The following is a 115,109-nucleotide window of genomic DNA, read 5'->3' on the forward strand; positions in this document are numbered from 1 at the left end:
TACATAAGATAATATCTTGAAAGCAGGTGTGCCTAATGGATGCTTAGCCCTCAATAAAATTTCAACTACTACTGCTATTGTTACATCCTAACTCTGTCCTTATCACTTGGGAAAAGTACCTTAAAATGTGCTTGTTTGTGTGGAGTTTCCTAAGTATACTTTCTGTTTTTGAAGCTTTGTCTGTTTACAAGGGTTTTGTAAATGAAAATCTTTTTATTATATATTAATATGAAATTTAACAGTCTGAATCAGAAAAATGTTGTCAAGATATTTGGATATGTTACCAGTGATAATGATGGTTTTGCATTCATATGGAATCTTTTCTCTTCAAGACCATTAATAAGCTTTATGCTTTTTAAATGTGAAATCACTGATCCTCAACACACTTGAGTTATTCCTGTTTTCTTCAAACTTGATCAAACCAATGAAGTGTAGGGATTAAAGCAATGTTTTCTATTTAGATTAATCTCTTTTCACCATAATATCCTTGAGGTAAGAAAATTATAGTTCAGGTGGCTGAAACAGGACTTTTCCGTAGGAAAGTGCAGGCAGACCCAACTGAGGAAGTGGAAATCCCCATCTTGTGAGCCTACTCTAATATATTCATCAGTTTTATCAGATTATTTAAGAAATTGCCAAGATGACTTGACCAGAATAGCAAACCTAAAACAGATATAAACCAGCCAGATGTAAATGGCCACAGGGGCAAACCTCTTCAGCATCTTCTTTCTCTTCCTGTCTTAACAATCATCTACTTGATTCCAGGAAAGCACCTGCCAGGGCCTTCCAAAGTCACTATCAGCAATGATCACCCCCAAACATTAAACTTTCTTCTACCAAATGTCATGCAATTAAGCTGAGGGAAAAAATCTAATTCTGTAAGAAAATTAACTTGTATTATCTCTATGTTGAATCATTTAAATCTATATTTTTTAAAAAAACCCTGTATTTGAATTCTATAATATTTAGAAGTTTAAAATTGAGTATTTGGGTCCCAATCAAGGATTGATTGCATAGTATTTTTAAAATTCTCTAGGAATAGGGAGCTCCCGTCACCCTCTATATATACATCTAGGGGTTCACTTGAGACTGTTTTACACAAAAAAATTAGAGTCCACCTCCTATGTCAAAAATGAATGAGATTTCTGGTCTTCCCCAATCCCTCCAAGCTTCCACTTCCATCTTTCCTCCTCCCCTTTCTTCTTTTCTTTTTCTCACATTTTCTGCCTTGATCCCTTCCTTTTCCATGCCCCATTCCTTCTCTTCTTCTTCCCTCCCCTTCTCTCTCTCTCCTTCCCTCTCTCCCTATTCCCTCCTTCTCTTCTTCCTCCTTTGAGAAGTGGTAAGAATTTCAGAGTCAACATCTGTTGCTGAGCACCCAAGAGAATCTGGTACAATTCAGTTATGTGAAAAATATGAAATAAAAATAGTAAGATCCAGATACCACTGCCAAAATTTATATGAATAAGCTCCTGTTCAATGACCCAGGAACTCTGAAAAGAGTCAACTCTGACAAAAGCTCCAACCTTCTTTCCTTTCCTTTAAGTATTCATAACAGCCAATGGTCTTTTTTAGAATGAATTTAACCTGAAGTATGATCTCTCTGTACTTCTAATTTGTGTTGTAAACCTATAAGGCATTGACTTCTCTCAATTATTATTAATTAGTATATTGACTGACTGTTGTCACACAACAGGAATGATTTCTAGAACTCCTACTATCAGCACAAAGGATTAATTTATTAAATATTCAAAGTATGGTATTCTATAATTCAGCATTTCCCTTATTTTGATAGTCAATAAGTGAGATTCTTTGGCAGAACTGTCCATAACTATGATGATAAAATTTTAATGTTCTGGATTAGTAATGACATGCTCAAACATAAATGTAGCTTAGGGATTTCTCTAACATTCTACAGACTGGATATCTTTAATTATTCAAAAACTGAATACCCATATTCACAAATTACCTAAACTCTTGGTTTCTTCCTTTTCTCCCATGTGCTGCTTTGGTTTCTTGGCGCCTTTATTGTTTATTAGCAACAAGAATGCGATCATGTAGCTACCAGTTAGCTACTTGGGAAAGTAGTGGTACTTGAAATTAAGTTCGGTATTGTGGGTTTCTTTGTTTTTTGGGTTTTTTTGTTGTTGTTTTGTTTTGTTTTGTTTTTGCTCTTTAATCGCATAAAGGAACATCCTCTCCCAGGGAAGAAGATCAGAGAAAAGAAACTGGATTTGGGCTCCTTTTGCTTCTGGTGGTGGTGGACATTTTCCTATGGCCCCACAAGACCCACCCCCAGCTGCATGGTGAGCAAGATGGTGAGAAACCCGCTGAAAGGCTTCCACCAGAAGATCAAGTACATGTAGGAGGTTTCTGGTTGTTGAGTACACCAAACACACAGCTGAGAATATCAAGTTGCCATACTGGGGCAGAGGTCAGGAGCTCACGGAAGAAGCTGGGGAATTTCCAGAATGTTGAAGGACTGTCTGAGTGTTGTACGATTTTGAGTTTCTTGTGTTCATCGAGCATACGTCAGACTTGTGATGTTGTCTCCTCTGTTCATTAAATCTCTCTCTCTCTCTTTTTTTAAAGACTTCATTTATTTATTTGTCAGACAGAGATCACAAGTAGACAGAGGGGCAGACAGAGAGTGAGGGGGAGGCAGGCTCCCCACTGAGCAGAAAGCCCAATGCGAGGCTCAATCCCACGACCCTAGGATTATGACCCGAGCCAAAAGCTGAGGCCTTAACCCACTGACCCACCCAGACACCCCTCATTAAATCTCTTCTTACAGCATCATGTTTAAGTTGCTTTAGACTACAGAGGCTTTCAGGCTATTTCAGGAGAAGGATCATTTTCTAAAGGGTCAGGGCGGGACTAAAAGCAAGTATGATGACATTAAAAAATAGTAATAAAGGAAGCCGACTTAGAATAAAGATTGTCCAGACCAAACAATCATTCACATTTTCAGCACCAATTCTATGACCAATTTGTACAATTAACCCTTAAACAATTCAGGTTTGAACTGTACATGTCCACTTATGTGAGGAATTTTTTTTTCAATTAATATATTGGAAAAGTTTTTGGAGATTTGTGACAATTTGAAAAATTTGCATACTGTGTAACTAAGCAATATCAAAAAATTAAGAAACCAGTAGGTATGTTTATATATAGATACTAGTTTATCGTTAATACTATAAAATATACATGAATCTGTTAAAGAAAAGTTAAAATTTATCAAAGCTTACGCACATATGTACAGATGATACATGCCACACCATTTGCAGTCAAGGGAAGTATAAACAAATGTAAAGATATTGTATTAAGTCATAACTTCAGAAAATTAGCTGGAGTACTATACTGTGGTCATAATTTGGTAGCCCCCTCCTGTTGCTACTGCAGTGAGCTCAACTGTCTCCAGCATCCTCTACAAACGCCCTATGACGCGAATCATCTCCACTTGAGCAGTTTGGCTCACCAGTAAGTCGTGCGTCACAGTAAAAAGCGATCCCTCATGGTTCTCACATATTTTTCATCATGTTTAGTGCAACATTATAAACCTTGAATAACACCATGGGACCCACAGGAGGTGCCACTAGGGGTGCTGGAAGTGCTCCCAAGAATCCCGGAAAGTCATCACATTACAGGAAAAGAATGATTTGCTTGATATGTACCATAGATTGTGGTCTGCAGCTGTGGTTGCCTGCCAGTTCAAGATAAAGGAGTCCAGCATAAGGGTACTTGTTTAAAAGCGGGGGCGGGGGGGGGGGGTTGATGGTAATGGGGCGCCTGGAGGGCTCAGTTGGTTGAGCCCCTGCTTTCAGCTCAGGTCATGATCCCAGGGTCCTAGGATCAAGTCCCCACATCAGGCTCCCTGCTCAGAGAGAGGAACCTGCTTCTTCTTCTCTCTCTGACCCTCCCCGACTTGTGCTCTCTCTCTCTCCCTCTCGCTCTTAAATAAGTAAAATCTTTTAAAAAGTGGGGGGGGGGGGATTTGTGATACTGCTCCTGCAGCTTTGCCAGCAGGCATGAAAACCCTACATTTTCTGTGAAATGTCTTTTTATATCATATTGAAAATGCAGCTTGTATGTGGGTGCAGGATTGCTTTAAGAAAGCCATCCCTATCAACTCTAATATAATTCATGAAAAAGCAAAGTCATGATATGACATCTAGGGCAAAAGGAAGGAAGGTAAAGCCTCTAAAGCTGGAGAATTTAATGCCAGCAAAGGATGGTTTGATAATTTTCAAAAGGTTTGGCTGTAGAGGTGCCTGGCTGGCTCAGCTGGTGGAACACGTGACTTTTGGTTTCAGCGTTTTAAGTTCAAGCCTCACATTGGATGTAAAGATTACTTAAAAAATAAAATCTTTAAAAAAAAAAAGGTTTGGCTTTAAAAAAAAACAATGTCAAGATACCAGGAGAGGCAGCTTCTTTCAACCAAGAGGCAACAGACAAATTTCCAGATGCCATTAAGAAAAGCATTGAGGAGAAAGGATATCTGCCTGAACAGATTGTTAATACAGAAAAAATACCCTATTCTGGGGGGAAAATTGCCATAAGAATGTATTAGTAAGGGGGGCACCTGGGTGGCTCAGTCACAAGCATCTGCCTTCAACTCAGGTCATGATCCAGGGGTCCTGGGATCAAGTGTGTCTCCTCCCCACCCACACCCACCCCACCTCCCACCTCCCCCACCTCCCCACCCCCACTGGCAGGCTCCCTGCTCGGAGAGGAGCCTCTTCTGTCTCTTCCTTTGCCCCTTCCCTCCCCCTCCTTTCCTGCTTGCGCTCTCTCTCTCTCTCTCTCTCTCTCTCTATATATATATATATATATATATACTATTAGTAAGGAAGAAAAGCTAGCACTGAGATTTAAGGCAGAAAGGATAGGCTAACTCTACTCTTTTGCACAAATGCAGTCTGGTTTATAATCAGGACTGCCCTTATCTGTAAGGCTGCTAACCCCTGAGCCTTGAAGAGAAAAGATAAACACCAGCCTCCAGCCTTTTGGATGTCAAACAAGAAGGCCTGGACAAGAAGAAACCTTTTTTCTGGGCTGGTTCCATTGTGATGCTTTGTCCCTGAAGTCAGCAAATATGTTCTTTTGATATTGGATGATGCCCCTGGCCACCCAGATTTCCACAAGTTTAACACTGATGACACCAAAGTGGTCTACTTGTCCCCAAATGCAACATCTCTAATCACCATAGATCAGGGTGTCCTAAGGACCTTTAAGGCTCAGTACACACAGTACTCTATGAGAATGACTGTCAATGCTATGAAAGAGAACCACAATACAGAAAACATCAAGAAAGTCTGGAAAGATTACACCATTGAAGATGCCATTGTTATAAGAAAAAGTCATGAAAGTCATGAAGTCTGAAACAATACATTCCTGCTGGAGAAAACTGTCCAGACGTTGTGCATGACTTCATAGGACCCATGACAGAGCCAATCAAGGAAGTCTAACCCAAACCCCTCCATTGTTGAAGGGGCAACTGTAATTTCTCAGTACACATTAGGTGTGGAGATTTTCCAAGTAACACTAATAATTTATAATGAAAGTTTCCCTAATCATAGTGACTCAAGAGAGTACAGTTTTGATGACCAATGACAGAAAGCTAAATCCAAGGTAGGACAGAAAGAGTTGTTTATGGACTCAGGTAAGGGCAATTCTGGCGTCAAGCATATCTGAACACCAGGGACTGATGATGTCTTGGGATGCTATTTTACTATTTCTTGGTTTTGCTTTCTTTCTTGGGTTAGCTTACTCTCAGGCAAGCTCTCCCCAAATGGCTAGCAATTTACATGGCTCCCTACCCTCTCATAACATAAAGCGTCCCTCTTTTCTCAAGTTCCATCAGAAGTCCTAGACACCATTTGGCCTGATCTGATTCATGACTGTTCTGAAAAAATCACTAGAGCAAGGTCCGAGGTTGATGTAAGCTCCCCAGCCTGATCTGTGTGATGGTCTCCCCCCCAGGGGGAGGTTTGCCCTTTCTGACTAATCTAGACTGAAAGTACAAGATTGGATAAAAGGGAAAAACAGATACCTACTGTTATCTGTATCCACAGATACCTACTGTAGATGGTAATAATAAGACATCCTATCCATAGATCACTTTTTTTTTTTTCTTTGACAGGAAGAGAGATCACAAGTAGGCCAAGAGGCAGGCAGAGAAAGAGGGGGGAAGCAGGCTCCCCACTGAGCAGAGACCCCGATGCGGGGCTCGATCCTAGGACCCTGAGATCATGACCTGAGCTAAAGGCAGAGGCTTAACCCACTGAGCCACCCAGGTGCCCCTCCAATGATCACTTTTTTTTTTTTTTTTAAAGATTTTATTTATTTATTTGACAGAGAGAAATCACAAGTAGATGGAGAGGCAGGCAGAGAGAGAGAGGGAAGCAGGCTCCCCGCTGAACAGAGAGTCCGATGCGGGACTCGATCCCAGGACCCTGAGATCATGACCTGAGCTGAAGGCAGCAGCTTAACCCACTGAGCCACCCAGGCTTCCCTCCAATGATCACTTTATAAAATATTTTACAGGGGCATCTGGGTCGCTCAGTCGGGTAAGCGTCTGCCTTCAGCTCAGGTCAGGATCCCAGGGTCCTGGGATCAAGCCCCGTATCATGCTCCCTGCTCAGGGCTTCTCCCTCTCTCCCTGCCTCTCCCCCTGCTTGTGAACTTTCTCTCCCAGACAAATAAATAAAATCTTTAAAAAAATAAATAAAATAAAATACTTTTACATACACTCTTTTATTTGGCCCTTACAAAAATAATGTGGGGTGCAGATTGGCATTTCCATTATCAAGATGAGTAAACTGAATTACACACGTAGAGGCAAAGCCAGTTTTATATTCTTACCTTCAGACTCCAAAGAAGGTTCTCACTCTTATTCTACGACAGACACTGTATATGTATATATATTCTTCTGTTTGCAGGAGCCTGAACTCTAGTAGGACTACAGGATTATGTCCTCAACTAGCCTATACTTCTGTAGCTTTTGTCTCCTTTGGATATGTCATTACTTCTCAACCTAAGGCATTAAGTTGTTTGTAACACTGGGTTATCAGTATGTTTCCAAAATTCCCCCCTGGTTAATTTCTTCTGAAATTATATAATTCCATACTCCTAAAGCTTTCATAAAATACAGTAAAATAGTTTGGGTCTCTCATCCCTTTGCCTGTCACTTGGGATCGAATTTCATTTTTGCCCTGAAGAACACCTTGCTCACATTTTGCCTTTCTTTTGCTCTCATCCTCTCTGTGTCAGGATTGATCTTCCTTTCTCAGAATAACCCCATTCTCCTGCGGTGTCTTCACTATCCCTAACAGGGACTAGAGGACCTGAGTCTTTCTTCCTCAGATTTCTCTTGTCACTCTAGAATCCAGAGAACATGAAGGGTATCTGAATTTTCTTTTTCAGATTTTTTTTTTAATTTATATATTTGACAGACAGAGATCACAAGTAGGCAGAGAGGCAGGCAGAGAGAGAGGAGGAAGCAGGCTCCCTGCTGAGCAGAGAGCCCGATGCGGGGCTCGATCCCAGTATCTTGGGATCATGGGATCATGACCTGAGCCGAAGGCAGAGGCTTTAACCCATTGAGCCACCCAGGCGCCCCCTGAATTTCTAAAACTTTTCGACATAAGCTTTTATTCTACAGTGTAAGGTTAAATATGTTGTTTTCCCTAAAGTGATGTTTTTTAGAACATGTGTGGTTTTATGTTCGTATAAAATTCTAAGAACAAAATACCAAGATCTCAATATCATTTACAAAAAATATTCAAAAACCCTGCATCCATTTCTATAAAGAATTATAGTTTTAATATTAAAGGAAACTACCCGAAATGTATTTTAATGTAATTATATAGCTCATGCCGTGTCATCTCTTCTCATTTACCAGTGTCTATTCTATTTAGTTTAAGATGAACTAAATTTCCATTTCTGACTGAACCTTATTATTATTAAAAAATGCATCATATTTTCTCCCAGTGTGGATATGCATGAGGAGAATATTTTGTGCAAAAATTAATTGCCTTTTTTTCTTGGCACATTACAAGGAGGACTATTTTGGAAGTAAAAAATATTAATGATTACTCTGATTCACCAATTGGAAAAGTTTCTTCAGTACTGTGACCTAAAATTTCCTTCCATTACACTCAGAATGTGGCATAAATGTTTTTTTTATTTTCCAGATGGCTATAATTTCTTACTTTCTGTCTAAATTTATAAGAGTCACAGGATAAACAAGCCCAGAATCTGAGGTCACTGGGAGAGTGAAGGTTATTTTTTATGGCCTCTTAGACAAAGGAGAAGTGTACTCTCACCCTCTCGAAGACTGCTAAGGAGACTTATCCTATCTACCTCCACAGAGGCCCAGATGAGAGAGCTCACAACTCACAAAGGCGTTCCATTCCAATTCTGGACAAGCATAATCATAAGTTTCCTCTTATGCTGAGCTAACATGAACCTTCTTGCTAGATGCACTAGTTGGTTCTGCTTCTGGAAGATAAAAGATAAGCTTTATTTCTCTCTTGTGAAAGATCCTTTCAGATATATGAAGAAAGATTACATGCCTTCTCTTTTCCCAGGTAAACAAAGTAAACAAACCTACATTTTTTCATATTATTTTGGCTGAACCTCTGGATGTGCATCCCTTTGATCATGAGCCCCTTAAAAAGTGGTTCTCAGAAAAGAGCACAACATTTGACTCTGACCAATGCCAAGTACAGTAGGGCTACCACTGTGTCCCATGCATTAGACTCTTTGCCTTTGTTAGCACAACCTAAGCATGGGAGAAAGGAAGCAAGATAGGATAAGAGACAGGAAGGAGGAGAGGGAAGAAGGGAGGAAAAAAGAGAAAACAGATGAACTGAAACAAGATCAGGGAGAAATTAAAAATTCAAAATATATGTATGCCCTGAGGCTAATACTAGGATCAGAACTACCGTCTCGTGACCAAGCTTTGGACCTCTGGCAAGGTTGAAAGCTCATTATCGAGCCTCCTGGACTAAGCCTGGAACCTTTGAAGCAACAAATGAAAGGGCCTATGAAAATACAAATCCTCTGGGTTGGGCGGTTGGGGATCTGCGTTTGGCTCAGGACATAATCCCAGGGATCCAGGGATCAAGTACGTTTCTGTAGGGAGCCTGCTTCTCCCTCTTTCTCTGCCCCTCCCCCTACTGGTTCTCTCTCTCTCTCTCATGTGCTCTTTCTCTCCCTCAAATAAATAAATGAAATCTTAAAAAATTAAAAAAAAAATACAAGTCTTCTCCAAAGCAAGTATCCCCAATTTACACTCTCAGGACTCCCCAGATTAAGTTCAACACGCCTGAGCTCACAAGATGCTACTGGTAAACACAGAAGGAAATAAGCTAGGATAAGGTAAAACAACAAAGGATAGATTTAAGTCCCCTACTACCCTACCCCAACTCAAATGCTTGAATTATTAGATGCAGCACGTTAGATAATCTGAATCAAAACTCCAAAAAAACAAATCCTGGAGCCATAAAACAAGCTGATGAAGGAATAAATCACTATCAAAAATGGCCAGAGCAACTTCTAACATGACCATGGGTGCATTAGCAGTTTCCTTTTCTCATTTGGGAAATCTGAAAGCCACAAAAATATGGACAACAAAAGTTTAAATTTTGGTAAAAATAAAAGACTCCAAAATAGTTGTAAAGGCTACTGAGCCTTTAGGATTCACGTGGCAGTAAGCTAAAAGAGGCCTACAAGCAATGCGGTAGAATCCTAAAATCCATGCCCTCCACCAAGATTTCTTGCCCTAATATGAGGGCCTATGAATATAATGGATGCAATAGTACCCTTGTGATTATGTTACATGACATGCCAAATGAGATTTTGCAAATGCAATTACAAGTACTAGTCAGTTGACTTTGAATTAATCAAAATGGAGATTATCTGGGTGGACCTAAACTAATCACACGAGCCCTCTGAAAGCATAGAGTTTTCTGTCTGGTGGCAGAAGAGAAAGAAAGATCTAAAACAGAAGGATTCCATTATATCGTACACCTGAAACTAATATAACACTATATGCCAACTGAGAATTAAAATAAAAACTTAAAAAGTGGTGGTGGGGAGGCCCAGAAGGATTCCAGGTACTGTTGTTAGTTTTGCAGATGGGGGGTCCACACGAAGGGAGGGAGAGTGGCCTCTAGGAGCTATAAGCTGTCCTGTGCAGCTGACAACTAGCAGGGAAATGGAGACATCAGTCTTACAACTGCAGGGAAATGACTTCTGCCAACAACCAGAATGATCCTGGAAGTGATTTTTTCCCTAGAGATTTCAGAGAAGAGTCCAGTACAGATGATACCTTGATCTTAGCCCTGTGAGATCCAAATTAGAAAATCCAGTAAAGCCTGCCCACTTCTGACCTATAGAACTGGGTGCTAACAAATGCTGTTTTAAGCCATTAAATTTAGGGTAATTTGTTATGCAGCAGCAGCAAACTAAAATAAGTGGTATTTCAGAAAATATTGTTTTTATTTTACTTTTGTTTTATTTATTTTTAAGTTTTTATTTAAATTCCAGTTACTTAACAGAGTATAATATTATTTTCAGATGTAGAATTCAGTGATTCAACATACAACAACTGGTGTGCATCACAACTACCCTCCTTAATCCCCACCATCTATTTAACCCATCCCCCGACCCACTTCCCCTCTGGGAGCCATCAGTTGTTCTCTATAGTTAAAAGTCTGTTTTTTGGTTTTTCTTTCTTTTTCCCCCTATGTTTAAATTCTACATTTGAGTGAAATCATACGGGATTTGTCTTTCTCTGAATGACTTATTTCACTTAGCATAATACTCTCTAGCTCTGCCCACATAATTGCAAATGGCAAGGTTTCAGTCTTTTTGATGGCTGAGTAATATTCACACACACACACACACACACGTGTGTGTGTGTGTGTGTGTGTGTATATATATATATATATATATAACTTCTTCTTTATCCATGCATCAGTCAATGGACATTGGGGCTCTTTCCATAATTTGGCTATTGTGGACACTGCTGATATACACATCAAGGTACATGTATCCCTTCAAATTAGTATTTTTGTATCCTCTGGGTAAATACCTAGCAATTCGATTGCTGGATCATAGGTTAGTTCTATTTTTAACTTTCTGAGGAACCTCAATACTGTGTTCCAGAGTGGCTGTGCCAGCTTGCATTCCCACCAGCAGTGTAGGAGGGTTCCCCTTTTTCTGCATCCTTGTTAATACTTATTGTTTCCTGTGGTGTTAATTTTAGCCATTCTGATTGGTATGAGGTGGTATCTCATTGTAATTTTGATTTCTATTTCCCTCACACTGAGTGATACTGGGCATCTTTTGATGTGTATGTTCGCCATCTCTGGATGTCTTCTTTGGAAAAATGTCTACTCATGTCTTCTGCCTGTTTCTAGACTGGATTATTATACCTTTGGGTGTTGTTTTATAAGTTCTTTATATATTTTGGAAACTAACCCTTTATCAGATATGGTATTTGTAAATAGCTCTCCCATTCTGTAGGTTGCCTTTTAGTTTTGTTGATTGTTTCTTTCACTGTGCAGAAGTCTTTTTTTTTTTAATCTTGATGAAGTCCCAACAGTTCATTTTTGCTTTTATTTCCCTTGCCTTAGGAAACATCTACAAAAATGATGCTATGGCCAATGTCAGAGAAATTACTGTCTGTGCTCTCTTCTAGGATTTTTATGGTTTCAGGCTTCACATTAGGTCTTTAATCCATGTTGAGTTTATTTTTGTGTATGGTGTAAGAAAGTGGTCCAGTTTCATTCCTCTGCATGTGGCTGTCCAATTTTCCCTATAACATTTGGTAAAGAGATTGTTTTTTCCCTACTGCAGATTCTTTCCTCCTTTCTTCCTTTGTTGAAGATTAACTGAGGGTTCATTTCTGTGTTTTCTATTCTGATCTGTTGATCGATGTGTCTATTTTGTGCCAGAACCATAATGTCTCGGTCACTACAGTTTTGTAACATAACTTGAAGTATGGAATTGTGATGCTTCAGGCTTTGCTTTCCTTTTTCAAGATTGCTTTGGCTATTAGGGGTCTTTTGTGGTTTCAGACAAATTTTAGGATTGCATGTTCTAGTTCTGCAAGAAATGCTGTTGGTATTTTGATAGGGATTGCATTAAATGTATAGATTGCTTTGGTTAACATGGGCATTTTAACAATATTTGTTCTTCCAATCCATGAGCATGAAATATTTTTCCATTTTTTTGTGTCATCTTCAATTTCTTTCATCAGTGTTTTATCATTTTCAGAGTATAGGTCTTTTATGTCTTTGGCTTATTCCCAGGTATATTAGGGTTTTTGGTGGTTTTTTTTAAAGATTTTTATTTATTTATTTGACAGAGATCACAAGTAGGCAGAAAGGCAGGCAGAGAGAGAGAGAGGAAGGGAAACAGGCTCCCCACTGAGCAGAGAGCCCGACGCAGGGCTCGATCCCAGGACCCTGGGATCATGACCTGAGCCGAAGGCAGAGGCTTTAACCCACTGAGCCACCCAGGCGCCCCTATATTAGGATTTTGATGCAACTGTTAATGGGATTGATTCCTTGATTTCTCTTTCTGATGCTTCATTTTTAGTGTTACAGAAATGCAGCAGAGTTGATTTTGTATTCTGCAACTTTACTGAATTCATCTGTTCTAGCAATTTTTTTGGTGGAGTCTCTCAGGTTTTCTTTATAGAGTATTCTGTCATCTGCAAATAGTGGAAGTTTGATTTCTTCCTTACTAATTTGGAGGCCTTTTATTTCTTTGTGTTGTCTGATTGCTGTGGGTAGGACTTTCAGTATTGTGTTAATAACAGTGGTGAGAGTGGGCATTGTTTTTGACTTTAGAGGAAAAGCTCTGTTTTTCCCACTGAGGATGGTATTAGCTGTGAGTTTTTCATATATGGCCTTTATTATTTTGAGGTATATTCCCTCTAACTCTACTTTGTTGAGAGTTTTTACCATGAATGGAGTTGTATTTTTCAAATGCTTTTTCTGCATTTATCGAAAGGATTATATGGTTCTTATTGTTTCTTTTATTAATGTGGTATATCATGTTGATTGATTTGTGAATACTGATTTACACTTGCACCCCAGGAATAAGTCCAACTTGATCATGGTGAATGATTCTTTTAATGTTGCTTGCTATATTTTACTGAGAACAATGTCCAAAATGTTCATCAGGGATATTGGCCTGCAGTTTTCTTTTTTAATGGAGTCTCTATCTAGTTCTGGTATCAGTGTAATGCTGGACTCATAAAATGAATTTGGAGGTTTTCCTTCCATTTCTATTTTTTAGAATAGTTTGAGAAGAACAGATATTACCTCTTCTTTATATGTTTGGTAGAATTCACCTGTGAAGCCATCTGACCCTAGACTTTTGTTTGTTGGGAGTTTTTTGATTACTGATTCAAATTTTTTCCAGGTTATCAGGCTGTTCAAGTTTTCTATTTCTTCCCATTTAAGATTTGGTAGTTTATATATTTCTAAGAATTTATCCAGGTTGTCCAATTTGTTGGCATATAGTTTTTTACAATATTTTCTTATTATAATTGTTTGTATTTCTGTGGTGGTGGTGGTGGTAGTGATTTCTCCTCTGTCATTTGTGATTTTATTTATTTGGGTTCTTTTTCTTCTCTTTTTGATAAGTCTGACTAGGGGTTTATCAATTTTATTAATTTTTTCAAAGAGCCAGCTCCTGGTTTCATTGATCCAGTCTATTATTTTCTTTTAGTTTCTAGATCATTTGTTTCTGCTCTTATCTTTATTATTTCCCTTCTTCTGCTGGCTTTTCACTTTGTTTGCTGTTCTTTTTCTAGCTCCTGTAGGTGTAAGGCTAGGTTGTTTGAGATTTTTCTTGCTTCTTGGTATTGCTGTATCCTTCCCTCTTAAAACAGCTTTTCTGCATCCCAAAGGTTTTGGACCATGGTGTTTTCATTTTCACTTGCTTCCATGTATTTTTTAATTTCTTCTTTGATTTCCTGGTTGATCCATTCATTATTGAGTAACATGTTGTTTAACCTCCAGGAATTTGTGGTCTTTCCAAATTTTTTCTTATGGTTGACTTCAAGTTTCATAGAGTTGTGGTCAGAAAATATGCATGGTATGATCTCAAATCTTTTTGTACTTGTTGAGGCCTGATTTGTGACCTAGTATGTGATCTGTTCAGGAGAAAGTCCCATGTGACTTGTAAAGAATGTGTATTCCACTGCTTTAGGATAGAATGTTTTGAATCTATCTGGTCCAGTGTGTCATTCAAAGCCATAGTTTCCTTGTTGATTTTCTGCTTAGATGATCTGTCCATTGACGTAAGTTGGGTGTTAAAATCCCCTACTGTTATTATCAATGAGTTCCTTTATGTTTGTTATTGTTTTATATATGTTAATGCTCCATGTTGGGTACATAAACATTTATAACTCTTAGATCTTCTTGATGGATAGTCCCCTTTATTATTATGCCAGTGCCCTTCTTCATCTCTTATTACAGTCTTTGGTTTAAAATCTAGTTTGTGTGATGGAAGTATTGCTACTTTGGCTTTCTTTTGATGTCCCTTTGCATGATAAATGTTTCTCCATCCCCTCACTTTCAATCTCCAGGTGACTTTGGGCCTAAAATGGGTCTATTATAGCTAGCATATAGACAGGTCTTCGTTTCTTATCCATTTGGACACCCTATGTCTTTTGGCTAGAGTTTTTAGTGCATTTATATTCAGAATAATTCTTGACAGATATGTATTTAGTACCATTTTATTACTTGTTTTGTTGTTTTTTTCTGGAGGTTTTCTCTTCCTTTTTTGTCTTTGTCACTTCCAATCTTTCCTTTCCACTCAAAGAGTCCCCTTTAATATTTCTTGCAGGGCTGATTTAGTGGTGATGAACTCCTTTAGTTTTTGTCTGTGAAACTCTTTATCTCTCCTTCTATCAGAAAGTACTATCTTAAAAAAAAAAAAAAAATCCTAAAGGTGCTGAGCCACATCTTAAGTTTCAAAAAGTATCTCTAATGAGCAGCAGATGTGTTGGGAAGAATGTGAGGTGAATGGTATCAGATGCCCCCCCTTATGAATGCCCTAAGAGGAGAGCAGAAAAGAGGCTGCTAGTTTATAATGTCCAGTGAGACTAGTTCTTATAATTTTGCCAACAGAGGACATTTTGGTTGCTCTTTTCAATGTAGAGTTATGTCCTTTGTTTCATTTGCTTCTTTTGAATTGGAATTATACTTATTTGGCACTAATATTGCAACATATACTCTTTGGTTATTTGTGTTTTCCTGGTGCTTCTTGGCTTATGTTTTGATTCTTAGCCATCTAGCATTATTTAGGAGACATTCATTTAGAGATAGAATATAGTTAATCTTTGTTTTTTTTCTTTTTTTTAAAGATTTATTTATTTATTTTAGAAAGAGAGAGAGGATGTGCATAAACAGGAGGGGCAAAGGAGAGAGAATCTCAAACAGACTCTGCACTGAGTGTAGACCCAGACACAGAGCTTCATCTCAGGACTCTGAGATCACAACCCTGAAATCGAGAGTCAGATGCTTGACTGACGGAGTCACCCAGGTGCTCCAATCTTTGTTTTTCAAAAAAGAAGTAAGCCATTTTCTTTGGTTGTCATAACTTAGTTTTTGTCTAGTTACACTGTTTTTCTTTCTTGTCAATGGTTTCTTGCTTTCCTTTCATTTCTATCTACTCTATGGACTATGCTTTATTTGCTATAATTCCTATTGACTTCAAAAGTATTCATTCAATTTTTTTCCAGTGGGTGTCCCAAAAGTATATATTGTATTTTCAATTTTAGTGGTTTTTATAATGCTTTTCTAACATATTTTTAAATTTGTTTTTCAGAATCTGGAATGGAATGTCATCTTTTGACATCATGTGAGATGACAGTGCCGAGAACAAGGTATGCCGTCAACAAATGCTTATTTAATTAGACGGAATTGAAATTAGTTTATTTTTCAATCTCACTTGAAATTACTTGAAACATGGGATTCGCACAACAGCTCAGGCAGCGGGGGTTCAGGGGGAGTTTAAACAATATGGCCTCTAGGAATGCAAGTAAAAAACGTTTCTAAAAGAATGGTAACAAAGCACTGTGAGAATTTCCTTATTATTACTTACTACTCATTGTTGAGAACCACTGAAGTGCTACATTTTGAAATGAATGTATAAAAATCAGTTTAGTCACTAACAATCAGTCTCTATTCCTGTTCAAACGAAACCCAAGGGAGAATGGTTGGTTCATTTACTTTTCAGTGTCTTTTGCTTTCTTCTTATCTAAACTCCCATGGCAGGGGTATAGCAGTACCTGCACAATTCCCACAAGGAGTCCTGAATGCCTGCAAGTGGCATCCTGTCCAAGGGCAATTTAATTATCCAGATATATCATCATCAAGTCCTTCAGCAAGTTGCCTGACTTACCATTATGGCACCATGATGGCTTAATCGGGATGGCACAGTCTTAAATTACTTAATCCAAGACAGAATAATGAAAAGCTGTTTCAAAGGTTCACACAGTGGTTACATTAAGGTGTGTGGCCACGATGGCCATGAGTTATTTTGTGAGAAAAGCCAGTCATCATTTCAATCTGCCTTCCATTTCCTGCCCATATTATTTTTCCAATTTCAGGGTGAGCTTTATAGCCGACCTAAGGATTTGTTAGCATGACTCCCAGAGGCTTCTGGGAAAGTGACCCCTCTCCTGGCTCTCCAGTACTCAGTTTAAGAATATACTTGCATCAGGATGCAGCAGGCTGCCTGCACCAAGAATGATGAATGGGGACTATTCATGCTTCAGTTTACTGTATTGTGTTGAAATGCCTCCTATATTATATTCAGTGTTGTATTGAGAGGTTGAGTATACAAATAACAGAGCCCAGAACACATATAAAAACAGAACTCTGACCTACGGCTTGCAACAGAAGGCTGAAATTGGAAATCAACCAATCCAGGAAGCCAGGCTGCTATAAGTTAGACCTGCAGGAAGTCTGACTGCTATCTCTAGTGATGGGTCCAGGAAGCCAGACAATAGCCATAGTAACAATTGGCCCCAAATGACCAGGCTTTGATTAATGACAGACAGTTTTCCTAATATTTGTCCCCAGCCTGCTTACAACTTCCTCATGTCTACAGTTATCAATCAGGGCATACCTGAAGCTTTATCTTTTTTCCAACCTTCTGCCTGCCTTTGAGTATCTGCCAAAATCCAAGTGACAGTAGCTGGCCCCCCTGCTGTAGAAGCTCTGAATAAATAGCCTTTGCTTGTTCTCATTTGGTTGGCCTTTGCTTATTTCCACTATAAAGTTAAAGAAGGTGCTTCTGGTGTCAAAGAAGTGGTCCCCAGCACATCCCCAGGCTACTTTACTGAGAGAACTTATCCAGTCTTAGGTGTTTAGTGCTAGATATAAAGAGAAAGACTATTAACTCTCCAGAAAGACTGATATGATTCTCACTTGGGTCTTATCATCTGTAACTACCTGCCCAGTGATGAGAATTTCAGAAGCTGGAATCTCCATCTGGCCTGATGTTGCTAACCTCTGTGATACGTATCATGACTGTGCTAACTTCCTTTTACATCCTTGAGATAATTAAACCCTGCTTGATCCATCCATGGAGCATGTGTCTGGTCTTTGCCTCAGTCTGAGCGTACAACTGACTTGGCCAAAACAATGGTCATGCACACCCCACACTGGGTAGGTAAGATTTACATATTTTGGAAGTGAATATAAAAAGATTCCTGTATTCTGTCCCAGGCTAGAATTTATAAATGAATGTCTGCTTATGGTATTATTTCTTAACCTAAGGCCGGGTACCATTTAGGGGAGAAAGGGAATACATGTGGAGAGAGTAGCATAATAAAGGCAAGAAGGCATGAACATAGAGAGCAATGCTGTGCATCTCCCGGGCCTCCGAAATACGCCATATGGTTTACATCTAACTTCAAATGCAGATACGGCTTCTACAAGCAGAGGGATTAATGGAAGGAAAAACTGAAGCAAACACCTTTGCCCTCAGGGAAGCCTTTTCGATACCATTTATTTCTGAGTTCTCATGAACTAAGGGGACAAGCAAATCTGTGTAGACTCCTCTGAGCTCCCAAGGTATCCCCATCTGAATGTTGTTCTTCATTCCCACTGCACAAGGACCACAATCACATTTAACTCTTAAGTAGAAACTTGACACAGTCCAGACGTCCATTTTCAATCATTTGAGACCTAAGTATGTCAACAAATATTTTCAGAGGGAACATTAGGTAAAACAATCATTTGCTAAATATGAATGTCTAATTCCCTCTCTGCATTGCCAATTCCCTCTTTGGTATTAATCACGGTTGCTAATATTCATGTCACCACATCGACAACAGAGTTCCCAATCTGTCAATCTATGATACATCCTTTAAGTAGCAGTAATTCTTTTTTTAACCTCAAGATTTTTCTATCTTATATCTACATGCACTGTAGAAAACGAGAGAAAAAAAGAAGGAAGACAGGAGAGGGATGAAAGGAAGGAAAGAGAGGAGGAGGAAAGAAGGGAAGTCACGATTAATACCAACATCACTATTAATATTTCAGTATAGAGATTTCCAATCATGTTGATATTGTCACGCAATCACAACATATATACCATTTCATAACTTTCTTTACTCAATAGTATGTTAACATTTTTCTACATCATTAAACACTCCACAATGTAAAAGTTAATGACAGGAGAATGTTTTAACGTTTGGGTAGTCCACATGATGTCTCCTACTGTTAATAATTCACTCTTTCCTATTTTACATTATTATAAGGAATGCTACCACTAACATCCTTAACTAAATCTTTTCCTGCATGGACAATGATTTCCACATGAAAAAAAATGTAGAAATTGAATTTAAGTATCAAAAAGCTAAACACATCTTTATGACTTTTGATCTTTGTAACAGGGAGCTCTGTAGAGGGGCACCTGGGTGGCTCAGTGGGCTAAGCCTCTACCTTTGGCTCAGCTCATGATCTCAGGTCCTGGGATCAAGCCCCACATGGGGCTCACTGCTCAGCAGGGCGCCTGCTTCCCCCTCTCTTTGCCTGCTTCTCTGCCTACTTGTGGTCTCTCTCTCTCTCTGTCAAATAAATAAATAAAATCTTAAAAAAAAAAATAAAAGAGCTCTCTAGAAAGGTTGCAAGAATTTATACTCCCTCTAGCAGTGCAGGAATGTGTTCATTTTTCTATATGCTCTTTGTATGAATATTATACTTAAAGAGGTCATTTTCCCCCTCTTTGTCCCTTCTTGACTTTCTTCCTCTTGCCAACTGTTAACACAATAATGCTCCAGAGTTTTGCTAAAAGACAGGTATGTTTGTCTTACTCACATTTTACCATAGTGCATCCCAATCTGAAGAATGTGACTGCCAGCCTTTCCAGGATAGATCAGACACCCTGGAGGAAAAAGCTGTGTTTAAAAAAAAAAAAAAAAAAAAGCCTGGGGGCTAGGGTGGGAGAGGGGGTAACAATGAGAAAAATGAAAATTGATCCTTGTGTGTTCATCTGGGAATGACTCTAAGTAGAGTGGTAGGTGATTAAATGAGAAAAGTAAATCAGTGTTTTGTACCATCTTTTGGATACAATGTTCAGCCTAGGCTTTATCCCTGAACACCAGACTTACATATTTAATGGCCTGTTTTGAGATTTACACTTGTTTTGTTATTTCTTTCATAGCTGCTACCACCAACATACAGTCATTAGAAAAACCTATTCAACCTCCAAAACATATGCAAGCAACAAGCAAGCAAACATGCATAAGCAGGGGGAGCCTCAGGCAGAGAGAGAGGGAAGCAGGCTTCCCACTGAGCAGGAAGCCCATAGCGCTGGGACTCAGTCCCAGGACCCTGAGATCATGAACTGAGCCAAAGGCAAACACTTAACCAACTGAGCCACCAGGCATCCCATGACTATAGATTCTTAATTTTTGTTTCTGTTCCTACAGTCCATTCTGCACACAACAGGTAGGGGACGATAGTCACATGATGTCATTTTCCAAATTAAAATAATTTAATGGCATTCTATGACTCTTAGAATAAAATCACAACTCCTTATGTGGCTTACAGGCCTTTACTCATGAGTGGGATCCTGTCTACCTCTCCAACACCATTGGTACTATTTTATCCAATCCCCAATACACTGCACCGATCACACTGGCATTGTTTCTACTTCCATATTGAGTTCTTTTTCACACTAGAACTGTTGTTTTTGCTGATCTACCCCTTGATCATTCTTCTCATTTTTTGGCATGGGCAGCATTTTTCATCCATCATGTCACACTTCAGAAAGAGCCACCCCGACTACCTTCCTAATGATGGCTTCAATCATCAACCCATTTACTGCCCATCACACAACCCTGGTTTTCACCCTTTGCTAGAAAATCAAAACAACTTTGTCTCCTCGGTCATTGCCTTCTCTAGAAGGTAATCTCTGTGAGTCCAATAACTTATTTTGCACTGACCCACTGTACCTCTAGCACCTAGCAGAATGCCTAGGTTTACCTATTGTTTACCCTCAAAACACTGTTTCATGAATAAATAAATGGAAGATATATTCATAATCAACTAAAACAATATTTTCTTTGTGGTAACAGATTTTCTCATATGCACATTTACAGTAAGCCAAGGAGTTACTTGATTTTTAAATACTTTTTAATTTGATGAAAAAGGAGTATGGCATTGTTTAGTCTAAAATCTATTTAATTGTTGTGTCACTGGAAATTCAGCTTCTACCATTTTTCACTATTATAAGCAGTATTACCATATATAAACTCGAAACTGATATATAATCATTTAACTTCTTACTAAAGTGGCTTTTCTAGATCAAAATCTTTTTATATGTTTCATGAAATTTTCCTGTGAAAATACTGAACGAATTGATTCTCCATCGCAGTGAACTGAAGTTCATATGTTCATATGGTATATATATCAGCTTTCATTCTGTCAAAAGGAAAAGAAAGCCTAATGGAAACTAGTTAATATGGGAAAATATCTCATTTAACAAAGGACCAATGGAAGAGCAGATTTCAGGATTATTGATGAAATGTCTTAATAATGTCATTCTTCGAATTTGCCCTCAGGCTGACTCCCTTCAGGATCACAAAACATCTGAAGCAGCTCTAAGATAAACATCCCAACAAGACCATAACCAGAGGCAGAAATGAATCATATCCCCTGGTGTCCCCCTCCTAGAATGAGGAAATCTCTCCCAGAAGCCCTATAGGAGGCTGCCTTCAGGTCTCATTGGCTGGGAAATGGGTGACGTGCCCTCTCCTAAACAAGTCACTGATAAGGAGCATGGAACTACCAGGAAGAGTAATAGTGACAGCTAAGTCTTAAACCAGTCTGGATTTTACCCTAGAGTAAGCATGAGCATTCTGCCAGTAAGGAAGAAGTTAACTGGGGTGGCTCTTCGTAGGCAATTAATAGTATCTGAGAATACTGAATATTAAAATTTAAAAACTCTTTGACAATTTGATAAAAAGCTATTAATTAACAATGCATTTATTTGACTACTAAACTGCATTAACATTTTCTCTATGTTCTGCTACCTTTTTAACTCCTTTGGGAAGTCTCAACCCTTCTTGGTGGCAGGGGAAAAAAAGAAAAGAAGAAAGAAGAAGAAAGGAAAAGGAAAGGCTGACAGGCTGACATCATTACATCTCAAATTAGGTTACAAAACCCACCTCTTTAGGAGAATTCACTCTATGATACCAACTGCCTAAGTTTCATCCAAGCACAGTGACTACTCAGTAGGACGGGGGACAATATGAATCCACAAAACACTCATTATTTGCACTAACCACAGCAACATTAGCAGGAGAATCCATAGGGCTGCAGCTCCCAAGAAGATTCTTATATTTTACTGACAACCCAAGACCACCCTGTTGTAATTTCATATTATAGTCTGTGCTCCAGATCTCCCAAACTTGTCTCCAGACCTTCCGTTAAGGTAGAACAAGTTGGATTACCCCTAGTTTCAGTTCCAGTTACTCTTTGACTTATTTTCTTATAGGTTTTCTATACCATTAATTTAAGGAATATCTGATGCCATTGAGCATGGTACATACACAGTTTATTCTGGTTGGGCCATCGGATTCATTAATTTGAACTCCAACAATAAGTGTGCTTCAATCTCTCCCCATCTTTACTCACTTTCCAACATTTCAATTTCAGTTATTAATTAAATACATTTTATTACACTAACGGAGCAATACTTTTCCTTCCTTTAAAAAAATATTTCCCTTTGAACAATAACACCTAACATGTTCCTTGGACAATTATCGGGTTGTTCAACATCTGTTTATTGATACATGAGCTATTTATATACTAAAAATATTGATTATGTGTCATATAAATTCCCAAGTCTTTTCCTTTGTTTTTCAAACTTAATGTAGTAATTATAGATCTATAATCTAGTCAGTCTTATTTATTTATGTTTTCTGTTTTGGGTGACATGATTAGAAAGACCTCCCAATCTGAGACCAGGTATGTCCACTCATTTTTTCTAAGGATGTAAGCCTTTTGATTTTATAGTAACTGTCAGACTTTATTTATGTATATAATTATATACTTAGCTAATGAAAATCTTTAAATACCAACAAGACAATTACTGGGGCAGTGCATTAAAATTGACAAGATAAATGAGGTCTTTCATGCAGGACACTGTCCTACTGATGGTGTTCTTCTCTCTCACATTTGCTCCCGATGGATGATATTATGCTCACTCACAGGTACTACATCCAAAGCAATAACCACCAAATCAAGATTTCAGGCCAACATGTAAAGAAATTCTCCCAGCCCATGAGAAGTAGGAGAAAAATCAGAATCAGGAAGAAAAAATTGAGGCCTAGGGCAAAAGTACTTATCAGGAAAGGTGAACGTTGTGTTGGTTCAATCATTCAGAAGCAAGGGGTCAGCTCCATTTCACTAATTTTCTGCTTGCTCTCGGCAAGTTCAAAGTGATTCTAGGTATAATCTGTCATGGCAAGAAACATGGATACTATTTAGAACTGAAATAAAGAACTGTGGGGGAGACTGAAGAAGGAAAATATTCGTGGCTTTTTCTCAAAATGTGTATTGGTACTGAAATCAGGAACAAAGGCTCTCATAACAGCTAAAGAGTATACACCTACTTAACAGTCACAATTACAATTCATAGACTGAAGGGAAGGGAAAGATGTTCAAGAATCATTTCCCTAAGTATGTCTTAAATATCCACTTTTTATATAAAGAGATTGGTACATTGCTGCTATTTAAAGAAAACCTATCCTCTATTTGAAATCAAAACCTGAAAATCAAAAATCAATTAGGCTTAATTTTCCAGAGACAAACCAATGAAGTTCTTAAAATATTCTTACACATTACTCTGAGGGGTTTCTTAGAAATTAATTTAAAAGTGAGAGAATTCAGGACACAGGTGTTTAGGGCTGTCTTATTGGTTTTTACTGAATTATTGACTTAGACTGGTTTAATCTTCCATGTGTTCTGTAAGGGGAGGCACACAGGACATTGTCACTGACTACTGAACGTTAACAGATACCTCAAATCAGTTGAAAAGGCTTGACCGAGCAAAGGTAGCTAGCAAGGGGCAGAATTAGAACTGGAAATCAGATTTTCAGATTTTTATTTTGGCATTGTTTCTACTCTGCTGCTCTTTTTACTATAAAGTCATTCCCTAGGATTTTATACTAAAGCTAAATGATAACAGATTTAAAACAATTTCAGTAGATTGCTAATATTTGAGTGCAAAGAAGATAAGGTTGAGGAAATGAGGAGAATCACAGAAGAAACAAGTTGTTATCATACTGTTTCATTTAATCAGTATGGCTTTGAGCTAAAAAGAGAAGAGGAGGGCCCCTGTAAAAAACCGATGTGTGACATCCAAAATCCTAGAAATGGCTATCCCAGACTAAAAAAACTGACTTCTAACCATTTTGTTAGACGAAGGCATGCAGTGGATTGTGAAGCTCAACAGAAGAACATGGGCTCTGTCAAGAAGCTGACCTGGGTTCAGGTTCGGCTCTGCCACGAACTCATTGTGTGGCTTTGGGTTAAGCTACTTGGCTAAGCCATACTTTTCTCATTCAGATAATGGAGAAATATAAAGCAGCCACTTCATATGGTTGCCAAGATTAAATGTAGTAATATATGTAAAGCATTTAGCACAGTGCTAGGTACAAGGTAAACACAGTAGCAATCCCTTGCTGTGGTTGTCATAATAAGGAGCACAGATAGTTCTAAGAGGCTGCTTCATGGTGGCCCAGGAAAGACCCAGTTCTAGAACCTGGAATCTTTCTTATATCTACTCCCTTGATCTTGGATCAGAGAGTAAAACCTTAAGGTTCTATCCATGGTGATCACAGAATTCAGAGGCAGAGTGAGGTCTGACTCAGATATGCTGTGTAATCTTGAAGCAGCAATTTCATTTCTTTGGGTTTCATTCCTTACATGTGAGTTGAAGTTACCAGTAAGATTTCAGCAAGCAGTTTTGAGGACTAAATAAAATAGATGGGTTAGAGATGGTATTTTTGCATAAAAGCCTGTGTAGACTCAAAAACCCCACACGACATGAGTTATAATTACTCATCACACCGCCTGCAGAGGTGGAAGTGGTATTACGACCAGCAGAGGCCCCTCTTCTTATTTTCCAAACAGCTACTGCCTCTTCCCAGGGCAATTGAAGGCTTCCCTATTTTGACCAAATCATGTTTGTTCACTGGACATAATTACTTGGGATTCTGAAATGTCATGGTGGCTCTGGCTTTATGCACTAACCAGACCATTAACAGCTACGAAGCTAAGCACCAGTTCACAATCCATGAACGCCTCAAGGTTATAAGATCCACTTCTCAACCCTCTTTGCAATCCTGGCACAGTCTAATGTTGGGAATTAAGTCCAGAAATGGTAGGTTGCGTCAGGCTACAGGAAGCCTTCAGTCATGAGCAAGAATCTGGATTTCTCTTAAGTGGGTGATGAAGTGTAACTGAAAGCTGTTAAGCATAGAATTGCCAGCCATTTTTGTGTACTAGAAAAATCACTTTGGAAGCTGTGTACAGGTTAGCAGGAGGCTTGGCCTGGAGGTATGACCTGTGTAATCATCATCAAGAAAAGGGGAAATATGCTAAGAATTCTGCCCAATACAGAAGGCAAGTATTGAAAATAACTTTTCAAATGTTTCCATCAATATCCTTGACATTTCAATGTAATCATGTTCAATTATATAATACCTAAACATTATTGAAATATTAGAGAACACAGAGAAAAGGCAAAAAACTAATTATCTACCCTACACTACCCAGAAATATTTTGGAGTACATGAATCTTTTCAGACGTTTAATGTGTATTGTACGTTTGGAGAGAGAAAAGAGGGAGGAGGAAAAACCTGACATTAAAATACATAAAAACATGGGGCGCCTGTGTGGCTCAGTGGGTTAAGCCTCTGCCTTTGCCTCAGGTCATGATCTCAGGGTTCTGGGATCGAGATCCCCATTGGGCTCTCTGCTCAGCTGGGAGTTTGCTCCCCTGCCCCTGCCTGCATACCTGCCTACTTGTGATCTCTGTCAAATAAATAATCTTTAAAAAAAAAAAAGATGTAAAAACACTATAATATATCAGGAAGAAAAGCCAGAAATGAAGGTGATATATATGAGGAATCATTCTTATAGGAGGAGGGTATCAACAGTCTAAAATTGATACTTATAGGGAATAAGCCTGACGATGGAAGTGGAGTATATAGTAGCCTTTGTTTTTGTTTGCTTTGTGTGCTTTTATATATATTTTTTCTGGCTTTATTGAGACACAATTCACATATAATATTGGGTAAGTTTGAGGTATACAATATAATTATTTGTATATATCATAAAATGATTACTATGATAAAGTTAACATCTTCATTACCTTATATAGTTACAATTTGTGTGGGTGTGTGTGTGTGTAATGACTTTTAAAATCTACTCTCAAATTTAACTATAGTCACCATGCATGCTTTGTGTTACCTCTCCAGAACTTACGTATCTTAGAACTGAAAGTCTATACCCTTTGGCTGCCTTCACCCATTTCCCCCACTCCTAGCAACCACCAATCTATTCTGTTTCTAGGATGTTCCATATATATATATATGCCATATTTTATTCATTCATCCGTCAGTGGACATTTAGGTTGTTTCCATGTTTTGACTATTGTAAATAATGCTGCAATAAACATAGGGGTACAGATGTCTCTTTGAGAAAGTGGTTTCACTTCCTTTGGATATATACTCAGAAATGGAATTGCTGGGTCATATAGGAGTTTTATTTTGAATTTTTGGAGGAACCTCCATCCTGTTTTCATAGTGGCTGTACAAATTTACCTTCCAACAACAGTGTGCAAGAGTCCCCTTTTCTTTACATCCTCTTCACACTTATGTCGTCTTTTTAATCACAGCCTTTCTAATAGATGAGAGTGATATCTCTTTGTGGTTTTGATTTGCATTTCCCTATTAGTGAAGCTCAGTACCTTTTCATGCACCCACTGAATATCTTCTTTTGGAAAAATATCTATTCAGGCCCTTTGCCCATTTTAAAAATTGTTTTGTTTTGCTATTATATTGTATGAATTCCTTATATATTTTAGATATTAATCCCTTATCCAATTTGTGGTCTACAAATATCTTGTCCCGTTCTGTAAGTCGTCTTTTCATTGTGTTCATTGTTGCCTTTTTAGTCCTACTAGTTCATTTTTGCTTTTGTTACTTGTGCTTTGGGCGTCATACTGAGAAAAAGCATTGCCAAGACCAATGTCAATGAGCTTTTTTCCTATATTTTCTTCTAGAAGTTAAAAAAAATAAAGCCCACAGGAAAAAAAAACATGATTAGTAATTCCGTAGACTACAAAAGGGCTCATTACAGGTTGTTTTCAGTTCTCCCACAGTATATTTAAGATGTTTTCCATCATGTAAAAGCTAAGTTAAGTACAACCTTTTCAGAGATATTCTATTACATAAAGCAAGATATTCTAGAATGTGTACAGCTTTTGTTGTTGTTGTTTTTAAAATGCAACGTTTAAAATGCAAATGTTTTTAAAATGCAACGCTAGTTGCACCTGGGTGGCTCAGTGGGTTAAGCCTTTGCCTTCGGCTCAGGTCATGATCTCAGGGCCCTGGGATCGAGCCCTGCATCGGGCTCTCTGCTCATCAGGGAATCTGCTTCCTCCCTCTTCTCTTTCTCTGCTTGCCTCTCTGCCTACTTATGATCTCTGTCTGTCAAATAAATTAAAAAAACCTTTAAAAAATTTAAAAATAAATAAAATAAATAAATGCAACACTAAAAAGGTAATCTACCTTTTCCTGGCCATAGGGAGAACCATCCTTAGGCATACTATTCCTTAACCCCTCAGAATGGAGGGATATTCACAGATAATAAGAGCTTTATCAGTGTTGCAATATGGAGCCAAAAATGTAAGTCAAAATATTTAGCAATTCTGTGTTTGTATTCTTTACTAATACATATTGTTCCTATTAAGACTTCCCCTTTGCTAGGACTCTTCCAGACTGAAGACTGAGCTGCTTTTTCGTGCATGATTCTCCATATGGCATAAAGAACTATGTTCAAGGGGTAAAATTAAGCCATCTGTGGTGGTTCATATTCTTCTTTTAAACTGGTTCTTTTAATGGTACATCATTAGAATATGCAAACATATTTCACCTTCACTGGATTTCTTCATCATAACCAAAACTGTATGTAACCTGCATTGGATGCATAGTCCTTCTTATTTTTTACTTGTTGATGGATTTTGATGACCACATAGTCACTTCTCCTTCAAAAGCAAAATGCAAAAATAATAAGTAGCAAAATCATCAATTCTACATCTATCTCCTTCAACGTGAAAGCTGAAAATGCCATTGCAGACTTTTAAATGTTTTTTCATCCAAATGGTTTCTGTTAAGTCCTGGAAATGAACAATGAAAGATGGAATTATTAATTCCCCACTCATCACCAAAGTGATGAAGTTGTCACTGCTGAGAAATAATCAAGGGAACATAATGCATACAAGGCTATGACATTAAATAAAGCCACTCAGAGGACTAACATAAAGTAGATAGTCAATAAAAATACATGTTGAATGAATGAAACAATGAATGGATAAACACAAGAAGTTGAACTGAGGTTCCTGAATCTAGCATTTGATTTCCCTTATTCATGAGAAAAAGCGTTCGTTTTTTTTTTTTTTATTTGACATTGTAAAATGTTGGACTGTTATAGTAGATCTGCAAGACAATTATAAAAAATATAACATTCACATAATGGGAATATCAGAAAGGGAAGAAAGAGTGAAAGGAACAACAGAAGATAGGTTTGAAGTAATGATGGCCAAAATTTTTTCAAAATTAATGACAGCAAGCCACAGATCCAGGAGGCTCAGAGAACACTAAGCAAGATAAATTAAAAAAAAAAAAAATCTATATCTTGGTATATCATATTCAAACTGTAGAAAATCAAAGACAATGACTACGTCCTGAAAGAAGCCAGAGGACAAGGGCACCTGGGTGGCTCAGAGGTTAAATGTCTACCTTTGGCTCAGGCCATGATCCCAGCATCCTGGGATGGAGCCCCACATTAGGCTCCCTGCTCAGCAGGAAGCCTGCTTCTCCCTCTCCCACTCCCCCTGCTTGTGTTCTCTCTCTCTCTCGCTTTGTCTCTCTGTCAAATAAATAAATAAGAATCTTAAAAAAAAAAAAAAAAAAAGAATGAAAGAAAGAAAAAAACAAACAAAGAAGAAGCCCGAGGACAAGACCCACCCTACCTGTAGAGAAGCAAGGATATGAATTATATGAGACTACTCTTCAGAAACCATGCAAGAAAGATAAGAGTAGAGTGAAATATTTAGTGTTGGCGGAGGGTGAGGGAGGACGGGGACAACACCACCAATCTAGAATTCTGTGTTCAGTCAAAGTATCCTTCAAAAGTGAAAAAGTAGACTTTCTTAGATAAACATATATTGAGGGAATTTGTCAAGGTAAAAGAAGTTCTTCAGAGAGAAGAAAAATGACTCAGGTCAGAAATTCAGATCTACATAAAGTAGCAGACTTGGAAAAGTCATAAATGAGAGTAAAATCTTTTCTCTTTCTTATTAATTGATCTAACAGATTAACAGTTTGTTCAATAAAATAATAGCAACAGTATATTAGATGATTATTATGTTTAGGTAAGTGAAATGAATAACAGAAATGGTAAATGGGACAGGAGGAAAGAATTAGGAATACGCTGTTATAAGGTATTTGAAGCAATGTTTTGCAATGTTGAAGCAATGTTGTTTTATAAAAACAATTTGTCACAAGCAGACCTGCCATACAAGATATATTAAAGGGAGTCCTTTTAGGTTGAAAGGAAAAGACACTAGACAGTAACTCAAATCCACATGAAGAAATAAAGAGCAGCAGTAAAGACAACTGAATGTAAAAACAGTATAGGAAAATGTAAATTCAGTATAAATATATTTTAAATTTGGAACTCTTTTTTAAATATCTCCTATCTGACTTTAAAAAAAACTGCATAAAGGAATGATTATAATCAGTGTTGATGGGCATACAATATATAGAGATAAAATATCTATGATAGCAACAGCACAAAGAAGGAAGGAGGAGTGAAAATATATAAAAGCAAAGTTTTTGTACCCTACTATAATTGTTTTTACTTTGAATTATATTGTTATAAGGCAAGATTTTAATTTTAATCCCTAAGAAACTCAACAAAAATAAAACTCAAAACACAAATACACTAAAAAAAGATAGCTAATTAAAAGGCAAATCATATCTATTTAATACAAAAGAAGGCAATAATGGAGGAACAGGGGAATAAAAGGATGTAAGACATAGAAAAAAATATAAAAATGCAGATACAAATCATTCTTTATCAGTAATTACATTAATGTAAACTATTATCACCAACTAAAGGGTAGAGACTGGAAGAACGGATTTTATTTTAAAAAAACACAACCCAATTCTATACTGTCTATATACAAGACACACACTCTAGATTCAAAGACATAAATAACTTGAAAGGAAAAGGATGGGAAATGATACATGACACATGACACAAATGGTGTGGAAAAGAGAACTAGAGTGGCTATACTAATGTCAAGAAAAAACAGACTTTAAGACAAAATTTGTTACTAGAGACAAAGATATTTTACAATGATAAAAGGACTGACCCATCAAAAAGATATAACAATTATAAACATATATGCACCTATCAACAAAGCCCCAAAATACATGGGGCAAAAACTGAAAGAATTAAAAGAAAATGACAATAATAGTTGAAGAATTCAACATCCCATTTTATTTTTTTTAAAGATTTATTTTATAGAGAGAATGCATGTATATCAGGGAGGAGCAGAGGGAAAGGGAGACAGAATCTCAAGCATTCTCTAAGCTAAGCACAGAGTCTGGCACAGGGCTCAATCTCAGGACCCTGAGATTACCAGCTGAGCTGAAACCAAGAGCTGGATGCTTAACCGACTGCACCACCCTGGCATCCCCAACATCCCACTTTAAATAATTAAGAGAAGAACCAGAGGGGTGCCTGGCTGACTCAGTCAATGGAGCATGTGATTCATGAGCTTGGTGTTTTAAGTTTGAGACCCAGGTTGAGTGGAAAGACTATTTAAAAAATAAAATCTTAAAAAAATTTAAAAAGAATGACTAGAAAGAGGATCAACAAATAAACAAAACACTTGAATTAACACTACAAGTCAACTGGACCAATAGATACCTATAGAACACTCTACCTAACAGCCGCACAATACATATTTTTCTCAAGAATACAAGGAACATTCTCCATAATAGATCATTATATTACACCACAAAAGAGGTCTCAATAAAGTTAATAATATGAAAATCATATAAAGCATGTTCTCTGTAACAAGACATCAGTAACAGAATGTTACTGAATGTAATGAGATAAAGCATAAGTAGCAGAAACTAGAGAAGTCCACAAATATGAAGAAGTTAAACAACACACTCTTAAATAATCAACAGTTCAAAGAAAAGGGAAATTAGAAAATACCCTGAGATGAATGCTAAAAACTTAGGGGAAACAGTGCTTAGAGGAAAACACATAGCATAAATGCCAATATATTAAATATATTTATATATTATTAATTAATTATTAATTAATATATGTTAATTATATAAAAAAGCTCATCAATAACCTAAACTTACATGTTAAGAAATTATAAAAAGTGGAGAAATTTAAATCAAAATAACCAGAAGGAAGTAAAGATTAGAGCAGAAATAGGTAAAATAACAGCAAAACAATACACAGATTCCCATTCATTTGTCTATTGTCTATGGCTACTTTCAAGCTACAACAATAGTGCTTAATAACTGGAACAAAGACCTTACAGCTTCACAAAGTCTAAAATACATCCTATTTAGCACTTTAAAAAGAAGTTTGGAAGACTTCTGGTTTCAGTTCCAACAAAAGAGCTTGGAAGTCATCACTCCCATCTTTACAACAAGATGGAAGATGAACAAATTGAAACCAAATGCCTTTTCTTAGACCCATCAGAGAATTAAGATCACAGGGCAGACTGTCACCCAGAAATCTGATAGACCGTCAAACACAGAGAAGCACAGCTGAGATCAGCTTACCTGGAGCAAAAGATGCTGGAGTCTTAATCTGCTATGAATACTTCAGTGATAAACTTGACAAATGGTTGGGAAGCTAAGTGTGACTAAGAAACTCCTTGAGGACCCAATCTTAGGAGAACCCAAATGAATTTTACCTCAAGGAACCCTACCAAATTCTCATGATAATGACCCCCAAAATACCTGCTCATTTTAGTCACAGGGAGGGGTTAAGTAACCATTTTTAGTTTTATTTATTTATTTTTAAAAGATTATTTATTTATTTATTTGACAGAGAGACATCACAAGTAGGCAGAGAGAGAGAAAGGAGGAAGCAGGCTCCCTGCTGAGCAGAGAGCCCGATGCGGGACTCGATCCCAGGACCCTGAGATCATGACCTGAGCCAAAGGCAGCGGCTTAACCCACTGAGCCACCCAGGCGCCCAGTAACCATTTTTAAATATACCCAAAGCATTCTCTGTAGTAAAGCCCAGTGCTCCAGGTAAAATGATGTTACTAGACCCTTGTATCACCTAGGAAAGGGCAGTTAGCCAACTCCAGCCCCTCTCCCATTTAACCTAACAGGAAAAACGCAAAAACCTAAGGAGTACTTCTGAAACTTACACCCCAAGGACTCTGGTCCACTAAATGCCTGAGGATCATTCATAGAATTATGAAATAATTCCTCTCCCATGACAGCTTAGCACTACATCAACAGGACTCCAGTATGATAACAGTGGGTTATAAATGCAAGAGTGGGAAGACACAGATTCTATTTAAGAAGGAATTCTTAGGGAAACCTAAGACACCAGGGGAGAAGAAATAAAAGTACACCTGAGGAAACTGAATCCTTGGCAACTACAGCCGTAACATGACATACAGCCCAGCTCCTAACCATATTAACATAAAATCTCTCACTTAAGGCCTATTTCCCTCTGTTTCAATTATCCCTAGACCATGTCCAGTTTTCAGTAAAAGATTACATGGCATGCTAAAAAAAAAAAAGAAAATAAACAAACAAAAACACCCCACAGAATCTGAAGTGAAAACCTAACACCAGAACCTGATTTGGTAGGGGATGAGGAAAATGTTGTGGATCACACAGTGGTGATGGCTGTACCTTGTAACTATATTAACTTTCTGGTATTTGTCAAAAAAAAAAAAAAAATCTGGTATCTGTTAAAAATGGTTTTTAGAAAAGCTTTACATATTTATAACTTTTTCCAAAAGTCTTTTCTTTTCAAAAGTCCATCCATACCCACACAATTTGTGAAAATAACATAATAGAATAAAATAAATCTATTGAAATTACAACAATTGAATGGTAAATTTTAAGAGTTATGATTTTCTTTTGCTACCCATAACATTAACAGTAAAAGAGCAAACATATTTTCTTCTCTCCATTCAATAAATATATATTTAATGTCTGCTTCATGTAAGTAATTGTACTATGTTGTTCGGATATGAAGTTGACAATCCCATAAAACAAGGCAATATAGAAAAGCAAAGACTACACAAAGTACAATGGAGTTGAGTTTAAGAATATAGGAGAGCATTTCTGGCTGGGTGATCAAAGAAAGCTTCATAGCAGAAGCAGCACTTTAACTGGGCCTTTAATCATTTAAAAAATGTTGAAGGGCTTATTATGGTCGGGTAATATGCCAGGTGCTAGGAAAATAAATTTAAAAATAAAATGGATTCTCTCACTGATGTGTATGTACAAATAAGTGTGCTAATTTTCATATGTATGGATAACTAAACCAAGTATAAAGTAAGGAAAGCATTCTTGAAGAATGAGTGGATGTCATCAAAGAACCATAAACCCCTTTAATGGTTCCTTGTGACCTTTCAGAGAAATTTCAACCGCAAAAATATGGCCTTAAGGGGTGCCTGGGTGGCTCAGCGGGTTAAGCCTCTGCCTTTGGCTCAGGTCATGATCTCAGGGTCCTGGGATCCAGCCCTGCATCAGGCTCTCTGCTCAGCGGGGAGCCTGCTTTCCCCACAACCCACCCCACCCCGCCTGCCTCTCTACGTACTTGTGATCTCTCTCTCTCTGTCAAATAAACAAATAAAATCTTTAAAAAATATATGGCCTCAAGTTTTCTCGTGAATAAGCCTCTGATTAAATTCCTACATGACTTCCTCCACCACTTTATTGCATCAGTACTCTGTGTCGGCTATTCCATCCTCTCCTACTCTCCCCATCCTTCTATTCATTCATTTAAGTACTGATGGAGAGCCCCACTATATGCAAGGTAAGGTACAGGGGTACTGCACCACACAGGATAAACAGGATTCTAGCCCTTGTGAAGTTGATATTCTGTAGGATAAAGATACTGAATCAGTAAGACAACCGTTAATTACATCTGAGATATGCAACAAGAAAAAAAAATACAAGAGTCTATGAATATACAATGATAGTCTTAGTCTTTCTTTCCTCTGAGGTATTTGACTTCATGATTAGTGAGTAGTAAATGTTCTACAGTCTTTGGTAAAAACATATATGACAGAGAATGGAAAATAAACCCTTAAAACATTCAGGGGACTGCTATCATAATGAAGTTGATAAGATTTCAGCCATCTGGGGGCACATCACAAAATTTTTTTCACCAAAGTGAAGGCCAAGTTGTTTCACGTTGTACACTCCACCGCTGAGAAAGAGACATATGGGTCACTTTGGATTCAGGAGGCAATAAATCCTCTATTTGAATGTTCTAGTTTGAGTAATTTACTGAGTAACCCATAGTTTTTAATGGGGCCCAGAGCTTCCAGGCAAGCTGATCTTGGGCCACATGACCAAGAAGACCCAATGGTAGGGGGAAAAACCATGGCAATACCCTTAGAGTTTAGGGGGGAAAGCCTATTCCTCTTCCACTGATAAAGATTACCCTTTTGAGAAATAGTTCTAGGCTTGCTGCTGGGCTCTCAAGACTAAACACCTGACCCATGGGATCCCAGACAGCCATGCAACATGAGCTGTTGTGATGAACTGCACAGTGTAGTGCAATAAAAACACAAAGGATATAGAAAGGGAGAAAAACTGGAGCTACGCAATCATGCTCATAGATGACATTCTGGTAACAGCAAGATTGAAATCACTTTACTAACACTGTCAGGTCAGTAAAAGTTACTAGTTTGCCTTCCTTCAATTCCTGATACATGCCATGTAGGCTCCTTTCTTAGAACCTTCACACACATTGTTTCCACTGCTGGTGAGGCTCTTTTCCAGCTTTTCTTAGGGCTGGTTCCTTCTCATCTTTCATGTCTCAGCTTAAATGTCACCACCCACAACGGACTTCCCGACCACCCTGTCTAAAGCTCTGCCCTTACCTCCACACTGTTATCGTCTATCACGGTACTTTCCTTTTCCTTTCTGTGCCATGTGTTACAATCTGCTGCTACATATTGTCTGTTTATTTGAATACTGTGTATCTCTTCCATCACACTGTAAGTCCCACAAGAAGGCAAGAATGATATCTGCATTCTTCACCATTGTATATCCTACAGTTGGCACAATGTCTTATACACTGTAACACTAAAGTTCATGGAATAAATTAGTACAACGCTTGGACTCTCATCTTCTCAAGAGCGGTATTTGGCCTTCTTCTATAAACCCAGTATTCCATCTTTCACACTATCCTTTTTGTACACTGATGGTGATTTGGGAGACCTACCATAGAAATTAAAGTGCTTAAAGTCAGGACAAATTGGGGATTTTCTTAAAACTTAGACTATGGGAATCTACTTCTCTATAAATGTTGTACTGTAAGTTAGAGCATAATTCAATATTTAACAAAGAAGGCTCAGCATTTCCTATGGGTGATTTTGACCTAACATTAATTTTGATGAGTCCCACCACTGCCTTAAAACATGCAAACAGGACAAAAAGGAGAAATAATGTAAATTTTTGTGATAAAATTTCTGAGCTGAAAAATTAACTAAAGTAAAATGAAAGAAAGGGAGGTACAGCTTTGTCTTACTTTTAGGCAATTACTGAAGAAGTCTCAGACTCAACCTCTTCTGTAGTCAAAATGAAACTTTTCTAACTTTCTAAATGTTTAGTTATGATTTTTTAACCTAACTCTATGGTTTTTATTGTTAAAATATTTATATTAAGATATAAATAAAATGTAAAGCAGAAAAGAGCCCTAAGAATGTATTCATAATTGGGAACTTCTTTCATTTCATCATCCAATGGAAGGCATATTACCAAGAAAATTCCTACAACAATTTGACATCTTCAATACATGAGAAACATTCATGGCAGCATGGAAGCATACCTATCTCCCCAGCTGTTTCCACATGGAGTTCCATGACTGGCTCTTTTTCTCTGTGTTTCTCTCAGACGTTTTCTTCTGTTCTTTTCTGAAGATTACATCATAGGTCTTTTGGGCCTCTGTGGTAGGAAGGAAGAAGAGGGCAAAGCAAAAGGATGACATTTTCAAACGATCAAATGTCAAGAAAAATATCACTTACTCAGCAACAAAAACCTTATTATGCAACTAGTACCCTTCTGTATCCTCAGGGATTCTAACATCAGCGTTAACTGGTCATTTAAAGTCATCTTCATGATTAGCATCTTGATAACAATTATCAAACTTGTCAGATTAAAAAAAATCACTTTTTAACTAGGAGACTACAATCGCAGTATAATTTTCTTTAAACTGTTTTAGATTTTCATATTGATAGTATGCAGTTAGTCTTGGTTTACTATTGTTTTACTCATTACTCATAATGAGTCTTTCTTTATCCACAGAAGTCATAATTTATATAGTGCTTCATAGTTTAAAGATGAGATCATATGCATCTTCTCCTGTTTATCTCAACAATTAGAATAATGAAGGGCTAGCAATAACAATTAAGTGTAAGAATAGATGGCATTTGTATTCATGGTTTTGTAACTTTTAAAAAAGTAGTACTTGATTGTCTATGAAGTTTTGTTTTGGGGAAAAATAAACCCATACAGTAAGGTAAAGGGTATACCAAAACTCTCCTAAGTTTAATGCACATGTTATTTAAAATTCATTTCTTAATTTCTATTCCATTTTTTGAAGTGGTATTTAATATAATAAAAACTTTAAAAATGATTACTACTTCTGTGAACTTTTAAGAATTCATAAAAACACATTGGTAGTGTAGCTTTTTGACAAGCATTATTTCTCTGCTATTTGTTAATAAGTTCTTGGATTTTAAATTTTATGATAGTGATAAAATTGAAGTTTGGCATATTATAACTATATAGTTACAATGGTAATATTATGAAGCATTTAAAATTGAACACTTTTTCTTAGTGGAAAGAAGTTTATTGTTTTTGTAATAATAGCTAATACTATTTACACTCTATTTTATGTAACATTACCATGGGAAATGGACTTCAAATAAATGGAGTAAATAAACAACACATCATAGTGATCTAAGTAGAATAACAGAATGTAATTGGAAACATTGTAAGTTTCTCCATGGTTCTTCACAAAAGTAATTACTAGGTTTGTCATTAAAATCACCTTGGCAGCGCACCTGGGTGGCTCAGTGGGTTAAAGCCTCTGCCTTCAGTTCAGGTTATGATCCCAGGGTCCTGGGATCGAGCCCCACATCGGGCTCTCTGCTCAGCAGGGAGCCTGCTTCTTCCTCTATCTCTCTCTGCCTGCCTCTCTGCCTACTTGTGCTCTCTGTCAAATAAATAAATAAAATCTTAAAAAAAAATAATCTTGTCTTCTTTCCTAGCAAGGCCATCAGCATATATATTAGGTTTTTTGTTATAGAAAGTTTGGAATACCCAGAAGAACATATAGAATATATATAGGTCTTAATTATCTCTAGTAATTCTATCATACAGATACAACTATTAACATTTCATTTTATATCCTCCTGGTCTATTATATAGATGTATATGTGATTACATTGATATTACATATAATTTGTTTTATATATATAATTAGGGTTGTCTTGTATGCTGTTTTGGTATTTCTTTTTGTCATTACATATCTACCTTTTCCCCACCATCGAATAGTCGTCTATAATATGAAAAGCATGAGTGGGGAGGAAGGGGAGACTGTCGAAATATTTTCACAGATACATTAGAGGTCACTTAAAGTCACTTAAAAATCATACATCTCTGGGCGCCTGGGTGGCTCAGACCATTAAGCATCTGCCTTCAGCTCAGGCCATGATCCCAGGGTCCTGGGATTAAGTCCCACATCTGGCTCCCTGCTCAATGAAGAGCCTGCTTCTCCTTCTCCCTCTGCCTTCCCCTGCTTGTGCACTCTCTCTGCATAAATTAAATAAATAAAATCTTTTAAAAAATTCAATACATCTCTAAAAAATATAAGTATATATATTTGTTAGCTAACTAACAAATAGATCTTTGTTTTTATTAACATATACTTAAAAAATTCTTTTTAAATTATGAAAATTATAATTTGTTGTGTTAGAAAGTAAAATTCTCCTATAAATAAATCTCCCATTAAGAATTTGGTATATATTCTTCCAGTTTTAATGTGCTTTTAAGTGACTAAATAGTATTTCAACTTACAGATTTACTGTAATTTACTAAATTCCCAACATTGGGCACTTAAGCTATTTACAATATTTCATTATTTTGCAGATCCCTGAATGAAAATCTTTGATTCCTTCAACAAATCATGCTAAATTTATCATATCCTATTCTCATATACATATCATAATTAAGTCTCATGAATTTCAATACTGAACTTCTTTGAACCTACTTCCTTATCTGCAAATTTAGGGGGTTAGATCACAGTTCTAATATGCCCCAATTCTAAAAAATTTGAGTTGTAAACATAGTAGCTCCTTAATAATTGAGTAAAAACATTTGTGAACTCTTAGAAGAAACACGAGATATATAATTCATGTCTTTCAAATGAGTACAAAGGAGTATGTGCATTGAGGTATGTGTAGGTGGAAGGCATAAACAGAACCATACAGAGGAATTATCTTCTTTGATCACCAATTTTATTTCAGGATTGAAGGATAAAGTTTGGGGTTTTATCCCTGTAAATATATTTTAAGATTTTAAAATCTTACCAATTTTTAAGATAAAGTCTTTGAAAAAAATTGTATTTTTTTGTATGTTGCCCCTAGAAGTCAGGAGTTATTTGCTACCTTTATTAGGATAGGATGCAAGGCTTTAAACGAAGAGGAAGACTTATCATATGTAACCCAAACCATTTAAGAACTGACATCACATTCTTAAGAGTAACTAGGGTATTTGAAGTAAGGCTTGGCCTTGGACTCTAAACACACATTCACTCACTTCACTGCCTCATTTGAGAACTTGTCAAGAGCTTAAGGTTTTTTTGATTTTACTAATTCAAACCTGTCCCATCTTGCTTTTACACAATTTCATGAAACTTCTAGCTCATTTCTTTTAAAACCAGAAGGCTAATGTCCTGACAGCAGGTCTAACTTTTATCAACATACTGATGTTGGAAACAAAGGCAGAAGAAAAATTATTTAATTGTGACAATGCCTTGAAACAGGCAGAGTGACATTCCTCCGGGAACTCAATTGCCTTGATATTAATAGTTTGCTAAAGGCAAAGGCAATCCTAGGGGCACCTGGGTGGCTCAGTGGGTTTTGCCTCTGCCTTCAGCTCAGGTCATGGTCTCAGGGTTACTGGGATTGAGCCCCACACCAGGTGCTCTGCTCAGAGGGGAGACTGCTTCCCGCTTCCTCCTCTCTCTCTGCCTGCCTCTCTGCCTACTTGTGATCTCTGCCTCTGTCAAATAAATAAACAAAATCTTAAAAAAAAAAAAAAAAAAAAGGCAATCCTAGCCTGACAACCCCCCACCCCCCCACCCCAGGATACTCTACTTTAACATATAAAAATTCCTTTAGAAATTTCCTTTATCTCTTTTTTTTTTTTTAAAGATTTTATTTATTTATTTGACAGAGAGAAATCACAAGTAGATGGAGAGGCAGGCAGAGAGAGAGAGAGAGGGAAGCAGGCTCCCTGCCAAGCAGAGAGCCCGATGCGGGACTCGATCCCAGGACTCTGAGATCATGACCTGAGCCGAAGGCAGCGGCTTAACCCACTGAGCCACCCAGGCGCCCCAGAAATTTCCTTTATCTCTAAACCCCCAAAATACGTATTGGCAATCACCCTCCAAGCATATGGCCCACCAACATACATTTGAAGGGTCTCATGACGAAAGTTTTATTAGACAGTAATAAGCGACCATGTCCCAACAATAGCTAGCCCCAACAACATCCTGGAAACCTCGTTTCCAAGATTCCTTAGGGACTTAGGCTATCCCTAACCCCCTCTCAACTTGAATGTATGTAACAGGCCACTTCTCCTGGCCCCACTGCACCTCTTTCTGCCCATGGGTCCTGCCCCCGGGCTTTAATAGAATCGGCTCCGGAATTCTCCCTTGGCCATTGGCTTCAACCCCTAACGTTCTCTCCTCTATCAATACCCACGGGGAGTACTGTCCCCTGAATGTGGCTCACTCATAGTTCTCATTCGATGCTTTATGAATTTTGCAACAAGTGCATGGTTTTTACATCCACAATCACCAACCGTCCTTCAAACGCTCCACCTTATTTCGCATTAAACAGACCATGAACTTGCTTTTAAAAAGTGTTTAAAAGCTAGATCTCAAGGAGTAAAGAGAACTGAACCCAAAGCACCCAGATTTCTCTATCACAGAAGGGGGAAGGGACATCTGACAGAAGGCACTGCAAAATCCAAATGAACTGGGAAGCCAGCTTTTCTTACAACAAAACAAAACAAAACAAAAAAAAACAGTTGTAGCGAGGTTCACGGCTATCAAGAGCAAACTCTGTCAGGGTCTTGGATCTCTGCCTCCGAAACTGACCCGCAACCTTCAAAGCACATCAAGTGATGGACAAAGTGAAGTACGCTCACAGAAAATCCATTTAAAAATTTCTGTACGTCTCCCATAGCCTGGGAAACAACTTTTCTTTCCTTTCTCGTCTTCTTCTAATACATTAAGTTTTTTAAAAAAATTATTATTAATATGATTATTATTATTTTAAATGTCCGCCGAGAGACCGAAAGTGGCACGCGGGTACAGAGGAGGTCGCGGACACGGTCCCACTGGGCTCCCTCGCGGCCGGCGTCGGAGGGCCGCGCCATCCCTGCACCCGCGAAGAGGCTCTCCACACGCCCAGGGGCCCACCGCTCCGGAGGACCCGCACTTCAGTTAAACTTTCTGCAGAAGCCCCGGAAAGTCGGTTCCCACAACACGTGAGAGCGGCCGGCCGGGCCGGGGTGGGGGTGGGGGCTTCACGCCGACTCTGGCTCCGGAGGAGGGACTTTAGGACCCCTCCCTCTTCGGCCCCGAGTGAACCAGAAATTAGAATAAAATGTGTAAAACAGCGACCTCAAGTAACTTTGCAAAGGAATCTGCAGCATCTCCGCGGACGCTCAGAACCCCGGCTACCAGCGAAACGTCGGGGACCAACCAGTCCGCCTCAGCTCGGGAGGGAGGCGGGCGCCACGCCCCAGCCGCCGGCGCGTGACCCGGAAGTGCTCGGCGGCGGCGGCGGCGGCGGCGGCTGCGACGGCGGCGGGGGCGGGGGCGGGGGCGCGGCCAAACCGGCGCACACGCGCGCGCGCGCGCTCCCCCGCGGAACTCCCGCCGGCCGCCCGGCGCTCTCCCGGAGGCGCGCCCGAGCCGCCGCGGCCGCCGCCAACATGGCCGAGACGAGCGAAGAGGTGGCGGTGCTGGTGCAGCGGGTGGTCAAGGACATCACCAACGCCTTCAGGAGGAATCCGCACATGTGAGTCGCGCGCCGGAGGCGCCGCCGCCTCCGCCGGCTGCGGGGGTCGTCGGGGGGCGGGCAGGGGCGGGGCCGAGCCTGGAGCCGACCTCCGGGGGCACGTCCCGGCCCGCGCGCCCCTCTCGGGAGGGGACCGATCGAGGTCCCGGGCCCGACGGTCGTCGGCCGCCGCAGGGCCCGCTTTCCGCTACCGGAACGCGCCCGCGGGCGAGTCTCCAGAAGTGACCTCGGAAAATCACAACGGAGCGACTTTTTTCGCTCCCCTTCCCCGGGACTTCACATAACTCGAAGGACTTCACGCGTGTGTCCCCAGCCTACATTCGTGTAAGGTACACGGGCACGCACGTTGTGGTCCTGCAGATGCTTTGTAAACACAACTCTTGGGAGGTTCATCCCGGACCGGTAGTGGGGAGGGGGGGTGTCACCGATCATCTTTCCTTCAGTGAGTGGGCCAGTTTGCTCGCTGGAGCTAGTTTGAGGCTGCTTTTGACTCTCGCCCCACATGTCCCAAGATCGTGGAGGGACTCCGACGGAACAGTGTGCCTTGATGGTGAACAGAGCATTCACAGCAGTGTGGCCTCTGTAGGCACAGGATGCGACGGGTGGAAAGCCCAGGCAACCTTGACACTTTTTAGCATTAGCTGATTCATAGTTACGGGGAACATTTTAATTCTTTTCGTATCCAGATGCTGCCGCCCTCTCTAAGTAGGACACCACAGGACTGACACGCGTCTCGCTCCCTCCTTCCTTTGCATGGTACTAGGAGTACTCCGGGAAGATCCCAGAAGAGACTGTATTCTTTTTGACACTTTTGCCTTCGTGTAACGAGTGAAAAAGGAAGCTATTAAAAGGAATGTCTACAGTATACAAAAGAGGAGGGAGAAGCAAGAATGTTTAATTTCCCTTCCTCTTTTTTCTCCCCGCTCACGGCAAAAGAAAGATACATGGAATCCAGTTTTACATTATTTTCACTTTCTCTAATTGTTCGTGAAGGTTTTCTTTTTAATATTCTATTTTTTAAATGGGAACACATGAATTATGCTTTTTGATGCATTTTAAACCGTAGGTACCAACCTTACATCTAAATGAAGGGTTCTATTCCTTCAAAGCAGTGCCTATAAAAATTAAGATGTCTTGCTCCCTGCGGTACACAATTGGAGACTTGTAATAGTGCCTCATTAAAAACAAAACGCTGCTAGCCTCGAAACACACCTGCCTCTGAGAGCATCCTCATCTTTTCCCCTTGTCACTGCTGCCTTTTTTTAAATGAGCGTTTGGAATGTTTTCTTGGCAGTAACCATAGTGGGTACTGGGTCTTGTAAAGAATGCTTTGATGCCTTGTATATCAGTCTTTCAGTCCCTTTTCGAGAATGAGAGCTTCAGTGTAAGTAAGAGACAACCTCAAAAAAAGTTTGTTTAAGGGAATGGCCTATTTTCTCATCACTGATGTTGTTTTTCTTGAAATTGTAGCAGGGATTAGAAGCCTAATAAATACAGCGATCACAGTTTCTCTTCTTTAAGGTAGATTGAAAAAGCGCATCAGAGGCGCCTGGGTGGCTCAGTCTGTTAAGTATCTGACTCTTGGTTTCAGCTCAGGTCATGATCTCAGGGACCTGAGATGGAACCCTGCTCCTGCATCAGGCTCCCTGCTCAGCGGGCAGTCGGCTTCCTCCTCTCCCTTACCCCCCCTTTTCTCTTTCTCAAATAAATAAATCTTTTTTAAAAACCAGTGTTTTATATTTGAAGAAACAAATTGAGTGTTCACTGGTGTGGGGGGTTAGAGCACAGTTTGGAATACATCTCAGTTTTTCTGGATCACTCATAAAGGACTTTAATGCCCCAATCATTTTTTTTTTAAAGATTTTATTTATTTATTTGACAGACAGAGATCACAAGTAGGCAGAGAGGCAGGCAGAGAGAGAGGGAAGCAGGCTTCCTGCGGAGCAGGGAGCCCGATGTGGGGCTTGATCCCAGGACCCTGAGATCATGACCCGAGCCGAAGGCAGCAGCCCAAACCACTGAGCCACCCAGGCGCCCCCCCAATCATATTTTTCATGGTGAAAGCTCACATGCTCTCTATCAGTGCATAATTTAATATTACTAATAAGCATTTGGGTCATTCAAAGATTTAAAAGGTTGAAATAAGTTGAGCATTTGAAAGTTGAAATGATACATAATACAGGTGCAAAGAATTTAAGTAGCTTAACTAACTCATTGTTTAATATTAATTTTCAGCGCTTTTGTGGTATATATTTTGTATAATAATGATATCTTCAATAATATTACTATGTGGCATCTTTAAAAATGTCTTATGGTTTGGAATTTGTTTTGTTTTGTTTTGTTTTTTGATTGCCTGTACTTCTTCCCCTAATCTAGCCCTCTTACTTCCAAAATAAATAGGCTGTATTTCTGGTTAAAAGAAAAAAAGAAGACATTGTTTATCTCAATAGTTAGTTACCTAATTATACTTTTCAGTATTATAGGAAAAAGTTTTTCATTCTTTTAGTTTTCCTTTTTTCTTCACACACAAGATAGATTGTAATTTTATTAGACATCATCTACTCCATTAAACATATTGACTTTGTTTCTGTAAAAATGCCTACCCAGGAGGAGTCGAACATACATTGGTTAAGATGTGGATTTTATTACTGGTAGATGTGGATAGGTTACCCTCTGTCAACTTCATTCTCCTTTTGATCTAGTGAGGTTGATGAGAATGCAGGAAAATCACCTTGCCCAATGTCTGGCCCTTAGCTGCCACTAGCTAAATGTTAGATTTAACCTGAATTTCTGTATTCCTCAGAAAACCATATTAGCCAACTGCATGGTGAATGTGAAATACTTTATAAGTTGAAAAATACCATACGAATTTTTGTACGGTTGACTCTTGGAGAATACCATTGGAAAAAGCGCTGAAGTCTTGACCCAGGGACTAGCAGTAGCTTACTAAATAGGCCTATGCTGATGTGGAAGAGAGCTGTTTATGGTGTAATTAGGGTCATATCAAAAGTCTCTTGCCCACCAAGTTATTTTTTTATTACTGTTTAAAATATTAATTGAACTCTGACTGTTGATGAGATGTTATAGGTACTGTCCTCACAGTGTAGAATGGGAAGTATTCTTATACTCAAGGCACAGAAGTATCTGTGGTGGTGGCATTGTCCTGTCTGTGCTGTTTAGTATGCTTGCGTACTTGAAATGTGGCTAATGTGAATGGGGAACTGAATTTTAAATTTTATTTAATGTTAATTAACTTATACATAGTGCCCATATGTGCCTAGTGACTACTGTATTGCACAGTGTAGCTCTGGATGGAGACACAAGACCCACCTGCATGCACAGTGAATTAACCTTGCAAGGCAGCTGGTGATAAAGGTTGGACTGAGCAAGTGCTGGGAGAGTGTACTAGGTGTAGGAGGAAGGCTTTTTGTGCCTAGGCCAGGGCCCTTAAGGGAGGCGGGTTTGAGCTGAACATTGAAGGCTGGGTAGGATTTACAGTCTCAGAGACAGAGCCAAGGACCTCCACACGAAACTGTGAATTAACCCAAAGTAGCAAAATGTGATTGAGAAGATAATAGTAGAGTCAGGTTATGGAAGTCCTTGACTATGTGGCTTAATTTCTTTCATTCCATGTATGCATTCAGCAAAAGAGCACCTGTATTTGACAGATACAATTCTAGACCCTGGATGTGCAGGTCTAGGAGTGGGACGCACCTATCACACATCGTCCTTGGCCCAGTAGGACAAACCAACGCACAGAATATGAAAGGAGCCTGAAAGAATTAGAAGGATACTTGGAAGGAATAATAACAGAGGGGCCTAACTTAAATGAGAACCTCAAAATAAATCTTTTAAGGAAATAGCAACTAAATTGGGACATCAGGGATGGATGAGTTGGCTAAGAGAAAACAGCCTTCCCAGGCAGTGACTAGGCCCCGGTAACTTTGGATAACTTTAGAGTAAGGGAGTAGTAAGGAAAAGCACATCTTTAAATTGAATTTGAAGAGTAGGAAACCACAAGTCTGAATTGTCTTCTTACACTTAATTTTTTATCTATGTATTTAAATAATAGCATAGTTGTAAAAATTTGGATTTGGAATCTGGCAGTCCTGGATTTGAATCTTAGCTTATCAATCAGTAACTGGTAGACTTAGACAAGACTCTTTCTTCATCTATAAAAGGGGTTAAAATTCCTACCTTAAATTCCTTGTGTGAAATAAATGAAACACAGAGCCCTGCACACAACAGTCAATAGACAGTAGCAGTTTTTGTAGCTTTTTTTTTTTTTTTAAAGATTTTATTTATTTATTTGACAGAGATCACAGTAGGCAGAGAGGCAGGCAGAGAGAGAGAGGAGGAAGCAGGCTCCCTACTGACCAGAGAGCCCGATGCGGGACTCGATCCCGGGACCCTGAGATCATGACCTGAGCCGAAGGCAGCGGCTTAACCCACTGAGCCACCCAGGTGCCCCTGTAGCTGTTTTTAAAATATGTCCAGTCATACCATTCCAGCAATACATGGAGTTGTACTCTTTAGAATTGAGAAAGACCATGAGGTTTCTGAAATATCTTGATCACCAGGCAAAGTTTTAGTTATCAATATGAAAGGGTCAGTTCCTTTAGATATTTTGCTAACTTTACTTTTTAGTCATTTTAGAAAGAATTCCAGTTTGAAGGTGGAAAAATCCCCTTTTTAAAAAGATTTTATTTATCTGAGAGAGAGAAAGGGAGAGGACATGAGGAGGGAGAAGGGTAGAGAGAGAAGGAGAGAGAGAATCTCTAGCAGACCCTGCTCTGAGCACAGAATAGGACTCAGGGCTCTGTTTCACGACCCTGAGATCATGACATGAACCGAAATCAAGAGTGGGACTCTTAACTGACGGAGCCACCCAGGTGCCCCCCCAAATAACTTTTAGGCTAAGATTTGGCCGTTTCCTGAATCCTTGGGCTGAGTTTTCTGTATGGTCACTCCATATTACTGGGTTCAGTTTAGTATATTTTAGGATCATTCTTCCCTCCCAAAGGGGAGACTGGGTGATACTACTTTTGAAAATAATATGCGAGCCTACTCTTAATTGATGATGTTTCTGAAATTGCAGGTAAGGAAAGCTGTCTAAACGGGGAGTAAAGTCAATGTCTGTATTACCTGAACTTTGAACTTCATTTGGAAGTCAGTGGGTCTCCATTGTGAATTGAAGCACTCAGAAAGCTGTTGGTGCTTTGTATGATCTTTTTAAGTAAGGTTGTTGGTTCATTCCATTGTGCTGGTTTTTTTGAGCAGCCCTTAAAAGTAACCTAGTAAGTGAGGTTCGTGGTATCTGAGGATATTAGAACTTTTTCACCATCCCGAACCTTCAGGTCTTTAACAATCCTATGACATTGGTAATGTAGGTAATTATTTGAGTGTCCTTGTTAAATATCAGGGATCTAATTCTCAGAAACCTAAAAATATAAAAGACTGTAATTTAGTTGTAGCAAAAGAATCAGAAATTTCTCTTTTAACATTATTTCACAAGGAAAAAACTAGAGATATATCTGGTATGTATAGTACATTTCTTGCAGCCATTAAAAATATAAAAAATATGGAGGAAGATGTTTAATATAAATTGTTAAATTCTAAAAAAGCATTGTAGGATTGTAACAACGTGGACAGAACTACAGTATATTATGCTAAGTGAAATAAGTCAGAGAAATACAAATGATTTCACTCACATGTAGAATTCAAGAAAGAAAACAGATGAACATAGGGGAAGGGAAGGAAAAATAAGATAAAAACAGAGGGCGGCAAACCGGAAGAGACTCCCATGTAGAGAACAAACTGAGGGTTGCTGGAGGGGGGGTCGTTGGGAGAATAGGCCTAATGGGGGATGGGCATGAAGGGGATTCTGGATGTAATGAGTACTGTGTGCTATTTATCAGTGGTGAGTCACCAAATTCTACTTCCGAAACTGATACGACACTGTATGTTAACTAACTTGAATTTAAATAAAAATTAATGAATAAAAGGAAAAAAAAAAAACACACTGTAGGAGAGCATGTCCACTATAATACCACTTCTCTAAAAACACTTAGAAAAAAAGGGTGCATACCCAAGCAGTAGTGTAGACGGATAGACAGACTTTTAGTTTGTACCTCCCACCTTGAGTTTTCTAACTTTTCTTGTATATAAAATTAGAATTAAAATAGCCAGAAATCTAGAAGGAATTTTACTAAATCCTGCTTGCTTTCACTGATGTTTTTTTTATCTTCAGTGTCTTGGGTTTGGGGCTGACTATTAAGAGATCCAGATTTTTTTTTTTTTAAGATTTTATTTATTTATTTGACAGACAGAGACCACAAGTAAGCAGAGAGGCAGGCAGAGAGAGAGGAGGAAGCAGGCTCCCTGCTGAGCAGAGAGCCCGATGTGGGGCTCCATCCCAGGATGCTGGGATCATGACCCGAGCCGAAGGCAGAGGCTTTAACCCACTGAGCCACCCAGGCGCCCCGAGATCCAGATTTTTAACTTAGCATTAGTGGTGTGATGGTTGACCTTGGGTAATCATTTTAACCTCAGTGGACCTCAGTTTTCTTGTCTGACAAAATGAGATACTGGGGGGGGGGGGGGAATGAGGCCCCTCCCAATTTTAAAATGATTCTAGAATCCTATTCTAAATTATGTGAAAAAAAAAAAAGTGGACTACGACCTGAGGGACTCAGCATAGGAGAACTCTGAAGTCAAATACGCTGTTAACTTGGAAGCTTATTGACCTACCTATCTTTATCAAGTACAGATTATATTTTTAGGAAGCAGCAAAGCACTGTATTTTAGGGTCAAATCACTTGACAAAGGCTTAATATTTTTGCTTCACCTTGCCATCTGTTAATCAAATAACTTTTCTGGTTGGCCTCAGGCTCTTGACTGAATTAAAAATCTGCATCTTTGCCTGTTACTTCCAGCTTACCACATGCTCTACCTTGTAATATTTGTTCTTCCTAAGGGGCATTATTATTCCTCAGATAAGGATCCCAATGACAAGTGGCTTGCCATATTCCCATTTGACTCTCAGTGGTAGAACGGAAGCTAGCTAGAACCCTGGACCTTGGAAGATGGACCACTTTTGTCTACATCCTATTACCTCTCTCTGATGTTTTCCCTAGTGCTTTACATTCTGTGATATGGCCACTTCCATGAGAATAACTGTCAGGTTTCTCAGTCAGAATTTGGAAGCTGGAAGAGACCTAGCAGTCCATTTCCCTTATTTAGAGATGTAATGCAGTTCCACCGTTTTACAAATGAGGAAATTAAGGTCTGTAGAAGCCAAATGATAGATAAGGCCCATGTAGATGAAATCCTGACAGAGCTAGGACTTGGATCCATCGCATTAGAAGGAAGTCAGAGATAATGTTCTTTTGGAGAGTCAAGAAGGGATATTCTTTGAAAACCATTTATTTGAATATTTTCACTGAAGTGCGTAATAATCAACCTTTCAGGAGCAGTTACTGAGCATCTGCTATATCAAGACAGTATTGTTTTTTTTTTTTTAATTAGTTCTTGAAAGAATGGTACCCAACTAAAGAAGTGTGTTTTTTATTTGTGCAGATGGCTCTGTCCTTTCATTTAGGTACTGAATTAATAACTGGACATTTTATTTTTGGCGTTAATAATGAGCAAGGCAGGTTTTTACATTGTGAATTTGAGTAACTGCTCCTCCCTCGCAAATGGACTGTACCACAAGGTAGAATCTTTTATTCTTGTTTATTCTTGTTACTCTAGCATTCATACTATCATGACTTAGGCAGTTCTTTGAAGTGTTTTAAGTGGTTATTAGATCTCGGAAAATAGACTTTCTTAAAATAATTTTGCTGTTTTCTTTAATTCTAGCTTAATTTTTTAATGTTCTATTTTATATAGTAAGACCTAAATATCAGAAAATGCCAGAGATACAGGCAAATGCTCTGGACATGGCTAGGTGTCCTAATGGTGAATTAGGTAGATGTTACATTAACCAAATACAAATGCAAAACATTTTGAAATACCAGATGTTGAGCTCAGATGTGCTCAGCATTGTTTCATGCTTCCTACAAAACTTTGTACTACTGGAATGGCAAAGTGTTAACATTTTATTATAGATATTGATGCAGTCTGCATCAAAACTATCAGCACTTCAGAGACTGGGACCACCTTGTTTTATTTTTGCATTTTCGGGACTTAACATAGTACTCAGTACCTTCCGGTACTCACAGAAGGTACTGATGTGATATATTAGAACACCTCTGAATCACGTGAGCCAGTCAAGACCATTTTCAAATTTTGTCAAGACCAAAAGCCTTAGGTCTCAAAATCTACTTCAAGTGAAAACAGCTTGAACAAATGGTTCGTGATTTAACCCATAGAGTACCCTTGTTTATCAATGAGTCCCTATCTCATTAATGAAGTGATCAGTAGAAAGTAGGTTATGTCCGAGCTATCTAGTGTGGAGTTTCCAGGAGAGATTCTATTGTAGCTCCACAACTTCCCACCAATTTGTGATGGTGGCCCAAGAGGACTTTTCTATACCCTGTAATTGTTCCTGTTTCCCCCTCTTGTATCTACCAAACTACTTTGTTCTTGGTTGGAGAATTCCAGGGACATAATAGAAAATGTCATACATAACTTCTGAAAACCAGTTTTTTATTATTTTAATGTAGGCAGTTATCATAACATCTTTGTAATTGAAAGGCATGTGCAGTTTTTGCAAAACCATCTTTATGTTTGCTGGTTCATTTACTGTGTATGTCAGCTGCTGTACATTTATTAAATTTTTGCCTCAAATATAAATTTTCAAATTAAGGGAGGCAGTTTGAAGGACATGGATGCCGCCTTAAATGAAAATGACCTAAATTCTGGAATGTATTTTGTGTTTTAGCAGCATTTATCAGTGTGTGGTTTTTTTTTTTTAATTCAATGACTTATGAATGATTATAAAGAAGAAAAATGGCCCCCAATCTTATTGAAAAGGCGACTTTTATTGATAATTTGTTTCTCCTCTGCATAGATTAAGTATAAGTACATTTATTGACATATTTTTAAAACAAATAATACATACAAATGATTAGAAAATTTAAACTGTATAAAAATAAAATACTTTATCTCCCCCCAAATTTCTTGGGCTCCTTTTTCAAGAAAAACTATACAAAATGCTTTACACTATATACTTGGTATTTTGCTCTTTTTCTGGTTTTATATGTCTTGACAGTCTTTCCATACCAGCAGATGCGAATCTGTCTCCACCACCTCTACCTTGTGCACCTCTACCACATGGATTACCCTATTTATTCTACCCCTCTTATACTGATACATAGTTAGATTGTTTCCTGTTTGGTTGCAATGTTGCAGTAAACATTCTGTTGGCATATTTTGGCATAGGATAATTTCTGAGCAGTGGAATCACTGGGGCTCAGAGTATATGCAATTTAAAATTTGGAAGACATTTTCAAAATTCCATCCAAAGACAAGTTTTCATTTTTATCACAAAGTCAGCATACTAATTTTTCTGTACTCTTGACTGTATTAAAAAACATTTTTTTAAATTTCTACTAATCTAGCAGGTAAACTAAATAATATTTTTAAGAAAGGGAAATATGGGGGCGCTTGGGTGGCTCAGTCAGTTAAGTGACTCTTGATTTCCGTTCAAGTCATGATCTCAGAGCCCTGCTATTGAGCCCACAACAGGCTCTCTGCTCAGCAGGGAGTCTGCTTGAAGGGTGTCTCTCTCTTCCTCTGCCCTTCCTCTCTCTCCCTCTTCCCCCACAAAAAATAAATCTTTAAAAAAAAGACAAAGAGAAATATGTTACTTTTCTTTTTAATAGTCTGTAGGATTCGAAAAATGTTGAAAAAACAAATAGTCTTATCTTGAATTCTTCTTTTTGTTTTACATATTAAGAGATGAAATCGGCCTGATCCCATGCCCTGAAGCTAGGTATAACCGGAGTCCCATAGTCCTGGTTGAAAACAAACTTGGTGTGGAGAGCTGGTGTGTCAAGTTCCTCTTACCTTATGTCCACAACAAGCTCCTTTTGTACAGAACAAGAAAGCAATGGCTGAACAAAGACGGTGAGTATGAACTCTGTCCTCCTCCTTTGTTTTTTGGAAACCGCAGGGAATACAGGGGGAGGAGCCTTCTCTGGGTGTTGGCATTCCTGGATTTGGGTTCTGGCTCTTTCATTCGCTGCCTGGGTGGCAGCTTAACCTCTCTGTCCAATGAGGAGTTTGAACCTGTCAGTACTTTCTCGTTTTGACTCCATAGTGATACAGGATTCCAGGCTACCTACTGCAGCCTGGACAGTACATCAGAGCAGTTCTGATTTTACCTTGTTATGTATCATGGTTATTCATAAAATTTTATTTGAAGAAGACATCCTATGGCTGTAAAAGAAAGTTGGAAAAATTCTGAAGAGGACTCTAGTTCCTTCAAGCTCAGATTTCTGGTTTCTAATCCTTTAGGAACTCTAAAAGCTACAGAACTCATTTTGGTAGCAGACCAAATGGGATAACAGAGGGATAATGGTGTTAGTTACACTGTGACCCAGCTCAGTGATTTATGGAGGTGCTGTTATGCTGTGAATCCCCGCTGAGCTTTGGGCCCTCTGTGTCTTCTTTCTATGCTGATAAAAGCAAAAGAAAACCATCCCAGCTTCCACTTCTTTTCTCCTCTGAGACAGCTCTTGCTGCACGGGACAATCTCTGTTCATCCTATCTGGTCTCTTTCCTTAGCTTTCCCCCCATATGAGATATTAAGCACCCTTGTGCATGAATTACCTTTGCTTTTTAGGTTAAAAAAAAAAAAAGGTAGAATACTCATTCATGTTCTTAACTGTTTTTGTAAAGCCACCTGTTCCCATATACAGCCATACCTTCCGAAGTGCTCAGTATGCCTGGAGGCTCATTTTGAATAAGAACTTTGTGTCCTAGAGAATTTTAATTACCAGTTTGGTAGCCATTACCATGAGCCTACTCCTACCAGAAGCTGTTCTAAGTACTGTGGGGATGAAAAGATGAATAATATGTGTTCCTTTTACTCAAGAAGCTTACAGTTGGCTGAAAAACAATCTCTTTGTGGAGTGTCACCAAAGGCATGACATACTGATTTCCTTGTATTCCTCTTAGCATTGTCCTTAACATACTATCATAATAGCAATTTTCTCTGTTTAGGTCAGTAGAAAGGGAATCTGACTTGAAGATTTAATGTGACATAGTTTCTGTTTTCTGTGGGTTTCACTCAGTCAGTCCTCTGATACATACTTCTTGTAAGACTCTGCCTACGGGGGCACCTGGAGGGCTCAGTGGGTTAAAGCCTCTGCCTTTGGCTCAGGTCATGATCTCAGGGTCCTGGGATCAAGTCCCACGTAGGGCTCTCTTTGCGGGGAGCCTGCTTCCTCCTCTTTCTCTGCCTGCCTCCCTGCCTACTTGTGATCTCTGTCAAATAAATAAAATCTTAAAAAAAAAAAAAAAAAAGATTCTGCCTACGTTTATGGCATAGCTTAAGTTTGTGGCATAAACTTAAAGCAGTAAGTTTAGCCATAAATTTAAAAGTAAGGATATTTATGCATTGTTAGGCCCTCTTTCATTCTCCCTTCCATCACCCTAAAGTGGATAGTTTGTTTATGAAACCTATAGTAAGTTTCAGTAACATTAAGGTATAAAGTAACACCATACGAATCCATCAAGGTTGTTTTTTTATTTTTTTGGGGGGGGGGTTGTTTTGTTTTGTTTTTGTTTTGCCAAATACAGCTGTATTGTGTGTGTTCGTGCACACAAAAATGTATAATTGAGCCAATACATAACTAGCTTGGGGAGGTGGGGAGACAGATGATGATCTTGTAGTAAAGAAGAAACAGTATAAATTTTTAAAATGTCAAAGGCTACTGTTAATGTTGTATCAGATCATCATTTTTTGCCCATTCATGTATGCTAGCCTAGCCTGCCCTCTCCCTGCAGCCCTCCAGGTCCTTCTGTCCATTTTCCTATATCTTATATCTCTGGACACTGCCCTGCAGACTTTGCTGAGTCTCCTCATCGTGAAGTTTTAGTCTTTGTAGGCCCAAGAAGACCCACAAGAAGATCAAATGGTTAAGCTCACTCACACAAATAACTAGCACCTAAATTTTGAATTCTGGCACAACTGTGTGTGAGTACAGAAGCAATTTGATGTTATTTTAACTTATATCTTCATGGAAACAGTTTTTAATTTCCCATTTTGGGTGCATGGCGACAGTGTAGTTTAGTGTAGTATCACATACTACTCAGGTTGTGTATTGTATTAACAGTAAAAACATGGAAGTGAATTTCTAATGTGACAGAAAAAAGATACCTGAAAATGCTGATTAACAGAAGAGAATTCTGCCAAACTTGTTAACTGAAGCAGTTATTACACAGAGGTGAATATTGCTAAGGGAAAAAAGGGAAAAGTATTAGAAAAAGGCAGTTATTTTGTGAAAATGCTATACCTTTAAAGCAGTTTTTGTAGAATACATATATAAGAAGAGCCAAGTGAACAAAGCTCTCAGTTTAAGGATTTCAGAAACGTCCGTGTCTGTGTGTTTGATCATGCCCAAATCCTAGGCATCACCTAGGAATGTATTCTGTTACTGAAGGTGACCTTTATTCTTGGGATAGATTTCTTTCTTTATAACCAGACTGAATTCATGCTCCCATTAATGTGCTGAATTCCTTAGGCGTTTGGAAAGCATCTGTACTAGTTAGAGTTCTCCAGAGAAACAATCAGAAAATTTTATATAGACTAACATGATTGTGGAGGCTGAAAAGTCCCATAGTCTTGCTTGCTTCAAGCTGGAGACCCAAGAAAGCCAATGATAAAATTTAGCCTGAGTTGAAGGCCTCAGACCCCAGGGGAGCCAGAGTTTTAAATCCCAGCCCAAAGGCCAGAGAAGATTAGGTGAGATGTCCGAACTCAAGCAGACAGACAGGGGGCAAAGACCTTTTGTTGCAGACGGGTCCTCTATAGACCAGATGATGCGCACCCACATTGGGGAGGGCAGTCTGCTTCATGGAGTCTGCTGATTTCAGTGCTAATCTCACAGGCACGCTTGGAAATAATGTTTACTAATGTTTCATCTGGACACCCTGTAGCCAGTCAAGTTTAATGGTAGAACCAAAGTCAACCATCACAGCATCCCTCTTCATTACTTAGAGACTGATGTTTTTTAAGTCTGCTGCCGTGGTAGCCATATTTGGGTTGAGAGGGGAATGATACTGTGATTCTGATTTTTGAGAAATCCACGACAGAAATGAAGCAAGCGAGAAGTCCACAGATTGGAGTCCTCCCTGAGCAGAGGAGCTCTGGCGCACACTTGGACTGTCTCCAAGTGGGTCCTCTATCATTTGCGCTTGCTGCCCCCTCTTTCTCACAGCCTCTGCCAACTGTGCTCTCTTTAATGGCCATCTTCTGCTCTTCATGTCTTCTTTCTCACCTGGACAATTGTGATGACCCCATAGCTGGTCTACCCTGTTTTCAGTCTCTTCTGTAGCCTGTGTTCATCATGCCACTAGCCAGTCATTTCACATGTACTTCTCAGCAACACTTCTTTTTTTTTTTTTTTAAAGATTTATTTACTTATTTATTTGACAGAGAGAGTGAGCACAGGCAGACAGAGTGGCAGGCAGAGGCAGAGGGAGAAGCAGGCTCCCCGCTGAGCAAGGAGCCCGATGTGGGACTCGATCCCAGGACGCTGGGATCATGACCTGAGCCAAAGGCAGCTGCTTAACCAACTGAGCCACCCAGGCGTCCCTCAGCAACACTTCTTAGAAACGCACTTTGAGAGGTGCTTTTCTGAAATACACATCTGTGCATCTTATTTCATGATGCCTACAGGGTCAGGTTGGGGTTCAAACTCCTTGGTATGGTATTCGAGGACCTTCACAGTCTGTCCCCAGCCTTCATTACCAGCTTTTCCTCTGCCTTACATTCGGCATCAGATCTTGTATATTCTCAGCTTCCAGGCTGATGGCAGCTCACAGACAGATTTCGTTTTGGCTTATAAAATGTTTCTTAAACTGTTTTTAATATGTTTGGTAAACATTTAAAGTCAGGATGAACTTTGAAAGTTCACATGGAAATCTGGATTTGTCTTCACTTGAAAAATCGAAAGTGTTGGATCGTAAATTTCTGCACGCCAACAGTTGGCTGGGGCTCCCAGCCTCTGCTTTTCTTGACGGGGTAAGCCTGTTGCAGTTGGCCACAGCCTCCTCGTGTCCTTCAGACACTAAGGCAGAGTGTCAGTTGCTACTTACTATCAGGTTTGCTTTGCTACTTTTTTGATGTTCATTTGAATGTAGAAGCATCAGGATCTGTAGCATTTGACATACTTCCCAGCCACAACGCACTCTGTGCCATTCTTGGACTTTACCGTGTCTTCCTGCTTTACTTCCATGCCTTCGCTGAGGCTAGGTTCACATCTTATGTTGTCACCATTGTGATTAGCAGTGCTGTGCACACACGCAAAGGCTGTTTGACTACTTCGGGAAGCCAGGATTATCTCTCTTCAGCCCTACAGGAGTCCTTTATTCAGACCGCTTGCATAGTAGCACTTACCATGTGTCATCGTAGTTGATTATTTAAACATTTTTCCCGGGTAGATTGTGAGTTTGTTAAAAAGAGGGATTGTGGCTTGTCTGCCTTTATGTCCTCGGCTCCTTTATGTTTTCAATAGACATTTGTCAAATGAGTAGTGAGAGTTTGGTAAGCAAGAGGATTTAGCTTAGTCTGGCTATCGATTCAATGACTGTATTCTGTAATGAAAGGGCCTTTCTTGTGTTTATCACATAGCTTTATCTCAAACCTCTCTTCTTGTGGTCACCAAAATGTATTTTGGAGAAGGAGGTTAACCAATCCAAACGATCTTGGACATATTTCTAGAGGCCTGGAAACATATCTCTGTCAGGGACAGTTGGCAAATGCAAGGACCATTACCAGGTGACTGCTGGCTTTGGGCCATTTCTGGAATCCCATTGTGGCTAAGAAGGAACTGATTTTTCTCCGACTTTTCCTTAGCATCCTTCTGTCCTCTCCTTGTCACAGTTGGAATTCAGCTACTTTCCTTGATTCATTTTCTCCTGGTGATGGGATGATGAATTAGTCATGTATCGGAGTGGTTTAACAAAGGAAAAGGAACATTTGTTTGCTGGTATATGTTCTGGTATTTGTAGAGAGATCTGTTTAATTTCAAGAGACCATAAGGACATCAGTACCTCACATCTTCTGGGTAACAAAGAATATGGTGTATGGTTGATAAAATGTAAAAGTAAAATAGTTTAAAAAAAGTAAAAAGTAAAAAAAAGTTAAAGTAAAATAGTTACCATCAGCTGTTGATCATACATGTTTATCTTTTGATCTTGGTTCCGCCCTGACTTGAAGAGGACAAAGTAATTGTAGACAGTGTGCTAGAGTAGAAAGAACATCTGCTTTGAAGGAAAACATCTAGATGTAGACTCAGTTGGTCAGCCTGCTGAAGTCATTTAGCAGTGACTTAAGGCAAATTATTGAACCTCTTCCTGTTTCTTCACCAAAAGAAGGGAATTGTAAAAGGCTTCAGAGGGCTTTTGAGAGGATCGCACGAGTTAGGGTGTATAAAGCACCCGTGAGGTGTGTCGCTCTCAGAAAACACGAGTTCCTTTCTCTGATTTAATCAGAACCAGTGGGGAAGAAAAAAAGAAAATCCATGTAATTCAGGAATGATTCTTTGATTATGCAATATTTCTAAACCTGTTGCTTCTCTTTCCCTTTCCTATCTCTGACATTTCGCTTCACCCCCACCTCTTGGATCTGACTGGAATGCTTCCTGAAGGAGGTCCTGTCTGAACTTGAGTCCTGAGTGGGGAGGACTTGGCAGTTTGTCAGACAGGACAGGAAAAAGGCTTGTGGCTGCAGGTGTTTTATACGTAACCCATGAGGCCGTTGATGTTGTAAATCCTGAGATTCTTAGAAGCTGAGCAATAAGCTGCCGAGCGGTCACTGCTTAGCCCACTTAGGCAGTTGTCTTCCTCCCTCTGGCGGCATTCAGTCCCAGTACAGCTGGCAGAGCTGGGCCAGGAGATACAGGCTTGGAAACTGGAATTATCGTTGTGTGCTTGATGTGTGTCAGGTATTGTCCTAACACTTCGTGAGTGTGAATCGTGTAAGACCCATGAGGTGGTGCTATTATTAGCTCCATTTTACCTATGAGGAAGACACAGAGGCACAGAGAGGTTAAGCGCCTTGCCCAGGTACTTCCTGGAAAGTTGGAGCTGGGCTTTGAATCCAGCTGTTGCTGGTATCCTAGAGGTAGGATGAGCCCCGCTGGTAGAGGAAGCCTTCTTTAGATTAGCTTTTCTTCCCACACAGCCACAAAATGAAAAGTGGAAACTTTGGTATTTTCTGTGTTTACTGGTTTCTGCCTTGTCCTGCCTCCCAGAAGTATCTCTGTGATGGAGGAGGAACTTACCTTCGCTTCTGATGGGGAAGGAGGGTTGTGTTAGGAGTGTGGTTGACCCTTCTGCAATGCAGAGATTACAGCACTGGACTCACCCCGCGTAGTGCATTCAAAAATCGGCATATACCTTCTGACTCCGAAAAACTTAACTAGGAACAGCCTACTGTTGATAGAAGACTTACTGATAACATAGTCAATGCAAATTTTGTATGTTACATATATTATTTACTGTATTCTTACAATAAAGTAAGCTAGAGAAAAGAAGATCATAAAGAAGAGAAAATACATTTACGGTACTGTACTGTACTTATTGAAAAAATTCACAAATGGACCTGTGTGGCACAAACCCATGTTGTTCGAGGGTCAGCTGTACAAACAAATGGCGACTACCTTTAGTTACACACTTTTTTTTTTTTTTAGATTTTATTTATTTATTTATTTATTTGACAGAGAAAGAGTGAGAGAGGGCATGAGAGGGGTGAGGATCAGAGGGAGAAGCAGACTTCCTGCTGAGCAGGGACGCGATCCCGGGACTCCAGGATCATGACCTGGGCCTAAGTTAGTCGCTTAACCAGCTGAGCTATTCCTGGTGCCCCACACATTTCTTTTTAATGCCAAATAAAGAGAGTCTAATAAGTACCAGGTTACGTAGGTAGTGTAATGGATTTTGAAAAGTTGTAGACTTGAAAAGAAATTCTAGAAGTCTTCCATCATACAGAAGGATTTCCGTTAGCTACTTAATACATGGGTTTTTCTCATTCCTTATTTTAAAAGTTTAGAAGTTTACATAGTTTCACTGTAAAAACAACAGCCTTATTTCTGATTTCTTTGATTAATGTTGAAAGTATTCATTTTTTGGTTGGTAAGTAGCAATGGTATTTCGTTGGACAAATCTTTGGTTTGGTTGAGCATTTACTATATGTCAAATAACTGGAGAACTGGAATAAATCTCACTCGGCTCACAACAGAGATTGACGTTCTCATCATTCTTGTTTCACAGATAAGGAAACTGATGTTCGAAAACGTTAAGTTACATAGGCAATTAAGTGGAGAAGCTGGGATTCAAACCTAGGTGCCATGGCTTATAATTCCTCTATGCTGTCGGTACACATGGAACTTTTTGGACATGGGCCATATTTTTCTCATCTTTGTTGAGTGAATGAGTAATCTGAAGATGTATTAGAGAGGACCTGCCTCCAAAAAGTGCAGTCTCATCAAGAAGAGATTATTTATACAGTATCAGTAATCAAGTAAGATACATATGAACATAGAAATGAAGATTCCTGCAGGTAGGTAGGTCAGGAGAGACTTTATGGAAAAAAGAAAATTTTTGTTTAATAATCAGATAAAGGAGGACATTTCTGGCAGAGAGAGGAGCAAACAGGTAAAGCTGATTATCCAGAGAAGGTAGTCAGATAGGAGTTGCGTTTAGAGAATGGTGGGGTTTGACTCAGGTGGAGTATAGCACATGAAGGGCAGGTAGTAGAAGGGTGGCTGAGAGGAGATTGTGGGCTCTTGTTTTTGACCAGGTTCTAGTTTTCTGGTACATTTCTCCGTATCCCGTGCTCTAGCCAAGTTCGGATGGCCACCACCTGTCAGAGAGCACCCTGTGTGACCTTCCTTGCCTCTATCCGTGCTCATACTTTTTTCCACTTTATCCATTTATAGCCTTCCCTTACTCCAGTAAGAATTAATTTCAACTGTTTTGGTGCTTCCCAAAATATGGTACATGTTTCCAGTTCATCATTATTTCATTTTGTCTTATATAATTCTTTGTATGTTTTCTCCAACTAAAGGGTAACCTTCTAGAAGGCAAGATCGGGTCTTATTTATCATTTTATCTCTTCTGCCAGTCTTAAGGGCCCAGTTTAATATTTGCACATAATCAGTAATTGGGATATTATGGAATTAAACAAGTTATGGTATAGAAAATTATAGTTATTTTTCTTGGTAAATATTAAATTAGTGCCAACAGCTTATAAAAGTAAAAGAATGAAGAGGTTAATAATTACGTTATCTTTATAGGCATATTGTATTTATGCATATAATGACTTGTAATGAGGAAGATAGAGGTCAAAAATGTATTCTAGGGGCACCTGGGTGGTTCAGTGGGTTAAAGCCTCTCTGCCTTCGGTTCAGGTCATGGTCCCAGGGTCCTGGGATCGAGCCCCACATCAGGCTCTCTGCTTAGCAGGGAGCCTGCTTCCCCCTCTCTCTGCCTGCCTCTCTGTCTACTTGTAATCTCTGTCTGTCAAATAAGTAAATAAAATCTTCAAAAAAAAAAATGTATGCTAATCCTAGCTCTCATTTATTGAATGTTATAGTAATGAAATGATAGGCTCACAATACATGTTAATTTCATCAGATGGTGGAGAATTAAATAATTGATTTTTTCACTTAGAATATTTTTAAAAGAATACAGAGTTATATTTATGCATGCTTTTGGGTTTTAAAAAGTTCATTAAACACTGAGATGTCCCAACTATTTATTATAGACAGGTATTTTAATTGCCATGTAATTAAATTATTAAAAACAGTCAGATGCTGGGGTGCCTGGGTGGCTCAGTGGGTTAAAGCCTCTTCCTTCCACTCAGGTCATGATCCCAGGGTCCTGGGATCAAGCCCCACATCAGGCTCTCTGCTCAGTGGGGAACCTGCTTCCTCCTCTCTCTCTGCCTGCTTCTCTGCCTACTCGTGATCTCTGTCAAGTAAATGGATGGAATCTTAAAAAAAAAAAAAAGTCAGGGGCGCCTGGGTGGCTCAGTGGGTTAAAGCCTCTGCCTTCAGCTTGGGTCATGGTCCCAGGGTCCTGGGATCGAGCCCCACATCAGGCTCTCTGCTCAGCGGGGAGCCTGCTTCCTCCTCTCTCTCTGCCTGCCTCTCTGCCTACTTGTGATCTCTCTCTCTCTCTGTCAAATAAATAAATAAATAAATAAAATCTTTAAAAAAAAAAAAAAAGTCAGATGCTCACTTTGCCATATACAGATTGGGTGCCCACAAGCAAATTATTTAAACTCTATAAATGTCAGTTTCCTTTCTATGAAGCAAAACAAGAATATCTTGAGTCATAATCATGAGAACTCAATGAAATAATGTAAATAAAAGACCTCCAGTGGTGCCTGGTATACACTAATGCTAAATAGTTATAATTACTTTTATTATTTTATTTTACTTGATGTTTGGTTGGTTAATATGAGCTTGGTAGAAGTTACTTTAATTTCATGGTCCTACATTGATCATCTTAATCCTAAAATTCTCTTTTCAGTTTTAGTAAAATGAAGACAATATGTCTAACTGTATTACTGATTTTGCCCTATTAAACAAGCTTATGGAGCTTATTTGAATGTATGGAAATTCTGATAGTACCATGATTGTCAAATAGCTAATGAATATTGAATAAAAATGAAATATTGTTTAAAAATGAAACTAGAAAATACTGAACAAAAATGAATAAGTATTTATATTAATGATTATAAATTAAAGTTATAAAATAAAACAAAAATAAAGTATAATTTTTTATCTGCTGCATTCATTTTTAAAATACCATTATATAGGTTAGAGTTACAGGGACATAAGTGCATGCCTGTTATCTTGGCAAAATGAGTAGAGGCTGTTCATTTGAAGGACAGTTTGGAAATGCTTAGTAGGAGCCATACTGGTGTTTGTATTGTTTGACATAGTAGTACAACTCCTGGGAATATGTACTGAGAAAATAATCTGTGAGACAAAAAGTGTGTTTACGGTAATATTATCTATAATAGTAAAAACAAACAGGTAAAAACCTAAAGAATGATAAAGATAAATGATAGTGTAGTACACTAAGGGTTGTTTTGCAGCTGTTAAAAATGCATACTATAGCAATGCTGGAGAATGCATGTCAAATAATATTGAATGGAAAAGAGAACAAAGTGGTGCATTTATCATTGCTATGACTATGTAAAAATGTGGGTAAGAAAGGGTAATCTTTGCAGGCGAATGTAAATGAATTGTGTTAAATGATTAAGAGTGGGTCTTTTTTCCCTTTCTGAAAATTTGCAGATAGTTATTGAAATATTTGTGGAATTAAAAGAATAATTGTATGGTGCTCGCTTCGGCAAAACATATACTAAAATTGGAATGATACAGAGAAGATTAGCATGGCCCCTGCGCAAGGATGACACGCAAATTCGTGAAGTGTTCCATATTTTATGCGGTTTCCCCGTGCGGTTTCCCCGTGAGCTGCCGCACTTCGTGGAGGAAACGGTATCGCTCAAAGTGAAAAAAAAAAAAAAGAAGAATTGTATGGAAATTATATTTCTTTTCCTTGGTCAATATTAAAGTAGAGCCAAAAACTATTAAAAAAATGAGTGAATAGTCTTCGTAGCCATACTGTATTGTAAAGTTATTTCAGAGTCAACTTTTAAGAGTAACTTTTATCATAAAGTAGAAAAAAATCTTGAGGGTAATCTTCATATTTCTGATGGCTTAGAACAGGATATCTGCCATTAAAGTTATTATGACATAATATATATATTAGTATAACATCAGGTACAGATACACAAGATATAACTTAAAGAAAAGCTAGGCTTCAAAGGGTAGGACTATTAATTTTTAATGGGATTTCTCTTTATTTTAGAACTGATAGATGTCACTTGCACCCTGCTGCTTCTAAACCCAGACTTTACCACTGCGTGGAACGTGAGGTATGTCATTCTCATCAGTGATAACATGAAGCTTTATCCAAATTCCTGAATGCCTATAAATCCCATGAGTTGTTAGCATTTTGAAAAACGAAATATAAACCATGTATCTCTGGCATTTTATGCTTATTTCTTCTACCCGTCTTTATAATGTCTCCATGACAATTCTTACACTTTGCTCGTTTGTGCATGTTTCTGTCTTTTCTTCATAAACTTCCCTGTCTGAAGTAGAAATTATCATTGAAATTATCGTACACCATTTGCTTTTATTTTTCTTCCTTTTTAAAGGAGCAGGGGCAGCCAACATAATTGGTTGGTGTGTAGGGCATTGGTATATGTATTAGTGAAGTGTAGTAGAAAGTGTGTAAGAGGAGGATTCAAGGCCATGACATTTTAGTCTCAATTTAGTCACTAACATTGTGACCTCTGTGGGCCAGTCACTTGAAGTCTCTGGCACTCAGTATTTTGGGAAGGGGGTCACATTTTATTAATATCTTAGTTCCTTAATCTATTTATTTTAGCTTTAAACACAAAATAATTTTATAGGAATACCAAAGATCAGACTAGATTCTTTTTTTTTTAATTGAAGTTTTTTCAGTTAAGCAATATGTATGGTTGGGTTTGTTTTGTTTTGTTTTTGTTTTTTTAAAGAAAATGGTGATCTCTTAGACTAACACAAATTTCCTTAGAGGAAAGCAGAATACAAGTTCTGGATGAATAAAAGTGAAGTCCTATTGAACACTGTGAATCCATTTTAAATTTTCCTATAGGAGAGAGCCACAGATTATGGTTATCTTTAAAGATGACTTAAACAGGGCACCTGGGTGGTTGAGTGGGTTAAGCCTCTGCCTTTGGCTCAGGTCATGATCTCAGGGTTCTGGGATCGAGCCCCACATCGGGCTCTCTGCTCATCAGGGAGCCTGCTTTCCCCCCTCTCTGCCTACCTCTCTGCCTACTTGTGATCTCTCTGTCTGTCAAATAAATAAATAATTTTTTTAAAAAAAAGATGATTTAAATAGTACTTTATTTAATTTTCTCTGTATTTTAAGGGAGATTACATTTTGAATTAGTGTTCTATGATACCTACTGAATTTTGTATCTACCTACTGATTTTTAAAAATTAGGTAATTTCTATTATATGTCTTTTTAAATTGTCTTTTGAATAACTAATGATCAGATATTTAGAGTAAGGAGTAAGAAAAGTATAGAATGAGATATAAGGCTTTAAAATTTTTGTACTTTTAGAGTTCTGATTTTTCTTTTATGGAAAGCACCACCACAAGTAAGTAAAAGGCAAATGTTCATGAGTGACTGCTGTATTATAGGGACACACTACAGCTTTATTTATGATCTCATTTAATCCATCCAATACTTGACAGCATTTGTTCATTTATCAAATATTTATTGATGGGGCGCCTGGGTGGCTCAGTGGGTTCAAGCCTCTTCCTTCAACTCAGGTCATGATCCCAGGGTTCTGGGATCGAGCCCCGCATCGGGCTCTCTGCTTAGCAGGGAGCCTGCTTCCCCCTCTCTCTGCCTGATTCTCTGCCTACTTGTGATCTCTCTCTCTGTCAAATAAATGAAATCTTTTTAAAAAAATTATTGATTGCTGTATGCTGAGTTCTAGGCACTGGGAATAGAACTGTGAGCAAAACAAACAAAACCCTGTCCTGGTGGAATTTTATTCTCAGGGGGTAGAAAAGAAAGACATTACTAAATGAAAAATACATTATCAAGTGGTGTTTAAATCCTCTGGAGAAAAAGTGGGACAAGAAAGGGAAGACGAGACAGAGGATGTGAAGAATAGTATTGCAGTTCTAAATAGGGGGCATTTGAACAAAGACTGGCGTGATTTGAGGATCAATCTGTGGGTTCTGGGTAAAAACATTCCAAGCAGGGGGAACAGTAGCAAGTGGGAAGAATCTCAGTGGTGCTGAAAGTGCTCTTGGTGCTCTGGGACAGCAAGGCGGCCAGTGTAGCTAGAGTAGCTTGCAAAAGGGAGAGAGTGATGGACCAGACCTCATAGGGCTTTGTTGATCTTCACATGCTGCTGGAGGAACTTGGAATTTTCTCAGGCTGAGATAGGAAGGTGTTAAAGCTGAGGAGGGACAGTATCTCACTTGGGTTTAGAAACTGTAGCTCCTGTGGCTCCTGTGGAAAGTGGACTGAAAGAGTGCAGGGAGCCGTGAGGAAGTGGAAGGTAGGCAGTAGTTGTGGTGATTTAGGTGAGAGATGCTTGTGATCTGAGCAGAACTTAGCAGTGGAACAGGTGAGAAGTAGTGATTCTCCCTGTATTTTATGAACTGTATAAGCTTTGACTGTATTTAAACAATTTTAAAGACAGATGATGAACTGGATGCAGGAAGGAGAAAGAAGAGGGTCAGGCTTGACTCTGGTTTTTGGCCTGAGTCACTGAAGGGATGGGGTTGCCCTTTACAGAGAGGAAGAGGAAGCAGATTTAGGTGGGGAGAGCCGGGTGAAGTCAGGAGTTCAGTGTAGCACATTGTAGGTTTGTGTGCAGGAAGTTGTGTAGGAATCTAAAGTTGAGGCAGGAGTTCTAAGCCTGATATAAATTGGGAGTCACTAGAAAATGGGTGGTATTTAAGGCCATGAGATCATTGGAGGGATGTGTGTAGCTGTTGGAAAATTGGACATTACGTAATATTCATGGCTCACTGGTGATTCACGTTGTATTTCTGTTGGAGGGCTCTTGTGGAGTTTGTGTGATGAGGAAGAATGAGCACGGGAAACCTTTAGGAGGGTGCTATGAACTTAAAATTGAGAGCTTTCTTAAGGGTAGGGACCATGTCTTTGTTTTCCAAGCATCCAGCCCTCTAGTGCCTGGCACATACTTAGCTTGTAGACTGGGCACTGAAAAAAATTAAGTTCAGTGAAAATGAATTGAGGGTAATAGAGCAGGAGTACCATTTTTATACTTGTTCTCCAGTTCCTCGTTATTACAGAGGGTTTGAAAATCCTTCAACAAGACTCTTACTAGCATAATACATACATATATAGTTGTATATACATACATACACACACATATATATAATATATTGTATATTTTATAGGGTAGTACAGTATAGGAGAAAGAACCTAGTCTTAAGATATGTGACTGTTAGTCCTTTTTCATTAATTAACTAGCAGTGGACTTTAGGCAAAACCTTTAGCTTCGCAATAGCTTTAGTTTCTATGAGAGGTTTGAACTAGGTAATGTTTTTTTGCTTTTTTTCTTTAGATTTTTAAAAATTTATTTGACAGAGATCACAAGTAGGCAGAGAGGTAGGCAGAGAGAGAGGGGGAAGCAGGCTCCTTGCTGAGCAGAGAGCCCGATATGGGGCTTGATCCCAGGACCCTGAGATCATGACCTGAGCCAAAAGCAGAGGCTTTAACGCACTGAGCCACCCAGGTGCCCCAGAACTAGGTAATTTTTTATGATTTCTTTCAATCTGTTTTTTAATTTTTTTGTGGTTTGGTTGTGGAAAGGGAAAATTGCTCCATAAATCTAACTTCAGTGATATTCACAGCAGTTGATTTTGAAAATTATTCTAATAAGATGATTAATAAAGTTTTGTGCTAGATGAATAAATAGGAAACCTTGATTTTAAAAGGATCCATTGTGGCTATGTATTCTAGTAAGTTTTAATTTGTATTAGTAAAACTAATTAAAATGAAGACATAGAATCAGGAGTACATTTTATGCAAAAACCACCAGCTTTAGAAGTAAATGGGTCTAATCTTACAAGGTCTCTTGCAAATCAGATACTTAACACTTTATGTTAAATTTTTGGTATTTTTCTTCTGCAGTAACTGGGAAACATTTAGTTATTTTGACTGTATTTTTATAAACTGCTAAAAGATAGTATTAATACATCAGTTGTTCTTTTATAGGAGTTTTGGTCTTAGGGGAAAAAACAGTTGCAAGAATGGGTTTTTGAACTGATTTCCTGTAATTATAGTGAGTGATAGATATACTTTTAAAAATCTACGTGGTTATAGAAGAAAATCGTCTCTTTTGGGACGCATGGGTGGCTCAGTGAGTTAAGCCGCTGCCTTCAACTCAGGTCATGATCCCAGGGTCCTGGGATTGAGTCCCGCATCGCGCTCCTTGCTCAGCGGGGAGCCTGCTTCTCTCTCTGCCTCTTCCTGCCACTCTGCCTGCTTGTGCTCTCTCTCTCTCTCTGACAAATAAATAAAATCTTAAAAAAAAAAATGGTCCTTTTTTTACTTTGAAATTAAATGTATTATTCCATGAAAGGGCTGGACTGCATAACAGTGTCCTATTTTTTCCATCAGTCTATGAACATAGAGTAAGCAAAACCTCTTTGAGTAACTAAAATAGCTAACACCAAGCTTCAATGTTCATGTCCTTTACTCATAGCCTATTAAAATTGGTAACTTTATTTTATGTGGATTTGATGTCTGGTTCTGGCACTTTGAATTCACAGAGCTTCAGTATAAGTTACAAATTCTCCCCCAGCTTCTTCAGTTTTCTCATTGGTAAAACTGAGATAATACTATGTTGTGCCATATGAAATTGTTTTTTTATAAAACAAAAATAGTTCAACCTAAACATCCAGATCCTGATGTCTTACACCATTCTTTAATAAAAGGAAACAGGCTTCATGAAGAAATGTCTGATTCTAAGACCAAGGCAGGAAATCTCCAAGATTTGTCTGGAATATCTGAAAGTGCCAGACAGTAAGGAAGTGCTCAAAAAACCAAAATGATGGAAATATGTCAAAGGCTTCTAGTGGTCAAAGCTGGAACAATCTGAGCAGTAAAATAACATAATATTGGGTTATACCCTAAAGTATAAAATGATGTTCATACTGACATAATTGAAGAAACAAATAGTAGACAACAGACAAATCTCTCATATAGAAGGATTCCAAATAATTGATCTAGGCAGCCGCCTTCGAGGATTTCAAGTGTAGCTCCCTTCCTCCTTAAGTGTAACTTCTTCCAAAAAGTACAGTGGAGAAACCGGACATGGACCATCTTAGCCAGGTAATCAAGGTCAGTGTCAGCCGTGACAAGTCATGCTGGTATTTTGTGCCTCTGACCGTGATATGATAAAGATGGCACTTACCTTTTGTGATCTTTTCCTCCTCAAAACAGTAATCTAACCATAAGAAAAACATATATAAAATACCTCATTAGTGCTCATAAAAAGTGGCTCTGAGGAGTCTAGGAGACATAACCAAATATAGTGTGATATTTTAGATAGGATGCTAGACTAGAAGAAACACATGTGGTAAAAAGTAAGGAATTCTGAATAAAGGATGGACTTCCAATAGTAATTTACTGGTATGATTCGTCAATTGTGACAAATATACTATAATAATGTATTAGTAATAAGGGAAGCTGGGTACAACTTATGCAAGAATCTCTGTACTATCCTTACAACCTTTGTGTGAATTTAAAACAATTCCCAGATTAAAACTTTAAGATTTTGTTTATTTTCTGAAGTAGTCTTGATACCCAGCGTGGAGCTCAAACTTACATGAGATCAAGAGTCTCATGCTCTATCAACTGAGCCAGCCAGATACCCCAAAAGTTTATTTAAAGAAACAAACAAAAAACAAAAAAAATCGAGTATTGGCAATTTCATATATTTCAACTTAATACAGGATTGTTTTGAGGATTAATTTAGATAATGTATGTAAATCACTTAACACAGTGCCTGATTCAGAAGTGTTCAGTAAATGGTAATTTTTAGGAATATGACTCTTACTATTATCATTACTGTTACTTCAGACAGAATAACTAAAGATGCATGGGAAAAAAAGATGGCATTTGTTTATTCAGTTATGCTGTGTGCCAAGTACTGAGCTAGCCAGTGGAGATTTTGCCATGGACAGATACACATAACCCCTGGTTTCCTGCAGGTTTTAAATCAAGTGATAGCAGAGGGAAACTATAATTAATACCTCGAGATAGAAGACACAAAAACTTTAAAAAATCAGATAAACCAGGGATGCCTGGGTGGTTCAGTTGGTTAAGCATCTACCTTTGGCTCAGGTCATGATCCCATGAGCCCCACGAGGGGCTCCTTGCTCAGCGGGGAGCCTGCTTCTACCTCCGCCTGCTGCTCCCCCTGCTCATGTGCTCTCTCTCTCTGACAAATGAGTAAAATCTTTAAAAAAAAAAAAATAATAAGATGAACTTTGTAGAACTAGAAAACCCCTCCTCTTTACAACACAACACACGTGGCCTTTCCTTACCTGTATACTTCTCCCCCACATTTATTTGACCTTTGTTTTATTCCTTCCTCCTGTTTACAGTGGATCACCTGAGGCTTTAAGGATGAATCTCAAAGCCCAGCTTAGTCAATGTGCCTGAAAACAAAGCCACCTCAAATTGAAGGCAGTACTCCATTTCCTCAGTAAAGAAAGTCCAAAAAAATTATTTTAGGCTAATATCATTATGTAAACTTAAAGATATGTGCATGAAATAAGCAAATGTCTTAATATGTTATTTACTTCTTAAATTTAGTTAGATACCTTTAAAATAACTTGTTAAATGAAGTATTTGAATTTATTAATTTGTCATTTTCCTACTCAAATTTCATTAAACAATTTAATTTAGATGTCTCACATGGCTTATTGACATCAGTGGCTTTGTCATCACAAGAGTTATTTTTTTTTCCAACGTATCCAGACATTTTCCAGAGCACATAATGTTTACATGTATAGCTTGTTTGAGATACGTAGAGCACTTTTTGAACCCATGTGTGACTGAAATTTTTCTCAAGATAGATCCCTACTGAATGTGTTCGAGCACTTGATTTTCTTTTATTATATCTCTTGGTTAAGTGCGAGCTATAATGTAATCATTTACTATACTCCTTTTTAAAGTCATCTTTAAAATTTTTGTTTATGGGACTCCTGGGTGACTGAATTGGTTAAATGTCTGCCTTCAACTCAGGGCACGATTCCAGAGCCCCTGGGATGGAGCCCAGCATCTGGCTCCCTGCTCAGCAGGGGGTCTGCTTCTCCCTCTGCACCCTCATTGCTCTTGTGCTTGTTCTCTCTCTCTCTCTCTCTCAAAGAAATGGATAAACTCTTAAAAAAATTATTTTCAAGAATTTTATGATAATATTCAATGCCTACAGTGTTGAGTCCTATGGCCAGGAATGTTTATTGAATTGATATTTAAATTCTGCTTCCTTTTTTATGATTCTGTTAGGTGATCTTTTTAAGCATCCACACATACCATTGATTGGCCTTCTTTAAGGCTAAGATAGCTTCCCAAATATTTTGTGCAAAATAAATTAATAGAGCACCCATAGGGGCATCTGGGTGGCTCAGTGGGTTGAGCGTCTGACTCTTCATTTCAGCTCAGGTCATGGGCTCAGGATTTTGAGATGGAGCCCTGCGTCAGTCTCCGCGCGCAGCATGGAGTCCAGTTGAGATTCTCTCTGTCCCTCTGCCCCTCCCCGCTGGCTCCCTTTCTGTCTTTCAAAATGAATAAATAAAATCTAATTTTTATTATTTTTTTTAAGGAGCCCTAATTTAAGAAGCATTTTTAAAGATTCAGGTATAAAGTGATTCCTCTTTTCTGAAGAAAATTTGGACTATTTCCCCATACATATATATGGGAGTATAGGTAGGTAGTTGTAATAAGGAGAGGTTTTTAATTTAGTAAATGGAAATTAGGCTTAATGTGGCGAATTCCACACCGTAGCGGATTTTAAACTTTGGTGTGTATCACCTGGAGTGCTTGTTCAAACACCTTGCTTTGTCACTAGTTTCTGATTCACCGGGTCTGGGCTGCGGCCTGAGATCTGTATTTCTTACAAGTTCCAAGTGATGGTGATGTTGCAGTTAAGGACCTACTTTGAGAAAAACTGAAGTACAAAGTATTATAAATACAATTATATAGAATAATATTTTGCCCTTTTTACACTATGGGTATCCTGACTTACTGTATAATGAAACCTTACTGATTTCAGAAGAAAAAGGATGCAGAACTGCAAAAGTAACTGGCTGTTGCATTAAATATCCTTTCAGTGACACACAGACTTCCTGTACATTGAAAGAAAAATAGTCAATAAACCCATATGTTAGAGTATCCATAAACCTTCTTAGTATCACTCGAAATTATATCCTGGAGTGAAGTACCTAACCTAATGGTTGTAAAATAAAAACATTTGTCATCACTGTTCAGTATTTTCACTAAGAAGGAAGTTATCTTCCTTATCAAATAAATTTTAGAAATAAATAGCACATTGCTGTTGGAAAGAAAATGTATAGTGGTAATTAGAAGCTAAGTTCATCTAAGTAGGTGAGGTATTTGATCTGGGCTCTGGTCTTCTTGGGATTAAAGTTCTCTAAAATAACTGAATTATCAACCATACCACAGACAGGACTTTTTAAGATTAATAAATTCTAGTAAATGATCTAATTTCATTATAATAGATACACTGAAAATTAGGAGTATAATCAGTAATATCAGAGCTTATTATCAAAAACTTATCTGAGAAGTTAAATCAAAACTTAAATTGTATTTACTTGAGAAATAACAGGTGGAGAGCTCTTGCATGACATTCTTTAAAACTGCATGGGAGCTTTGAACACTTTTAAAATGACAACAAAAACCTCACGTTGCTCTTACTTGTATTTGTATTTCAAAAAGGAATGATCTAGTGTATCAAGGGCTGTGCAGGCAGTTTACCTGGTAATAATATCTTTTGGGAACTTAACCTAAGTAGTAGTAGAAATGAAAGACATCTTCAGCACAAATCTCTTGTTTCAGAAAAGTAAAAACTTGGAAGCAATCTAAAAGTCTATAACCAAAGAGGAAAAATAGCATAGCCACTCAATGAAAACTATTTGATTTAAATGTCTGCTTTAAAGATTATGTAGAACCATGGACTAATTCTTTAATTCCTTATAAAGTAGAATATAAAATTATATGGTAAAATGTATATGTATATGTATATGAGGAAAGACAGAGGGAAAATTAAAAAATAAAAATAGTAATTTTGTTAAGATAGTGATTAATGAATGATTTTTTCCTTACACCTTAATCACGCCGTGTGTTGCTCTTTATGTATTTTTGGTAATGAACCATATCATGTCCAGCTTAGGAAGCTAGAACAATTCTTGACCAGTGTTGGATCTGCCTTACAGATAACTGATGTCAGGCCTTGTAAGTTTTAGAAATGAGATAGCCAGAAAACCTCTTTGCCCTTTCCTAAATAGGTAACTAAAGTTCCACTGTCGATTTAAGAGCTTCTGTTTCTGCTTATGAATCCTGTTACTGCAAGATTACAAAAATATATTCTTGATTACTGCGTGTGATACTTAATGAGTTTCTTGTTTTCTTATTTTCTTCCCACTGAGGTTAATAGCCATGCAGTATGTTTGTATGGAAAGGTAAAGTAATGGTTCTTTTCATTTTTCTTTTACAGAAAAGAGCTCATCCTCTCTGGCACTTTAAATCCAATTAAGGACTTGCATCTGGGAAAACTGGCCTTAACTAAATTTCCAAAGAGTCCAGAAACATGGATTCACAGGTGTGGTTACTTTACACCGTAGGTGTCGTAGGGTTCAGAATGCTGGAGAAACAAGTGTCAAGCAGGGTCACATACGGGTTCAGAGTGTGAATTCTAAAGCCAAGTTACCTACTTTCCAGCCCCAGATGCCATCATGTGCTCCCTGTGTGACTTTCAGAAATGATTTAAGCTCTTCAAGCCTCAGTTTTCTCATTCATAAAATGGAAATAATAATTACACCTATTTCAGAGTTAATGGTTGGCTTTCCATAAAATAATGTATATTAACACTACCACAGTGCGGGGCACATATTAAATGCTCAGCAAATTTTAGCTGTTACTGTTCATTATGAACTATCTGAGCAGTCATAGAAATGGCATTTAGATGGTCAACTATAATGAGGAACTTGGGTTTTATAATTCATTCAGATATGTTTCTGGTACAGATGGTTGTGGTGATGGCTGTGGTTATTAAAATTAACAAAATAAGGAAGATAAGGGCAGCTGAGGTGAGTGGCGTAGAGGCGGCGCTGAAGTTGCTAAGACTAAATGCAGAGAATATTTTTAGCGTAAAGGCCTGAGTCAGCCCCAGTGCACGTGAAAAGTCTCGCCATCCTGGCTCTCTGGAGCGTATTCCACTTGGACTCTGTGGAACTACTCAGTTTTGACTAAATGAGATGGTGTGGGCTGGCTTCCTGGGGTCAGCGGGGAAATTCTTCAGAGAAATCTGTTTTCGGTTTACTAAGCCGCTTACAACTTTTCTTAAATCCTGAGCATTTTTAGGATCTTAGTCAGTTCGAGGTATCTTCACTAGGATCTTGCCTTTGACTAGCACTGCAGATCAGCTACTTCCATGCTGGTTGTTTTTTCTTAGTAGGAATTGGGATAGCACTTCAAAGAGGCCTGTGGCTTGTGTGTGTGGAGGTCTGGAAAGGAGCAGTGGCTGGGGAGAGCAGTGTTGAATATGCATTCGCCAGTTTCTAGGCTTGTCTAATATTTTATATAAAGCAAGCTTTTGTTTTAGAAGTTAAGTAAAAAATAACTTCTATTTGAAAATGACAAAATGAGTTTTCTTACTCAATTTCTAGTAACTTCTGGGTTGGAAATTTTTAATCTAAAAGAATGCTTCTTACGAGAAAATACTTGTAAAAACTAAGCACATTAAGTGGCTCAGAGATGCTTTTTTAATGCTTTTCATTTAAATAAGCGTGCTAATGAAAATCTTAGACAAGGGAAGTATTTGTGGATAAAGACATTTTAAAACCTCCTCATAGTTTTAACTAATTATATTGTATTTGTGTCCTCCCAGATTCTATGCTGTAACATAGAAACCCTGTTAATGAAAGCAGTCCTAATGCAGCTTCTTGTTTGCAGCAAATACACATAGGGTGAGGCATGCAAGTGTAATTAAAGATGTGAACTGTGACTCTTCCTCTGGTATCTACCAGCCATTAATGAGTATCCCCTCCAGCACTGCAGTCCCCCCTCCACGTTCACACCTTGTCTTTGCATTTTCTGGCCAAGTGGAGTTTCTGAGTTGTTATGTTGGAGTTGAGGCATTCTCTTTCTGACAAATTTTAATGTTCTAGAAAGGTTTCTCTTTCCTCTTTGTCCTTTCTTCCCTCTCCCCATCCATGCTGCCGAAGTTAATTACATCTTTAAAAACAAAAACGACAGGATAATCCCACCTCCCCCAAAATTGGGCTCATGGACAGGGATTGTTTTGCACTGTTTTGCATTTTGCATTGTTTTGTACCTCTCCGGTTTATGTTCTTTCCTCATTTTCATTCCCACATGGACCTTCCCAGGCGATGGGTGCTACAACAGCTCATTCAGGAAACCTCCTTGCCTTCCTTTGTGACGAAAGGAAACTTGGGAACAGTTCCTGCAGAAAGGACACAGAGGCTGATCCAAGAAGAGATGGAAGTCTGTGGCGAAGCAGCAGGCAGATACCCGAGCAACTACAATGCCTGGTCCCATCGCATCTGGGTTCTCCAGCACCTGGCCAAGCTAGACGTGAAGGTAAGGCTGTTCTTCGTCTCCTGAGCCACATTCCCTGTCTGCCCTTTAAGTCTTCTGATAGTAGTTCCTCCTCAGAAGAGCTTTTAAGGAGGAAAGTAGAGGAACTAATGACCTAGGGGCATGGGAAGGATCTAGCAGCTGATCCCTCCAAGGAAACCCCGGCAATTTAAAAAGTTTGCATTTCTCACCAGTGCAGTTTCTGGCACTCTTGGGGTTAGTATATTGGTAGAATGAGGACCAGTTTAAGCAGTAAGAAGACGGGCCTTAATTCATTTTGCGCTGAAACAGGAAGGGATTATTGGCCTCATAGCGCTGGAATTGCTCTTTCTTAGTGGTCTCTGCTCGTGTGACTTCATGTGCTGAATCAGCTGGCTGCCTTCTCACCATCTCCTCTCCTGGGGAGGGAAGAGACCTCACCTGCTGTTCCCAAACTTGCCTACGTCTGTAAATTACATTAGGATTTCTGAGTCCCACCCCAGGCCTACTAAATTGGGGAGAGGGTAGGATTTAACATCAGTATTTTTCACGGGGCTCGGGGGGTTATCTGGAGACAGAGCTGAGTTGGAAGCTGCCATAGTCTAGACCCTTCAGTATAGAAATGAGGAGATCGAAGTTTCCAGAGAATGTTAATGGCTTAGACTTAGCCACAGTTGCGTCACTTACTATTCATCAGGACAAGAACCAGGTATCCTTTTCTCCTTCTTACGTACTATAGCTTCTCTATATTTTTCTTCACTTCTAACGTTTCAGTGCCATAAGAATGTAGGGCCCTGCTCTGAGAGCTTCTCAGGCTTGAGACGACTTAAAGGGGCCAGAACACCTCAAGTGGTACTTTCAGATTAACTGGGAAGCAGTCTCTCATTTCGTTCACCAGCCCCTTCCTTCATCCCCCTCTCCCCACTCTGTGTCCCAGCCAGAGATTCCTCCAGGGTAAATAAGAGTTTTCATTTCTGGGGAATTTGAAGCCAACAGTTCTGGAAGAGTAGCCCTTCCCCACCAGTTGTGTGTTTCAGGAGGGGAGGCCCCTTAAAGGAGTGGAAAGAGCAAAGACAGAATCCTACTGACCTGGCTTCACATTTTGGCCTTACTAGCTATGTGTGAAAAGTAAGGCTTTCATGTTTCATCTGTGAAATACCAGCTCCACTGCCTGCCTCAGTGGATTATTCTGACAATTTGAGTTCATGTGTGTAAAGTACTGGGCACCTAATAGAGGCTTACCGTATTTTAGTTCCTTTCTCTGTTCCTCACAGATAGAAAGTTTAGGTGAAACTGGCTCCCAGTTTGCTTGATCAACGCAATGTAATTTATTCATGAAAAAGTACAAAAGTACTGAAACTCTTTCATTCCCAGACAATGCCTTATATGCTGGGTGTGGCATAATGACAGTGAGATTGCTCTCAACAAATTGAAAATCTAGTTGAGAAAACGGATACCAGCACTCACAAAGCAGTTTGACCCCCAGGAGCTGAGGGAAGCACAGGGGACAGTGGGAGCACAGAAATGGCTTCTCATCTAGGCTGGGCTCATTGGAAACAGCTGCCAGAAGGAAGGCTGCTACATTTTCAGGAGTCCGGAGGAACAAGTTCAAGTCATCTGGCGGGCTGTGGGAGATAAGGGCGTTCTTACGGAGTCTGGTCATCTCAACTCCACAACTTCATAGTGTGTAGGGGCTGGGAAGGGGCATGGGGCCTGAGTATAAAGAGAAAGGCAGAATCCAGGTAAGCTGAACAGTCTTTGGAGACCTGCCTGCCTTGATGTGGACCCTTTAAAGTGGCATTCCCTTAAAATCAAGAACACGGTGGTAAAGTGAAATTCTTGTATTTTTGAGGCTATCTGATGTTGAAGATGACAACTCATTAGTGGTGTGTTGATTCAGCGGCCTGAGTCCACTGCTAGGCTCACATGTTGTCCGCCGGCTGTGCCCTGCCGTTGGTTGAGCTCCATACTCTTCCTTTCCTCCTGCCACTGCAGCTGTCTCAGTGAAGAATGCTGAATTTGCACAATCCTCTTTCTGTTCTTAGAAGCCACTGGGCCCAGCTAGGAGATCATGCCTTCCTGTGCTTTGTCTGTTAGAGGCAGTCATCACAGCAGTACCACTGGTCTAAAGCAGCTTTAAAGTACATATAAAATGAGCTGACATCTTTTTACTTGGGAAATTTTAAATGATTTTTTTAAAAAGATTTTATTTATTTAAGAAAGAGCACAAGCTGGGGGAAGGGGCAGAGAGAGGGGGAGAAGCAGACTCCCCACTGAGCAGAGAGCCTGATGTGGGGCTCGATCCCAGTACCCCAAGATCATGACCTTAGCCTAAGGCAGACATTTAACTAACTGAGCCACCCAGGCACCCTCCCAAGAAATTTTTTTTAAAAGTGCTGGTATACAGCATTGATATGGCTATGAAAGCAAGCATCGTAGAAATTGGTGGGATCTTACTGAAGGACAACATGGCAGCATTTATCTGACTCTACAAAAAAAGGTGTGTTCTTTCTCATCTAGGATTTCTGCTTATGGGAATTCATCCTAAAGAAATACCAGGAGGTACAGTATGGTGGTGTAGTAATTAAAGGCTCCACTCATTGGTCAGACAGACCTAATCTGAATCCTGACTATACCACCATTTTGGTGTTTGGCCTTGGAGAAATTTCTTAACCTCTCTAACTTTTAGTTTCTTCATCAGTAAAATGGGACAGGTGAAAGTTCCTACCTTACTGAGTGATGTGAATTAAATGGGAAATCCACGTAAAGTGGCCATCAGAAGTGATCGTACTAAGTGTTCAATAAACACAGGCTATTAAATATGAAAGTTTGATATATAGAAATGCTAGTTATAATAGTGAAAAAGTAGAACCAGTCTAACCCTCCAATAATAACAGATCAGTTACATTGCAGTTTACCACAAATTGGAATATTTTATTGTTACTAAAAATTACATTTTGGAAGAGTATTTAAAGAAAAAGTTCACTATAGGATAAGAATTTTTAAAACTAAATATAATTTTTTAATATATTATTAGCTTTTTAATATATTATTAGATCTTAGTGTTTGGAGCAGTGCTTGGCGTAATGTAACTGCTTAACATATATACACACACACAGTGCTATTAGATATATTGGCTTGTGTTTCCATAATATATACACGTATTCATTTTCTAGTTAAAAAAGAGAGAGAGAGAGAGAGAATAAAGAATCGTGAACAGTGCTAAAGGATGGAATCACGAGTTTTTTATTTTCTGTTTTATTTTCTGTGGTGAGTGTGTGTTTTAGGTAGATATTTATTTAAGTAAATTTTAAAATAGCCTCATTTGTGAGGGTGGGGTGAGAGGAAAAACTCACAAGTTGAACAGAATTTATTACTACTAGCCAATTAAAAGTTGATAATGGTATCACCTGAGAAAGCACACAGGGCCATTTCTGCAAAAAAAAAGAGACAGATGGCCAATAAAGACATGAAAAGATGTTCAGCATCATTAGCCATCAGGGAAATGCAAATCAAAACCACAGTGAGATACCATTTCATACCAAGTAGGATGGCTGAAATGAAAAACACGTTCAAAGTGCTGACAAGGTTGTGGAGAAACTGGGACCCTTATACATACTGGTAGGAATGTGAAATGATGCCGCTGCCGTGGAAAGCAGTTTGGCATTTCCTCAAAAAATTAAACCTAGAATTACCACATAAGACCTTGCAGTTCTACTCTTAGGTATATATCCCACAGAATGGAAAACTTGTTACAGCAGTGTTTGTAACAGCATAATTCATAATAGCCAGAAACAAGTAAAAACTCAAACGTCCAGTATCTGAGGGTAGATAAATACAGTGTGGTATATCCATACAGTGGGATGTTATTCAGTCATAAAAAGGAACAAAGTCCTGATATGTGGATGAACCTTAAAAACATGCTGATAGCAAGAAGCCAGGTTCAGAATGCCCATCTTCTATAATTTCATTTATATGACACTCAGAATGGGCAGAGCACATTAGTGGGTGCCAGAGGCTGAAGGGAATGGAGTTTTAGGGGACTCTTAATAGGATTCCTAATAGGAATTTGGGAGGTGATAAAAATGTTCTGAAAAGAGACAGCAGTGATGGCTGCACAAGTCTGTGTATATACTGAAAACCACCAGTTTATTTTTCAACTTCGAAAACTGGTTCTAAAGTACATTAGGAAGAATAAAACTTCAAGAATAGCTAAGAAATTGTTGGGAAAACATATTGTTTATATCTCTGTCCCTTTTGATTTTAGTGAAAAAAAGGCCCCAAAATTCCTGTTGAAGTTTCTTTTCTCATTTAGTATGCCTCTTAAATATAGAAAGGGCAAAGAATATAGAGAATTTTTCTCTTAAAAAGTCTGAGAAAAATTTTTAAAGGAATTACATTCATATTGTTGAAAATCTGTCATATATGTGCTATTTTTTGTCTCAAAATTAAAATAATTAAAAATTTTACATATAGAAACGTGCAATAAGAAATAATCTAAAGGTTTTTCATGTTACGGAAATTCCCTTGAAACAGTTTCGTACTCTTTTCAATCTGTATTAAGAAACCCTACCAAACCAGAATTAAAAAGCTGATGTATTACTGCCTAAATATCCTGCAGGTTAATTCTTCAAAGATGTAATAACCTCAGGGTTAGTATATATTTTTCTAAGGTGGTAGTTTATCTAGTGCTGAATTGCTCACCCTTATAATCAAATAAACAGTCTTGTTTGCCCTTTCTCAGAGATTCACCAGCTCTGGAACAAACCTATTTGGCTTTGAATAAACTCATTAGAATTTAAAGGAGAGGCTTAAAGCATTTCACTGATATATATCAACTGCCCTTTGCTGGGAGTAATCTTGTTCCTCTCTACTAGTCACTTAATTCATCAAATTGTTCAGTTCAATCGTTGATTCATTCATAAAATACCTATGTGTTCACTCTGATGCCATTGAGTATAGAATGTTGGAAGCATTAATTAGGAATGAATAAATATCTTCAACAACTTAAAGAATTTAGTAGGGTTGAAAAGATATGCAGAAATTCTATACGTATGGTAGAACACACAGGAACCATGGAGGTTCAGGAGAGGCAGAGATTTCTTCTAGGGAAGAAAGGAGCCATGAGGAATGGAGAGGACTCTCAGTATGACAGAAGGCATTCGCCTGGGACCCTTGAAAAGCAGGTAGAGCAGGAGCACTTGGGCTTTGTGCTGTCTGTATTATTCACTGTTGGCAAGTATATGTCTTTTTTTCTTAACTGGTCTGAAAGTCCTCTAATGACATGTGGGAGCCCCCAGTATAGCTTTTGCTGATCAGAATCCATTTGCATTTGCTACTTGTCCAAGACACTGCCAAATAATTTATTTTTTCATAACTGCTGCTTTTCTTTTTAATCATTCCATTTGAAGTTGCTTAGTTTGCAGGATTGATAATACAAAGACTTAATTCACTGCTGAATTTTGTCTCCTCTACTTAAAAAAAAAACCATTTATCATTGATGTTAATTGAGTTTGAGATGAATAGTGAAAGTCATGCGCTCTTGAAAATTCCTGTTACTAATGCATCATATTTTTTGTACTAAGCCCTTAGAATTAATAGTGAACAAAACTGACCGTCTCTGCCCTCATGGCACCTACAGTGAAGAACAAATAATACAATGAATCAGTTGTTTAACAAATAATAAGTTAGATATTGTAATGTTCATTAAATATTAAAGTTCATCAAAGTAACCTTTGAGTTTATATTTTCTCTCAACATCAGCATTCTTATAAATAAACACCCTAATGTTCATCATTATTTTAGAATAGTTTTTCTGTGTATGTGCCAATCAGAATGCGATTGATCAAGGTCCAGAGAAAGAATGACAAATAACTCCTTAAATTGTGTATGTCTGTGTATGTGTGTCTATACACACACACGTCTTACAACTTTATTAGGGAAAGGGGAAACTAGCCTTTACTGACCTTACACTAACTGACACCACTGTGTTGGACATTGTGTACAAAGTATTGTTAGAAACAATGTTACCAAAAAATACAAGGAATAAATCAAAGAGAAATGCAAAGCATTAGTGGAGAAAGAAATTCCTTCAGCAGTTCCTCTTCTCACTTCCCTTTTTTCTTCCTACAAGATTCTTCTTGATGAACTCTCTTCTACTAAACACTGGGCATCCATGCATGTTTCAGACCACAGTGGATTTCACTACCGCCAGTTTTTGTTAAAGTCTTTGATAAGCCAAACTGTGGTAGATGGTTCTGTATTGGAGCAAAACCCTTTGAGAAGTGAGCCAGCTCTTCTAAAAGATGAAGAAGCAGCAGCTTCAGCAGAGGAAGCGAGGATAAATCTTCCTCGTCTTCTAGAAGAAGAAGTTGAATTCAGCACTGATCTTATTGATTCCTACCCAGGACATGAAACCCTTTGGTGTCACAGGTAAGAGGACAGAAAATCTATTTTCTGCTTGGAACTGCTTGAGTTCATGAGAGCTGTAGAAGGTTTTCTGTCTTCCGCCTGCCTGCTCAGGTGGTAGGTAACTGATCGTGGAGCTTTGTGTGAATTCAGAGGAGTTTATGCTAACATACTTCTTCCTCGTGATCTTCAATATGAGGTTCCTCATGCAGATCTCTGTCTAATGCTTAGGATGGGGGTATTCAAGCTTGACTGTCCAACAGAGTAGCCTCTTTTACTTCCAAATTGTGAACAGAAGTTTCTTAACTCTCTCCTTGGAGGTTCTGATATATAAAGATATATGTATATCTATATCTATATAGATATATGTATATCTATAAAGATATATGTATATGTATATATATCTATATAGATATAGATATACATATATCTGGGATGGAACACTGCCATCTAGTCTTTAAAAAAACAAAAACCAAAAAAACTTAACAGGTAAATTTGATGCAGAGTCGAATGTAGACCATTGATTAGGCCTTGAGAATAGTTAAGCTTATTGATAGTCTGCAAATTAAATTTCCTTAAGTATAAGCTCTTGACACACAGGGCAGGATTATTAGGAAGTAGTGAAAGAAATGAACAACCTCATAATGTGGGTTCTGAGTACATTTGGCAGTAAAATAACTGTCATATTGGAATGAAGTCCAGGTGTGGGAACCCCCTGATTGGTTCTTTTTTGAGGCATCTCCCATCTCTATAAATATGGATTCTATTTCAGACTAGAGGATTCTGTTTATAAACAAAGGACTTGCTGTACCAGGCAGGAGGTAGGCATTTTAAATATTTGTATGTTTTTGTATTTTTAAAGTTGTTGAGATTTGCCCCCCTTTTGCCAGTCTAGCCTATCTTGTAGGCTATTTGAGGAGATGCGTTCAGCTGCTGCTCGTATTTAGAAGACGGAAGACTCCCCTCTTTGGCACCTTCATGAAAAATATTTTTCTCATAAAAATATGACACTCTTCCTCTACATTTTCTAGAGAGAAGATCTTAACTTCCATATTGTTTTGTTGTTAATAGATTTCTGTTGCTATTCTATATTTAGGTGCATCAGTAGCAAGGCTGAGAAAATTTAAAAATTGTATTTGTGTTAAGAGATAGCTATTAGCAGAAGCCTTGTATAAAGATTAATTGAAATTTGGGGTGAGGCATGGGGAGAAGTGACAGTTTAGATGACCTCTATATTATACAGGCCAGTTTCTGGCTCTTCATTCATTGCCTTGAGGCACCTTATCTATCCTTTAAGTTTTATCCTCTATAAAATGGGTAAATCATATGCTCCCTGTCTACTCCAGAATATGCTGGGAAAATGAACAGAATTCTCTTTCAAGGGCTTAGAGTTGCTAATATGAATAATGAGATAGAACAACCTAGAATCTATGTAGTTTATCAGTTGTGAACAGGAGATGTGCACCCCCACTGAGTCAGAATTTTTGCAGATTAGACACATAGGTCTTCACTGTTAACAAATAACTCCTCAGTTGTTAAGCATCTGCCCTCGGCTCAGGTCATGATCCCAGGGTCCTAGGATGGAGCCCCGCATCGATCTCCCTGCTCAGGGGGAGCTTGTTCCCGCTCCCCCTGCTTGTATTCCCTCTCTCGCTCTCGCTCTCTCTCTCTCTCTGTGTCAAATAAATACATAAAATCTTCAAGCAAACAAACAAAATCAAATAACTCTAGATGAGCCTAAGGGCAGGAGAACTGCTTTCCTTAGAGGAAGTGCAAGAGCTGTGCCTTTTACATGCTTTGCTCAGAGCCCAGCACACCCCTACTGCATGTAATATTGAGACTGTAGTGGTGGGTTTTAGGAAAAGTTCAGTTGGTTTTTAGATAATACATGTTCTTACTAAAGAAAATACAGAAGATAGAGGCCATGGACTAAAAGCCTCTGGATGAGCTATTTAATCCCCTTGTTCCTAAATCACTTCTGTTTTAGGATATCAGTGAAGTTAATTTTTGCTTCTGTTTTGTTTTTTAATAGCAGAAATTGGGCTAAGACCTATTTCTCATTTTGTATTGTGGTTACAAAGAGTAACAATTCCAAGTGATTATCATCGTCTCAGTCAATGGTATAAAAATCCTTTGGGGTCAAAAAACAAAAAAACCCCAAAACCCTTTGGGGTCATATGTAGGATTCTTTCTCACGAACAGTCCAGTAATCTGGGCTTGTAAGACTCCGGTCTAAATATGCAGACTTAGGTCATTGTTCTTCCTCCCCGCCTCCAGGTAACTCTGGTCGCTAAGGGGACGGGGGGGGGGGGGGGCGCAAAATGAGCACCGTATGTTTTGAAATTATCAACTTATTACTATTGTGGTTTTTTTTCTGCCCTGAAAAGCTTGTCTTCACGATAATGATTTTTCTTCGCTGTGTTCCCTTTCTCCCCCTCCTCTTTCCCAGGCGGCACATTTTCTACCTTCAGCATCACTTAAGTGGTAGGTTTCCTCACAGTGTGACCCAGTTGTCACCTGCAGACAGCCCTGGGGGAACTCGGAGTGACTTGCACCTCATCCCAGCAGGCCCACACGTGTCTCAGGCCATGGAGGTGGACGGGCTGAATGACTGTAGCAAGCAAGGCTATTCCCAGGAAACCAAACGCCTGAAGCGGACCCCAGCTCCTGACTCCCGGGGCCTGGAAATGGAGCATAGGTTCATCGATCAAGTATTGTCCACCTGCCGGAACGTAGAGCAGGCCAGGTTTGCCAATGCCTACAGGAAATGGCTGGTTACGTTGAGTCAATGAAAGAGGTAGATTAGTTCTGCGAGGTCACCCTTTTAGTGCAATATTGCTTTCCTTTCTTCCTTACATAGTTGCATGAACTGTTTGCTATGATGTGGTCTTCATCTTTAGGTTAAAAGTCCGTAGTAAATGTTTCATTTATTTATTTTGTTAAGAACTGGCATTCCTTTGGGGATAAAATAACTGTGTAGTTTCTTCCTGCTAAACAATGAGTCTTAATTTTTTTTTCTTAACTTCTCATCCTTTATATTTCTGTACGTGTAGCTTCTTCTCATTTGGTTCTCCTGACTGGTTCACAGATACATCTACCCACCTCAGTGAAATTGCTGCGTAGGCTGGTTTTTTGTTTGTTGTTGTTTTTTTTTTTAATTAAAAATTTATGTTATTCAGCTTTAGAATAATACAAGCTCAGAATTACTCATATCTAATTCTTGTTTTGGAAATCAAGTGGCCAGATAGATGGATTTGTGAAAATATAAATCATTTCTCTTTCTCTATTCAAGTTATTGACCACTGTAACCAAAGTCAGAAGTATTAGATTTTATATAAAAACATGCTTCCAATGTGTAATCCATTTTAAAATGGTTATTTTAAAAGAAAAATGAATTTTAAGAGTTTATGTAATTACAGGACTGGGAAATTATTTTTATTACTAGTTTTGATAGATTCTTTTTACCTCAAATTTGGTATAGGCCAAAAACACTCAAGTTAGCCCATATAAACATCCTTTGTTGTTTAAACCTGAAATGTCATTTTTAGTTCCTACTACTTATTTCCCTTTTAAATTCACCATGAAAAGTGGGGAAAATATGCATGGAAATGTATCCATAAAAATCTTTCTTTTTAAAAATTTAAGTTCCTGAGGATATACTTAAACTACAAAATTTTTACGAAGTGATTGTTAAAAGTTTGCTGGTAAATGCCAGAGGAGAGAATAGCTTTTGAAGATTAGTTCTTCAACCTTTGTTTAAAAAAAAAAAAAAAAAAAAACTTAAAGATTTTGATATTAAACTTATCAGGGATGCGGTACCACAGTAGCCACCTCACAGCTATATCTTATCTTTTCAATAATAAGGGCTGGGTTTTTCAGGTCTGTGAGGCAGGGTGGGAAAAGGGCCTGGTAATGTTTACTTTCTTAATATATTTTCCCCTATATACATGGTCTGTGTTTGTTATTTCCTCTCCACGTACCCTTTTCTTTATTTTCCCAACCCATTCCATATTTTTTGACACTTTTACTTTTGTATGTTTTTCCTTAATCGTCTTATTTGAGGATGCGTACTGAAGATACTCTCTGTTCTCTTTCCAGGGAGGTTCGTTCCCCATTAAACACACACACACACACACACACACACACACAATACTAAAATGAACTGCCCCTCTAAGTTCCCCTAATGACAGAAACTGCCTGTTGTCCTATATGTGTGCGGAATGTAATAGCGGCCGAAGTAAGTGTGGCCGCCGTACTTTGCTTGCTCTCCTTTTGCCTCGCTAGGTCACCTGTAGGGTGAGGGACAGACCTAGGGGAAGGCAAACCTCTCCTGTCTTCTATTATGGAAATCCTGGGCTTGAGAGAGGCACACTGCCTTAAGGTTAGGAGAAGAATGAGTTCTTTTTGTGCATCATGATTTTGATGAGTAGCAAACTGTCCGGTAAAACTTAAGAACACCAGAAAAATTGTTCAGCCTGGCTCTTAGTAGACAGAAGCTGCTTTTCTCTCTTGGGGCAAAATTAACCTTTTATAGTTTTCATAGTATTTAGGTAAGAAAATAACTGTCATTATGAACATCATTCTGTGGCCCTTTGTGGACAAAGCCTATTTTGAATCAAATACCTCAAGGTCTACCTAGACCTCTATGGATAAAACCATTAGTTTGTGATTTCCAGCACCTGCAGGGCATGGTGGGGAGACTACACAGAGAGGGCATGAGAGTCAGCCCATTCCACTAAATACATGCTGCCAAATCCTGGCCTCACTCAGTATTACCTTTTTTCCACACATCAGTCTGAGTATCCCAAGTACTAGGGCTTCTTATGCTTTGATGTGAGAGTGTCAGGACAGGAGTAGAGACAAGACCCTGTAAAACATCAGCTCAGTTTGATCGCGGCCCCCGCCTTTTTATAGCCTCCATCTTTGATGTTATCTGTCTTCATGTGTTTTAAGGCCCTTAATCCACCCCTTTATGAAGCCATGCAGTCCTATAAGATACCTTGGTCTCTTGTCTTCCTAATAATGTTTTGAGTAGGGAGTAAAAATACAAATATCTAAAGGATATTTACTGTTTGTGACTTTTATGTGCTACTTTATTTCTATAATTTGCATTTTTCAAGTGTTCATTCACAGAAAAACCTAGTATTGCCCAAATGGTTCTGTTTTTCTCTAAGTGGTTGGCATCTACACTCATTAGCTGGGGCGTGATAACATCTCTTTGGATGAGTTTATGCAGTGGAAAGGTGTGTCTATTTTCAGGGACTTGTTAGTCTTTTTTTTTCTTCTTCTTATAAATAAGTCATTGTCGAAAAGATAGTTTGGATTGACACACATTTCATCAAACTTCCATTGGGAGAATAGTAGGCTATGGTACCTTCCTGTGGATCAAGAATACTACTGACAAGCCAAAAGCAATAAGATCTGTAAATACCTCCACCACCACCACCCTCCCTCATCCCACCTTTTTTTAAGTACACCTATTTTGTTAATATGGTATTCCCACATTATACTGTGTGCCTTGCACATTGTGAGGACTCATTAAATATTTATCAAATTAATAAATGATTAACTGAAGAAGGGAGAGATTGATCATGAGTAATGCATAGAATGAGTTATGATTGAGAAATTAACAGATTAGAGCAATGGATTGTGAGTGAATGATATATTCTCGATTCATGATACTTCAAGTGAGCTTTTACGTATACAGTAAGGTAGTTTAGATTTTTTTTCTTCATTTATCTACCTTGTTTAAGTTCATTAAATCCCAGCCAAGAAATGCAGTTCTATAATTATGAAATAACTGTACTTTAAATATATATTAAAAATTCACAGAACAAAGCTCGTTTGCATTAAGAACACTACTTTCTGTTCATTTTTAATACTGGAGGACAGATCTTGCCACAGAGCCCGAGACACTAGGGCATTTGAAGAAATTCTTTGATTTCAAAGACTTGGTGATCTGTATTTGTGCCTGGATAGTCATTTTATGCTTCCCCTTTTCTCCTCCCCAGCTTGAATTGTGGACCTTTTAGGTATTTCTTAAACCTAATGAAATAAAAATGATCAATAAGTCATTTTTTAAAAACTTTAGGATTAGTTACCTATTAATATCCCCTTTTTCTTTTCTAGGTTTTAGCATTTTCTATTACCTCTTTGGAAACCCTGGGCTCAGACTCTAAATCATATCCCTTATTCCTGTGGTATGGTTCTAATTAAATTCAGGACTTCATTGTTAATAGGATAAAACCTATGCAGGTTGTCACCCAGAGCCATTTAAATCTTCAGATGAGGGCTTATGTGACAAAAGATAGGAAAACAAAAGTTCCTGGACTTTTCTGTGGCAGTTGATAAGAAAGCGTATATATGGTGGTAGACTTTGTGTGATTTCCACGTATTCAGGTAGTGTCAATTCATGCTTATTATATAAGGAGAACTTTTAATACTGTTGAGAACAAATTAACAGTAGTAATTTTCTGTAGCACAATATGGTATCTGGCATGGGCTAAATATAATTTAGGAGTACAACTGCCTCTTGCTGTACAACAGTGTAATCTCTTAGTCCCTCTTAATTATAGAAGATACTAAAGATTTAGTTTAAAAAAAGGAATAACATATATTCTTTTTTTTGCAGAAAGTTTTTGTAAGCTTACAGTTATTTTGTTACTAGAAAATTATATTTTAGAACTTTAAAGTATTTAAAATATTCTAGAAAATTTGAACAGCATTATTAACTTTTGTCTTCTGAGTAAATGTCTCAAACAGAACCGTGCAGACCCTGGTACTTGGCGTGCTGCCACCTCCCCGTGCCCACATGTACTCTCAGTGTGCTCCTATTGAATGGAGGTGTACGTGGAGGCACAAGAAGGCATAGATAAATTCAGGGGCATGAAGGTAGTGGGCAGGAAGAAAATCAATCCTGAAAATTCTTGTCACACTATGTCTTTTAAAAAATAGCTAAACATACTGTGTTAATTTGAGTGCCTTTCTTTCTAGAGGGAACAAGATTATATTTAATGTTCAGGTAGAAAACAAAGGATGGAAGTTTTATCAAACTGTTGATTGTAATTCGTTACATTGATTCCAGTTAGGTCTGGTCCCAGGGAGTTTGATCCTTTAATGAGATACTGATATGAGCAGGTAGGATGGTTTGGTTTGTATTTCTTAGTTAGTATTTTTAAGCATCCTACCAAGAAGAATTCATTCTTTTTCTGTAGCAACTAACTTTTTGGGGGTCAGAGGCATTGTATTTAGAGGTAAGCATGTGTGTATTTAAGAAACAGCATGAAGCCTGGGGAGCCCACGGTCAAGGGAAGGAGTGGCACTGTGCCCTATAAGAAGGCCGAATGATAGTTCTAAATGAATCTTTTGCCTCAATTTAAGGACTTTAAGAATTCCCTTCCAAATTCCATGTTGAAGGAAAAAAAGTAAATACTAAGATGAAATTTAAAATGTGGCATGTTGTATTTGGGTATGGAGAGGGGAGAAATAGAAAAGTCCCTATTTCAAGATAGCAAATAACTTGTAATTTCATAAAAATATACAGCTAAAGACTCCAAAGTGCTTTTCCGAGGACTGTTGAATAACATATTCCTAAATGGCAGCAATATGTCATAGTTTATAGTGGAGACAGAAAACCATTATGTCAGTTGTAGATCTGGGGTGTGTGTGTGTGTGTGTGTGTCAGGGTGTGCCTCTGGCTCTCAATTTGAACATCTGTATTTTTGTTAGGCCATGTTAACACTTAAAACCAAACTCTGCTAAAAAAAAAAAAAATAGAGAGCATTAGCTTAGTCTGGAGATGAAACTTTGTGCTTCCAAGAATATTAGCTCTTTATAGGTTGTGCTTTTTGGACAATAATATGGTTCACAAAGCTAACCCTGGCATTTCTTTCATTAATCTGTTATTCCTCAGGGTGTAGAAGATTTAGTAAATTTAGGACAAAATTTTATATTCAGTGTCAAAAAAAGAAAAGGCAAAAATACATTAAATATATTACTAGCTCTTAAAACTTTAGTATAGATAGTATTTTTTATAAACCACTACCAGTGCAGTAGCTCCTAGACGCTCTGTGACTGCCTCATTGTTCGTCTCGCTGCTTCAGTCCCTGTGGCCCTATTATGAATGTTCTCTTACACATCTTCTATGGAAACGATTTCTGTAATCTATTGTTTTCCACGTTGGGCAGAAGTTGGGGGTGTTTTAGCTGACATCATTCTGTTTTTGGAAATCCTGTTCAGAAAATTACTATTGGTTTTCAACCCGACAACTGTTTTTGGTTCTTAAAACTTCAGCTTCCCTGAAAGAAACCCTGCACGTGTCCAGTACACCGCATCATGCCGGGTACCTTGCAGGGATCCAACAGGTCAGAATTGCTGAAGGCTAGAAAGTAGCTTAGCTCTGTGTCCTCACCATTGTCCACATTCTCAGCTTCAGGAGAAACACAGTATTGTGCTGAAGATACACAACTCGGCTCAAACATAAAAGGCAAGGTATACAGCTGCGCAAAACACCGTAAGTGAAATTTAGATACTTTGAAGGCATGTATGTGTGCACATTCACATACATGTATGTGTGGACATTTAAGTGAGACTTGGAACTTGAACTTAGATAGTGATTTTACAGAGAATTTTATTTAAAGGGTTTTTATTTTCGTATTTGCTTAAAGTGCTCCTATTTAAAGGTAGTTTTCTTTATTAAACCAGCCCCCTCGAGCAAAGTTAGAAACCCAGCACAAGTGCCATTTGCCTGAATTAACCAGAGATATTTGTGTAAACTATTATTCTGTCTTTGGAGGATTATCAACCATGACATTCTGGCTTTTCTTCCATATCTTTAGGGAATCGGTCTTAATTTTATGTATGGCCATTGCTTCCTCAAAGTACTATACGGCATTCTTCAAATGTTAATTTATCCCTGTAAAGTGATTAGTAATAAATCTGAGGTTATTCATGCCCTAGGGATGAACAATTTCACATGTTCAAATAGTGACTCACACAGCTTTCTGTTAGAAATGCTCATATAGTATCATCCCTCGCTGGTGGAAGATACTATATGAACATTTCTAATAGAAATTTGCATTTGAAGCAGGTGTTTTTTTCTTACCAGTTAAAGAATGAGTATAGACTGCAGTCATAGTAGGTGCTCAATAAATAGTTCATTATTGATCTGCCATCAAACTAACAGTTATCTTTTCATGGAGGAGTATATTTTTAGAGTAATATATGCTTGGAACTGAAAAACTATATCATTTGACATGAATTACTAAGCTTATTTAGGCTGGAGTTAGTAACATGTGATATAAATACTTTTGTGTAGAACATGGTCTGAAGGTAGGAGATGGGAAAAGTTTAAGCAGTATCTTTTTGTGCAAGACATTAATAAATGTGAGTAAATGTCCTGATAGGCTGCTGAACTCGAGAGGGAATGGCTATAGACTTCTGCAGTCAATTTCTGCACTGGTATACCTAGTATGACCTAGTATTACCTGTCTTAGGTACTGCTCATTTCTCCCCAGATCTCAGTTGCTTTCCAGTGTCTTAAAAGTGGTAGTGGTGAAATGTGAAGTTATTTTCAATAGCCTGTACTTCCTTGTTTTCTCAGAGCATCTTTAATATGAGGGAGAAATTTTTATGAATGATATTTGTTTCAGAATCTCTTAATTTGTGGCTTTCAGAGCGTTTTTGACAGCTTGCCCAATGTGAACACATTTAAACAGTTTAAAAGCAAACATTCCAACCTGAGCTGGGAAGAACAGAGTGTAGCACCAGTGTAACTGGGCATTGTCTCCTGGCGAGGTTCTTGATGCCTGACTGTGATGCTGGCTTCTGACTGTGGTGACCACTCTCAGTGTTCTAGTTTGATGTGTGTTGTTCCTAGGAGAAGGACTAAATGGGTTCTAGATTAACTTGTACTTGAGATGGACAGAATAAAAACGATGTGGTATAAATATGCCAGATATTTATGCACACTACTACAAAAACAAAAAAACAGAGGAGGGGAAGAAAATGATAAAAGGTCAGTGATGTTTTTTATAGCCTCTAAAAATTTTTTTTTAATCCAAGTCTCTTGGACACTAAGCGGTTGCTTACTTTATTTAACCCTGCAGGACTTTAATTTACGGGATGGCTCTCAATACCATGTGTACTCTGTTTTTAGAATGGACCATGTGTATGAACTTTACATTGTTGAAGAGTTTCCAGAAATGGAGTATTTAGGTTCCAGTTGATGTTGTTTTAAGATCTTCCTGTAGGTTGTGGTTAAATGGACAAGTTACATATCTGATTTGTGGTGCAAAGGCAGATCCTGGGCATTAAAGATAAGTTTGGCTAACTTATTTTACTGAAGATACTAATTGTCTTCCCTCTGATTGCATTGCTGTTTCTCTTAAACTACTTTTCTCAATGTAACAGTCTGCATTAGACGTTCTTTTAGCTCTCACAGTGTACTAATTCACATATTTTAAGGATGAAATATTTTGTGAATTCTTTTTATACTTAAAATGTATACCTTGCAGAGGGATAAAAATAAATTTTGCAGTAAAGTATGTGCAGAGGGTGCTTATGGTGTTCTGGGACTTAGTTCTCCAGAGTGCTTAAATTATGATGCTAAATTTGAAGGCTAATATGATGAGTATATGAGTATAGATTAATTGTATTAGCACTGTCCAATAGAAATAAATGGGAGCCACATATGTAATTTTTAATTTTCTAGCAGGTGTATTAAAAAAGGTACCAGTGACATTAACTTATATTTTAATTAATCTGGTATATTAAAATATCATTTCAGTATATAAGCAGTATGCAAAATTATGGAGATATTTTGCCCTTTTTTTCCTATTGTAAGTTCTTAAAATTCATTGTGTATTTTGCACTTACATTGCATGTCAGTTCTGACTAGCTACATTTCAAGTGCTCCAATAGCCATGTGGCTAAGGGCTGCTATATTGGACAGTGCAGGTTCATAGGGTACAAAGTACGACTTTATTTTAAATTGGGAGGTGGTGAGGTAGGCATGAAATCATGGTACTTTAAAAATTATTTAGTATACTTAGAAAAGTATCTAACAGTTATCCATATTGTCTTCATTTTAAATTTGCTGTAGAACTAGCTCAATCTGTTCCAATTTGCCAAGCATTATTTAAGGAGGAAGAAATTCCATGCCATGTAAAATACCATGATATGCTCACTATAACAACACATTATTAACACATTTTTCAATGTGTTCACTAAATTCTGTCCTGTTTCTTCAAAATAATAGCTTAAATTGCATGTTAATTGTATATCTGTACTTGTTTTTATATTAATTCTTATAATAATATGTATTAACAAACAGCCCTAGGATTCTAATCTTCCTCTGCATCTGTCTTCCAGTAGATACTGGTACACTTATTAAGTTGTTACAAGTGGCAGAAAAGTAGAATGAACCATTGGTTTTTTCCATTAGATTGTTTTATCATGTGATCATGTACCAAGCCAGCTATAAATTACTGTATTTCTGTAGACGATGGAAAATAGTGTTTATGTCTTATCTTTGCTAAATGTTTGCAATTTCTAAGTAAACTTTTCATCTCCTAAGATGAGTGTAAAGTGTGATTTTATTTTTGCTTGTTTCAGTGTTTTAACCTCAGCTCCAGGCTGCCAAGCGGTCCTGTTTAATTGCTGTAATGGTGGTAGTGGGGTGGGTGTGGGAGCTGTTGTCTCAGCAAATTGATTACTTACAGTTTAGAAAGAATTAAAAATGCCATTTGTGTCCAGGACATTAAAAAAATGTCAAAAACAAATTAAAGAAATTGTCACACTTGTCTTTAGAGTGCATTAATAATGACTAATTGACTTATGGAAGTCATTATAACTAGATTTGCTTCTTCTCCTACATTTTAAACGAAGGCATAGAGCAGGGAGTTGATAATTTCAGTGTTAAATCCCATGTTTTCTTAGCTTTGAGTCTCACTTCATATGCTTTAAGCTGGACACAGCATTCAGCATTAAATTGTTTTAATACATGCGCGTACTCTGAAAAGTATTTGATGAAGTTGGACATTTTTTAACGCAAGATTGTAAGTACTACAAGGGATGTTTTGTGGGGAAGGCCTTTATTACTTTGTCTCATGCCTCTTCAGGATTGTATTTTAAATAACATACTATTATCTAATGCCTATTTTGGGTAGAAAACAGGATATAGAATTTAGCTGCATCATGCCAGAATCCCACAGTGTTTAAAACTACAGTACTGGTTTTGCTTTGATATGCTAGGGAAGGGAACCAGCTCACTAAAGACAGTGTTGATCTGAGTTAGCAGATTATAAAAAGAAGCTCAGACAACAATTAGTATTAGCAAAGTGCTTCCCTGGGAAATTGCTGTGCTTAATAGGGTGCTTCTTGAAATGAAAGATTAACAGTAATAACAGAGGCAGGATGATACATTAATTAAAATTTTTAAATACGATAAACCTTTCATCATTTGTGTATATTTAGCAATACCACTTTCCTCATGTTGCAAGCTCAAATTTTGCTTTTAATGCTCTTTTTTTTTTTTTTCCTTTTTGAGAAGGAGCAGTGAATTGGCTTGTTTCTATTGTTATTGTTTCAAAAAATGCCAAGGTTCCTCTCTGTCCCACTCTACTCCAGAATGGCTAGAAGTGGCATCAATTTTATTTAAAATAATAAGTTATGGGGTGCCTGGGTAGCTCAGTGCTTAAAGCCTCTGCCTTCGGTTCAGGTCATGATCCCAGGGTACTGGGATCGAGCCCCGAATCAGGCTCTCTGTGCAGCGAGGAGCCTGCCTCCTCCTCTCTCTCTCTGCCTGCCTCTCTGCCTACTTGTGATCTGTCAAATAAATAAATAAAAATCTTTTAAAAAAATAATAAAACAAGTTACAGTATGCTCTTTTCTTATGAAAAGTGAAGTATCATTTTATGTGTCCTGTGTTACAGCAGAAGTTGAAAATAGAAGCAGTAATTACTATAGTATCTTCTCTTTCACAGAAAGATTCTTAGAGTAACCCTGGCTGCCTGGAAGAATTCCTGTACCATGCCTTATAATTATATGAAGAACAGACAGGTAATACCTACAAATTTACTTTCAGTATCGAAATCTTCCGAAGATACACAAATCTCTTGTATTAGATTTTTTATATACTTCTCATAGTAATTACGGTATGATTGACAGAAGGTTTGTTTTCTGTGTAGAGGAGCTAACTGTGAGCTGAAATGGTCCTCCATCATGTTATTTTTGTATTCTCATATTTCTTAAATCGCTAGTGATCTCTCTAGAGTAATTGGGATTGGTAGAGCATCAGTCACCCATCTGTTTTATTTTCCGGGAAATTTTGTAGAGACTTACCCTGTAAGGTTCCTGGAGGAAAATCAATCACCAGTTCTCTCTTGTCTGTAACTAAGTGGGGACACATCTGATTGGTAACATTGAGCTCATAAGTCTTAATCTTAGTTACTCCATGTGAAGACATTTTTAGGTTAAACCATTTTGTGTGGCATTTATTATAGTAAAAATCAGAAATGACATGAATACGCAACAGGAGATTCAGTAAATTGGTATTTTCCTACAATGGTATTATATGTACTCGCAAAAACAAAATATAAAATTACATGAAAAAGATCTCATAAATTAATTTTTGAAAGGAAGTTAAAGAGAAAAAAATAATGTTACAGAGAAGTATGTAAAGTAAGATTCTGATTTTATTTTAAAAATTAAAATTAATTCCCATTTTCAGTAATGGCAGAGCAGCACTCCTACTGAACACTATCTAAAATGTTAGAAAAAATATTAGAAGTTTTCTTCAAAGCAGGTTAAAGAAATCCACATCATACTGAAACTGCAGAACACCCACAGAAAGATACCATCTTGAAAGTAATTGAAGATAAAAACATTAAATTCATAGCCAACTTCTTGTTATAGTCAGAAGATATGAGAATGATAATGTGCTGGAGCTATGTAACTAAAATTATAGAGTTCTACATAGAGGAAGTGTTCTTTGGGGAGCAAAGGTAAAATAAGCACACATGCAATAAAATCATACACACATATATGATTCCCATTCATATAAAGTTTTAAAAATAGTCAAGTCTACAAAGTAAGCAAGAAAGTTAAGGTCACAATAGTGGTTGCATCTGGTCAGGAAAGAATGAGGCCACGATCAAGACTGGGAATTTCAGGAATTCTGGCAGGGTTCTTTGTCTTGAACTGAGCCATGTGGACATGTCTTACATATTTTATGTACTTCTCTCATTGCTACATTCACAATAAAAGAAGAATACCTTTTACGTTAGAGTACAAAATTGTTTTTAATAAAATACCATATTTATGGACTAGCCAGTCCATAAAATATTCCTACCAAATTGACCTATAGATTCAACATAATCTCAAAATTCCAGTGAGTTTTTTCAGTGAAATTGATAAACTACTTTAAAATTTATATGGAAATGAATAGGATTTAAAATAATCAAAACAGTCTTGAAAAGATGGCTTACTATAAAGGCACAGTAATCAAGAGTGAGCACTACAAGTGGAGTCTGGGAAAGGGAGAGAAAGAAGCAGGCTCCCTGCTGAGCAGAAAGCCCCACACAGGGCTCCATTCCAGGACCCTGGGATTATGACCTGAGTCGAAGGCAGCTGCTTAACTAACTGAGCCACCCAGGTGCCCCTGGTCAATTATTTTTTGGTAAGGTTGTCAAGACCACTCAATGGGAAAAATAGTCTCTTTAACAAAAGATTCTTCGAACAACTAAATATCAACATGCATCCAACATAATTAATCTGGATCCCCACCTCACACCATATATAAAAATTAACTTAAAAAGGATTAAAGACCTAAATGTAGAGGTAAAACTATAAACTCTCAGAAGAGAACATATGTGTAAATCTCTGTGGCCTTGTATTAGGCAGTGTTTTTGTTGTTAGGACACCAAAAGCACAAGTAACCAAAAAAAAAAAAGGTAAATTGGACTTCTTCAAAATTAAAAGCTTTTGTACTTCAAAGGACGCTATCAGGAAAGTGAAAAGAAAATCCACCAAATAGGAGAAAATATTTAAAACTCATATATTTTATAAGACATTAGTCCCCAGAATATATTAAAAACCCTTACAACTTAACAGTGATAAGCAAATGACCCATTAACTTGTGGGGAAAGGGTTAAGTATTTGAACATTTCTCCATAAAAGATATACACATGTCCAATAAACACATGAAAAGATGCTCAACATGGTTAGTCATTACAAAATACATACGAGAGCCATACTGAGATACAACTTCACATTCACACAGTGGCTATAATAATAATAATAATAATAGAAAAACAAGTGTCAGCAAGTATGTGGAACTGTGAGAGATTTTCATTTCCTATTTTTATCTTATGATGTTTTTATTTTAATTTAAATTCAGTTAATTAACATAAGGTATTATTTGCTTTGGGGTACAGGCCTGTGCTTCATCAGTTTTACATAATACCCAGTACTCACTGCAACACTTACCCTCCCCAGAGTCCATCACCCAGTTACCCCCTCCCCTCCAGTAACCTTCAGTGTGTTTCCTGAGATCTTATGGTTCTCCCTCTCTGGTTTCACCTTGTTTCATTTTTTCCTCTCTTCCCCTAGGATCCTCTGCCTTGTTTTTTAAATTCCGTATTCCACACATCGGTGAGATCTTACGATAATTGTCTTTCTCTAACTTATTTGGCTTCGCATAACAGGGTAGTATGATCATGCTTTTAAATTAATGTATCCTTAAATAATTTTTTAAAGTATTCCCATTTTTGAGGAGGGTGAGAGGAAAGGCTCATAGTTATGCAGACTTTGTTACTAGTAGTCAGTTAAAAGTTGATACGGTATGTCACCTGAAAAAGCACGTTGGGTTATTTCTCCAAATAAGAATTCAAACAGCCATCATGTATCCAAGTTAGGCATCTGGGAGAAAGATGAACCTTGTGGCTAGACAAGGGAAACATATTACAAATTGGATTTATAACGGAAAAGAAATACGTGCACTTTGGGATTTGCTGAGTTGCGTAAGTCTGTAGCAAAGTAGATCAAAGAATATAAATCAATATATATCAAACTGAAGCGACGAGAGGGGAAAATATCCAAAACAAAGTACTGAGACCACACTCCTGGCTTGTTGATTGGCCTAACTGTGAACAATGTCACAATCTCGAATGACAGGACAGCATGCAGTTAGAGGAAATGTGTAAAGATGGCTGGATATAGATAGGCTGAGCTATCTGTATTTTTGCTTAGTGACACTAATTAAACTGCCCACCCCGCCGTCCTCGTATAGACATCCTACAGCTGCCAATTTGTAACCTCTGTTCAAGAGTATGGTTGCTTCATTGAGAAGCAAACCATCCAAAGGCTAACAATAGAGGGCAACATAATTTGGCTTATTATCTTAATAAACACTGGATAGACCGGGATAGCTGTGATTCTGTAGTAAACATGATTATGAGTAAACATGTCAAAAGTATGTCCTATTTGCTGAGATGAAGTTAACAACTGTCAACAATTAATAAAACCATAAGTATTTTAATGTGGCTTCTGGATCTGTTAATTTCAATCATAATGCCTTAATTTGAACTATGTTGAGCATATAAGTACACTAGAAGATGATGAGGATATTGTTATTCAATCTAAAATTATAGTTTTTAAGTTAAATCAATAGCAAAACATGTAAATGTCCCAATTTATCTAATTACAGAAGCAACATAAGATTGAAAAGTTTGAAAAACAGAAAACAAAAAAAAACATGACTTGAGTTGCCTCAGTCCTAACAATTTTTTAATATATGTTTTATATGTGGTAACAAAATGTTGGATCCTACTTTTTAACAATTTTTAAATTATATCATAGTAATTTGCCCATATAGTATAATCTGCATAAATAGAAAATGTTGGATCTCGGATGTAGGATGTTGAAAATTTGAAACCCAATCAAAGATACATTGTGAAATATTTTTTAAAACCTTAAAATCTTACAAAATCAGCAAAACGAATTTTTAATTTGAAAATTTGATTAGAATGTTTTTAACACTTCTAAAAATTCAATTTGCCAGCACATTTGGTAAGAGGATAAAATGATCAAAAAGTTAATACATTTCTTTCATCAAAGTTGATGCTTCAATTTTTTTCCAGTGAACTTACTTTTTTAACATTTCATTTGGCACAGATTCTAGCTTCAGCAAATAGTTGAAGAGACCAATATTTTAATTTTTCTTCCAATGGCCACCCTTCAAAACTACAGAGATGACTTTTGCAGGTTATATGATAGTCCCCCTAAACACAGATGGCTTTGGGGTGTAACTTTGACCTCCAACCTTTGTTATATGCTTTTCTACCTGAGGAGCAATATCTAGGGTGAATATTAGACCATCGGTCATTTATTCCCTGCCCTGGCTTATGATTCCACTGATGGGAACGGGTTCTAGGCTAGCTGCACTCACACAGCCTTGCCGCTTTGAAGAACCTACCCCACGCTGATTCCTGGAAGAGTCACACTCAAAAAAATGGTCCCCTCCCAGAGCCTTAGATTTTCCAACAGGATAAAACAGGGTTGCTTTTTAATTTGTTTTTAATGAGTGTACCATTTTGGGATGAGCTGTGTGTGGTTGATAAAAGAAAGACAAGCATTCTTTTAAGTGCAGATACTACAACTATGATCTTATCTCAAACTAACAGTGACTTGAAAAACAACTGACCTCGCTCCCTAATTACTGCTACTACAGAAGTACTACAGATGAATTATTCTGGAACAAAGTTGATAATTACGGAAAATCTTTCCCAATATTTACCAAATTTAGAATCATGATCCCTTACAAGTGAACTGACTCAGTTATTCCACACATGCTTTATCTTGGAGAGCAGCACATCCAGAACTAACATAGCTCAAAGCTAGGTGTTCTCCTCATATTTTTTTAAAGGATCGATGATCTTTTTTTGCTTTTTTTTTTTTTTTTTCATGACTAAAGCAGGCATCTGGTTTTACTGCCTTAAAAATATTCAGACTAAAAATATTGGAGCTATGATAGAATCAGCAACAAAGCCTGGCACCAAAGCTCACCCTTTCATCACTGTGTTAAAGGGGACCCAAAGTTCTCTGTAAGGGAAAAATCTGACCCTTCTCCAGGCACTCTCTCTTGCTCCTTTCTATCAGAGGGGCCATTTGATTTAGGGCACCAGACCTTCCGCAGCCCCTTCACATCCGTGAGAGAATAGAGGTCTGTCCCCAGCTGAACTGGCTCCGTTAGGCAGCTGTGTTCCTGGCCACAGAAAATAACCAGAACCTGGGTACTCATTACAGAAGGCAAACTCATTGTTGCCTAACTTCCGTAAAATCTCAGTTGAGAAACACAGTGTGAATGTGGGATTTCTGAACGATACAAAGATCCATGCATTCTTTCAAGAGTATCAGAAAGCCAGGTACTCATAAGAGCCAGTGAGTAGAGAAAGAGCACACACTTTCAAGTGTGAGATTCCTTTTATCACTTACTAGCTGCTAACCTCCCTCTGGCCTACGCGATGGATCACTTCCTATTTTAAATTTTTGCTATCCTATTTTATGTATCCTCAGAAGCAGCCTTCAATTGCCTGAGATAAAGTAGGGGAAACTATTTCTACAGTTAATCAAATAAATAATTGACAATACGTAATAGAGAAAGGAAGTCTAGTGTATCTTAGGGACTTACACATGGCTTAATATTTTAAAATACATCAACATGGCACATCAGTAGCCCAACTAAGGAAGGAAAAAAAAAATTTCCGCTGATGCTGGAAAGGCATAAAATAAAGTCAAGACTATCCAACAACAAACTGAAACAGACTCATAAATACAGAGAACAAACTGGTGGTTGCCAGAGGGTAATGGGTTAAGAAGATGGGCACATAGGTAAAAAGGAGGGGCACCTGAGTTGCTCAGTGGGTTAAGCCTCTGCCTTCAGCTCAGGTCATGATCTCAGGGTCCTGGGATTGAGCCCCACAGCTGGCTCTCTGCTCAGCGGGGAGCCTGCTTCCCCCCACCACCCCCCTGCCTGCCTCTCTGCCTACTTGTGATCTCTGTCTGTTAAATAAATAAACTCTTTTTAAAAAATAGGTGAAAATGATTAAGAAGTACTAACCTCCAGTTATAAAATGTCAGAGAGATGAACAGTACAGGACAGAGAATATAGTCAATAATACTGCAATAATATTGTATGGGGACAGATGGTAACTCCACTTAATTGAGGAGAACATTACATAATATATGGAATTGCCAAATCACTATGTTTTGCGCCTAAACTAATAGAGCATTTTATGTCAACTATATTTTAAAAATCTTTTTAAAATAAAAATGTAATTGAAGATTAAAACCAGGTAAATTTATAGGATAGTTATCCCTCAATCTTTCAGATTCTGTATACTCTTACGTGCGCCCTACAGTTTTATTTGCCATGCAGACATTAATTTAATATTTGAGGATAACTGGGCCACTTATCCTAGTTAATATTTTAGTGGTCATGAATTCATTTGCTTTAGAAAAAAACAAGGTATAATCTAAATGTGTACAGTTTGACCTCTAGTGAGAAATGGGTTAATTCAATGAACTTTTTTTGTTAATTGAGTGAACTGTGGCATGTTGGTTTATATGAAATTAATAAATAATGGTTGTGAGTATTTGTTATTCCAAAAAAAGACTATCCTTGATTTTTTTAAAAAGCACTTAATAACTCAAAGGACTCAAAGGTTATTATCTTAATAGAAGAAAATCTATCTGAAACCAATAGCCACATAATTCTTCACAGAAACATTCATTAAAATTAGAAACAAATCAGGTCTAAATTTTCACATTATTTAACATTTAACACTGAGTTAGAACTCTGGCCAATGCAAACAATATGGCACAGAAATGAGATCTACATTTGGGACAAGAGGAAATATAATTATCATTACTTATGAACAATATTATATACTAGATAAACCATGATAATAAGATGAAATTTCTAGAATTAATTCAAGCTCAGTAAGATGCTAGACCTAAAATGAATATGTAATTGGCTCTTTGTTATCAGAAGATGGCATTTTTGCTTGTTCCTAATACAGCAGCAGTAATCAGTTTCAAAACATAATACAATTCAGCTAAAAAAAATTATATTCACAATATATTCTAATCTCCTAAGAAATGTGGAGGACCTATATGAAGAATGCCACAAAACTGCAGAGAGCTATAAAAGGAGAGACATCCTGTTCTTCGATGGAGAGAATGAATTTTGTAAATTTGTCAATCATATTTTGTATGTGTAACTCAATACAAATAGCAATGCAGTCAGTTTTCTTTACAAAATGATTGCAAAGTTTGAAAAAACAACTAAGTGATGCTATCAATGGGGAACAGACTTCTGTAAAAATGGAATAATTTAAGACATATAGACAATACAAGCATAAAAGTAGACACATGTACAAAACAGGTTCTACTGTGTACAAGAATTTAATATGTGATCAGTGGGGCACTGGAAACCAACAACAGGAAAGATTATTCAATAAACTGGAAAGTACTCATTAAGTATTTGGGGAAAAATCAATTCAGATACTCCTCATACTTTTGAGTGGGCTAAAAGGATAAAAGCAAAATACAGAAAACAATTTCAAAAGATCTTGACAAAAATGGAAGAAAATCTCAAACCTCTCCAGTAGGGAAAACTATTAAGGAAAGGATTAAATAATTCAGAGAAAAATGCCCAGTGGACTCAAAATTTAAGTCTAAAATTAAAACTAAATCCTAGCACCTTAAACTAATAGAATGCTGTATGTTAAATATACTAGAATTTTTAAAAAAAAAATACTAAATCTTAACAATAAAAAGATAAACTATGAGTTGGAGGCAACATTTGCAGGAGTGCCACAGATTTAAAAAAATGTACTTTTTTACACTTTATTGCAAATTTCTTATAAGTTTATTTCACTTTTTTTCATCTTTTTTTTTTTTTTTAAAGTAAGCTCCATGTCCAATGTGGGATTTGAACTTGAAACCCTGAGATCAAAGTTGGATGCTCTACCAACCAAGGTGCCCCTAAAATTATTTCAAATAAAAAATATTTATGAATACCTTGATCTATGAAGAATTCCTTCAAGTTGATAAAAACACTAAGACCCCAGTAGACGAATTGGTAAAGGATATAGACACAGTGTAGACACCTGTGAATATACACACACACTGACAAAGAAATTAAACAAGATGGTTAACAGATGTGGGAGGAAAATATTGTCTTTGTAGCAAAGAAATGCAAATTAAAATAAGACTTCAATTTACAACTATCAAATAAGCAAATGTTTTTGGTTTTGTCTTTCATAATCAGTATAATAAAACAGGCACTCTTTCTCATGACGGGTGGACGCATAAATAAGAATAGTTTGTGTGAAGAGTATTGACATACTTGAATACAGTGTTCATCATTTACATTAATGACTTTGAAATGACTTACATGTAAGATATTCAGGAGGTTATTAAATAAGTTATGAAATATTATATAGCCATTAAAATGGTGTTTATAGGAGCACCTGGGTGGCTCAGTGGGTTAAGCTGCTGCCTTCGGCTCAGGTCATGATCTCAGGGTCCTGGGATCGAGCCCCGCATCGGGCTCTCTGCTCAGCGGGGAGCCTGCTTCCCTTATTCTCTCTCTCTGCCTGCCTCTCTGCCTACTTGTGATCTCTCTCTGTCAAATAAATAAATAAAATCTTTTTTTAAAAAACGGTGTTTATAAAGAAAAGTTTCAAGCCAGATATTTTCATTTTATTTTACTTTTAAAATTCCAGTATAATTAATGTAGTTATATTATTGTTATATATTATAATAATTATAATATTATTAATATGAATAATATTAATGTTAATATAATAATATAATGTTATATAATATTATATTATATTAGTTTCAGGTTTAAAAAATAGTGATTCAGGGGTGCCTGGGTGGCTCAGTGGGTTAAGCCTCTGCCTTTGGCTCAGGTCATGATCTCAGGAGCCTGGGATCGAGCCCCGCATCAGGCTCTCTGCTCAGTGGGGAGCCTGCTTCCCCCTCTCTCTCTTTTTTTACTGCTTCTCTTCCTACTTGTGATCTCTGTCTGTCAAATAAATAATTCTTTAAAAAAAATATATATATATATAGTGATTCATTAATTCTATACATTGCTCAGTGCTCATCACGGTAAATGTACTCTTAATCCCCTTTACCTATCTCACCCATTCAGCCGCAACCATCCCCCGCCCCAGCCATCAAGTTTATTCTTCATAGCTAAGAGTCTGTCATTTGGTTTGTCTCTTTTTTTGTTTGTTTTGTTTCTTAAATTCCACATATAAGTGATATCATGGTTTTTGTCTTACTCTTATTTCACTTAGTAATAGCCTCTATCGATCCATCCATGTTGTTCCAAAGAGCAAGATTTCATTCTCTTTTATGGCTGCATAATAGTCCTTTCTATGTATAAACCCATCTTCTTTATCTATTCATCTCTCTATGGACACTTGGGCTGCTTCCCTAATTCGGCTATTGTAACAATGGAGTAGTGGAATTACTAGCTCATATGGCAATTCTATTTTTAATTTTTTGAGGAATCTCCATAGTGCCTTTCACAGTGGCTGCACCAGTTTGCAACCCCATCAACAGTGCAAGAGGGTTCCTTTTTCTCCATATCCTCGCCAACACTTGTTTCTTGTGCTTCTGATTTTAGCCATACTGACAGGTATGAGGTGATACCTCATTGTGGTTTTGATTTACATTTTCCTGATGATTAGTGTTGTTGAGATTCTTTTGATGTGTCTGTTGGCCATCTGCATGTCTTTGGAGAAATATCTGTTCATGTCTTCTGCCCATTTAACTGGGTTTTTTTTGGGGGGGGTGTCGAGTTGTAGATGTTCTTTATGTATTTTAGATACTAATCTTTTATTAGATATGTCATTCATAAATATCTTCTCTCATTCAGTAGGTTGTCTTTTAGTTTTGCTGTTTCCTTCACTGAGCAGAAGCTTTTTCCTTTGATGTAATACAAATAGTTTATTTTTGTTTTTGTTTCCCATGCCTCAGAGACGTATCTAGAAAAATGCTGCTATGGCCAATGTCAGAGAAATTACTGCCTGTGCTCTCTAGCAGTGTTATGGTTTAAGTTCTCAAATTTAGTTCCTTCAACCATATTGAGTTTACTTTTGTGTATGGTATAAGAAAGTGGTCCAGTTTTCCCAACCATTTGCTGAGAAGACTGTCTTTTTTCCTATTGCATATTCTTGCCTCCTTTGTCAAAAAATTAATTGACCATATAACCACAGGATTATTTCTGGGCTCTCTATTCTGTTCCATTAATCTATGTGTCCGTTTTTCATGCCAGTACCATACTGCTTTGCTTACTGTAGCTTTGTAGTATATCTTGAAACTTGGGATTATTATCTCTCCAGTTTTTTTTCTTCTTTTTCAAAACTGCTTTGGCTCTTCAAGTTCTTTTGTGGTTCCATACAAACTTTGTTATAGTTCTGTCAAAAAGTTTTGTTGGTAGTTTGATAGGAAATGCATTAAATACGTAGATTGCCTTTGGTATGGACATTTTAACAACATTTGTTCTTCCAATCATTGAGCATGGATTATCTTTCCATTTGTCTGTGGCATCTTCAAGTGCTCTCATCAGTGTTTTATAGTTTTCAGAATGCGGGTCTCTCACCTCCTTGGTTAAGTCTATTCCTAGGCAACTGTAAATGGGATTATTTTCTTTTCTTAAAAAAGATTTTGTTTATTTGGAAGAGGGAGAGAGAGGAGGGGCAGAGGGAGAGAGAATCCCGATATGGAGCTCTATCCCATATGCCTGAGATCATGACCTGAGCAGAAACTAAGAGTCAGATGTTCAACTGACTGAGCCACCCAGGTGCCCTGGGATTGTTTTCTTAACTTCTCTTTCTGCTACTTCATTATTACTGTATAGAAACGCAACAGATTTCTATATATTTATTTTGTATCCTAAAACCTTGCCTAATTCATTTGTCAGTTCTAGTAGTTTACAAAGGAATTTTTAAAATAATGTGATAAATGTGCTAAGTGAAGAAAGCAACATACAAAATTATTTGTACGGTATGGCCACATATTTTTAAAAGATTTTATTTATATATCTGATAGAAAGAGAGAAAGCACAGGCAGGCAGAGAGGCAGGCAGAGACAGAGGGAGAAGCAGGTTCCCCACTCTGCAGGGAGCCCGATGCGGGGCTCAATCCCAGGACCCTGGGATCATGACCTGAGCCAAAAGCAGAGGCTCAACTGACTGAGCCACCCAGGCACCCCTGGCCACATATTTTTAAAAATGAAGAGGGAAAAAAGGATTTTTAAAAGTGCATGCAAAACAACAGTAGGTGTTTTAGGTGGCAGACCTGATAGTAATTTTGTTTTTTTCAACTCGTATATGGACCCAATTTTCCTCAAGGAGAATGTATTACAGTTTTATAATATATAATATGACAAGCAAATCTCTGCTATGTCCAGAACATTGGGGAAATCCCATGGTATGTGTTCATCATAGATTCCAGGTTTCTGACATTAATAAAAGCATTCTAGAGGGAGCAGGGTGGCTCAGTCAGTTAAGTATCCAAATCCTGATTTTGGCTCAGGTCATAATCTCACGGTTGTGGGATTGAGCCCCACACTGGGCGGCATGCTCAGTATGGAATCTGCTTGAGATTCTCTCCCTCTCTCTCCCTCCCCTTTGCCCCTCCTCCTGCTTGCCTCCCACAAGCCCTATCTTTCTCTCTCAAATAGATAAGTAAAATCTTTTTTTTTTTAAGATTTTATTTATTTATTTGACAGAGAGAAATCACAAGTAGATGGAGAGGCAGGCAGAGAGAGGGAAGCAGACTCCCTGCTGAGCAGAGAGCCCGATGCGGGACTCGATCCCAGGACCCTGAGATCATGACCTGAGCCGAAGGCAGCGGCTTAACCCACTGAGCCACCCAGGTGCCCTGATAAGTAAAATCTTTTTAAAAAATAATTTTATATGAACTTTTAAGCCAATGGTGGCATCTTTTCCAGTTCCATCTGCCTACCAGCCACACACAGGCCGGGTGTACAGAAAAAGGCTAACTGATCACAAATGCTCTTGCTAGGTACTTTGATGCTGTAAGATACCTAATGATTAGTTGTGTCTGAGGAGGGAAAAAAAAGCCTTTTAGAATAAAAGACAATTCTACCAGAAATTTTTAATGGTGATTTTTTGTTTGCTTTTTTTCTTAAACTACTTTTCCAGAACACAAGAATAATAAATGCTGGATATAAAAGGTGCAAGTGTTACAGGTGATGGGGAGAGTGACTATCACTATTAAAGTTTGATATATATTACTCCCAATTTTTTGGGTGAATATATAACATTTTAAAAAGAATAATGGGACCATTCTGCACATGTTGTTTTGTAATTTAAATGTTCTGTTTAATAATATATTGCAGACAGCTTCCCTTGTTAGAACATATATGCACCCTCATTTATTTTAATGGTTTAAAATAGTCCTCTTTTAGTTTATTCTAATTTATTTAACCAATGGCCTATGATAGTCCTTTTCACTACCAGGTCATTATTATCAACAATGCTACAAGAATATATACGTGTCATTGTGCACTTGTACAACACAGAAGTGTCTGAAATATTTGACTATTTTACCGTAAACACCCATCACTCTTGATTATTTTTGTGTGATAAATTCCTAGAAATTGATTTTCTGGGTTAAAGCTTATTGCTAAGCAGGCCTCTACCAATGTTGTTTATATTCACAACTAATATATAATGAAAATGCATCTTTTTTTAATCTCCAACAATGAGTACATTATCAAGGTTTATTTCCTTTTAGCCAGTCTGATTGGTGCAAAATATTGTCATTGCTTTCTTTTGCATTTCTTTAATTATTATAGAGGTTGAGCATCTTTTCATAGATCTCTTGATCATTTCTGTTCAATTCTAGAAATTGGCCATTATAGTCCTTTGTCTGTATTTCTATTTGCTTATCTTTTCTTGTTGATTTGTGAAAGCTCTTTTTATATCCAGGAATGTAGCCCTTTATTATGTTATTTGCACAATTTTCTAAGGCTTTCTTTTCACTTTTTATTTTCAATTTCGTGTATAGAAAATCTTTAAGTTTAATGTGTTTTATTTATCAGTATTTTCTAATTCTGGATCTGTGTCATACTTAGAAAGATTTTCCCCACTCCAAGAATGTAAATAATACTTATTTATGTTTTCTTCAAGTATTTTTTATGATTTCAGTATTTTACATTTTTATTTTTGAAGCATCAGAATTTATTTTGATGTAAAGTATGAGATGAAGACCCAGTTTCTTCTTGTCACAAATTGCTAATCAGTTGGCCTGTTACCATTCACCAAATAATCCATCTTTTCTGCACTAATTTGAAATACCGTATTTATGATGTACTAAATACTCATATGTAGTTGGTATATTTCTGCGATCTATTTATCTTAGCCCCTGAGCCAGACGTGGCAATTTGCTTTTGCGTAAATATACACTTAACAAAAAAACAAAATACTACTACGATAGAGTTGAACATCCCTAGACTAAATAGAAAATTTCTTCTTACTAATGTATCTTTCAAGAGGAATCTCTGGCAATAGGGTTAAAATAACTTAAAAAGTCAGATTTGGTATCATACGCAAGTCACTGTGAGCCTTACCCACAGTTTTTTACCCCTACTTTACTTGTCAAGGAAGGATTAATAATGTTCCTCTCTCAGCATTTCTGGTCAGTGAGTTCATTGTGACAAAATAATAGAACCACAAATTGAAAGTCCTAGTAAAAGTTGGTGGCATCAATCTAAGCAGTGGAACTTTTCCTTTGAAAGACGGCCTGAGTATGAATGGCTTTTTAGATTCATATGTAGACACGAGTAACTATGCATCTCTTTTTCTAGCTCTAACCCTGTGCAGATTCACACTGAACCCATTAAAAACAGACACAGTATTTTAGTTTAAGGGAACATTTCTGGGTGGATAGAGTTGACACAGAATCAATGACAGGGGGAGTTGCCCTAGGCAGCTTTCTTGCCATAGAGTGTGTGTGTGTGTGTGTGTAAGCTTTCCTTTCTTCAGCTACCCCAGCATAAAGGAAGAGAATGACCCTGGAACCCACCATCTCAGGGCCGCTGAAGGACCGCCATATTGTGCTGCCTGATTCCATTGTGTGGGTTTTGTGCGGGAACTAACTCCTCCTATAGAACACCTGACCATATGGCCAACCCGCCTCTTAGAATAGGTACAAAGCCTGGGGTCCTCAATACTTCTAGGGGCCCACAAAAATGTTTTAACTTCTTTTAACATCAGAAGCAAAAAAAAAAGGACTTTTAGGCCAGAGAAAATGTTTTGTTATGTAATATTAATATACTCATCCTTATACTAACAGAGTTCTAATCTTTAATATTTGTTTTTGAAGGATGGGGATCACAAAAGTCATAACACAGCCTTGCCTGTACCTCCAAAGATTTCTTGCCAAGGGAACACCAATCATTTTAGAGGTCATATCTCTATCCTCTTCCTGGAAATTCACGATTAAAGGCTCACAGGAATTCTGCAATAAAAATAAAATGAAACAACAACAACAACAAATTATAGAACTTCGTTTACTCCAAGGTTCTCAAGGCCTATTCGAACCTGGAATGTCTTTTTTCTCCTACATAATAACTACTGTCTTCTCCCAGAACTAGTAATCCACGGAAGAATTCAGGAAATAATTAACTCGCCATTGCATTAAGATTCAGCATCAGCTAACATTCCTCAACCATCCTTTTCTTTTTTTTTTTTTAAGCAGACCATACAGAAGCCTAACGGATTATTCTTTGTTCTTTAGGAACAGAATTAGAATGATACCTGATGCCCTTTGAGCCACATGCTAGCAACACAGTCCTACCTACCCACTCGGCAAGAGAATTTTATAGTTGCACAAGTTTCAGATTTATGCTACACAGCTCACTGAGACCCGTTTCAATTCAGTTTTCTTGATTGGTCTGCAGCAGTATGAGGATGAAAATAATTCCCAAATGGCAAAGAAGGGTGAAAAGCTGCTTTCCTGAATCTCAGAACATGTTATTCCTTAACCTATCAGACCTTATTAAGAGTGACTTAAAATCTGTCAGTTCTCAAAAGGTTTCTCCAGTAACAGATTTCTTGGTTCCATTTCAGTTCCTGCAGTTCCCACAACCACAGCCCTATTCAATTTAGCAGGGCTCGGCTGCATGAATGCCGAAATTAAAATGTGCTTTCAAAATTCAATCCACAGCAAAACTGACCTAACTTAGAAGCATCTCCACAGTCAGATTTAATAAAATGATATGAGTCTGGAGGAGAAGGCAGAAGAATGATGAGTGTCTTTGAGGTATAAAAGAAAGGTAAGACAGTGTTGTTGCTTTTTTTTTTTAAGTTACGCTAACATATGTCCCTTTTTAAAAGTCAGTTTTCTGTTTCACAGAAAAAGTAAAAGACCCTCCGTTGTTTCTTTTCAATTTTCAGAGGTTTATCCATTAGGAAGATGATCCCTATTATTTTTCTGGAAGCAAATGCATTTGTCTACCCTTAGTGCTTTAAAGTACATGTATTTCTTGCCTAGGAGACACTTTAAAGCCTTTTGGTTAAACGGAAACCATCAAAGCTAGGGGCCATAATATTTTTTACAATTAGGAAACAAAATGTTTTTTTCTTAGGAAGAAAAACAACAACAACAACAACAACACTGCTCATTAAAGTATAGATTTCAGTTCTAGAAGAGAGAGAACTAACCTCATTCCCTGAACACACAGTATTTAGCCTAACAAACACTGACAACAACAAAAATGAAAACACAGTTTGGCCAGACCCTGCTTTGTCCATTTTTTCTCATCCCAGTTGGTGTGTACGCATGTGTATGAGAGAGAGAGAGAGAGGGGGAAGAAGAGAGAGAGACGATCTCTCTTGGCTGGCAGAATTGATGAAGGTCTAATAAAACGGCTCACACTGATTTTATTTCCTATTAAAGGCCTACCTGGGCTCCTTATTTTTGAGCCAATAGAGATACCTAACTTTTTTCGAAAACTACTGAATGCTTGCAAAAATAGTAGCAAAGGGGGCATCTGGGGGGCTCAGTGGGGGAAGTGTCTACCTGCAGCTCAGGTCATGATCCTGGGGGCCTGGAATGGAGCCCATATGGGACTCCCTGCTTTGCGCGGGGAGGGGGGGGAGGGGGGGATGCTGCTTCTCCCTCTGCCCCCACCCCCCAACTCATGCTCTCTCTCTCTCTTTCTCTCTCAAGGAAATAAGCAAAATCTTAAAAAAAAATAATAGTAACAAAAGAAAAAGAAACCTTTCTAAAGGCAAATCACTTTGATAATCTTGAACAACCCAACTGGAGTAATGGAAAGGATAGTTAGTAAATGTATCACCAACCAACAAATAGAGTAGGTACTCTGTGATCAGCTGGGTGCTTGACACTGGGTTCCTGCTCTTGAAAGTCCCGTGAATCGGTCTGGGAGGTAATACAATGTACCTGAGACAAAATGCCTATCAGAAAGTAGGAACAGAGCAGTGTTTTTAAATTATGCTTCCGTATGTCAGTCCTATTCTAGAAACAGAACTGAGGTATCTCCTGCCAAAAATGAATAATGGTAGCCGATATCTTGGTTTATGAATTGGTAAAAGAAAAAAACTGGTTATTAGAATTTTATCAATTTTATATTTTTACCCTGTCCACCTTCCTTAAACACTGGAGTCTACTACCATTTTGCTATTAATCAGATGGTAAAGGGCTATGAATCTGTAGAAAACACATACTGAGAGAAAAAAAAATTCTGAAATTGCTGAGGACTTAATTTCACAGTTTCTTATTTTGAAGGAAATACACTCCTGGTTGTAATGTTTTATATATATACATATATGTATATATATAATACAAACAGCTATATTTTCTCCTGATTAAAGTGTTCTCAGTTTGCTGGATGAATTAAACATATCAATATATTATGGCATTTCTACCACATGACCATAATATTCAGTTTTTTTTTTTTTAAAGATTTTATTTATTTATTTGACAGAGAGAAATTACAAGTACACTGAGAGGCAGGCAGAGAGAGAGAGAGAGAGAGAGAAGGAAGCAGGCTCCCTGCTGAGCAGAGAGCCCGATGCGGGACTCGATCCCAGGACGCTGAGATCATGACCTGAGCCGAAGGCAGCAGCTTAACCCACTGAGCCACCCAGGCGCCCCTATTCAGTTATTTTTTTACTGAAATAAATTGGGAAACAACCAAGTGTATAGGGAGATGTGAAATGGAATGAACAATTTTATCAATTTTTGTCTGTTTATATCCTGACATTGCATAGAGGCTGTAAGGCTGATAATGTCACAAACAAATTTTCAGACAGTAAAATACACCTGTGAATGCAACATAACATGAGAACGTTTTCTTGAAGTATGTGGTATTTCAAATAAGCCAGGAAGGATAAATCAAATCTGGAAAAAAAAAAATGCTTTAGAATGCAAAATGACCCAATAGTTATTTTTACAGCATCCGGTGGTAACGTTAATTTTACAAGCCACATTTTTAATAATCTTGGTTATTCAATAACATTGTCAAGGTCATTGTACATTGTAGATTTTTTTTTTTAACCACTAAATGAGTGGACCATTACTAACATTTTGACATACTTGTTTTCTGTGTACTTTTTTTTTTTTTTTAAAGATTTTATTTATTTATTTGTCATAGAGAGAGAAGCGAGAGCAAGCACAGGCAGACAGAGTGGCAGGCAGAGGCAGAGGGAGAAGCAGGCTCCCCGCCAAGCAAGGAGCCCGATGTGGGACTCGATCCCAGGACGCTGGGATCATGACCTGAGCCGAAGGCAGCTGCTTAACCAACTGAGCCACCCAGGCGTCCCTGTACTTTTTAATCGTTGTAATCAACTGACCATACCATTTCCTATCTGGAGTTTTTCAGTGCAGATGGAAACTTAAAACTTTTTCTCATGTTATTAAAAAAATCTGTGGATGTGGTATCTTTAACAGTTGTATACTGTAACACTGTAAAGATGTATCAATTCCCTTATTCCTGTATATTTAGGTGAAGGTTTCTCATCTTTCACCATTATTAGCCTGAGATGAACACACTGGTTGGTGTTTCCGTTGGCCTCTGTCCATTTCCTGCTCCGTGTGGTCCCTAGGTCTCACTCTCTCCTCTATCAGCCGTGTGGTTTGGGGACGACCGACCCAGCTCCAGGAGCAGGCGCCATGCCACTCACTGTGGAGGCTGGTTCCGGGGACAGGCAGACAACCAGTTAAAAAAGACGACACACTGCTATGACACTCCTCCCTCAGAAATTTCATTTTCAGAGGCAGAAATAGTCTATGTGGTCCCAGAGTGCCTTCCAGTGCATCAAATAAGCCCAGCCATGGGACACAGCTCTGGATCAACTCATTCAAGGTCACACTGAATGGGAGTCATGAAAAATAAAGAGTGGGCCTCCTGACCTGTCTGGGGAACAAAAGGAAAAGAAGGGGACCTATCTGAAGCCAAGACAGAATTTATGTCTAGAGAAAAAGCTGATGAAACAAGAGTCAGTATGTAAAAGCAAATGTATTAAAGTTTAGGACTTGTACACTTCATAACTGTTCATTTTGTTCACACATTTAAAATTCTGTGACAAAAATGACTATTCTATGGATTACAAAGGCCTCTGGATTACCCAATGTTAGCAGAACTAACATCCTCAAGAAAGGGGGGCCTGGGTGGCTCAGTTGGTAAGTTTCTGATCTTGACTTCGGCTCAAGTTAGGATCTCAGGGTCACGGGATCAAGCCCCATGTCAGGACCCATGCTGGATGTGGGATCTGCTTGAGATTCTCTCTCTCCCTCTCCCACTGCCTCTCCCCTGTTCTCTCTCTATCAGATAGATAAATAAATCAATCAATCAATCAATCAATCAATCAAATCTTAAAATCCTCAAGGAAAAAACTTTTTACCCAAAGGCCAATGAGTGTTTGTTTTGCATATACCCTCAGCTCCTAAGACATAAGCTTGAGGGGACACCTGGGTGGCTCAGTGAGTTAAGCATCTGCCTTGGGCTCAGGTCATGATCTCAGGGTCCTAGGGTCAAGCCCTGCATCAGGCTCCCCACTCAGTGGAGAGTCTGCTTCTCCCTCTCTCTCTGCCCCTCACAAACCTCCCCCCCCCCCACCTTGTGTTGTTCTCTCTCAAATAAATAAAATCTTTAAAAAAAAAAAAAAAAAAAAGACTTAAACTTGAGGACTGAGAGAGAAGGAAGGTAATCACCACTAAGGAACTTGAAATCAAGGAAGAGTATCTACCGCTACCAGAAGAGACATTTCCAGTTGTGGCTGTCCAGAGTCATACCAAAGGTTGGAAGACGTGGTCACATCCTTGTGAAGTATGAATGAATTTAGTGAATCCTGGAATATTCAGGTCTTTGCTGAGAAAAAGAAACCTAATGAATAAAAGTTCATGGATGCCTGCCCTCTTCCCAAGTGACAAATAGTGCTTGGTACGGGCAGGGTGATGGAGTTTGGGACCTCAGAGATCACACCAAAGGAAATTACCTATGGGCCAGTGGGGGACAAATGAATTTGCCTGTAACAGAAGGCTCTAAACTGGTAGGCACAGAGACTTCTGATCCACACGCAACGCTGGTCAAGGCTTCAACTTGAACCCCAGCCACTTGGCATCGTATCTATAATAGCTGCCTGGTCCAACGGCTGGAAGGTTGCCGTTGTTTTATACGCTGCCTTCTGAAATACTGAATACCCTTGTTAAACGTAGGTAAGCCATATATTTGAAGTGGCTTATAATAATACCTATAAAAAATTAGGAAAATACCAATAAAGCAGGCATAGAAAAACCTGCAGATAGAATAAAAGAACAAGACCAAAGGAAGCACTAAGACATATATATGAATGCACTGTGAATCCACTCATTTCCTACAATGACCTGCAAATTGGGCTTTCAGTTTCCTGCCGGCCAAGGCACAAAGAGTAGCAAGAGCACTTTGAAGGGCGATCTGTGCTGTCCATGAGGGATAAATACATTTGTGTCTTTTGTGTGAGGGTGAGGGACAAGGAAGGAGTGAGTTTTCTGAATATTAATATTTGGTAACTAATTAGTTTTGAAGGTCTCTAAGCAGCCATTATAACAGTTATTACTTTCACTCATATGGCACTTAATGCTTCACAAAGTAATTTACACACTTTCATTTGCACAAAAATCCTGTGATGCAAGATTTGAGGGGATGGTATTATTAAAGCAATAATGTATCTCTCACTCACGCATCCAGGAACTTCGCCTCCCTGGAAACACAGTGCAGAAGGAGAAGATAAGCAGAAAGATCTCTGAGATAAGAAACCAAATGGCAGAAAGTCTATGCAGAAGAAAGAATCTCCCTCGGAACCTAGATCCCCTTATTTAGCCTGAAATTCTTTTTTCTTTTCTTTCTTTCTTTTTTGTTTTTTCTTTCTTTCTTTTCTTTTCTTTTCTTTCTTTTTTTTTTTTTTTTTTTTTTTTTGGCAGACAGAGATCCCAAGTAGGCAGAGAGGCAGGCAGAGAGAAGGAAGCAGGCTCCCTGCTCAGCAGAGAGCCGGATTCAGGGCTCAATCCCAGGACTCTGGGACCATGACCCAAGCCGAAGGCAGAGGCTTTAACCCACTGAGCCACCCAGCGCCCCTAGCCTGAAAGTCTAACAATACTTAACTTCGTTCCTAAAACCCTAGCAGATTAAAGGTAACAAACAAGGGACTATTACAGAGAGGCACTTTGAAAGCCTCCCAAAACTGAGACATAGGAAAGCAGGGTAGTGTAGAAACTGAAAACACCACAGGGCTCACGAAGTAGGGTACGCAGGGGTGTGTCAAAAGGTCAGGCCTGGACCCTGGCCCTCTAAGAATCAGGTGTTCACACGGTTACATGGTTACCTCACCAATCTTTCAGGAAACAAAATGAGCTCATGGTCACTGGCTCCCGACCCTTACAGCCTTTCAGTGACCTGCCAAGGCTCATAAGATAAAATCCTTATTAAATGGCCCACAAGGTCCTGCAGATTCTGGCTTCTGCTGCCTGCCTCTCCAACTGGTCTCACATCCCCTCCACTTCAACCCCACCTGAGTGGGCTTCTTCTGCACACTTTCTTCTCTCTTACCTGAACCTGTCTCACTGCTGCCTCTCCTGGGCAACCTCAAAGGCCATTTTCTTGGGGAGCTTTACTCAATCCTGGAGTCTAGGTTTTCTTGTAAACCCTTAGCACTTTTGCATTTGAAAATGGATCATAGTTGCATTTAATCATTAGTTTGATTGTCGCTACCTGTTTCCTCCAGGGTACTGTGAGCTCTGGGAGAACAAAGGCCATGTCTGGAATACATGCGCAATAAATATTTACTGGAAAAAAAGAAAAAAAAAATAGAAGAGTATGTAATGTCACAGCACAAGCATGCTACATCTTCCTGGTAAATATTTCAAGTTCACTACAAGATCTTTTTGACAAGGGAGAAGCTATTATTTTCTTTATTAAAGCAAAAATATAAGATTCATTATGGAGTAGAATGCAAAATTCGTATGAATTTTAAAGCTAAAGCACAAGCTTCCAGGAATGCTTCTGCCTACGCCCCCCCCCCCGATTTTTCTCAAGGCATTGTGCTTAAAATAATACAGAAACACGGTGT

At 38.1% G+C, this 115,109-nt stretch overlaps 1 protein-coding gene, 1 long non-coding RNA gene and 1 other non-coding gene across 5 annotated transcripts; 2 read left to right on the forward strand and 1 right to left on the reverse strand.

The window, feature by feature from the left end:
- Positions 1-22,901: 22,901 nt before the first annotated feature.
- On the reverse strand, positions 22,902-41,139 carry LOC131812679 (uncharacterized). Its single transcript, XR_009346439.1, has 3 exons — positions 41,004-41,139; positions 35,916-36,031; positions 22,902-23,007 (listed from the first exon to the last, which is right to left on the reverse strand). It is a non-coding gene; the product is annotated as an uncharacterized LOC131812679 (long non-coding RNA).
- An 84-nt stretch (positions 41,140-41,223) lies between these two features.
- On the forward strand, positions 41,224-92,008 carry PTAR1 (protein prenyltransferase alpha subunit repeat containing 1). 3 transcript variants are annotated; one of them, XM_059141271.1, is made up of 8 exons: positions 41,224-41,403; positions 51,305-51,474; positions 62,464-62,530; positions 71,946-72,050; positions 73,837-74,050; positions 80,160-80,458; positions 82,884-82,918; positions 83,000-92,008. In XM_059141271.1, exons 1-8 carry the CDS (start codon positions 41,318-41,320, stop codon positions 83,224-83,226), a joined length of 1,203 nt encoding a protein of 400 aa, XP_058997254.1. In that variant the 5' UTR covers positions 41,224-41,317; the 3' UTR covers positions 83,227-92,008. The 3 variants fall into 3 exon arrangements, with proteins under 3 accessions (XP_058997254.1, XP_058997255.1, XP_058997253.1); XM_059141272.1 differs by having other exon boundaries at positions 83,003-92,008; XM_059141270.1 differs by having other exon boundaries at positions 41,225-41,403; positions 82,884-92,008.
- LOC131813275 (U6 spliceosomal RNA) lies at positions 61,932-62,036 on the forward strand. The gene has a single exon (XR_009346701.1). It is a non-coding gene; the product is annotated as a U6 spliceosomal RNA (small nuclear RNA).
- Positions 92,009-115,109: the final 23,101 nt, after the last annotated feature.

Source organism: Mustela lutreola, chromosome 12, assembly GCF_030435805.1.
Source record: "Mustela lutreola isolate mMusLut2 chromosome 12, mMusLut2.pri, whole genome shotgun sequence".
NCBI classification, from domain to species: domain Eukaryota; kingdom Metazoa; phylum Chordata; class Mammalia; order Carnivora; family Mustelidae; genus Mustela; species Mustela lutreola.

What these genes read in the sequence shown, in the direction of transcription:
- PTAR1 (XM_059141270.1), top strand. Translation starts at nt 41,318, where the DNA reads ATGGCCGAGACGAGCGAAGAGGTGGCGGTGCTGGTGCAGCGGGTGGTC. An exon ending in ACCACTGCGTGGAACGTGAG is followed by an intron (nt 62,531 to 71,945) that starts GTATGTCATTCT and finishes TTTCTTTTACAG; the next exon opens with AAAAGAGCTCATCCTCTCTG. An exon ending in TGGCCAAGCTAGACGTGAAG is followed by an intron (nt 74,051 to 80,159) that starts GTAAGGCTGTTC and finishes TCTTCCTACAAG; the next exon opens with ATTCTTCTTGATGAACTCTC.